The sequence below is a fragment of the Enoplosus armatus genome, chromosome 15, assembly GCF_043641665.1.
Source record: "Enoplosus armatus isolate fEnoArm2 chromosome 15, fEnoArm2.hap1, whole genome shotgun sequence".
Taxonomy (NCBI): domain Eukaryota; kingdom Metazoa; phylum Chordata; class Actinopteri; order Centrarchiformes; family Enoplosidae; genus Enoplosus; species Enoplosus armatus.
In genome coordinates, this window is record NC_092194.1 from 20986576 (window position 1) to 21108471 (window position 121896).

At 43.5% G+C, this 121896-nt stretch overlaps 2 protein-coding genes across 2 annotated transcripts in view; one reads left to right on the forward strand and one right to left on the reverse strand.

Annotated features, from left to right (window-relative positions):
- esr2b (estrogen receptor 2b) overlaps positions 1-2608 on the forward strand; it is a 20298-nt gene extending 17690 nt beyond the window's left edge. The window contains exons 8-10 of the mRNA XM_070920072.1: positions 559-742; positions 1751-2071; positions 2494-2608. Coding sequence (XP_070776173.1) covers positions 559-742; positions 1751-2071; positions 2494-2608 — 620 coding nt within the window. The remainder of the gene's footprint in view (positions 1-558; positions 743-1750; positions 2072-2493) is intronic.
- Positions 2609-7441: 4833 nt separating this feature from the next.
- syne2b (spectrin repeat containing, nuclear envelope 2b) lies at positions 7442-121568 on the reverse strand. The gene is made up of 129 exons (XM_070920766.1): positions 121481-121568; positions 115300-115361; positions 112970-113065; positions 112801-112878; positions 112432-112524; positions 112036-112238; positions 110934-111133; positions 109970-110070; positions 108799-108888; positions 106834-106947; positions 106413-106550; positions 105868-106032; positions 105434-105546; positions 105029-105197; positions 104539-104635; positions 104186-104385; positions 103653-103817; positions 102849-102989; positions 102287-102388; positions 101880-102056; positions 101551-101709; positions 100672-101402; positions 98814-99044; positions 98371-98549; positions 97983-98248; positions 97487-97621; positions 96214-96434; positions 95814-95892; positions 95556-95629; positions 95285-95408; positions 94834-95118; positions 94072-94667; positions 93681-93836; positions 93159-93309; positions 92743-92901; positions 92257-92424; positions 91952-92053; positions 91635-91835; positions 91271-91478; positions 90728-90840; positions 90436-90638; positions 90157-90264; positions 89311-89590; positions 88871-89200; positions 88423-88752; positions 88030-88329; positions 87706-87933; positions 87188-87304; positions 86522-86848; positions 86068-86412; positions 85650-85828; positions 84823-85039; positions 84614-84712; positions 84075-84239; positions 83391-83738; positions 83019-83155; positions 82315-82444; positions 82005-82178; positions 81780-81869; positions 73140-73295; positions 72533-72774; positions 69735-71802; positions 69183-69517; positions 68861-69005; positions 68402-68602; positions 67884-68143; positions 66983-67142; positions 64318-64473; positions 63765-63905; positions 63118-63294; positions 62507-62644; positions 62146-62331; positions 61902-62015; positions 61528-61680; positions 61378-61443; positions 61110-61229; positions 60125-60259; positions 59490-59561; positions 58349-58501; positions 56165-56233; positions 54352-54546; positions 51036-51290; positions 50147-50269; positions 49605-49720; positions 49120-49231; positions 47865-48020; positions 46911-47105; positions 45770-45889; positions 45431-45631; positions 45159-45332; positions 43974-44105; positions 42534-42727; positions 42053-42191; positions 41428-41658; positions 40031-40183; positions 39754-39930; positions 39295-39354; positions 38410-38580; positions 38102-38238; positions 37797-38001; positions 37187-37369; positions 36722-36829; positions 35711-35865; positions 35182-35329; positions 35009-35103; positions 34178-34409; positions 33163-33357; positions 32300-32407; positions 31236-31262; positions 31027-31173; positions 28306-28464; positions 27172-27338; positions 18180-18342; positions 15892-16079; positions 15593-15743; positions 14359-14541; positions 13434-13571; positions 13116-13310; positions 12662-12953; positions 12017-12085; positions 11479-11579; positions 11225-11354; positions 10647-10858; positions 10357-10557; positions 10096-10224; positions 9499-9690; positions 8877-8951; positions 8273-8322; positions 7442-7769 (listed from the first exon to the last, which is right to left on the reverse strand). Exons 1-129 carry the CDS (start codon positions 121566-121568, stop codon positions 7559-7561), a joined length of 23934 nt encoding a protein of 7977 aa, XP_070776867.1. The 3' UTR covers positions 7442-7558.
- Between the last annotated feature and the right edge of the window lie 328 nt (positions 121569-121896).

Genomic DNA, 121896 nt, shown 5'->3' on the forward strand with positions numbered 1-121896 from the left:
CACACAGGGTCCTCTGCCAGACCCTGTTCTCTCTGTTGACTCTGCTCCACTGCAGCTGGGGTGAAAAAAAGAACAAATTGTGAAAGAAGTGAAATCGAGTCTGAAAAGTCAAAGAGAAGAAGGAATTTTAAGATTTATGTATTTGGACAGATGGAACATGGTGGCTCAACTGCTCAGCCGGTCCTGGTGGAGGGTGGACAGGGTGATGTACAGCCTCTCCTCTCTACTGCCCCCTGGTGTTACATCTGGAATGTCCATCATCATGTCATTAGGGTCTTGGATGAGCCGTATAGCCAGATGTTTACAGGTGGTGGTTGCTGCTTCATTCACGAAACTCTGCTTTTAACCTGTAAATGGTTTTTAAACTGACGGCCGTTTGTCATCTCTTAGTTTTCGTCCTCTTCATGTGCACGATACAGCGCAGTGCCAAATTCACTGCGCACATTCATGGACCTTCTTTTTAATTTCAGTGACCAACGTTAGCATTTTGGTTGGTCCCATACAGACCATGAGTCTGCCTCTGATGTAAAAACAGTGAAAACTCGATGTGTGTTGCAGATCTGTGTACGAGCTCCCCTCAGACAGCCGAGGAGCTGGAGAGCAGGAACAAGCTGCTGCGTCTGCTGGACTCGGTGATCGACGCTCTGGTCTGGGCCATTTCCAAACTGGGCCTGTCGACCCAGCAGCAGACTCTGCGCCTCGGACACCTCACCATGCTGCTCTCCCACATCCGCCACGTCAGGTACAGCCAGAGACGGCAGGAAACCGTGAAACCGCAGCAGAATCCCGAGAGGAGAATGGAAAAAGCACAGATATTCAGATTCACAGAGAACAAACTCACAGAAATGAGACTTCTCAAGGAACCAATAAAAACATTATGTTTTTATCGCTTTATTTATTTCTACAACGCTTTGCAGAAAGGGCTTTACATTAAGACAAAAAAGAGAAAGCTGACACTTAAACAATAATTAAAAATTGGACAAAAACAAAGACAAAAAATAGGAGTTGAAAAGACCAATAGTAATTAATTGAAAATTAAAAATCTTGCATTTTTGGTCTTATTACCCAACAGGGTTTTGTAGCTTTTGTGAGCCCAAAAGGTTTCAGTTCTCAGTCAGGAGCATCCTGTAAAACATGCGTCCAGTTTTGGGGATTTTCATGGTTACATATGAGGTTTTCACCTGATAACTCTTATACTTTTGTTAATTGAGTAATAATATATCTAAAGCCTGATTTGTACAGTTTTATTAACAGTTGATAAATTGCCATCAAGGTTTTACAAGTAAAATTGCACGGATGTCAAATTCAGTTCAGCCCCACAAATGCTGAAAATGAAAGAAACAGGACTGTTTGTTGACATCAACAACATCAACATGCAGAACAAAGACGGAGAGGATCCTTCATGGACAATATATAACAATACTACATGATACTGAAGTATATTCTACTTCTTAAGGAAGTACTTTACATAGACCCTTTGAATAAAGGCATGTTTACATAATGTCAGAATCAGGGGGGGGTTATACATATATATATATAACACATAATGTTCAGTCTATGTCATCAGTGATGCTACACAGCAGTCAGCTGACTCACCTGGACAACAGTATTATCTGCTTCCTAACACCTCCACGTCCTCCTGATGACACGACCATAACTGCCGTGATTTGTGAGACTTCATCATCATCTGTGCATGTAACTCACCCTCTCCGCTCTCTCAGCTTCACCGTCGTCTCCTCTTCCTCTTCAGTAACAAAGGCATGGACCACCTGTCCACCATGAAGAGGAAGAACGTGGTGCTGGTGTACGACCTCCTCCTGGAGATGCTAGACGCCAACACGTCCAGCGGCAGCAGTCAGCCTTCCTCCTCGCCGAGCTCCGACGCTTACTCTGACCAGCACCTGTACCCCCAGCCTCCGTCTCACCAGCAGCCGGACTCCGACCAGACCACCGCTGTGCCTCCACACGGGCCCGCTGAAGCCCTGATCCTGGACGGACACCTGCAGACTCCGCCCCTCCAGTCCTCACTTCCATTTCAGAGTTTAGTGGTGACTCACATGGACGGCAATGAGTAAGTTACAGTGGTGGAGGAAAAGCTAAGATTCAAAATAGTAATACCACCAATTACCTTTTATCACCAGTAAAGATACTGCATTCAGAATTTGACTTGATTAAAATATAGAAGGTATTCAGCTGCCTTTCATAAAGTACCATAGTGAGGAGGAGTAGAGTTATCACACATCAGACATAGCAGAAAGGGAAGAAGTAAAGGAAGGAGGGAGGACACAATGAAGGAAATAAGGTTGTAACGCAGGGAGAAAAGAAGGAAGGAAGGAGAAATGTATGAAGGAAGGGAAGAAGATGTAGCTGTGACAGGAAATAAAAGGAGGAAAGTGTTACAGTTGTTGGAGAAAGGTAGAAATACTCTCAGTATGTCAAACTGGTACTTGAGTATATGTGCTCATGTAATAACTGTAATAACTTTCCCCGCAGGTACGTCCACCCCCAGCAGTGGTCCCTGGATACAGGAGACGCAGGTCCATCAGTGGGACCGCCAGGCTTCATCATCCCGGATCGCGTTGTCATGGAAACTGCCTTAGAGGGGTGACAGGACTGTCAGAGATGAACTGAGAATGACCTTAAAGGCTTTTCGTCCCCCAAAGACTGAGAAAAAAACAACAAACAAAAAAACAAAGCGCTGTTGTGAGGTAAAGTTTTTTTTTTTTCTTTCTTCTTCTTCTTGTTGAGATGTTTTAGTCTTTGGAAAAAAAAAAAAGTTTTTGATCGAATGTATATTTTGTGTGCGTAAATATTTCTCGTGAATGTGCACTATAGCCGGTGTTCATGGGAACATCGCTGGACCTCTGTCGAGCTCTTTTTTGATAAACAGTATTTGTATTTCTTCTTTTCCACCTCGGTGTAACATCCAGAACAAGCCATCCACAAACCATCTGCAGTGACTTACAGAAAGGTGCATGTGGCCAACACAGTTAACATTTCCATAAGTAGTGTTTGTCATATCGCTAAAAAAAGAAAGAAAAGAAAAGGGCAGTGTTTTCTATCCGCCTTTACTACTTCTGTGTACTTTGGTGTATTAATCGGAGCCTGTTCATCCAGGATTTTTCTACTTTTCTTTGTACAAACTACAAGTGTCAGTGGAGTCAAGAAGCAGCAGTTTGTGGCCTTTTAAGAAAAATGACTGTTAACTGTTTAACTCGCTAAACAAAGGCTGGATTTACACAGTATGATATGTGGCACAGATATGTTCTTAGTAAACACCAGCAAAACTGAAAAGTCAAATTTAACTTAGCCTAGCATGGCTCTAAACTGACAGCATAAGTCCTTAAAAAGTAAAGTTATCGTGTAAATATATTAACTTGCTAACTGTACATATATTCCTAACATACTAAACATTACTAACAATTACATTCTGACCTGCTAATTTCTCTATGTAAGCCATATGTTAACACTGTAATAAGCTAACGTGCCAAACCTTGCATACTAATATTCTGTTTTACAGAATTAAAGTACTTGTCTCAACCTAATGCTTATTTACTGTATGTATACTTGATGTATACGCTTCAAGTTCATGACATCTTTAAAAACAAATAAATCAAGTCCTGTCAGCCTCAGCTGTACTTTAACAGTAATTATAACATGCTAATGTTAGCATATTATCATGCTAAACGAGTACAGATTAGTATGTTAACATGCTAACTTCACCACATTAGCAATTTAACAAGCTAACCTGTTACATACTGTTAGCATGTTTCCCTGAATCCATGCATTTATGTATACATTTGAGTGGAAGTTCATTTTTTATTAGCTCGGAAGAAGTTAGTAAGTGGCCTTCGAGTTGTCTATGTTTTCATGTCGTGTTGATGACAGGACGCTAAAACTATGACTTTCTTTTGCCTTAAATGTACTTCAAGACTAAAGTTAACATACAAAATGTTAGCATATTACCATGCTAATTATATGCATTTTAAAATACTAACATGCAAAATATTATGTTATGTTAACATATTGTATGCATGTTGACATATTTACATTAGCATTAGCAAGTAATGTAATAAGCTAACATTCGAAAGTACTTGGCAAGAGTAGAAGAAAAAAACAGCACAGTTGAACAGAACGCACATTTATGTGTACATCTGCAATAAATGTACGCTGAACATAAATATGTTAACATGCTAATTGTTTGCGCGTTGACATGCTCGCATTAGCATGTTAGTACTTTAATAGTTTAGCTAATCTGAATTAGATTACTTGGCACTGAGAAAAAACATACGTTTAATATGCTGCACATTCATATATACATTAGATAAATGTATATACTTTAGTTCATGACATGACACCTTTAATACTAATGACTGAATTCTTGTTAGCTTAGCTGTACTAAATTGCTAAATGTTACCTTGTTAATGCATGCTGATATGCTAACATCAGTGTATAGCTGAACAAGCTAACCTGCCAAATGTATAATTAAATGTTAGCTTTTTTCAGACTGTTTGTTTTTCAGCAAAGAAAGCAAAATGGAAAAAAATATTTTTTATTTATTTTGCGACCATCTAAGGATGTTTATACAACCTACTTTTTATCTGAACGTCATTTTAAAAAAACAGAAAACAACAATAAACACACGACTGACTGTTTACAGACTATATTAAAGTACAGTTATTTGCAATTATTTTGGAAAAAGATTCTCACAGTGGACATCACACGTTAGTGCAGGTAGTGAACGTTGCAGACTTTACAGATATATTGATTTCAAAGTAATTAGGCATATTCGAATATTTCTAGTAAACATTCCCTGATTTAGGAATTACTGTTTAGGTTGAGGCTCTTTGAGCAACAAAGAAAAACAAAGTATATATGCATTTTTATGTTTGGCTTGTTTGGGTTCAGGTTTTCTTATTAAAGGTTTTGTTAACCTTCATTCATCCAAGTAACTGAACATGATGAATCAGCATCAGTGTTCTTCGCTGTAATTTATGCACTTTCTGAAATGAATAACATGAAGCTGAACATGAGCATCAGTCCAGCACTCGCTTGATTTGTTGTTTTTGGCTTTTCTGGCATTATGAACTGTTGGCTCTAAGTTCTTAAACTATTTGTCTTCTTGCACGTTTAAAGCCTCGTGTTTTGGGTTTGTTTAATTTTTATCATTAATCACAAGACAGTTATTTGGTACCACCCAATTGAAAATGGCTTTTTCAATTGGGCCAAACAAACTGAAACAGTGAACAGTCAAACGCATCATTTAGGTCCTTTTTGGACGTCCAGTCATGAGCTGTGCCACGTCTCTGTCAGTGTAAATTCATCCTTACTGCCAGAGTATTACTACCACTGCTACTAGACAGATACATGTTCACTATCCTTTCTTTCCTGATGTCTGTGGCTTGTACTTGCATGCACACACACACACACACTCATCCAAATCTGATGTGGAAAATGTTTCTGTTGGTGGTTTGTGCACAACACACACATGCAGCTCTCAGATCTTGTTGAAGTCAAACCCGTCAGCTCTTAGCCGGCGTCTTTCTCCGACCAGCAACACAATAAACATACGGCCGCAAATCATGGCAAACACGGTTTATTGTCAAATCAAAAATGACAATCTATACATCCCATAAATAAGAGTTCACAAAATAAATCAAACTTAACACACTTTTTGTTGTTTGTTTTTCTTCTGCTGGCGCTCTGAGCAGAGTGTGAGGCTGAGATTATGTACAAATTAGAATCAAACACTGAGTTTCAAATCAAATCGTTCACTCTTTAACATTTTAAGATCAATAATATTAACAATGTAAATTACGTACATTTAATGATCTTTGATTGTGCATGTACACAGCTACATTCAATGCCCGAAGGATCACTTACATTCATGTTCTACTTCAAGCCTGGCTTGTTAGATTTTACATCAGTCCTTCAACTGTACGACTGAAGAGTGTTAAAGCAGCGTTCAGGTAAATCCCACATTACAGTACGTTGCACATTACAGTATTACAACAAACTGTGTTATCTGCCTTTGTTTTAACCTGTTTGATGCCTGCAGGCCTTTTCTCCCCGGGGCCAATTCGGACAGCGTTGGGTAAGTAATGAACAACATAAAATTATTCTTAAGGGGTAGAGTTTAGACTTTTTGACATAAGATGATGTTGTAGCCATGTGGTCTTTGTTAAACAGCTGAATGGCAGTGTGATGTGTGTTTGCTGCTGTTTCTCTCAACACAGGACAGAGTAATATTGCTGCATCAAGTCTAAAAAAAAAGAAAAGAAACTCCCTTTAAAACGTATTTAAGCGATAGTCAAATGTAATGTGAAAATGTCGCTCGTAGTACCACACACACTGAGAATGAACTCCTACATCTGTAGCTGTACAGATCTTTTCAGACCAGATGGTAAGTAAGTGTGAAGTAGGTCGTTTTTATTCTACTACGTTAGCTAAAAGCACTTTGATAGCTATTGATATATCAGGATGTGTTTCTGTCAGTGCCCCCTAGTGGTCAAGAATCACCTGATGCAGCTTTAATTTGAGGATCTGTGCCTTTTTTTTTTTTTTAACAAAACTTTGATGTTCAGTGATCTGCTAAAATACTCAAAAATTACCTCCAAAACACTGGCCATAAAGTTTACACAATCATAGGAAAATATGTTATTTCATTATATCGGCTCTCAAAAAAAGGGAGTGCCAAAATTCTATGTAACTAGCCAGCATGACTTTGAAAACCACAAATATACAAAATAAAAGCAATTCAAACTATTGCCCCATTTTAAATTACTTTGATAGGTTTCAGTGCCACACTCGAACTCAAACGCAGAAACAATAATTTACTTAGTTCTTTCTCAGAAGTTTGCCCTTATATACAAAGTTCATCAACATCATCTGATAAAGTGTGGTAGTTCTGTTGGCTACAGAAAGGCATGTCTGCAGATGAGTCACTGCCATCATTTAAAAAAACCTCATATCTTCAAGTCTTAAATATCTAAATTAAACAAAATCAAAACAACACACCTTTTCTTTTCAGTACAAAATCTGTTAACAAGTGAATGCCTTCTATGAAAAACGGTAAAAATAGCTGCAGTGGTAGAAAATGGCTGGTGTACTCCTTGATTTCTGGATGCTTTGGTAATAACTGTCCTTTACCCTTCAATTTCGATCCCACAGACTAAAGTGAAAGTACAAAAATGAAAATATACTGTAGATATTAAAATAAATCCAGACTTTTTTCTTTCTTTGCACCGTATTTTGAACATGTTCGGCGGGGACGTTAGATGGCAAATCTACATATAAAAAAATGACAAAACTTTAAAACAAACCAGTGATATGGCTTCTTTTTTTTAAAACTGGAGTTTCACAAACGATAAATACATTTTTAAATACACCAATAAAATGTAGTCAAAACACATAAGATGAGGCCTTCAGACATGGAGGGCGGTGCGTCTTTTTGTGGAAGGGAGAAGGTGTCTTTGAACTTCCACCTTAACACTGTTAAGGGGTTCATTTTGGATTTCAGTTTTTCCTCTAACTGCACCGCTGCACGTCACGGCAGCTTTCATGTGGGCGGAGGGCCGTTGGTGTAGCGCAGCATGGGGTAGAAAGAGCGGGCGAAGTTGTTGGACAGTGTGCAGCTGTAGTCCTCTTCAGACAGGGGCACCATGCAGGCCAGAACCAGCAGCATGAAGAAGAGCAGGTGTAGGGGGAAGGCAGCTCGTAGGACCCGGTAGAAGAGGGGTCGTTGTGGGGAAGAATCTCTCCTCTCCTCCCTGGATGTGAACATAGTTGTTGAGGGTGAAAATTCATTCTGGACTTTTTAAACTTAACTCAAAGTCCACTTACTAGCCTTTTCTGACCTTTCAACTGCATCTCAAGTTCTACCTACTCCTCCCGCCGAGGATGACTGAGATGAAGTTGAAAGCTCTGGAAAAAAGGTAGTAATTGGACTTTGAAGCTAGAAGACAATCGTCAAGGTCATATATAAGAGTCAGTGTTTTTAATGGGTCAGTTCACCCAAATTACATATTTACATTACATATGAACATAACATTTAAAAAAATTCTAATGCGACAGCTTCTCCCACAACATTGTCCCCCCATCACTCAGGATAATCCACAGAACGCACCGTGAACAGCGTTCATTAACACTACTTTCTACCAAAGAAACATCTGTAAATTACAGAATGTTTGTTATAATTTGGGTGAACAGAACCCTCGAGGTCATTTTACAAAAAAATCCAGCAAAACACAAAGTTCTGGCTTGTAAAAGTTACCTCCTCGTCGCTGGTGGTCCGACTGCAGCTGCCTGTAGGGCGGCCCCCTCCTGCAGCAACAAACAAGCCAAAGGTGTTGATCACTTGAAATGACTTTCTTCATGTTTAGTAAGCGGCCTCATGAACATGTTCAGCACGTGACCTGATCAAGTTAGCATGTTGCCAATGTAGCAAGACAACATGCTAATTATAAGCATGTTAACATCATTTAAGTGACAATAACTTTTCCTGGATTTCTAGTGGTGGAATGAAAGAACGTATTATGAGCTTATTAAATATGATGCATTAGGAGAATCTAAAATATTTAATATTTGCTGCTTGCACTTTGATTGCATCAGTAATGATATGATGGACAGTTACAGGGGACATTTTCTGCATTATGAGTACTTTTAGTTTTGATATTTAACATTTCCATGCAGGAGTGTTATCGAGTATTTTTACAGAGTAGTATTGATACTTCTACTTAATTAAACGATCTGAAGTCTTTCTGCACCACTGTCAATTTTTGAAGGCAATATGACTAAAACCTTTGAAAACTAACAACCTCACTGAGTGATTGTAGGTGCTGGTGAGAGTCTAACCACAGGTAAATATTCAGGTGTACCTTGTGCAGCGGCAGAGGAGAGCCCAGTGTTCCCAGACCGATGCTGTCCAGTTCAGAGCTGGTTGGGCAGGTTTCCTGAGACACAGACAGCAAACAGACCATCAGATAAGAGCGACCCAGTTCAGAGGTCACAGAGCGCTAGACGCTACTGTTCTTTTATTTATGTTATTTAGCGGACTTGACCCTAACCCGCATGTCGGTGAAGTGGTGATATGAATAGCCACCCTGCAGCTGACCTGCTGCGCACTGACGAAGATATTATAAATAATAGCAAACGTCTGGGAAATGATTCAGAACTGATTCAGAAATGACAAAATAAAGTGGGACCTTCTGCAGTGAACCAGGAGGACATTTCAGGATTTGGTGATTTGGTTGAGCACAAAGGCAAATCAGGGAGAGGCGCATTACATCATAGTTTCTTTGATGTTGTGTTTTATTACACAGCTCTACATTAAACATTAAAAATGTATGCATTTGAAAATTAGTATTAAAATTATTATTATTATTTTTAAATAAAAAGATTGTACATTACATTTTTGTCACTTTCTAATTTTAACACGCAGGAAAGACAGCCGCTCATCGAGCGTAAGAAACTGCAGCAGAGCCCTCGTGCAGGACCTACCAGCCTCCCCTGCAGCGCGTGCAGATCCGCAGCCACCTGTCGCAGCAGGAGACGCAGTTTGTTGCAGATGACGTGGACCTTCTCTTTGGCCTCCACGCTGTCTTCTCTGGTGGCCTCGAGGAGGAGCTGAGAGGAGATCTCCTGCAGCGAGGAGACCTGCCGCTGGCGGCCGCACAGCTCCTCCTGCAGAGTCTGCAGCAGGGGGCGACAGAGAGTACAGGAGTCGGCACACGGCTGGGGCTGAACACTGTTCGATAAACTGCCAGTCAATTCTAACTGCTGTCTGTGTAACATCTGGAATTATCAGCCAAATAAACACGTTTCTATTCAGCCTCGTCACAAAGACCAATATGTTTATAAGGAGGTTTTACATGAGAAATAATCATAAAATGTTTGTTTAAGAACACAGTGCAGAATTAAATGTACAAGCTGGCGATGCAACGATAACTATCTAGACATTTAAACCAAACTGCTCAAAATATAGATTTAACAAATTTCCCCTCAGTTTACTGAAACATTTTGGAACATGTTTGCTCTATAAAAAACAACCTAAAGTATTAAACTGCCGAGGCAGCGATGGAAGGAATGACTGCTCACCGTCAGCGTGTCGCGGTGCTCCAGCAGGGCGGAGCGTGATGTCGACCGGCCGCTGACGTTCACAGCGCGGAGTTTGTTCTCGGCCTGAGCGAGCCACAGCAGCAGGGAGTGCAGCGTCTCGTGAAACTCCTGAAGAAGAACGCAGAGGTCAGAGGGCGAAGGTCGCAGGAGCTGCTTGTCTTTCGACGTGTTTAAATGTGAAGAGTCAGATCACATATTCTGAACCACACTTATTGTTTTATATTTGTCTCCATGTCTAACCTGACACTGCATCAGTGCAGAGTGCAGCCTCCTCTCCCAGCTCTCCAGGCCGCTGCAGGCCAGCGTCCAGCTGTGATTGGCTGAGCTGAGAGCCTCTCGCAGCTCCCGCAGCTCGGCGCTGTCGCCCCGCAGGAAGTGGCGGCTGCTCAGGTTGACGGAGATCATCAGACACTTGTAGCTGTTGAAGGTCTTCTGCATCTCCTGGAGGAAGAAGTGGCCGTTATTTCTCACATTCGTTGTTTGCCGTCTGTGCCTCTGACCTGCTCTCAGAGACGCTCTCGGAGTTTTACCTTTAGTCTTCTGATGTTGACTTCGATGTCTCGGATGCTGGTGGACGGTGCGATCCGCTGCAGCCTCTCTAGCTCTGGCAGCACCCTGCCCAACCAGGAAGTGACATCACAGAGGTCAGAGTTCAGCTTCTGCCACTGCTCCAGGTCCTGCTTGATGTCCGTCTCGTCGTTGAACTTTTGTACCTGTAGCAGCTCCCAGCGCTCGATCACACCTGCAGAGAAACAGGAGTCAGAGTGACGAAACACCGTGCTGATGACACAATAAGTCAACATTTTGATGACTGATTAAAAGTCAATAATCAAACAAAATGTCAACTATTTGCTGGAGCCAGCTTCCTAAATGTGAGAATATGCTGCTTTATATAATTTAAAATCAAGTATCTTTGGGTTTCAATTAATCACTTAATCCACAAAGTAATAACAACATTTATTATTGAGAAGAATCTTTAGTTGCAGCCCTCTCCTACAGTCTGCCGGTGTGGTTTACAACACAAACATCCAGAAACAAAAGGCACTTGAGAAAGAAGAGCAGCGTCTTCATTTCCACGGGGCCTTGAATGCGTCCTCTGTCCGTGTACCTGTGCTGGTCTGTTTGCCGGCCGTGCTGCTGGTCAGACCCGGATCCTCCAGCTCCTCCTCATCGTTCAGGATCAGCTTGACTCTCTTCAGGCTGTTGATGCTGCCGCTGCACTCCGACATCAGCTTAACCTGAACACACACAGCACAACACACACACTTAAACCTGCAACACTCATCTTCAGTGAAGACCAAACTCAGTCTGTGTGTGTGTGTGTGTGTGTGTGTGTGTGTGTGTGTGTGTGTGTGTCCTCACGTAGCCCTGCTGGTGGAAGGGAGTACTGGTGTGTGTGGGAGCTCGTTTCCTCTCTGGGGAGCCGGGCTGGTGCCAGCTGGGCGGGTCGGTCACTGACTTCACTGAGGAGAGAGAGACGGAGAACGTTTTGATGAAAGTCGAGTAAAATTAAGAAAGAGGGAAGAAATGGAGAGAGGGGCAAAACCAAGAGCACAAACATGGTTAAAAAACAAACCACAGAAAACAAAGGAAACCATTTGACGCATGCAGCAGACTCAAACATCTGCCAAATACATGCAAACAGCCTAAAAAGAGCATCCACTGCCACGCCATGCAAGTTTAGAAAGATTTGATCTTAATAAAAACTATAACTGTTGTAGTGCACAGCCACATCTGTAACTCATGGTGCAAAAACAGGGAAAAAACAAGGTGTGACTTAGATGAGGGGTGAGGACGGGGATGTGGGGTGCAACTGGATGGGTTTGGGGTTGCTAGGAGACGGGATGTCGGTCCATAAGCACACAGCGAGGCAGTCGCATGCAGGGGGCAGAGTGCCTACCCGAGGCCGCTTTCACTGCTCTGACAGTCGCTTTAACAAACAACTCTGAGCTCTCTGTGACCTTCACATCTGTAAGAGACAGTGGAGGTCAACAGAGTCTGCCAGCTGCTCTGTGTGAAGCCGTTTCACCTGACGTCCCATTAGAAGTTAAAGTGAGTTGGACTTCAAGGATGAGGCTGAGTGAAAGTATTTGACATTATTGTTGACCACTTTCAACCTTTTTTCCTCTAAAATTCTTCTAAAGCTGGTAAAAGTCTTTGACAGGTGGTGCTTGGTAGAGCATGTCTTGAACACTGTGTTGCTGTGTTCAAGGATGCTCTGACTTTTCAATTCACATCGTAGTCCGGGCTTGATTTTGTCAGTTTGAGGACAACTGAACGCACCACACTAAGGAGAGTTTTTAGTAACAGGCTCCTTTGTTCTTCTTCCTTCCTGGCAGCGGCTGAACTACATGAGATCAGTTCTGAGAGAAAATAAAGCTGGAACATTGTCGTCTATGATGGTGTGTTTGCAGTATCTCACCCACCGTTTGGAAAATTGTCAACAACACGTGAATTTATTGTACTTAATACACTAAAACACAAGTAAATAATTAACTGACGAGAACAGTGAACGCCACGTTCTGCAGGTGAGCAGCGTTATTACCTGACAGGGCGCTGAAGAAGGTGACGTCCTCGTCTTCCTCGTGTGATGACGATCCTCCCACGTCGACAGTGTGGTCCCACTCCAGCGGGATGGAGTCCACGCTGACGGGGGTCTCTCGTCCCGACCGCTCCAGAGGGGGCGCTAGGAGGTGGCACATGACCTGCCGTCCGGCCGAGACTCCACCTGCTGCCGGAGGCTCCTCCTCCTTCTTCCTCGCCTCCCTCCAGGAAGTCCCGCTGGTCAGATCAGGTGAGTCGTCGTGGTCTGACAGTTCCCTCTCCTCTTCCAGGACCTTAAGAAATATTAGAAGAAGAAGACAAAGGTTTGTAAGAGGGTCAAAAGGCTCCTGACATCAGACAGACATCAACTCTTTTGTCATCCATGTGACCACGGTTGTTCTTTTCACAGTGAATGCGGACCGTTAATGACTCAATAAAAAGAAAGTAGCACTGACCGGGCGTCGGTTGACGAGGCGGTGGTGGAAGCGAGCCACTCTGCCGAACACCTCCTGGCAGTAGGAGTGCAGCTCCTCCAGCTCGTCCTCGATCAGCACGGCGTCCAGCGGAGCGCTCTTCTGGATCAGGTTCTCCCCAAACACGATCAGGGCGTCGATCTTGTTGGTGTTCAGGGTGATTTCCTGCTGGAAGCCCTGCAGGGGGGAGGAAAAGACGCGTTGACTTTAGGGACACTTAAGAATGTCCAATATGTCCAACATGTCCATGACATATTGCAGGTAAACCTTTACTATAAGCGTCAGTGGGAGCAGACTTACGTTCAGCTGTCTCATCTTGTCTTCGATGTCGCTCTCGGAGAAGTGCTCCACGTTGGTGAGCTGGAGGTCCATCTCTGTCAGCCAGACCAGGATCCCCTCACGGGTTCCCTCAAAGTCTTCTCTCTGGGAGGTAAAGTGCTGCAGGGGCACAGAGCGGAGGACGGACGTCGTTATTCAAATGCTGTTTAGATGCCCATCGTAGCACGACATATTTCATTTACAGTGATTAGCTTTAATATTATTAATATAACACTAATATCCATTATCCATAGGGTTCACAGAGGGACAAAAAAACTGATTGGAAATCACCAAGAGCTAAACAGAACTGGTCCTCACTGTCTGGTCAGTTAAAACAAGACTCTAAATAAAATGCAGGCTACAGAAAGTTGTATATTTTCACATTAAGCACCGTTGCATATTGCTGTTCTGTGAATACGACTACCTCAGTAGTTGTATGGCTTAAAGGCACTGAGCCTGCAGAGGTCAACCAGCACCAATCAGCTGAGGTCTTTGATTACATGCAGTCTTTATAAAGCAACCTAAACGTCCTCCATCTGCTCAGTGCCACATGCCGCGCTGAAAACAGCTTCCCGCCAACGTGACGCCTCGTGCCTCGTCACCGTCTGAGAGGTGACCTAAATCCTGACGGCTTAGAGCCGAGCTGAGAGCGGGGAGATGCTCTCAGATCAGCCGGGAAGGTTTGTTACGTGCTGATGTTTGCTCTCTGATATCTGACTCATTTCTTTATGTTTTCATGGTCATGAACAAAAACTTTGTCTGCAGTTTGCAGAATTTCTTGGTATTGAAGTTCCAATGCATCCATCTCTTGCTGATATTTGACTTTAACTTTCCTGACACAGTTCTAAATATCCTTCATCAGTCACATCAACCCATCACCTCCTGACCTCTGACCTCCCCGTCTCACCTTGAGTCTGCGGAGAACAGCCGCCACCCTCTTCTGCAGGCCGTCCCACCTCTGGTTCCCCTCGTGGACCATGACTTTGAGCTTGCTGGCGGCGTCGGTCCGGTTCTCCCGGGCCAGACGGCGATACTGTTTGTTAACCAGCTCCAGCTGAGTCAGGCGCTCATGAACCTGCCGCTGGAACGCCTGAGAGGGGAACATGAAGAAATATGAGAACAAATGAATCAAATGAGTCCCAAAGGATACGACCGAGGGCCAAGCCTGGATCTTTGGGAAGGAGGGAGGAAGGGAGGACGGATCGATAGAATCAAAACAAGCACACATGCTCTAACATTTAAACAAGGTCAATATGCAGTCTGACAAGTTGAAAGGGCCCAAAGCACACGGCAGGCCTCCACTACCAGCTGCTCAGGGGGATTAACAACCGATTCCAGTCAGTTTATAGACGTGAACCTACATCCTACTGCTGATTCTAGCGATTACGCTCCCACAGCTTCCATTACAAGTCATTGACAGTCAGTATGTAGGTCACTGGTCCTCCACAGGGTGGAGTGCATTTAGTAAGCAAAACCTTCCACACTGGATCCCCGTTGCCGTGGAGATGAGGGCACTTCAGCAGAGTCCAGATAACCAGACACTAATCCGTGTTTCTAATCTCGACTGACACCTCAAAGGTTACCTCGGAGTCTCAGCGCAACAGGACACCTGAACCAGAAACTGAGACTCTCAGACTGGGACACTGAGAGTTCGATTGGTTAAAATCTGTCCCAGCAGAAAGGAGGCAGGAAGTAGAACACAAATCTCAACTTTCTGTTGAACTTGTCTCACTTTCTAACAAAATAAACAATTCTTTTGGTGTTCCACACTTGGAGCAGCCCATTACGGGAACATGTGAGTCCAAATTCTACCGTGTAGAGATGTAAAATACACATTTTTGGACATAGTTTAAGAGGAAACAAAACAAAAAGACAGACGATTCATTTTCTAAGAATTTTATGGACTAAAATAATCGCTGAATTTCTGTTGTTTAAGATTCTTCTTTGCTTTATGACATTAGGTAATATATTTACAGTATATAGCACAACTAACTGGTCAAGATGTTTCTACTGGACAGATTTCCATTAGATTTACAGTGAATATTCACTGTAAATCTAATGGAAATCTGTCCATTCAAACTATCATCATGTGAAACAACAACAACAACATCTGAAAAAGAAAGAGAGACTGTTCTGCTGACCTCGAACTTCTTGAGCTCCTCTTTGGCGCTGGTGTAGAGGACGTTGGCAGAGTCCGGGTTGGCTGCAGTGAGCTCAGCTGTCTTCAGCCAGTCTTGAAAGCGAGAGTAGTCATCCAGGAACTTACACCAGAGACGCCAGGTCTCTTCAATCCTGAAAACAATAGAAGGGATCATTTCACCTTTTTTCATTTTTTGTGTGGTGAGAAAAAAGTCAACTGAGAAAACCTGAGAAAATAAGGACTTTATAAGGAGATTCCTGTTTGTTTTGTGGCAACATTAAGCATTAGTACTCAGCTCACCTCATCCTCCTCTCCATGGACATGGCACAGATGTTCCTCCAGCGGCGGTCCAGGCTGCGGGTGGTCTGCTGGATCGAGTCGTTCTCGGAGTCGCTGCCGCAGGCGTCGGCATCGCGGAGCAGGACGTCGCAAAGCGTCAGCACTGACGTCACGCTCTCCGTGTGCTGCTCAATGTCTCGCTGGAGATCCTGCAGGTCAAACAGCACAGAAACAGTTCGTAAAACAAACCAGGGCTTGTAAGTGGAAGTCACATGGACTCACATGCAGCTAATGTATTTGGATCAATACAACAATATGCTTGGAGGAAGTCTCCTGGTGTGGTCATTTGGGTTCAACATGTGTTCAAATGTTGCTCTCAGCTGCCCAAATAAACCAGATTAACTCTCCAGACGAATGTCAAAGTTATGAGCTTTTTAGCTTCAACCACATCTCACTGTTACATCAGCAGACGGAGTTGTCATGGAGATAGCTCAATGTGGAACTGCAGTCATGTGATAACAGGTGTTTACAGCCTGGACAGGTGCACAGCTACGACCACCTGTTATCATGTGACCGAGGTCTCACTTTTAGGTCACATGATGACCACTGAACCAACTCCAACTGTGGATGATGATGTTGAGGGTGAAAGCTCTGGAAAAACCTTGTAAGGGGACCTTGAGTTAAGATGAAATACTTTGTTTTCTTTCTTTAGCTGTTTGAATTTTTTGCATCTGCGTGTAGCTCCTCTGTTTTATTTCTGCATTACATCAACAGATTTATTTCAATGTGCTGTTGATTTAGACTCTTGTTCCATTTAGCAATGCTCAGAGGAAATGCTGCTCACAGCTGCAAAGTTAAAATAAAGTGTGAACGATGATGACAGTTACGCACCTACTGCATCGTTTCCTGCTAAGGTGTGTTGATTTGCTGTATACTGATTGCTATAAAGGCTAATATATAAACACGCTGTTAGCATTAGCATGGAATCGTTCCATTATGGATACAGACAAGTTGTGTTTATTGACAATGACTTCTATTGTCTCGATGGTTTTTGCTGTCAGCCGGAGGGCTTTTGGTGTGTGTGAGAGTGTCAGGGCGTAACTCCCCCCGAAAGCCTGACAGCACTTTTGTTGGCTCTTGTTTGTTCAAAGTTGCCACTCTCTGGGTTGCCATGGTTACAGAAGAAAGCTTAAAGAGCCCATCCACGCAGGAGTCATTTCAGCCGTCCCTCATCCACTAATGGAGCGAGCTGCAGCCTCGATCAGCCGGCCCGGCTCTCTGTCCCCCCCCCCCTCTTTCATCAACCATTTCTTTCCTCAGACATGTTCTCTTTCTTGAGATTACGTCCCTGTCCAACGGGCAGACAGGAAAAATGTCCTCTGCCAATGATGTCTGTGTTTGTGTCCTATCACCCTAACCTGGCAGGCAGTGTGTGATTATACACAAACGCACACATCTGATCAAGATATTCTGCTACCTAAAAGATCTCATTCATCTTCTGTCTGAATATTTCTCCCTCTGAGCCTCCACTTCCCTTCACAACAGAAACTTTTCCCCTTTTTGGTAAAGTAGCAGCATGGCAGACTACAAATGGACTACCAGGCTAAAGTCCATTTCCTTTCTTTGGGCTCTCAGCTCAGTGTGACAGCTTCCTCCTTCACAAATGCCTCTCTTCCTGCAGATTGCGGAGATTTTACTTTGCAGCACACATTACTCTATTCTTCTGTTATTATGCTGCGTAGGGTGGCCGTAACATAAAGGGTTTAAAAGCAGGCATGTGTCATTAGTGGGTGTCCCTCGAAGTGCCCTGCAGTGTCTACTCTCAAAGTGGAGTCTCCATTCTGCCCTGTGCCCTTTTAAGCCCTTTTTCTTTTACCTCAGTAGTTATATAGAGGCAGGAGTTTTTACTGCTGTAAATTTCCATTTGAATGTTCCTCCGCACAGAAACATGAAAGTGTCCCATTATTTGACCCTTGTTCCTGAGATCTCCCTTTTTTCTTTGGTTTGGTGAAGCTTTAAATACGACACAACCAAGTAGCCTCTGCCACTTAGTAATGCGCATGTCTCTCAAGCTCACCCCCCAGTTTGTAACGCAGGCTTTCTGTTAAAAACCTGAAGCGCAGCTGGCTTGACTTTCAGTCCTGGTCTTTGTCACCAAGATGCTAAACTGAAGAAAGCTCCACTTTTTCATTTACTAGACATTTGGCCGGTTTGAAACTTCATACACACTTTCATAATATAAATATAATATATAACAACACGCTGCTCAAACATCTCACTAAAACAACAATGAGTGCGTCTTCGCCTACCTGCTGCTCAGCCAGTTTCCTCTGGATCTCTTCGCTGTGGCAGACGTTGTAGACCACCGGCTTGGCCAGCTCCGTCTCGATGCGAGACAGCCACGTCCGCAGGTTGCTCATGTTCTTATCAAGCTGCTGCACCGTCACCAGCGTCTCCTTCAGCTTCCTCACCCTGCAGAGAGGAAAATGTCACGTTACAGAAGCCGGCGCTGGAGTTTCGCTGGTCATAACTGCTTTGAACAAGCACGAACATCAAGATTACACACACGATCATCAGATCAGTCAAACTGTTTTTACAGCACGGACTCCTCAATCAACAGGTTCTTCCTGTCAACAAATTCCATCAAAACAATAAAACCAACAGTGAATGTATCTGAAGTATCATCGGTGTGTCACAGCCTGATATATCTTCATCCTCTGAGTCATAAGAACTCATCAGTGTTTCCTTTACCACCATGAACACACACACTGTAGTTTATCTTGATTCAGTCCCACACACACCGTCCTGCTGCCCCAAATACTCACTAGAGCACCAAATATGGATTCATCCGCCGCCGGAAATAGTCCTCCACAAATGCACAATTATCTCCTGTTTGTTTGATAAATTCTACAGTGAGCAGCTGTTTAGGAAACTGAGCTGCTTTTTTAAAAACAAAACAATATTTTTAAAGATGAATGTCGTCAGTGGGAACCAATGGGCTGCGAGCTGAGGGCCACAAACAGGAAGTCAGAAAGTATTGAGAGACGGACTGACATATTGCTGGTTTGGGATTTTTTGACATTAACAAAAACACAGAATAAAGATTTGTTCTTCAAGATCCTAAAATGATGTAATGCATATAAGCACACTGTACATATATATATATATATATATATATATATATATATATATATATATATATGTACACACAACCAAACAGCAGCCCTGTTTGACAAACTACCTTCAGATCTTGTTAAAGCAGCTTATTATGGCCACGTCCCAAAACTGAATACAGTTAGTTGAGGTTGAAAACATCAACAGGAGGAATGACATTTGAAATCAGTGAGTGTATCTCAACTGTTGTCTCAATATTCAAGACTACATCAGCACCAAAAGTATAACAAAAGTCTCAGCTAATGATCCAAGATTTGAATTTTGTCATGGCAACACTAACAAAATATGATTTTAGTATTTAACTAATAATTTCCAAGGAGCTCACGTTTGTATAAACTGAAACTGAAAAGAAGAAACTCTGCAGCGTCTCACTCTTCACACAGCAGATCTGCTGTATGTATCAATAATGTGAATTTGGACACTTAGAGATGCAGCGTGAACACAGCGCTGCTTCACAGAAGCAGAAACGTTGAGCGTGGCCGTCCACAGCGAGCATCACACCCGTCACCCCGCCTTTGTTAGCACTACGCTCGGCTCTACGCCGCAGATTAGAGCTGTTAGCGGGTTGTCACAGAGTCTGGGAAGTGCTGCTGTCGTTCTCACGTACGACACAACAGGAGCCATTATAGCAGAGCGGCAGGCTGACCTACATCTGACTGGTCGTCTGAGAGAGAGGCCGCATTCCACTTCAGCTCTCAGGTCAGTGACCTACATCGGTTCATTCTCCTGCACAAACCAGCACAATGCAGAGAGGGTGACACCACAGCGGTCCACCAAAATCCTCCTCTGAGAATCAGTGTGTGTGTGTGTGTGTGTGTGGTTGGATGGGACTGTACTGTAGACACATCCAGAGTTCAGTCTGCCTGTGATGTCTGGAGGTCTGTCGTTGCCCTTAATCAAACAGGTTGCAGGTTATATCACTCTGTGGTTTTGTGTGATCTATAGATACATATTAGTATAACGTGGCAGTCACACTGACAATCCACCCAGCTCTGGATTCTTCAGGCTGATATTGATTGTGATTGTTTTTTACATAAACTCATAAAAATCCCTGAAACTACCAGCCAGGACATTTTACAGTTAAAAAACAAACGTGTCAGTTCTCTCTGGTGGACAAAGTATGTGACAGTCACAGTGTTTCCATATCATCTCATCATCTCGTCAAAGATCTTCCTCTAAGCTACAGGGAGATAAATGTTAGCTCATGTCGCCCGCGTTAGTATCTACTTTGCTGTCCAGTGAAAACCGTGTATCTCCGTAGTGGCAACTTTACAAAAAGCAAGAAAAACTATTTTTTTAATCTCTGTGAAAATGCTTTTTCTAGATAATAGAATAGGTTTTGAGGGGATTTTTCTGAGGCTCCTTTCAAGGAGCATGTCTTTAAAATGTCTCTCAGGACAGAAATATCATTTTTATATGCAGCAGGCTGAGCTAGTTCAAACACTAGTCAAGGTGTCCAGTCCATGTAATGAATGATGATGCAACAAGCAGCTGCCATCAAACCGTCACTGAAGCTGCGTTCTGTTTTAATGTCTGACCAACGAGACTCACTGAAACTGTGATTTCCATAATGAGACACAACTAACAATCTGAGATGCAGCGATGGCGCAGACTGTATGGGGGTGTTCCTGCCCTATTTTTGGCTCCTGACGTATCAACATACATGTGTTTGTGTTTGTGTGCATGCAGGTGTGAGCTCCAGACTGCATGCCTCTACAGAACGTGAGGACGTGGCAGTGAATGGAGGGGGGGGGGGGGGGGGGGAGAAGCACCAGTGACATAAAAAACATGCTGCTGCGATCATAGATGGACATATATATAGGCTCAGTGCATCCACACACACACACACACACACACACCTGCTGTCCAAGCTGCCACCTTGTACAAATACCAACACATAAGACGGCTCGAGCCGGCGGGCTGAATTGAATTTGCTCTGAATGACTCGGCATGCATCTGCCTGCCTGCATGCCTGCACCGACAAAGCCCAGCCCATCCCCCTTCACTCCTGCTCTCCGTGTCTCCTCCGCCTCCTCCGCCTCCTCCTCCTCCTCCTCCTCCGTCTCCTTATCACAACAAAACACACGATCTGCTCCCCTTTCACCCGTCTGCCTCCTCAGCCTCATGCTGGCCGGGGTGCGAAGAGGGCTCGGGATCGGGGCGAGAGGTACTTACAGGCTGATGAGGAGGCTACTCCATGGCGATGGCTGATTCACTAGCAAGCACTGCCCCCCCCCCCCCCCCCCCCCCACCCCCTCCATCCCTCCTCTCCTCTGTAGTCTGCCTGTCTCCTCCTCCTCCTATCTCTCCAAACATCTGGATGCTGTAACATGTTCACTCAAGACACACAGCATCAGGAGCTTTAACTAACCGCAACAATCATTTTTATTATTAACTTGTGTGTATTTAGTCTAACATGTTATAAAATAGTGAAGAGGGCAGAGATCTCATGATCCAAGAGATCATGGAGACGTCTTCAGATTGATTGTTTTGTCCACCCAACAGTCCAAAACTCAAAAATATGAAATTTGCAATGATATAAAACGAAGAAAAGCAGCAAATCCTCACATTTAAGGAAATACTTTTGCTTTATAAAAGACTTCATCAAAATCAAATCAGTCATTTACAAAATAGATTTGAATTCTACGTTTGATAAAAGACCATTTTAATTTATCATAAAGCACATTTAAGTGCTACAAAATGTTAAAAAAATAAAAGAATATTTGTTAATCTACCAATCACGTTTGAGAATCCACTGTGTTGTGCTGTTCATGTCTGTGTGTGTGCGTCTCTTTATATGTTTATGTCAGGATGTCAGAGACCATCTGTCAAACTGTAATATCACTTTACAGCCGGCACTATCCTGCAACAACAAACAGAGCAACAAGCAGGAACAAAGGAGCCGAAGCCCATTAAAGTTAGTCCGGCAGATTACAGGTGCAGCTGTCGATCGCTGTTACTGTTATTGGACTGGACCTCGGACATTTACAACAGGGACGAAGCTGCTGATACAGACAGACCCAGCGGGGGAACCTCAGTCTGGAAAACCTCCATCTGCCACCTTCTTCCATTTCAAATAAACCAGCCTGGGGTTCAGTGCGCTGAGAGCAGGTAATACATTACAGCAGTGAATGATGAAAGTGGAGGAAGAGTGACACACAAATACACAGAAACAGACAAAACCATTCAAAGAAAGAAAACAGAAAAGTAAATCTAAAGCCCTTTTCAGACATGGAACACTAACATCACCGGCTCCATCTATCTGTTGCGGCAACGGCTGTTTGCCATTCAGACAGACAGCGATCATGTGATATTTGGCACCTGGTGCGAGAGAGGGAGCGGCCGAACAACAGCAGCGAGTTGGAAAGTAACGACATCAAGGAGTGTTTTCTCTTCTCTCATCGGTTCCATAATTGACAGACTTCAAAACGTGTTGTTAAATAATGAAAGTGACGTGGAAATGTTACCAGGCCCGACCTCGTTCTGTAAGTGACTTTAGGATACAGATGTGTTAGAGAGCTTTATACCTAAACATCTGCATTGTCAGCTGATCCCTCAGATAGTTAGTGTCGCTGACAGGTGAAGCAGGATATTAGTAAAAAGTACTTTTTCTGAGCGCACTATACAGTGTATACTGACTTCTGACACGGCGGGGGTGTGTGTGGTTTCCTTTTCATTAAGACAGCCTTGAAAGTTGGATTTGGGCTTTTTGATAAAGAAAGACACTTAATACACACACACACACACACACACACACACACACACACACACACACACACACACACACACACACACACACACACACACACACCTATATTTCAACTTCATGGCCACACAAACATTAGCTCCCAGGCGACTCCATCTTTCGTCCCACAATCCCTTGTTTAAACTTAACAAATCACTGTGGTGACTCTCACCGAGCCGAGCCAGCAGCACGAGAAGCCCACCATCATTGCCATGGCGACCAGATCTCCAACCACTTGAGAACAGAGCCGAGTGCTCGTAAGTGAGCACTACGTAGTTTTCATGTCGGCATTAAACTGCCAAACAACATGTAAAAGCGCCACTTCAAATTAACGACTCGACGAAATGCAGTTTAGAAACAAAACCGCTGCGTGACAATAAAAGAAGTGAATTAGCTGCACCAGGTGTGAGGAGACGAAGGAGGAGGAGGAGGAGGAGGAGGCAGGAGAGCAGGGAGATTGTTTTTTAAAGACAAACATCTGCCTCGCGTGCATCTTATTCAGACAATGAGGAGAGAGGATGGTGGCCCCCGGCGGCCCCGGAGGCTGAGGGCCCGTCGGCACAAAGGCTCGTGTCAGCAGACGGCAGCTGCTGGGCCGGGTGACGGAGCACCCGGTTTGTTTTGGGGGACAAAGGCGAGCAGCGGGCCAGTGTCAACGCATCTAATCCCTCGGCAAGTCAAACCTCAGCAGTCATCTGCCGTAACTTAGTGAGGCGAGACGCAGACAAAGGCTGAGGGACGGCGGGCTCATCACTGACTCTGAATCAGCTCCTCTGGAACTCCATCAGTGCTTATCAAAACGTGTGACACAGTACTGCAGGACTCTGGCAACGGACCAAGCAGCGAAAAACACTGACTCACTTCACGTCTGTGAGGTAAACGACTCCTCTTCATGATGTGCAGAAGAGGATTATGATGGAAAGAAATACCAAAATCTTACTTTTCTTTAAGCTATAATATCTCCTAAATGCAACAATTATCCTTAAAACTGCCAGCAAGACACACACAAAGAAGCTAAATGGTACCGTGCCTTTAAGCATTTCTAGTTTAGGCTTCAACTCTCAGATGATAGCGGCGGTTTGATGGTACAAAGGTTTAATATTTACTATGAATCAGACCAGAAAAAACAGCGTGCGGAGAGGGGACACACTGAATAATCTAACTCCACCCTTTACTCGCTCAGGTGGTTTGAGGGGGGGGCCGCAGGGACGTGACAATAGTGAAATGGTTCCCTGACCATGTTAAGCAGCTTGTGGTGAGACTCTCCCCACGTTTATCAGCATCAAATCCCACAACGGGTTTCGGCTCTCAAGCTGATCATTATAAAATGATACACATGCTCGATGAAGTGCTAATAAGTTAGCGACACTGCGGACATGCTTCAACACGACAACGCCCTCCTCCACAAAGCAAGGTCTATATAGACAATCACAAATTGGTGTGGAAGAAGGTGACTGGTCTGCACTGACCCCTGACCTCAACCCCATCCTGCGGTCTGGGATGAACTGGAGCGCAGACAGAAACAGGAATCAGAAAAGAGTATTTTTGTCTGTGATATAATGAAATCTAAATCAAGAATGAGACAACTGCACATTCCATCACAGACACGAGGCTCGTGCCTCAGCAGCGGCTCATTAACAGGCTTATCCTCGTTATGCCGGTCAGTCCCTGAGGGGACGGGGGGGGGGCGGGGGGTTAGCTGAGGGGAGGGGAGAGGAGAGCAAATCCACTATTGTGTGTCACGCTCCCTCACCACTCTAGTCCCCCTTCTATTGTTAAAGACAGGGGGCACATCTCTGTACCAACAACCTGTCAGACATGACAACGACCCTCACCCTCATCCACCGTGAACCACGAGGCTGGACCTACGTGGATTCACCCTCTCTGTCTGTGTTTAGTGAGGTCCTTCTCAGGTCCTCTGCCCCCTCTGTTTCTGTATTTGTGAACGCGCCGTAAAGGTAGCTGTGGCTCAAATGATCATTCACGCCAATCAGAAATCAAAACAGACATTTATTAAGATGAACCGAATGCTAAAATGTCTACTTTGAATTAAAACGTGAAAGACAACCAGAGCCTGAGGAGAGCCTCGGTCACTAAACGGCCACCATATGGCAGCTCTAAGTCTGTCATTCTCATGGAGGATAAGCCCCCATCCACCCCCCCACCCCCCGGATTGGTTTAACTCATCAGCTCCCAAGAAAACATTCCACTGTCCCGTCGCTCAGCTTGACTCAGTTCAGTTCAAGTGTCTCTTATTTGCTGTGTGGATTTGATGAACTTGCCATCTACTAAACACAGAGTCCTTTACGGTCACCAAACAGGCGATTATCAGGAGCAGTTTCAACTCGCCGTCCTGTTGTTTGCCAGAGATGTACCAGTAATTGCTGTGCACTCCGCCACCCCGCATCCATTCTGCGGCACAGCGAGGACGCGGCCGATGATAATTACTGTACTGTTTGATGACGGGAAAGCCACGTTACTGAGGCAGAGCAAGAAAGGTCAAACACTAATGCACGATACTTGTTTCTGAGACCAACCTTGTTAGTGATGAGAACGCATAATTATCCACAAAATCAAATCAGAACATTCAAACTAAAGCAGAGTTTATGAAGACGATTCGTATCGCAGCATCACCTGAACAGCAAAGCCAGCGGTTACACTGTGATAGTATTAAAAGTCAAAAACTGCAACCTTTTCATTGAGAGCTTGTTTTCCTCCTCCGATAAAATACAAAAATCTTTTCCTGTAAAAACCCTTGAATCACATGGAAACTGATTTGTTTGTATTGAAAAGAACACGAACTTAAACTCTACTTAACAGACAAGAGTCAAGGCGGAAGACACCACAGCACCGCCCACGCTGTCGACTGACGCACACGAGTCACAGATAAGGCACCAAGCATGGAGGCAAACTGCCAATTTTATTTGCAACTTGTTAATCAATGCAAGGCTAATGCCATCTTCATCATGGATGAGGCGGACGGGAATCCAAATAAAATACAAACTCTCGACTAAACTCTGATCCAATGATTACAACCATTTCACCTTATGACCCCTCAACATGAAACCAGGTCTACTTGGAAGCCCTTGTCACATATATTCATTTTACTTGAATTATTTTGGTTGTCCTTTGATTCAAAAAAGCAGAAATATGTTCTTTCTGCTTTCCTTTCCTGTTAATCTTTTGTGACACCTCAGATTTACCTTGCAACCTCTTTTGGGGTCCCAACCCCAAAGTTGAGAAGCAGTGCTGTAAAACCGCCTCTGAGTGTTTGTTTCAGTCAAACTGAGGCCTCACTGAGATTTGTCAAACAGCAGGATATGATCAACTTTACACAGTGGACCTGCCAATTGGTTCATCTCACTCTCTGCTGCTTTAAGTAGATCAGCAGTAAAGAGGCCACCTCTCCTCTGTGTGTTGGAATGAGATTTGCATTTATGGATTAATAATAATAATAATATCACTCTATCCTCGGAGGGCTCTGAGCTTTTCTGCTTTAATCTGCTGCCACAGTAGAATAACAGCTGCGCTCGGAGGGGAAAGCAACAACACACAGATAAAGCTGCAGGCGCTGAACGACGAGAAGAAGTCTGTAACGCCCTCAAACAAAAGAAAGAGTCAGCAGGTTTTATGGAAAATGGAGAAGCTAAACATTACACAAACACACATAAACTCCTCAAAGGACTTTCAGTCAAACATCAAATAGTCAGAGGAGTTAGCGTAATAAAAACAGGCTCTTTTCCAGCTCACCCCTCATGCTGCAGCACCTGGAGTCTGACTTTACTATAGAACCGTTTTCATTGTGTTGAAGCAGTGAGCAACATCAGCGCTCTCTACAAGAAAGAGAAGCTATCAGAAGTACAAAGTACAGGGCTGCTGTTACTGCGCCAGCAGCTGTTATCATAGTTATTGATCAATACAGTCATATGAACCACTGTTATAAAAATAAAACAGTTTCCCTTTGAGGACGTCTCAGCTTGTCAGGCTCAGACTGCTTCATTTAGGCTCAGTTGTCAGACTCAGCTCTGCTGTAAGGTGAAAGCTAATGCTGTTATGCTAAATGCTACGCTAACATAGTTAGCATGCATATCAACTATTGGATGTTAACATTCTCAAGTTTAGCAGCTCGTATTTAATGTTTAGGTAGCATGCTAATGTTAACATGCTAAATGCTACGTCCTATGTTCATGATGCCGTGAGGGTCATCTGCCCACGTCCATGAGGGTTTGAAGAATATCAGGACCCACAGGAGGTGTAAGCATGTTAGCATGCAAGCATTTAGCATGTACTGTTAACCAGGTTAGCATGTTCCACACCCCGTTCGCCTCGGCCTCCTTCTCCTCCTGCTTTCCTCCCACCATCTTTCTGCTTTCTGTTCTCACCTGGCCTCTATGTGGTCAAACAGATGCTGCCAGCGGTCGTTGATGTCCTTCAGCTTGTCGTTGATCTCCGTCTCTTTCGTCTTGTTGCTGGCTGTAATGAGTTGTTCACCGAGCTGCTTCAAATGGGTTTTATTCTCACTGAACAAGTTGATCTCTTCCATGCAGTCCTGATGGAGAAACACAGGACAAAGAGGACAGAACCCAGAAGACAGTTATTATGTGCATCACACATCTAATCATTTCTCTACAGAGTTTAGTAAAGTGACAGATTATCATTGTTATACGTCTGACATGAAGGGTTGGCTTTATAATGGCTCAAGAAAGGATCATTCCAACCAGAAAGTGTGCCTAAAAAGTGGGTAAACTCTTCTCCTGAAACAAACATTTTCAGCGTGATTTACTCGTCGCTTTAGGTAAGAAATCATGACAACTTCTAACTTTGGACGTAACTCCTGCCAAGAGACTGTGCGCCGGGACAAGACACTAAATTTAAAGCTCCAGTGCCTGAAAAGGTTTGAACCCCCCTTCAGGGCAATAAGTTTGGGTTTCTCTAACAGAAATCGCCTTTACTACCCCCCCCCACGCCGTAACAAATGAAAGGGGCCACGAGCTCGACACAAAACAAACCCGCGTGGTCTGCAGGGGCTCAAACAGCTGTCGTCTCTTTAACAATCAGGAGGGAATTCACAGCTTTTTGAAAAGCCCAGACCCCCACCCCCCCACAGAGCAGCTCAGAGTGCAGAGGTGACTGAGTGACACAGCAAAATAAAGATTCAGATAAACAACAGAGACATCAGTGTGTTTTGCTGATAAAACTTGCAGAGAATCTGCTAAATGTAATATTTAATTCCTGCTCACTACAAACACAAATGGGACCAAACATACAACATCTTCGAAAGTCATTTTTCACAACTTTCCACTCTTGCATATACAGCCAGATTGAAGCTACATCTCTCTCAGTTTGGACCAATCAGGGGAGCGTGAACTTTGATCATCTGCCCTACAGATCAGCGGATGATGACTTCACCGCCACCTAAACGTGTGAAGTGACATTAATCCAATATTAAAGCCACTATAACTGCTGTTCACAACGACAGTATCGACTGGGAGCGGGTCTTTGCCGCGGCCTCCTACCTTCTTGAGTTTCTCCACCATCTCCTCGATGTTGAGGTCGGAGTTGTGCGCCACCTTGTTCTCCATCTGCGTCAGCCACTCACACAGCTCCTTGTTCTTCTCGTTGAAGATGACCCAGGCGTTCAGACGATCCGCGATCTCCTGTTTACGCAGAGACACCTGACACAAAGAGGATAGGACGACGTAAATGAAATAAGCTTTATTACTTTATGATGCTTAGTCGTACTGTATCGGCCTAATCTGTGTCTTATTATTACTGATACAGATGCACCTGGTCTTGTGATTTCACCATCATTTTAATTTGTCGTGGACAGATTTTGTAAAACAAGAGGGGGAATAACATGCAACACAGATACAACTTGGAACTGTTGATGGCAGCTAACACCAGCTCTCCTCAGCGATACGTCTTTAGTTTTCAAACCAGCTATTTATGTCCAAAGCTCCAGAAACAACAAAGAGCAGGTATAAAAGTTCTGACTTCATATGCAATTATGAGAGTGACGGTTTCTGGCACTCTTGCCATGAAATATCTGGCATAATTTGGCTTTATTGATAGTTAATTACTTTGAGGTCACGAGAAGGAGGTAGGCTCCACAAAATAACAGGATATGCTTTCAAAACCAAAATACACTGAATTGTGAGCTGTGTTCCGAGTGTGGCTAAGAGCTTCACTTAACCCAGAGAGGCTGTCAGCTGGCAGAGAAGCAGTAAACAGCTACTTAATGGTGTGGTGTTCTTGTTGTTGTTGTTGTTGTTGTTGTTGTTGGGTCAGACACATGTCAACAGACAGAGCTGCAGTGTGTTCCTTCAGTTCTAATTAATTGCTGCTGTCAGGGGGTTGAACTGACTGTACTTGAGACACATACACCAACAATATAGACATGTACCTGAATAAATCATGTACCACATGAATAAAAACATTGCGTCACACACACACACACACACACACACACACACACACACACACACACACACACACACCCCCAGTTTGGGACTGTCTCATCCACTGCATGGGGACAATCCAGGAGGCCTTCTATTGAAAAAGGCTCTTTATTGGAGGTGACAAAGTTAAGTAGCCTCCGACATTATTTTTAAAGTCTATTTTTCTCTTATTCTGGGGAGCCAGGTCATGATTGGCTCACGATGGTCCCTTTGTCAATGAAGACTAAAGGTTGCAGGGGGTGTTTTCCCCCATTGAACACAGTTTGAATTATAGCTTCGCACTCCAGAGTGAGGCGGGGAAAAAAACCTCTGCACATACATAAAATCTTCATGAGCATTAAGGCTCGAAATCAAGTATGAGGTGAAGAAGACGTTGCACTCCAAAAGCACACTACAAGCAAAACTACAAGCTTTTTACTTGATTGGGAGTGTTTCAATATAAGACAAAAACTTTAAACATTTGTTGGGTGAACTTTCCCACCTCCAGTACAGAGCAGCACACAGCCACCTTTAACAGGAGGCGTGATGTGGAGGAGACCGTCCCGAACAAACACAGACAGTAACAAGTGAAAGTCAGTATGATCACTACTACTCCCCCTCCCCCAAACTCATTTCAATACAAAAGCTCTTCTTCCTGAAGCCTCTCAGCTCATTACAACATTGCTCTCCTGTCACCATCTGTTCCCCCATCCCCACAATGCCCCCCCCCCCCAGACCTGTTGGTCTCTTCAGTCGCCCTAAAAAGACTCAAAAGATTTAGTAACTTAACTCCTCACTAAAGGCTTAGACTTTTAACACTAAGAAAGACAAAGAAACCGTGAACTCTGTGCTAAACACATTCAAATGCAGTGCGGCAGAAACAACATGTCAGATGCCCAAAACACAACGTGAGTGACTGGGCTGAGCTGGTTACGCTGGTTAGCTCTTCAATGATTAACCTTCACAACCAGTCGTCCCACAGCTTGGTTTTCAAACCCTGTCTATGGTGGACCCAAAGGAGCACAGGACAGATTTTAAAAACAGCAGAACCGCAGTTGACCAGTGTTTCTGTTTCTTGCACCCTCACTGATATGAACTCTTTGCAACACTGATACCTTAGCTAAAATGACTTTCCTTGTGATTTAACTAAACCAGCAGCAGGACACTCAATACCGACTCATGCTGTGCAGCCAAACATTGTTCAAAGTCACAAGATGACAGAATTTTAGCGGAGATCCCAAAGTTTCCTTAGATACCAAATATACCGACTTTAAGGACAATTGTAGAATGTCTTGTGTGGAATATTTCACTCATTGTAAAATCACACAGCTTAAATGAAGAGCTGGAACAAGCTGTTAAAGAATATATATGTGACACTGTCAGATATTGTGGAATAAGAGGACTTTTCCAACCTTAAAGATACTTGAAAGATTGTTAAAAAGAGTTCCCAAAGAAGAAAAGAGTTGGGTGACCGGTGTCTCTGCACCAGTGATGTCCTGAACTTCAACTTTCCTTTGTGATTCAACTGCATATTTCAAGTCCCTCGAAAGCATTTTTAGCAAAGATGCTAATGAACTTGGTGAAGTAAAGTACTTTCACACTTAGTTGATGTCATGTCTTCCTGTGAGTGAACAGTCAACGTCAGCTACAAGCAAAACGAAGTTTAAAAAAAGTCAAATTAAAGCAGATGAACAGCCGAATCAGCGTCTTTTAGCAGGTTAACAGGACAACCTGAGGTACTGAGTCCCATCTGGTTCTGGCTTCAGGCAGAGTTCAGTGCATGAAACCCAGCAGACTGACCTTGAGGCAGAGTTCCTCCCACTGACAGTGCAGGTGCTCCACCTGCTCCTGCAGCAGCAGGACGTCGTCGGCGATGATGTACTGGGACAGATCCGTCTTCATGGTGCTCAGCTCCGTCAGGCTCTCAGCCCAGTCCTCCAGGGAGTCCTCGTTCTCCTGCATACCATAACACACAGACCGCCACAACAAACCGTCAGAGACCCCTCCACAGCTCGCTCCCTCACAGCTAGTCCCTGCTGTCTCCCTCTGCTCAGCCCCTTTCTCCTCCTCTGCCTGTCTCTGTCACCCTTCTCTCTCTCTCTCTCTCTCTCTCTCTCCCCCCCGCCCAGAGAGAGGATTAAGGGCCACAGGCTGCAGGCCGGGCCGGGGGAGGGGTGACTGTGGAGGGGATTGAGGGAGGGGTGGAGGATAAAGGCTGTAATGGGTCAGAGAGGATGAGTTGAGTCAAACCTGTTTCAAACTTGGCTTTGCTCTCTCGTTTCCCTCCAAACTCAAACCGCCTGAAGGCAACATGTCTGCCTGATGTCCTCGCATGTCTGGAGGTCATGATTCACTGTTTTTATATTTTGAGTGTGTTTGTTTTGAATATTAACCTTTAACAACCAACTGTTCCGCCTGGATGCTAGCACAATGTAGAGCTTTCACAGACTGCTGCTATGACAAGTTACAGAAATATGAGCATGTATGCATGAGTAGATCAGACTGTAGTCTGGTCTAGTCTAGTCTAGTCTAGTCTAGAGTGAGATGAGAAGATCAACACCACTCTCATATCTGTCTGTTGAATATGAAGCTACAGTTAGGAGACGTTAGCTTAGCTTAGCCTAAAGACCGGAAACAGCTAGCCTGGCTCTGTCCAAAAGTAACAACATCTGAATACCAGCTCCTCTGAAGCTCAGTAATGAACAACAACAACACTCTCTACAACAACCAAAGTGCACCTGAATTCGTAGCTACTACAAAAGATGAAATATTTTGGACTCGATACGTCGCACAAAGATGACTGAGCTGCTTCAGAAGCGGAAATAATCCTCCTGTAACTGATGGCACAGACGGTGTCCCGGTCAAAATGTATAAAACTTAGCCAGAAAATCAGTCTTTGGCTCCACCCACTGAGGTTTAACTCAGCCAATGAGATTGCTGCTGTGTCCATAGTGGTTCTGTTTCTCCGCCGAATGTTTTGTATAAATATGACTCTGCTAGTGTGTACAGAACAATTCTAGACATATTTCAGCAACATGTGATATATATATATATATATATATACAGTATATACCTTGTTGGATTTCTCGTCACACTCCGGCATCGACTCGTTCAGTCTGGTCTTCATGTCCTTCAGCTGCATCATGCTGTCTGCTAGTCCGACCTCGCAGCGCTCCCAGTTCTGAGACACAATAAAACATTTTTTTTTATAAACTCACTGATCACACAGATCAATACAACAGGTTCTGAATGCACTCCTTTGTCTTTGTCTTCCTAAACAAGCACACTGTCGTTGATTAGAGCAGATTGGATTAACGTGGCCGTTCTCAGGCAAACAGAAACCGTCAGAGGCTGCAGGGGACAGATGGAGGATCCAGATCTACAGTCGGAGCAGACAGGTGTCTGTCCAGGTTGAATAAACAAAAACTCAACTCTTACATCAGTCTTGCGTATCGTATTTACCTGCAGAGAAGAAACACTGTAAAGGTGGCATATTTACAAAACCATAAGACTGCTGTTTATGTAGTAATGTTCTTTCCTGCTACATGTAAGCTTCAACAATCAGAGGGTCCACTGCATATCTGTAAAACATGCAAGACTATTTGGAAACTGTGGGCTACGGTGGAACTATTTGAATATTTTTATAAACTAAGCAAACACATCTCTTCTTCTGCCTTGGCTACAGAGCATTACAATTTGATTCCAGGCCTACTCCAAGGCCAGAACCCCTTTGACCAGGTGTTTGAGTCCAGACCAGATCCAAATAAGTTCTGTTGAAACCAAGTCAAGCCCCATTAATAGCTTAAATAAAGGCAGTGGAGTTCAATACTGACAGAGACCAAGCTGAATCAACCAACACCGGAAATAAATCTGCCAGATGTTCCTGAAAGCATCACACAGCGAGTTACAAGAACCTGACAGGGAGAGACCGAGTACCTTGACGATAGCCTCGGTGAGGTCCATCCTTCGGCCCAGCAGGCTGTGGAGGTTGTCCCACTCCTCCTGCAGGGTTCCCAGATCCGACTGCAGCTGAGTCTGGGTCTCCTCGTCCCCCATGGAGAAGAGCTGCCGGCCGACCTCCAGAGTGTGGATGAAACTGCACTGATACCTCTGGAACAGCAGCTCTGTGTGCTGAGGAGCAAGACGGAGGACGGAGGTTTTTTAATTTTAAAAGTGTAAAGGAGAGGTGAGACAGACGAGGAGACAGAAAGAAACGAAGAGAGAAATATAAGCGATGAGCTGCTCTGTGATCTTCTTAGTGAAGGTCTTACTGGTCCCTTTTATTGAGGCGCAGCTTTCTGTGTATTGTATCTTCAATCACAATCAATTCAAATCACATCTCTTTTCATGGTAATCAAAGGCTCAGAAAGAATCAGAATGGAAACTCTCTGCCTCGTCTCTTTTGTCCTTTGATGTAATCAGCAGCAGTCGTTTCTTTTTCTTAAATCTCAAATCAGTCTCAGTCCTCAGGCAGCTGTTTTCTCTCCTGATCTTCATCTGAATTAACAACCACTTTACAGACCATCAACTCTCTGCGGGAGTCTTTTACAGTTCTGAAAAATAAAAACTGTTTAATGTGCCTCTGGGTTTGTAAGGTTTGAAAGTTGCACAAAGTAGTTGGGGACAGAGGTGGAAAGTAACCTTCAGTCAAGCACTGAGGTCGAGGTTCTTGCAGTTTACTTTAGTTGTTCAATTTTAGATGAAAGTCTTGTACATTTCACTCAAAAACATGAAACTTGTATTAAAGATGGAAATAAAATGAAAAAGATCTCTTCATGTTTGATCCCTGGGACTCGGTGTGCTTTTACACAAGAAAATGATCCTGTCCTTGATGGTTAATGTTGTTTTTCATCTCAGAAAACTTCAGGTCGGTAGCCTCGTTTCCGCCACAGTCAGGCTGAAATCTTCCCTCTAATGTAATGAGGGTTTGTCACTAAGCTAACTGTCTCACCTGGAGGTCCTGGAGGGAGCGTCGCAGCTGTAGCAGGCTGCAGCGGGCTGGTCCGGCAGGGGGAAGGAGGGTCTGGGTGTCCGACAGGAACTTCTGCAGCTTCCTCAGGCTGCGGCTGTACAGGTGCCAGTGCTTCACCAGCCCCTCCACCAGGGAGCGCCGCTGGTCTGCCCGCTGCACCGCCCCCTGCCAGTGCTCCCTGAGGTGGGCCAGCTTCAGGATGAAGTCACTCCTGGACACAATCAACACAGTTACATGTATAAAAAAACTGCTGTTTTCCAGCTAGCAACAGATTACTTTACAACTGACAAAGATGTGTTAACATTAAAAGACTACAAACATTTAGGCGCCACAACATTAGCCTTTAGCAACATGCTAAACACGCAACATTAGCATGTTAAAAAGCCTTAAATTCAAAAGTTATTGATGTTAACGGCTGTCGTTTAGCATGAGACATTTAGCATGTAGTAACTTGTAGCATTCTACACTGTGCTAGAAACTAATATAAGCATGTTAACGCTTACAGTTAGCATGTAAGTTTTTCAATTCATTAATATAAATAGTTTTAAAAATATTGGTAACATGCTAATTGTACACATGTTAACGTGCTGCTAGGAGGTAAATTTTGACCAGCCAGTGGCACGAGATGAAAAGTTTAAAATGAATTTCTACAGACAGAATTCATAGATTTCCATCCAGGAGTGGTCAAAATCTTTCACTTCGCCACGATACAGAGCCGCACTGCTAGCTTGGCTAAAAACAAAGAAGGTGTGTGTGCCTCGCCCTCTTTATTTTACTGAAAGGAGTTTCTTTGCAGTTTGGTCGTCCTACCTGTCCTCCACCTCTCCTTTCTGCAGCAGATGAAGAGCTTCAGTGACCACTGAATGAAGGATCTGGTGTCCGATGGACAGCTCTGCCTGAAAGCGCTGAAACACCAGGAGAGATCAGGGTTACACCTCCGTGTGTTCGTAGTGTTTTTCTCTTTTCTTCTGTCATGCATGTACCTTGTGTGTACAGAGCTGCTGTCTGAGGCCGACGTAAGAGCCGGCCACGTCCACAGCCAGACTGTCCTCCATCCTCTGCAGGAAAGACATCCAGCTCTCACACTTCTGCTCAAAGCTCTGTCGCCTCAGTGCCTCCGTCTGCAGCTCACTGCACAGCCAAAGAAAAGAAACATGTTAGGGAACAATGCAAATCTGCACTATGTGCTATCTTATTTCATGTATATGAACTGTTTTCATCCATGAATTTCTACTTGAATGTCAACTTTAATGGCTCTGGGGTAGAAAAACCCAAAGATATTCAATTTACAATCACAGACGACAAAGGAAACCAGAAAATATTCACATTTGAGGAGCCGGAAACTGAACATTTTAGCATTTTTACTTAAAAGCGGACTCAAAACGATTAATCAATTGTTGCAGATCAATTTTCTGTCTAGAGCTGCAACAATTAGTTGATTAATCCGTTAGTCAATCAACAGAAAATGATTAGGTCAATCATCGAGCAAAAATACTGGTTCTCAGATCTGACCTGCAGGCCTCCTCGGCTCTGGCAGAGGTGTCGGCCCAGCGGTGGTTGAGGCGTCGCAGGCGGCGTGCCGCAGTGTCGCCCAGCGTCAGGCTGCAGCTCAGCTCATTCAGCACATCCAGGTCAGCAGACAGGCCGCTCAGCTCTAGGAGGCCAGACTGGAAACATATGGTGGCATCTCAGATCACAAGGGATCACAACAGTCTGGACTACGGCACGCATAACATCATGGCTGAGGACCCAAGAACTACATGCTGCACACACCATGTCCTTCTGTCTTAGTTAGTTTTTACTTCTTTTCAATTTCTCGACTCATTGTTCAGTAATTTCTCCTCTCAGATGGAGACAAACCCCTTATTAATGGCCGAAACAGATCCACTTCCAGTAACTTCAACACTGAACATTCATTCTGCAAATAAAACATTTCCATTTAACACGTCTTTAGGTGTGATGAATATCATGAATATCATTACATTTCTAAACAAAGTTCAGTCTTGACCTTCACAACAGAAATTTTGTGGCTGTTCTGAAGCCTTCAGACTTTTCAAACTCAACTTTTACACCAACATAGACGTACAGAACTCCTCAAAGTGTCACAGAAGATGGATATTTGAACGTCTGAACAAACTCCATCTGCTGAGGAGGATCGTGTGAGACGATCAAAAGCTCCAGAATAGCTACAAAATGGACTTTGTGGTGAGTTGGTTTGAGAAATTATGAAGAAATTATCATTTTGTATCTTGATACAAGACACTGGAATCACTCAAATCATGAAAATAACGCTTGTTTCTAGAAAAATCTGAACAAAAATCTTTTGCCAAACTAGTTTTATCTGCTCCAAACACTCATTTCCATCTTGTCCAAAGAAAACATTCCCAGCTACAATATATTTAACACAATAACAATTATAGACATCTTTATTTCAATGTCAAAGTCTGTTGTCCAGTGGATTACTAAACAGAGAAGAAGAAGCACTACTACGGTCATTCATAAACTCCATTCACGCCGTCTCACCTGGTCTGCTGGCCGAGCCTCATCCTGCAGACGCTGCTGCCAAAGCTCCAGGTTTCTCTCCAGTGACTCCAGGACGTTTCCAAACTCCTGCAGCCGCTCGAGCTCCTCCTACACGCAAACATGACACACGGCCAGGCTGAGTCTTCATTTATAGGTCACTGGGACACTTAAGTGGCAGGTTAGGAAACAAACAGTACTCTGGACACATGCCAGAGTCCTAAATGTCCTACAATATGTACTACAGCATAAAAAAACACAATGTAAATGGTTACAGAGCAAAACAAACAGCAGCAGGTTACAGTGAAGGGCTTCACTTTAACTTTGAACACATCAGCTGAGCCTGTTTACCTGACAGCTCACATCAAACATTGTCCTCAAGCCAAATATCTCAAGACTTCAAGAATCACAGTACGCAGTTCTCTGAGTCACTTAATCCCACAAACACATTCATTCATGAAGTCGTACCTGCAGCTGACCCAGTTTCCCTGTCAGGGTCCGGCTGAGCTGCTGGACACCACGTGACAACAACCGGCTCTCTGATTGGACCAGACTGGCAGCGGAAGGTTCCAGTTGGCCAATTAAGTCCTTGGAGGCCTCCAGCACCCCCTCCAGGTCAGACTGCGAAGTGTCTGTCCTCTCCAGGAGACCCTGGAGCAGAGGTGGACAGGGACAAACAGGGATACAGGTTTAGGTGGAGGACTGGAGACTTTTTATAGCATCTATGTAGTGACTGGATTGAGTCATTTATTTCATCTTTGCAGCTGAAGCAGTAGAACAAAACAATAGAGGCAATACTTCAGCCACCCAGCGCTCTGTTCAGAGGAGGATCCAGGTTCTCCTGATGATCCAGGTTCAGACAGTTAGAACAGACATTAGTTTTGATGTTGAGAGGTTTCAGAAAACTTTTGGCGTTGATAATTAAAAATGTCTGTCATCTACTTCAACAAATGCTTCAGGAAAAGATTCAGATTTAAAGGAGGAAAAGGTCAGTTGAGTGATTATCCTACTTTTTGCTCCTTTAAATTAAACGTTTTCCAGTTCCTTGAATTATGTTTTTGTGTGTTCCTTTCCTCACCTGAACATGGCGTATCTTGACAGCGACCTGCTCCACAGTGTTGTCGTCTGCTGGTGCTTCGCTCAGCGCCGACTTGACGTCACTCTGCAGCGTCTGCAGCCGCTGGGACAAAGACGCAGCCCGCCGGGCGAAGACCTCCCAGACCTGCAGGACGCCCCGACTCCTCTGGAGCTGCTCGTCCAGCGCTCCAGACACCGCAGTCCAACTGGAGGACGGGAGGACGATTGATTGATTGATTGATTGATTGATGAGTGTGACTCTGTGTGTGTGTGTGTGTGTGTGAGGCTGCATGCAGTCTGTCTCACCTGTCTCTCTGTCTGTCCAGCTGCTCTGTGAGGAGAGCGGCAGCAGCAGGACTGATGATGTCTCTGAGGGAGGAGACGCTCTGACTCAGTTCGTCCCACTCTGCCTCTGAAGCTTCTGTCTCCTCATGAAGAAGCTGCTTCCAACACAACAAACACAACAAACACCGCTGTCAACATCACAGACACAACATCCACACAAGATCTGAACATGAATCACGCTCTTTGGAACCAGGAACTTGCAAGTCTTGTTGCGTTTTTATATGTCCACCTCCAGTCCAGAACAAATGATATACATGCACCAGTCCTACCTGCAGCTTTTCATGGAGATCTCTATGCGCCTGCACGGAGAGCTGATGGCTGCTGTGATACTCAAGAGTCTGAGATGTTCTCACTGTTTTCAGCATCATCTGATTCAGTCGCCTCTCCACACAAGTCCACAGCTGCTGCACCTGAATCAGCCTCTGCTTCACTGATTCATTCTGTTAAGGAACAGACGGGACGATCCGACAAATACCAAACAACAAGGATTCAAGTTAAAGCTGGTAAAATATTATACTCCATGGCAGACAAGACCTCACATCTTTCATAGTTCACAGTTCATACTATGGAAGGATGTTGCTGGTGGTAACTGGGCAAGATAACAGTCATACAACTAGAAGTATTGCCACAAACAAGAAGAACTTAATGAAACGTGTCATTTGTTTCTTTTACGTCCACAAACATAAAATCTTTTCCTTTCCATTCACCTGCTGTGTGAGAGCTGCACAGGCCTGGATGGATTTATCTGTCTGAGAGATGAAGTCACAGCTGCTGTTTTCTCCTCCACCATCAAGTCTGTCTCTCAGCTCCTGAAGAGCTGCAGACTTCTGCTTGATCTTCTCCTCATGATCCTGAAACACAAACGTAACATGGAGATGAACATCTTTAAATGTGGTGCTTCATCAGCCCAAAGGAATATGTAGATTTTTGTATTTCTTTGCAAAATCCTTAAAGGACTATGACTCTTCACGGCTGAAATATTAAACCTGCAATAGCATCATTGGAACAGGTGTTCTGATTGTTCATACAGATGTCAGAGTACAGATGTGACCTCCGACCTGGCAGGTGTTGATGCTCTTTTGCAGCTCCGCCTGGCTGCTGGGTGTCTGAGCTGAGTCGATCCAGAGGTTGTGATCTGTGATCCAGCTGTTGACCTGCTGCAGTCGGGCCTCCCGCTCCACTCTGCTCCTCAGCTCCTGCTCCACCTCCTGGATCTGAACACCATAAACGACAACGGGCAGACAGACATATTATGTCTGAGGGACTTAAGAATATTAGAAAAGATCTTGATATTTTTAAATAAATTATGATTTCATATCTATGATCAGTAGCTTAGCTTAATCATTAACTAAATAAAAATAAAGGGGAGATCCAAATCAAATGAAAACTTCATTTGGTGGTGAAAAGTCAGACATTTGGCTATCATAGGCCCACGAGCCCACTATTACTGTATAACTGTCCCAGAACTGTCAACAGATCGATCTCAGCATGAAAACTCAGCAAACTCTATCTACTGTTGAAGACCATGTAATGCAGCTGAAAGTTTCAGAAAAGCTAGTAGGTAGACCTTGATTTGGACTTGTTGGGTCACAGTTTGATGTTTGCTTTCTGACCTGAGAGTTGAGGGTTTCCTGCAAACTGAGCCACTGATGGTTGAGACGACCCTGCTCCTCTGCAAACTGGTTGTGTTCATAGCGCCTCCTCTGGCCCTCCTCAGTACTGCATGTCTGTAACAGCTGGTTCACGTAGTCCAGTGTGGCCTGATGGGCCGACATCTCTGTCTGACTCTCCTGGGAAAGATGTCATGGCATGACAGACAAACTTCTAGTACAGAACTTCAATTAAAACACCAAATACTGAAAGTACTGCAGTAATCAGGACTTTTTCTACCTTGCAGTATTTCAGGAGCTGACGCAGATCGCTGTTGGTGGAGGAGGTTTGGTCGATTCTGCTGTGGTGCTCCTCCAGCCGGGACTCAGCCGCTCCCAGCCAGGCCTGCAGCTCCTGCAGGGCCCCCTGCTGGGTTAACGTCTTCATCCATCGCTGAGGAGGAGGAGGAGGAATGATGTCAAAATTACGTCTGAATTCATCTGGCCTTCAACAAATAATAACTTTTTATACTCCTTAAGTTCCAGTCTGTCAGCCTGTTAGCTGCAGGAGTGATTTAAAAATGTTAATCATGTCAACAGGCTGTAAAAGGCTTTGCTCTGAGATAAATATCAGCTTTAAAACTAAATCTGCACTTAACCTTTTGAACTTAAGCTTGAAAAGGAGGTGAGTGAGAGGGAGGGGAGAGAAAAGACTATGAATAAGAGGAGTAGACAAAAAAACTGAGGTGAGGAGGAGAAAAGAGAGGAACAGAAAATAATAAGAACGGCAGGAAGAGGAGGTGAGAGGGGATGAAGAAGAGGGAGAGAGGGAAGAGAGCTGAGAGGTTGGGAAGATGGGAGAGAAAGGAAGAAGAAGAGGAGAGCATGGAGGAAGAAGATTAGAGCAGAGAGGTGAGTAGAGAAAAGAAGAAAGAAAGATCCAGACAGACAGACAGATGAAGGGGAGAATGGTTTCACACCAATAAGGGCGAGAAGAGTCCTCAGGATGGCATTGTGCTGCACAGTGGGGATGTTTAAAACTAATTGGTGACAGAAAGACTGCGGCGTGGCTTTTGAAATACCAAACTGCACTGGACTGTACATATGGACACGGAGAAGCACATTTAGGTAAAAAGTTTGAAACACACGAGGACAAAAACCTCCATTCCTTTTGTTATTTTGGCCAGTGTCATTGTAGAAACCTGGACTGTTCAGTTTTCATAACTTTTGACTTTTAGCGACTCCATTTGGGACACTGCGCTTCACGGTCGGGTTCTTAATCCACAAGCAGCCCATAATCATAAGATGAATCCCTTCTGTGAAGCTGTACTTAGAGACAGCTGTGCTGTGTTAGCATTAGCTAATTAGCACTAACACAAAGTACAGCTGAGGCTGATGGGAATGTCAATGTTTTTGGACAAATTGGAATTTAACCTGATGATGGTGCTAGATGAAAGGGACTCAAAGTTCTAACAATTCGTCCTCTGAGGAACATTAATGTCTGAACCAAATTTAAGGCAATCCGTCCCCTAGTTGTCGAGATATTTAAAAAAAATGACAACCTCATGGTGCTGCTGGAGGAAAGGTCAGGGGATCACCAAAGTCATTAGAATACATCGACTTGGAAACACGAACATCTGGACAAATTGGACATTGTGTGCCAACCCAGCAAGGAGATGTTGAGATAAGGATTCTCACCTTATGCAGAGCTTGTTGGACAACAGGGACCGCGGCCAACAGACTGGACCAGTCCAGCTCTATCTGTCTGAGCTGGGAGTGGATGGAGCAGAGGTCTGGGTCTGAAGTCTGAGATAGTGAAGTCTCTTTGTCCTCTAGATTCTCTGCTTCCTTCAGCTGGACCAGCTGGGTTCCAGCACCCATGACAGCCAACTTCAGTCCAGATCTGGCCTCCAAGTCTTTGGTCAAAGCCTGAAATAGAAGTGTTTTGTTATATTCTCTTCTTCACAATCAGAAAAATGACAGTTGGTCTGTGGGGTTTGACAGGGTCGTTGATCAACACCATCAGCTCAGAGATGAACTGACCTGGTGCCAAAATATCTGACAGTATCAACTCCCTTTTCTGCTACATCAAAACTCTACTGACATCAAAACTAGATGCTCTAATTATATTAAATTCAATATGGACAGACTTCAGTCATCTGAAGGCCAAGAATGTGCACAAGTCTTTATATATGAAAGATGACAAAAAACAAAAACCAACAGCCAACTTAGTTGTTAAAAGTTGTGCAGGTTTAAATGATGGTTTTCTCAGTGGAGTTTGGTATTTACAATGAGTTTGTGGGTGTCTCCAGCTCCTACTCACCACAAACTGGAGGTAGTGGTCACGCCTCTGCTCAACATCCGTCTCCTCCTCGGCCGAGACGGAGAGCTGACTCCATTTGTCAATCAGCTCTCTGGCCCCGCCCATCCAGTCAGCCAGTACAGCTGAGTCACGAAGAAACCTGTTTATTGATGGAAAATAGCAAAGAATACAGTGTCATCTGAATCATTTCTATTTATACCATATTTATTATATATATAGACATCTTTTATAGGTACATTTATTATTAAAAAAACATTTTATTTGACTAGTTTACTATGTTTTGATCACAATATAAAAACAAAATTATACCGCGATTAAAGGAAGGAAGATTTTCAATAATAAGGGGAAGAATTTAATTCAACATTTCAATGAAAATTAATCTAATCTAATATTTGACACATTTAATACTTAACAGACAAAACGTATTAAGTCTAAACTCAGGACAAGGTCTAACGTTGCAGTGGTAAAGTTTGTCACTCACCTGCTCCTCAGCTTCCTGTTCTTGTCTGCATTGGTGCGTTTGTGCTCCACCTTCTTGTGCAGGGCCCTCCAGCGGGCCTCCAGCTGGCTGGTGGTCCCACCCACTCCTCTACAGCCCACTATCTGCAGCCAGAGCCCCGCCTGCAGCATCCGACTGAACCGCGCCTTGCTCCCCTCCAGAAGGCCACCAAGCTCCTGTCGGAAAGACAAAACTTTATAACACTTTCTTCCATAACTGTATCTGACATACATGCATGTTTAACTCTTCACACAGACCGAAGAACCTCACACCAACTACAGAATCAGAAATACTTTATTGATCCCGGGGGGGAAACTACACAAATGATGTGGATTGGAGGATGCAGGCATTGGTCCCGCTACCTCTCGCATGCTAAGCGAGCGCTCTAACATTGGAGCTAATCCCTCTATGTACACATAAAACATAAAACCACTACACAAAATGTCAGAGCTTCATGTCTAAACTCCAAACAGCCATTTTATGACATTTCAGGCTCAGGCTGCTGTGGACTTTGTATTATTAACTTAATGCTAACCTTAACATGCTCACCTGTTAGCTTCCTAATGCTACCAGTTAGTGTTTTTTGCAAAGTTATGACAAAACTCCATTCGACAGTTTTAGTCTAATCAAGTTAAGTTTATATTAATTTTACTAATATATATCTTATTTTCAACAGCTAGCCTGCCGCTGCACCTGTAAAGCTTGCTGCTGTAATTAGCATGTTAGCTTAAGTTCTGTAACCATTTCTTGGCACTCTTGACGTCACCGTGACGTTGCCAGGCAACCAGTGGATACGCATCACAGCTGGGTGGATTGTGAATCTTTTCCAAAATGTCAAACTGTGCTTTTAACACTAGGCAAATACATTACACTTGCTCACAGATTTCCACATTAGCATGCAAAGGCTAATAAGTCAGCATATTAACGTGAAGGTCAGCATTAACTCAAAGTGCAGCCAAAGTTGATGAAGTTCGGTTGTTGAGGCTGGTGATGTGAAACGTGACACGAGTCTGAGATGTCTTAAAATGGCTGCTGTAAGAGCCTCCATCCCTCAACGCCCCCGTCTTCACAGTCCATTTCAGATGAATAAGAGACACATTTCCAATCCCGCAGCAGAGCAACAGGGAATATGAACCAAAATGAGTTCTAGTTGGAGGTCTCCGCTCGGCTAATAACTCGCATCAAAGCCGAGGAACATCATGTGCTCCTACAGAAAACAACCCATTCGCTTGTATTTAATTGAGCCAATTAGGTTTTGAGTGCCATGCACAAAGTGCAGCGTGGAGAGAGAGCGGCCAACCGTCTCCAAATGAGCAGAATGGAACATTGCAAAATGCGCTCTGTCCCCTGGTCGGCCGCCTGTTGGTGAATCAGTATTATCCCCTGACAGCCAGAGAGAACACATGTATTAATGAAAATAACCTGGGAGGCAGAGAGCTTCTCTGATGTCTGCTCCTCAGAATCACCCCCCTCGTGCATCTTGGGAAATGAAGTCTCAATGTCGCTCAGCAGGGAGTTTGACCAGGCGCTGTCCTCCTCCCACTGTGACCAGATCTGAGACAGATGGAGAAATGATGATGGTCAGAATGGTTTATTACAATCAATTCTGTGATTGTGTTTTCTTCTCATTCCTGGTGGCTTTAATTAAATCCACCTGTTACATAATTCACAATAATCCATGTCATTAATATGTGTTAGCAAAATGTCTCTCGGACTGTGGTGAACAGATGACTCCGATAGATCAGTGGATTGTATGACTGTATTATTCTACATGATGGTTCTCTTAGATACCTTCTGGTTCCAAACATGTTAGCATGTTAGCATCTGTGAGACTACGCTTTGGCACAGCATTGCTTTAAGCTAAATGCTGACGTCAGAATGCTAACATGCTGATGTTTAGCAGGTATAATGTTTACCGTGTTCACCCTCTTAGTTCTGCGTGTTAGCATGCTAACATTTGCTAATTAGGACTAAACACAAAGTGCATTTGAGGCTGATTGGAATGTCATTGGTTTTGCAGGTGTTTGGTCTTAAACCAAAGTAATGGACCAATTGAAAGTTTAACCTGATGATGGCGCTAGATGACAAATCAGAGGATCACCAAAGTTATTGCAATTCATCCTGAGGGGGACATGAATGTCTGAACCAAATTCCATGGCAATCCATCCAACAGCTGCTGAGATATTTCAGTTTGGACCAAAGTGTTGAACCGACGACTGACACACACTCGAGCCACGCTGCTAACGCTAGCTTGGCTAAAAACACACTAATGACAGTCTGAAACTCTTCAAAGCAACAAACCTTATGTCACACAGTATTTTACTCGTCACTGTAGTGTTATGGTCACATTTCACACTACTCCCAGTTTCATAATAATTCATGTACAGATTAGGAAGTAATTATCTTTTACGAGGCTGGATTGTTTAAGTTTGTGCTTCAGAGGAGAAATGTTTCACTTGTTGGAGACGTTTGTGTTGAAGGTTGAAGCAGGAAGAACATCTGAATACTTGTTTGGATCAACTTTATATTGTCTCCTCAAATGTGACTCTCTTACTACTGCCTTTATTACTGACTCTGCAAATAAATAAACCTCATCCCATGCACTACCTGAAATGTTTCCTGCATCCTGGTCCCCTGCTCCAGTCCGTGCTGCTGCAGTCGGTCCACCTGATCCAGAAGGCCCATCACTACACCCTCCCACCTCTGGAGGGCGCTCTCTGGGACTCTCTGGGTCAGGTACTGCAGGATCCTAAAATGATGAACCAGGAACTGGAAGAACTTCTGAAAATAGAAAGGGAGTGCAATGTTAAATATGCATGTTTAAGCTTTTATTTTTAGATACCAAAGCACTCTGAACTGTATGTTGTCCACAGACTGACCGTATGACTGCTGTGCTGCTGCTGGAGCTGAGCCCTGTCGTGGAGCTCTGTGTCCGGCTGCTGTTTGAGGCGTTCAGAGCCCAGAGCGAGCAGCTCCTCCAGGCTGCGGACCAGCCGCTCATACTGCTGCTGCAGCTCCACACTGCTCCTCAGCTCCTCGCAGCGGGAGCGAACACCACCCAGAGCGCCGTCCAGCTCACCCTGCACACAGAAGGGACAATTTCAAAACGCTTGTGGCGACTGAATTATCACCTATTCAGTATCATCTTGTCATGATGTCTAAGTACTCACGCAAAGCAGACTTTTTATTTCTAAACGCCTGACCCAGACGTGACATACCTGCAGCTGTGTGGCCTGCTGGATGATGGAGGCAGGCAGGTGGTGTCGGGCAGCCTCCTCCAGCAGGGAGCTCACCTGCTCGACCTGCTGCTGCAGAGACTCCTGCGTCTGAACCACAGCCTGGAAAACAAACACATGGACGCTGTGACAAACAATCATCACTCGTCTGAGCACATTTACTTGTCTGACTGTTGCTCAGTCGACACAAAGATAATAAACACTGGTGCATGAACTGCAGTTGGGTATTACTTCATAAAACTAGGTCTGTTCTTCTTGTTTTCCTGTAGTTCATATCCAGAACCACTTCAGTAAAATGTGTCTCACAGTATTTTTCCTACAGCAGTCAAGTTTATTTTGACAACTTATATTAATTAAACTTCTACTTACTTAGAGACAAAAAGCACTCTAGCAAATGCATCTTAAAGTAAAAAGGTGGCTGACCTTTGACCTTTGATGTGATAGGTTTAAGTTTTGCAGTGTCTTTTTCTATCCTCTTTGTATTGAGTTTTAATAAGTTAGCTTAACAATCATTTTCACATGTCTTGTTTTATCTGACCAACACTTCAAAACCCAAATATATTCAGTTTATAATGACGTGAAACAGAGAAAAGCAGAAAAGTCTCACATTTGAGGAGCTGCAACCAGAGAATTTTTGCTTAAAAAGTTATTAATGAGTTATTAATCAACTAATCGTTGCAGCTCTAAAACCATCAAACGTCAGCAGCAGTTCACTCAGACCACTCAGATTAAACAGTACCTGTAGTTGTTTGTTGGGGCCCGGGGTTCCACTGAATTCATTAATTATTCGGTGAACAGTCGGCTGGTTAGAAGTGAAGGCCGCATGCAACTCGTTTAGTTGCATCTGTTGGTTAAACAGATAACACTGATTCTGCAGTAAACAACAAGAGTTTTATTGGGAATAAACAGGAAAAGGTTATTTCCACTTTAAGACTTGTAACTAAATATGTTAGATGAGGTATAAGACAGAGGAGTTACTGTGTAAGTGACGACCAACAGAAGACAGTAGGACACTCACTCAGATCATAAACACAATACAGTTGAGATAAAACTTTGATTATTACTTATTTAAACATTTCAGGGCAGATCAGCGTGTTAATAAGAGTCGGTGATGATATCTGACCTGATGTTTTGCGGCCTCCTCCTGCTGGTCTCTGAGCTGCTTCTCTCTGCTGGTCACTGCAGCCTGGACCACAGGAAGGACTCTACACAGATCATCTACACCCTGCTGGCCACACTCTGACCCCAGGACACGGCTGACCTTTGACCCCTGAGAAGCCAGCTCACTGCCAAGGGTAGCCAGCTCTGCTGACAGACTCTGAAAAGGAATCCCAGGAAGTCCAATTAAGAGTTTTCATCATAATCAGCTGGTACAAGTTTTATTTATGTTTTATTTATCAATATCAGCAGAGGGTAGCTTCGGTCCTTCGCAGGAGGTCAGCGTTTCCTGCTCCAGCTTTTAGGGTACAATATTCAAATTTTGGTGGCACCAAATAATTCCAATGGCAATGCGTCTCTCAGTTATTAGTAATTATTCTAATCATCCATTAACCTCTCAAGTATTTCTACAGGTAACTGATTGTTGGGTCTATAAAGTGTAAACAACACTGAGAGTCTCCACCCACTTTGACACAGTGGTACGTTGAGCTAAATGCTAATCTTAGTGTAGCATGTCAGCATGCTAACATATGCTAATTAGCACTAAGCATAAAGTGCAGCTAATGGGAATGTCATATGTTGCATGCAAGAATTTAGTATTAAACAAATAAAGAATTTGACCTGATGATGGCGTTGATGATGAAAAGTTAATAATCAGATCAGCATGAACGTCTGTACCGATGTTTGTGCCAATGCATCAGGTACTTGCTGAGATATTTTAGTCCAGGTCAAAGTGTTGGACCCACCGACGGACCAACAGTCCCATCTTTAGCATCATTTGAACCAGTTATATGGATCACGACTCTGATGAGCCGCAGAGTCTTCAGAGAAACCTTTTCGTTGTTGTTGTTGTTGTCTCCTCCTTTCAAGTCAAAGCAAACTTGTAGAGTGAACTTGTGTTTGCTGTGGTGAGTCCCACCTGCAGCTGCAGCAGCCTCAGCTGTGTGTCTTCATGTGACGTCCCAGCAGGAGAGTGCAGCAGGTTGTTGATGGAGGACAGGGACAGGGACGCTCCGTACAGCACATGAAACAAACCCTCGTCCAGCGTCTGATGGGAGCCGTCCACAGGGGAGGCCTGGGGTCAGAGACGTGAGTCAAACTATTAACAAAAACAATTTTAGGAAACTGAGACAAATTCAGTATTTAAGTATTTAGTCACTCAGATGGAAATTCTGCTTTTTTGTCAAATCTTATTCAGCACAAGACAACATGAATAATGAGGAGGAGGAGGAGGAGGAGGAGGCTGGCATCTGCTGTGTCGCTTGAGGAAGCACGACACCTCTTCATCAGTCTGGCATCGCTCTGCTCTTATCGGCCGCCTTTCATGTTTGTTGTTTCCTGCTCCTCTTTTTGTAAAGTGTGATGTCAAAACGTGCGTCCTGCGGTGAGCGGTGAAAAAAAAACAGCTTGCCGGGGATTCCACCTTCATATCCAGCTCACTTTAATTTGATTCAACAAAGAGAAATGTGGTTTGAAATCTGATCTACGAAGACTCGACTCAGTCCAGTTTTTTTTGTTGTTGTTTACGCTTTAATACAAACAGCAACACTCCTCTGATATGTCATCTTTTATTTCCCAAACTTTCTTGCTCTCTAGCTGTTAGAGGTATCTGAGGCTGATTCCTGTTTCTTTTTTCATTCATATGTCCCCTGTCGCCCCTCAGATCCATCTCCTGGCCCCTTGAGGGGTCCTGACCCGCAGGTTGGGAGCCTCTGGTCTGGAATATGAAAGCAGCAACTGTCCAGGGGTCACATGTAACAGCATACATATTCTCTGATAAACACCTGATTCAGAGGCTCTGTCGCTGTGAGGCCCAGCTCTCTCAGATGGCTGATGTGGGTTTGGAGCTCTTTCAGGGTTTGTGTGTCAATCATACGTCCTGCTGTTCCATCACTACGCCTCTTAGATGAGTCTGTCACCTTCAGAGAGAGAGAGAGAGAGAGAGAGAGTCACAGACAAGAAGACAGAGAGAGAGAGAAAAACATCAGAAGTCGGAGACACGCACAACTCTTATCAAACCCTGCAGGAGTCCCCATAACACCAAAGAGGCAACAAAGTGCCTTCTGCTCAAAGAAGGTGATAATCAAACATGGCGAGAACAGCAATTTTTCTTTTCTTTTTTGTATTTGGAGAGTGATAATCAAGCACTTCAGCCCTCACGCTGAAGGCCTTACCTCAGAGGGAGGAAGCAGCCAGCTCTCCTCCAACGCCAGCAGCCGGCTGTGAAGGCGATCCCAGTTCCTCTGAGCAGAGTCCTCCTCCACATCAGGCTCAGCAGGAGGCCACCTGCAGGAGGAGAAGAGGCTGAGAATGAACACTTCATTTCACTTCATCTTTCTTTCTTCCAGCGGGCTCTGGTCGATGGAGGCTGGAGGTATCTGTTTGAATTATGTCTATTTGTCTCTCCAAATCAGTACATTAATGTAAAATTGCATTGCACTGATCGGATAAATCAAATAAAGTTGGAGAATAAACAATGAAACCACTGTGTCTTATTCTGTCCTGTTGTGTTAAAGATGCTGATGCTCATTTCTTGGAAAGTCAGGGAAAACAATTTATTACTGCCAAATACGAGACAGATAAACTAAATAAAACACAAACTATATCCTGTAATATATCGTTAAAATATATATATCAATATAACCGAGTGATGTGTTACCATGGTGACAGCTGGCTGTGGTCCTCTGGCTCCTGGCTGTGGAGTCGAGCTCTGCTGCCCTGCCTGGCGATGGCCTGAGTCAGTCCTCTCTGCTCAGTCAGCTCCTGCTCCAACTCCTGCACAACCAGCAGCAACAGAGCACTTGAATATACAGCGACATGACGTTTAAACACTCCTCTGGTAGTTTCCCAGCATGCAAAGGTTTGTTGGGACTCTAAATGTGAAGCAACGGTGTCAACACAACAGATCTAACTTTGGATTCAAGTTGGGCCTGAGAGCAGCCTGGAAAAAATATAGATAATATAGATATGAAAAGGAAACTCCAACCGCCCGAACATCAATAAAAACAGCGTACTGGTTTGCTTTTACAATGACGCAGATATTGGCCATTTATCAAACATCCAGTGTTGTCATGTCAGTCATGTCACCCACCTCTGACATGAGGGTTTAATAATATTAGTTCTGGGTCTCAGAGTCTCATGAGGGTCTAATAAAGCTTGAGAGGGATCGATGGGACAGAGATGCATTGACTTCACCGGCACCTTCTGCTGCTGCAGGCTGCTCTGCCTGAGCAGTTTGTTTCTCGGAGAGGAGAAGATCTCCTGAACGCTGCTGCTGCGCTTCAACCTGGACTCCGGGTGGCGCTCTGGCTGAGGAACCGACTTCTGAGACAAACAGGAGAAGAACATTAAGGACGTAAAAATGTACTGAGGACTTGAGACTGGACTTGGACTTTAGTACTCTGAGACGTGACTTTAAACTCTGAAGTTTTCACCTGGTTAACAGTAAAACACTCTGCAGGCAGTGCCACTAAACACTAAACACAGCAGACCTTTAAAGTTCAGCACTTGACAGACTTTCATTTTGACGTGCGATCTGCTTGTGAAGACTTGAGTTTCCTCTAAAGACTTGAAAGACTTGAAAACTCTGCTTAGCACCTGCAGATGTGACACTGAACAGACCTGCTTCCATGCGAGGCGTGAAACCACTAACGAGGTGCTCGGGAGCCTGAAATGGATTATTTGCAAACTTGCTAATAATTATCAGGGAGGGACTTCGCCACATGTGCAGAAACATCTTTTTAAACTAAAATAGTCAAAGCAATGAGATAGATCATAAGAGTTTGACCGTGTGCCTTCTTACGGAAGTTTATCTGAATAAATAACTGATGTATTATAAAATTTACTGACTTGACATCTCTGAATATTTGTACTTTCATTTTCAAAACATCCACACGTCTCGTATCCACATCGAAACGTCGGAGCTGAGAAAGTCACACAGAAAAACTACAAAATACGAATTTTAAATATTTTGTTGGACCCTGTCAAAGTGTCAAAAAGAGTTCTTTAGACGAGACGTTTCACACACACTTTGTGTTTGATCCTGTTTGGACTGTTTCAGTTCACGTCTGCTCACACAGCTTGTCTGCACCTGTTCCTGTGGCTCTTTGTGGGCGACGACTCTCTCCTCTCCCTGTCTGTCCTGCAGCAGCTGGTGGAAGCAGACCAGGTTGGCCTTCAGGAGCTCCAGTTTGGAGGAGAGCAGCTCCGCCGCTTCCTGCTGGGATCCCACAGCTCCCAGTTCATCCTGCTGCTGCTGCTGCTGCTGCTGCTGCTGCTGCTGATCGGCGGCCTGGCCGAGCGCCGACAGGCTGGCAACGTTCTGCTCGATCTCCAGGAACATGTCCTGTACATTAACACACACACACACCTATTCAGTACTTAAACTTCAGGTGGAAGCTGAGTGGAGACACACCTGTCCTCCTTTATTATACGTTTAGTCTCTTTCACCACAGGTCCGGCCCCCGCTCTGACAAAACAGATTTAGATTAGGAGGTCATGTGAGAACAATGCGGCACAAAGGTCCATAGATGATGTTCAAGGTAGATCTGGGTCACGAGCTCTTGTTATGGAAATGTATGTGTTACAATATTTATGTACAAGTACATGGAAAATGCATTGAAATATAATCTAAGAGTGATTGTTGAGAAACATGTATAACCATGTAAGGGTGAAGACTGGAGAAGTACTTGACGACCTCATGACATGACGTAGAGGCTGCATGGGGGGAGTGAGCGTAAGTATCATCACTGTGGACATGTGTTAGACAAAGACAAGTACTGTGTCTAATGTATCACAAGGTATAGAGCATGCAGAGCAGAGCCTGTCGCCCTTTAACATAAGCAAGATAGTGGGGCGATGACGGGAGGCGGTGAAGCTTGTGACCTGCTTATGTTTGGGAAGCAGAGACCGACGTTTTGTTTGTCATCATCTCACCGACTCCAGGCAGCATCAGGTTGTCTGACAGGGGACAGGCTCTTCAGTAAGTTCGAGCAGGAGACAAGATCTCATCAGTCGCTGTTTGTTTGTCCACAAAGCTTCATTCAAACGTTTCGTGTGACTGTGGGACGTGTTTAACCTCTGAAACTTTAATGGAGGCTTCAGTTACACTCTCGGGGTCAGCGGGGAGTGAATCCTGGGAGGAAAATACCTGCCAACGCTTTGAATGAGGACGTAATAATGAGGGCTTGACTCTATTGACTGAAGACTATTGTACCGCAGACTGAATCATCCCCAACCAGCAAATATCCATATTTTACATTTAGGTACAGGTACTCAGGTACAGAACTTTTAAGCACTGTTTTGAGGTACTTGTACTATGCATGAGTATATCCATTTTGTGAGACTTTTACTTTTTGTGTGTGTCTCCAAATGTGGTGGTTTTTAATTTTTCAAATAAAGTGAGGGATGACGAGTTCCTTTAAAAACTACGACTACATCTTAAACTAAATCAATGATTTGAAAAGCTACCTGATAACATAAACTAGTACATTAGTGGCTTTGGCAGCAGTGCCTCTGCTGTAGCTGCAGCCTGTTTTCATGTGTTTGTTCAGCAGTCAGGGACACTTGGCAGAGTTTAAAACTCTCGATGAGCTGATTTCTGACGTCCTGATCTTTGGTCACCTCCTCTGCAGCCTCACTGCGCCCTCAGTGCAAACACCAACCTGTGACGGAGGCTAACTGACAGAGTTTAATGCGGTATTTAACTAAAGCTCTACTGTGCGAAATATCAAGACGCTTACAGAGAGTGAGGCAGTGGCAGTGGATTCAAAAAGAGTCGTAAAAATGTTTGATTCAGGTTAATGTTTAGTGATCTTTCACTTTCTTGTCCTGTTTGAATGGACAGTCGCACTTTTACAAGCAGACTTAAACAAACGTCAGAGGTAATAAAACAGTTAATGAGACTCTTCTGACCTGAGATCAAGGAAGTACTGATGTTCAGTGAATGAGGTTGAAAATGTTTTGATTTGAGAGTCTTTGTGCGAACAGATGTGTTGTCGGTGCAGCGCTCACACCCGGCTGATCAACGTACCAACGTGGCGCTTGTGTTTACGGCCGCAAGTGTCGTAATCACTGTGTTTTCAGCACTGAGATAGTAAAAACAAACAGATCCATATCACACAGACATGACTGGGATCAACTTTAACTGACTGCACATTCCTCGCTCAGGAACTTTGACTCGTCCACGTCCGGGGCCAGATGTGTCTCTGCATCTTACATCATATGATGGGAGGACGTTAGAGACTTTCTCAACTCTGCATCTGAGGCGAGCTGAGAAGTTGCAAGATCAGAAATAAGCAGCGAGCGCGTGGAAATGATCCATGAGTCATATTTTGCTCTTGCTCTCATTGTGCAACTTGAAATGTTTGTAAAGTCACGTGACTCGACCGGTGACCCGTGATTCTTACTATTCTTAGCTGCTTGCTGCACACGGACCGCAGAGGGATTAGGATCTCAGACTGATCTCAGAGCTGATTTGAAAAACGAGTTTTACTTTCTAGTTCGTAACTCTGAATCAGTGATTCTGTAATTTAAGACGAGTTTAAAGTCGACTGGAGGAAGAAAGATTATCAAACAAATTCATGTTGACGTTTCAAGACATTTAAAAAGCGACCTTTGCTTTGGGATTTTGATCAGCTGTCAGACACCGAGCAGTTCGTTGACTGAAGCCTCACGTTTTGTCGCTGCAGGAGGTGCATGTGCAGATTACTGTAACTGCATTAATCCATTAAAGAGACATCTTGAAGCCACAGCATATAATTATATTCTAGACAATAGTGTTCAATGAGATTTGACCTCTTCAGGCCTCTAATTGATCCCGGGGGGGGAAATTCCACCTTTTTTTCTTTCTCAGAATCAGAGCAACTATCACTTTTTTGACCAATGACTTTGTGATAGTTTCAAAGCAGACATTTATTTATCTACATGTCATGAATAACAGCAAGATATGTAGTTTAAAATTGTTTGGACATCTAGGCTACAAATATATATATATATATATATACAGTATATATATATATATATAAATATATCCATTGTTTCAACATCATTTCTCATTGTGCAATTTAAAATTACACAACATTAATGGGACAAGAAAGACAGAATAAACCAAAAAACTGAAGAAAACAAGTAAACTGAAAGGTCTAACAGTAACACAATGAAAACAAAAAACAATAAAGAAAAATACTGAAAAGAGTTCAAACATGAAGTGAAACGAAGGTACGACTTCTTCTACGGCTGCATTTCAGGTTGCAGTTAGAACCTACTTCGATATCTAAAAATATTATATATATATATATATATATATATATATTATATATATATGCTTTAACTCACTGTAGGTGTGTCGACCTCTTTTGACCTGTAGATCCTGGGAGTGACTGGGTCCCCCGGGGGGCGGGGCTTACCTGGCAGGTGAGGAGTTGCTGCTCCACGCTGTGCTGCATGGTCGATGAACCTGCAGCTCCAGCAGCTACCAGGCTCCTCCGGGCTCTCTGCAGCCACAGCTCCAGCTGCCCCACCCTCTCCAGGCAGACGCGGAGGGCGCCCTCACTGGAGCGGGGGTCAGGCGGGGACCCGGCCGGCCGAGGCTCCTCCCGGGCCTGGGACACAAACACAACACACCCAGCTGAAGCTGTCTGCTGCAGGGTCGCAGGTACAGAGGTGGGGAGGGAGGGTGAGAGCTGATGTGGGTCCTGAGCAAACTGCAGCTTTAAGCTGAATCTACCTGAACAGGTTGTAGCTCTAATATTGACCTAATCAAAGAATTCTGACCTGGAATTTCACCTCTCACACTTCAGTCTCCTCCTCCTGCCTGGTCACCTCTCTGTCTCTCTGTCTCTCTGTCTCTCGCTCATAGTCCCTCCCCTCTCTCTGTCCCTCTCTGCTCCACCCACCTGTGTACAGAAACCACTTCCTGGAGCGGCGGCAGGGCTCCAGTGACAGCGACTCTTTATCACAGGGAAAGAAAAGAGGCCTCAGGCTGCAGGGGTGGAGCTGAGTCAGCAGTTACCACAGTAAAAACACTTCTCAACCTCATCTTTGCTTCATCTTTGCTTCATCTTTAGCTTTCACTGCTCTTTTCTTGACCCCTGCTTCCTTCCTAGAGTGAATTATGAGCACGTGTTGTTCAAACAATGCCTCAAATGACTGGATTTCTTTCTCACTGAGGATTCGATGCAGCCTGAACAGAAGGTGAACACCAAGAGTCAACAAGCCAGTCGTGACTCAGCCGCTCACTGGTCTTTGATGTCACGGAAGTCTAACGTGAATATAAAGAGCCGTCTCTCTCTTTGTTAGGGGACAATATTTTTGACAAAAGGTTGTCTCATTAGTAACTCGTTCCTTCACATGAATAATTTGCCTTTGAAACTCTAAATCAAGCTCTAATTATCTGAAGACAACACAACATGGTGCTTAACGGTCAAAACTTGAAGTATATCAATTTAGCTCGGTCAAAGTTAAAATAAGTGGTGCGTGAGGGGAACGAGGACAAATAGAATGAACTATTTAGTTATTCAAGGGCACAAATGATTCATTGAAGAGTACAAGTGACGAAATTTAGCCATTTTAAAAGCCCTAATTAGTAATTAATGGTTACAAATCACTAATTTCAAGAAAGTAAAAATATCAAAAATGCCTCCTGATGTCTCCTGGGCTCTGTATGAATATAAATTAGGAAATGCATTAAAGGTAAATGCGGGTGAAATACATACAGCATTCACCAGGGTTGAGTGTGAGTAAACCTGCACATCAAACTGAGGTTTCATCATCAATCAGCCAGTAAACCAACACGTTGATGGTTATGTTGCGACTGAACAGCAGTTTTGTCCATCAGTGAGTTATTTCTGTGCAACCAGGCCTCGACTCTGCATCCACTCCTGCAGGGTTAGAGGGTTAGGAGGAGGACGGTGGTGCTTTTTGTGCGTCATGCTGGAACCAGGCCGGCGAGTGTGATTTCTATGGATGTTTCGCTAACCTGGTGTTACACTGGATACGTTGGATACGTCTGCTGCTGTTTCTAGAGGACTTCTACATTTTACCAGAACTTGTCCAGGTGTGGGCAGGACTGAGCTTTGAGACGTCTCCACTGACCTCACGTGGCTGTCCACCTCACTGCTCCCTGAAATCTTTGACTTCCTCTCTCGGAGTCCTCTGTGTGTTGTGGCCAGGTGTGACTGCAGGTGTGTGTGTGTGTGTGTGTGTGCTCTGTGTATGTACTGTGTTTGTCTTCAGCCCCTCGGGGTCATCCCCCCTCCATGCAAGCCCCCTCTGTCCCTTCATGAGCTCCTGACACAGAGAAAGAGAGACGGAGGAGTAGATCACTGATGTGGGTTTATTGTATTTGTCCTCTTGTTTGGATATGTAGACAGAACGGAAAGACAAAAGTGGAACAAGGTACAAGTACAGCACATGCCATGTAATGTAAGACATCTCAGTACGGCTGCTTCCAGGTGGAAACCTTGTATCTCCAAAAATGGCAGCGTCTTGGGTGCCGTTCTTAGGTTGAAATTATAAATGAAATTATATGAAAAAAAAAAGCCAGTGACATCATGTTTGGATTATTTGAGGACAATCCTTCTAATTAATTGACACTAAACTAAAACTACATTTGGAGTTACATGGTTTTCACCTGCCAACAGGAGTGTGTTAATCAGTAATCAGATCAAACCAGTGCATTTTCATGGCCAACAGTCATTTTAGAAAAGGTCATTTCCTGAAGTACAAAAGCTGCATTGTAGAGAGTAAAAGTGAATATGCTGATCTGTCTCCACACTCCCCCTGCTACCAGGCAGTGACTGAGCAACTAATCAAGGTAATAATTACTCAGTTAATCAATCAACTCTGTAAACAACAATTATCACGTTCAGCTTATAGAAATACAAAGAGCAGATGCATATAAGCAAGCAAAGAGAGTTTATTTCACAGATATGCTCTGCGTTTGCTGGCAAATGAGCTCAGATAGTAAATGAAAGGTCAACAATCAAAAAGTTTCACTATTTTAAATCACCACTCCCTATATATGATACATTATAAAACATGGTTCACAAAATATAAGAGTATCTACGAGTACACTTTGTTTCTGCCTGTTATAAAAACATATTAACCCATCAGAATGAAGGTCCATGCAAAAGCTCATTACAGACTGTTAAAAACCGTCCACCCCACATGCTAAATACCATCAGTCTGCAGTCAGCACTTCTCACATAGCTGCAAATAATGTGCTGCGTCATCTTTTACCAGGCAGAATTGCTGAGGAGGGGCGAGCTCAGTAGTCCTTCATGTTAACACAAATAAACTTGGAAAGAATACATCTTTGGCACACGTGTGACTTGATTGAATTACTCAGTCCTATCCTCTACTGTATTTGTCATAATGCAGTAAGAAACACAAGAGTTCACAGTTCCAATGTAAACAACAACAGCTGGAAGCCAATATCTGGAACTCTCTGCCATGTAAATGCACTGAGGATTGAAAGTGAGACATTTCTAGAAGAACCTGGAGGTCTTGGCTTGGTGCTAGAATGGTTCAGTTGTGCTCTAGACTTGGTTGTAGGAAAATGAGCGTTCTAGGTTTAGTTCTAGAAGAAGATGAGGGTTCTGAGTTTGGTTTGAGAAAAAAAAAAAAAGGCTCTGGAAAAAGTCAAAAGCAAGTTCCAGGTCTTGTTCTACAAGATCCTGGAGGGCTGGATTCTAGAGAAGTTCTAGAGAAGTTCTACGGTTGGATCTAGAAGAAGCTGGGAGGTCTAGAACAGATTCTAGAAGAAAGTGGTGTTCTAGATTTGGTTTTAGAAGACATGAGGAGTTTGGTTGTAGCAGAAAAAGCATTGGTTCTAGAAGAGCTCTACAGCTGGCTTTAAGACATAAGGAGCTCCAGGGCTTGTTCTGGGCGATGCTTTGGTAAAAATGTTCTAGAAAAAGTCAAGTTCTTTGGTTTGGTTCTAGAAGAAGTTAGGACTTCTAAAAAAAAAAGCACTGAGCTCTAGACTTGTGTCTACGAGAAGTAGGAATTGTAAACTTGGATCTCTAGAAAAAGCTCTCTGGGGACTTTCATGGTTTCCTCGATAAGATTCTAGAGGAAGCTTTGAAATCTAGTCCTGGTTCTAGAGGACTTCTGAGGTTGGATCTAGAAGACGTTGGGAGATCTATGATAGATTGTAAACACTGGTGTTCTAGGCTTGGTTCTAGAAGGAATGACAGGTCCGACTTTGATTCTAGAACACAATGGGAAGTCTAGGGTAGGCTCTAGAAGAGGTGGGGGGGCTCTAGTATTGGTTTCAAATGAGAGTTCTGGGATTTGCTCTTGAGAAAAGTCTATGGCTGATTCTAGAAGAGGTCTGGAAGAAGCTGGAGGTTCAATGCTTAGATCAAGAGGAAGTGAGAAGTTCTAGATCTAGGAGACTACACATTTCTGCTGGGAGTCGGTTTTGGAGACTTTTACGGTGGAGGTCGTGTTTACCATGCTCTCAGGCAGTGACTGAGTTCTGACTGTGCCCAGGGGTTTTGATAAAGCTTCAGACGAACTTGCTTCTGTGGTGTCAGTTGGGCCCTCAACATCCTGAAGAAACATGAGCAGGGTTAGAAGATCAGTCAGGTCAGTCAGTTAAATACACAGATCGTTTAGTCTACAGGGTTACAACAAGATCAGGAACCACACAGTTACTGAGACACTCTGTTATGGAATTATATTACACACAGTTATTGAAATCTTTTTGTTATGTTATCTTGTATAAACTGTTGTTGTAAAAAAAATTCAATGGCTCTTAGTGGCAATTTTCAATATTTATTAATTCTTATTAAAGGAGATGTACTGAAGCCCTGAGAGACGAGTGAGTCTGATCTACATTGTTTTTTCTCCTGTGTTTATAACAACAGGTGAAAACAGGTTTTGCCAGGATAATCTTTGTAAATTATTAAAAAGTTTTTTTTCTTAGGCAGGAGAAAATGTTTTGTGTGTTTGTTGTTGTAATACTCATTTTGAAGTATGGTGCTGAAGTGCACCACTACCCCTTGTTCTAGGACTAAAAGCATTCATGTTTTCTTCCAGGTGAGTTTTAATTTCTCCAAGTACTCAAGGTAAACACAAGGTACAGACTGGATATTGTGTAATAGCATTTCTACACATTCTACACAACATTTCGAGCCAAAAGAAAGACATGACTTGCTAACCCACAATATACAGTATGTGTATTGAGGTATTACACACTTTTTTTTCCTAACACTTGAAAAATTATATATAAATAATTAAAAATTATAAAACTTTTTTGAAAAACTTTTTTTGCGTTTAAGTCATAAACGCAGGAGAGAAAACAATTTAGATCAGACATTTTTCTCACTTGCCTCTCAGGGCTTCCACAGGTTTGCCAAGAATATGAAAGTTGGCATCAATGATATAAGAAATAAGAAACAAAGGCCCACCAAAACCTGTAACTGAGATTCATTCAACGATAAGGCTGGGGATATTGTATTCTCTTGTCATTGTCAATAAATCCCATAAAAAGATGCATATTTAATTCCCATGGGTGACTGACAGTGTTGAGACTTACCTGTCTTTCAGTCCGTTCAGTGCTTCGTCCAGCAGCAGCTTCAGTCTCTTCTGGGACAACATCCATAGGTTCCTAACACCAACAATGACAAATATTAAAACAGTCCATATAAACAACCAAACCAAAATGTTAAATGGCTGAAAGAGAAAACACTGTTGAGTTAACAGAATTAATCCATCTGTGGTGCTGCCACACACACTGCTCAATACTGCACTCTAGAGGAAGAACAAAATCCAGACAGATGTGCAGAGAGGTTAGAAAACGTGATCAAAGAGATGTATTAAGGATCAGGAAAGGGTTTGTAGAAGCAGCAAGCAGCTGATATGGTAAGTAGGGAGATGGTAGTAGAGGTGAGGAACTCAATGGCAGCAGTGATGTGGAGAGCAGAGTGACCCCGGTCACAAAAGGACTGATCATAGTCATATAGTTGTTAGAAATTTAAATTTAAATTTAGAATTTAATTGGAACTAGATTGTTGGGATGTATGCCATTGGGATCAGTCGCATGGTCTCCACCTACATTTCAAGTAGCTGACCTTGGGTCACAAAGAACTCACAAGGAAGGGAGAAAGACTGAAGGACAGACAAAGAAAATGGATGAAAGGCTTTTCCACAGCAACTCTCTGTCTTCTTTACCTCTGGAGAAGTGCCCAGGAAAGCATCCCAGAGCCACCATAAAACACCTCCTCCACCTTCTTCCACTCTCAGCTCCTCACTCCCCTTTTTCTCTCTGGCTTCTTCAGCCTGGAGCACGCCTTCATGCTCCCGCTGCTGACACGGAGACACGCTCATGTCACAGGGGGAGGGGGGGGGGGGGGGGGTCTAAAGTGCACCTGGGACACTGAGCTGCAAGCTGGCCACTGTTGCTGCTAGTGACCGTCATTGTTTACTTTCACACTAAAAGCAGCTAAAATGTGTGTTGTTTAAAGCAGATCAAGGACATATTTTAAAACGTTGCTTAACGATGCAAAATAAATAAATCGAATTGAATGTTTTCACCATTCTGTCATGCACTCCCTGAGAGTGTTGCAGTTGATTTAGGGACACTTAGCTATGGTGCCTCTAGTAAATCAATATCAAAACTCAAGGCACTGCGTGTTTTATGATGGACTCATTACATCAAATCAAAATATTCTAAATTCAGTCTGATATTTGGTACTTGTAGAAACGTGTAGATTGTCGTCTCCTCATGACGACTGAGAGGTGAACATGACGGACAGTTTTTGGTGGATTTTGGTCTTGAAAATATCTTCCTGCTAATGAGTGCACAGCAAGCCGCAAACTTTAGTTCAATGTCCCACTATCTGCACTTTTAACAGTATATACTGACATACTCTATTAATTACCAAAGGAAACAAATAGTAGTATTAACCATGCAGAGAAAACACATAACATTCACAATAAACGTTGTTAAAAACACATGGAAGCATGGGTTAGCAGGCAGGTTAGTATCAATCACTCTACACTGTCTCTAATGAACCACAGCACCTTTCAAGGCTACAGGTGGTGAGTATCGGATGTTCAAAACACAGGTTTTATTATCCTGTGATGTTACTTTCATATCGATGAGATAACAGTGAGAACAAACAAAACCAGAAGGTTGGCTCTCTGGCTCCCTTACCGGAGTGCTGTCAGGGGTCCAGGACTGTCTCTGTTCAGGTGAGGACCGCTCCACAGTCAGCAGCGTGGCTCCGGATCTCTTCAGTACGTCCGCTTCAAGATGGGCAATCCTGATTTGGCCCTGCAGGGTACCGTTTTTGTTAAATTGATTATTTCTACAAATGATGACTTTGGGGCTGCACATAATCTTGGCGATATAGAAATTTAACTCACTCATAAAACTTTGGATAAGACTAACAACTTAAGATAAAGCTGTGAACCAAACTCACCTCAGCCGACGGAGCTTTGGCCTGGATCGGGGTCGGAGGCTGCTGGATGAACATGGCAGGAACCTTCTGCAAAAAGAGTAAAGCAGAAGAAGGTTCAGTGAAGGGCACTTCCAGTTTAAGTACCTGACTGACTGAGACTAACGGACTAACCTTCTCCAGTTCCAGCAGCAGAGTCTGGAGCTGGTCCACTACAGTAAACACAGTCAGAGTCTCTTCAGCCTTCTCTGGAAGACAAAGGCCTGGTTTACACTTCTGGATCTCAGCTACAGTCCTCCTCATGGACTGGATCCTCTGCTCAACAACCTGTACACATAAGAAGGACATTCAGAAAAACAAAATGCAGCATCTTAAAAGAAAACTTCCACCATTTAGAATTTGTAGTTGGAGCCATAAACACACTGACTGATTGTGGAGTCGACACTCACTTGATCAGCTTCAGCTCATGATTTTAATCTTTTCTTATACAGACACACCATCAAATGAAAACCACTGATGAAAAAGATCCTTCTTTCACGATGTCTCACCTTGAGGCTTTCTTCTCTGGGGCTGGGGAACGTCTCTGGAGACGATAATAAGGTCTTGACGTCAGCCACATCATTCTCCATCCGCCTGACTTCACTCTCAATGGCTTCCACCTCCTGGACAACAAGAGATCAATCAATACATTATGATATATGACCATTTACTAAACAGAAAAGTACATTAGCAGAGAGGTAAGCTAACAGAAACCCAGTCAATAATATCTGTCGAGGAGTTGTCAAGACTCACGGCGGCAGCGTGCTCCAGTTGAGACAGAGGAGCGGTGAAGCTGTCTTGAGCGTTGGCCACTTGGCGATCGGCTTCGGCCAGTTGTTCCTGGAGAGTTGTGACGTCGCAAACCTGCGACATTTCCTTCAGGACTGAGCTGAAGCCCTGCAGAGTGGTTCGGATCTGTGCCGAGTCATCCAACACCGTCTGCAGCACAAGACAGAGAGCGACGTGTTGACACATGTGTTGCAGATCCATCACTTCTAAAATAGATTTTCCTCCATTTACATTCTCCTACTAAATGGAGGTGTTTGTGCGATTGAACAGCTCATTATAGTAAAATTGTATAACGAGAGGGCAGACCACAGTTCATTGTACCGACCTGCAGAGCGCGGACATGGCTGCTCAGACATTTGGCGGTGGTGTAGGTGCAGGGGGCAGCGAGCCACGACTGAGCCTCAGTCATCCAGCTTTTAGAGCTGTTGATCATCTCCTGATGCTGCTGAAGCCACGTATGGATCTGACCAGAAACACGAACAATATTTAGTTTAAAAATCAAGAAACCACCTGTGTGAACCCTGTCGCATAGCAACCATTACAAGCTCTTAAAGGGCTCCTTAAATTAAGTACATCATCAAAATCTGGATGGCAGAAGTAAGACGGCATCATGGACCTTCTGACGCATGACTGTTTCCTACTGACACTGCTAACAAGTGCTGACGGGCAAATATGAGAGATACATAACATCAGATGTTTGCCAGTGATGACTGACCACAAACAGAACAAACATTAATTATATACATAGTTCTGCCTGATTTAATAATTACAACAGTGTAACGTCATTACACACAATTTTCTGTTTGACACCAAACAAATCTGCAGACACAACGGCAGTAATTATGACTCCTAAGCAGGGAACTAGACAGCTAACATTAATCCCCGGCAGGTTCAGATGTGACAAAGAGGACTGAAGGGAACTGAAGTCATGCTGACCTTGCTGATGAGGGTGGTCCTCTGCTCCGCCTGTTTGGCCAGGTGGGAGTGGAGCTGCTGGACCTCCACAAGTCTCTCAGTGAGGGTCAGCGTCTCCTCTGGTTTCTCCAAGTCCTGCGTGTCCACCTCCAGCGCCGCTAGACACGAGTGCCACACGTCCAGCTCATCCCACGCACGCTGAGCACAGACACACCATCATGTGTAAATATCTATCGATGATTTATTGATTTATTCAGCTGTACTCCATTGTATTACAGTGGGAGAGGATTATGGTATTCACCGTTTTACGCATGAATGAACAGCCTAAGAATTTGAGTCTATTTCTAAATATTCTGGTGCACTGAAAACACCAAAAACACAAAGTCCCAAATGTACTATAAAACATACTGAAATCTATAATGGACTCATAAAAATATGAGGACTAAGTCAAACGCTTTCCATGGCCTTCCAAATGACTCAAAGCAGAAATAACTTTACAGGAAGTTGATGTTTCTTCCTGCAGCTTGGAGAAAGGTTTGCTATCCAGCTGCTCCGAAAGCAAAGTCTGGTTCTCCACTTTATTATCTATCATTATTAGTCAGCTGATTCTCTTATCTGTAAGAAGACAGATTTCAGAGCGGTAATAATCCAGCCAGGTCACTACCCACCTTCTGAGTGATCTTCGCTTGAGTCACGGTGGGGCTTTTCTGTTCAAGTCTTTTCTGAACTGACCTCAGGCCAGCCTGGATCTCAGACAGCTTTGCCCCCAGTTTGTGGACGGGACCACTCCTCTCCACCGCCTCTCCCACCTGATGGATGAATCAAGTACAAACATCAACAATTACAGTATGAAACAGGTTTGTGTTTTCCAGTTATTGTCCCAAACATTTCATTATCAAGCTTCCTTTTTCTAATTTTAAAAATGCATCAACCGCAGAGATGTCTGTGTGAAATTATCTTTAACTTCAGGTTTTCTACGCCAGGCTATTCCCCCTGTACTTCTTTTTTTTCCTTAGTAATTCCTGAGCCATACACAGATGTAATCCTTTTAGATCATTGGCTCAAGCAACCAAAAGTATAATCTGAAATCTTGCAGAAATGTGCGATTCCAATGTGTAACACCCCTCAATGTATTACGGTAAGAGGACTGAAGTTCCTCATTGTGTTGTGTTCATTGTTCAAACCAAATTCAGTCTTCAGTTTTATATCAGCTATGTGTACCTTCACTTCGACTTGCTGCAGTGACTGTTTGACCTCCTTCAGCTGGCCTTCGATCTCAACCGGGACCAGAGTGTACATGTCTGAGTACTTCATCCTCAGGCTCTCCATGATGCGCTGGAGCAAAGCCTTCTGGGTACACAGCTGGCTGTGAACCTCCTAAAACCAGAGAGAGAAGAAATGTGTAAATGCACAGGACACGGAAAACCAAATGAGAAGTTGAGGATGATGAAGTCTCGTCTTTGTTGGAAAAAGGAAACAGAAAGTCTGATAATAAACAAACTCATTTATGATTTTCTTTCATTTCACTGCAAAGTGCCACAAAAAAAAGCCTCCTTCAGAAAACACTTGTAAGCAGATTGTTAAACAGTCAGTGACACCTCATTTTCAACAAGCATCATCAGCAACATCTTTGTCAGGAAGGGTGTAACTTTTATGCCTGCAGAACACAGACATCAATCTTATCTGTATCTCTCACCGAACACACTGCCTGTTAGCTCTCAGCGTTTTGTTTAGCAGTCAGCTCTCTCTCTCCAGCGCGGCTTTCACCAAACAGAGCCGACACAATAGTTGAACTCTTTTCACCTCAGCGGGATTCTACTTTACAATGACAACCTACATTAAATAAGAAAATCTGTTAAAATGTCAGAGATAATGCGGAGGAGACTACCTGGGTCTGAGTACGTCCGATGATCTGCTGAGGAGGGAGGTGCATCTTGTGTGTGTGTGTGTGTGTGATACAAAGGGGGGGGGGGGGGGGCTATGGGGAGACAGTTCTTTGCATGAGAGAGTGTGACATGGTGAGTGCTAGGTGCAGTTTTGTGTGTCTATCTTTGCGAGGACCATTTTGTGTTTTAAGAGATGGAGAATATTTTTGGAAAATAAGGACATTTTTTAGAACATTTCGACATTTTAGAAAAGAGGAAACATATTTGGAAAGTCTGTGACATTTTGTCTGAAAGGGCTATTTGACGGTTGAGGTTACAATGAGGTTTACATTGAGGTTAGGGCACAGGGAATGTATTATGTCAATGAGTGTCCTCACAAGTACAGAAGTACAAGTGTCTGTGTGTGTGTCCATGGAATGACTTGGGTACAGAGGCCACCTGGAAGATCCACTTACAACACAGAACAAAAGGTGTCTGGTACAAGAGGAGGGGTGAGGGTAGTGGGAGTACTGGGGGGGGTGTTCAGGTCTTTTATCAATACAGACCCTCTGCAAGGGAAAGGATGTGTGTGTGTGTGTGTGTGTGTGTGTGTGTGTGAGGAGAGAAAGCTGCAGTGGATAAGGAGATGCTGGCCTCTGCTCAGGTTTCGGGACAAAGGGCAGAGTGATTCTCCGGGTGGGTGGGTTCATGGATGTGAACACCAAACAGCCTCTGGGCCTGAGGCCAAGCCAACGGTTGGATTCAGACGTTTCATATTTACTGGCACCACACAGTCAACAGTCTCTTTGTCTCTACATGTATTCTACAACTTTTAAAAGCTTTAGATCTGCAGATTGTTTGTTTGTGTTTATGCTTTTTTAATATTCAATGTAAATATTGAGACCAAATCCGATGCAAAACATCATTACAGTCATTTACTTGCAGTATTTGTATGCTAGCTACCAGCTTCAGAATGATGAGGCTGAGACTACCCACTGTATGTAATGTTGCACTATATTAGACTGTCATAATGTTTATAATGCATCATTTTCAGTGTGTAGTTGTTCAGATGTCTTTGGGCTGCAGATATCTAGCTGAGTGTTAAGACAAGTGTGTTTCATGTGCCGTTTATAAAAATAGCAATGAGCTCTAATGTTGGTTACAGAGTACAAATGCATCATTGTGTTTTCAGCTCAGACGATGAAACTGTCCCGTCTCATTAGAGACTCATTATTTACACTCCAGTGGCTGGAGGGAGACACACACTCGACCTCTGAGCACACTGTGGTCTGCTGTTTGGGTCAGAGGTTCCTAAACTGGGATCTGGAGACACCCGGAGGTCCTTCAGAGGGTCCCCGGGGGGCGCTTGCTTACTGAGAAATGCTTAAATTTTAAGTCTAACTGAAATAAATTGAATGTTTTTTTTTCTGTTACAGCATACACATATCTGCTCTGTAAATGTCCTGCGTTCTTTATTGAGAAAAAATGATGGTTTCAGGACGGTGCCTCTATCTTTGCATTAATCTGTCAGAATACTGTCAGTTCTCTGACTACGTAGATGAGGACCTTGTTTCCATACAGCCAATGGAATTCATTTTAAAGGCAGTAAGGTCACCATTCTATCATAGGCAGACGATCACACTAACAGCCTGCTACACAACACAAGAGCCACAAACTGGTCACTTTATGCTTAGTTACAAATTACAGGGACTTGAATCACAAAACCAGTAAGCGTGCCCAATAAAATCTGTCAAATGCTACCAAAAAGCTACTCATGAGACGATGCAACATGTGTTTTTCAAGTCATGGGTCACATACAGCCTCGCCAAAACAAAGCAAAATGTTTATTTTATAGCTTCTCTTACTGTTCAACCAGAAATACTTGCTGCTGCAAAATGATTTCAAAATAAGTGCACTGCTGGTTTGCTGAAACGTACCTTTTCTTTGGGATTCTGACCAAAGAAACCAAACAGGAGGTTTGGTGTAACCCTGATGAACACTAGTTTAGAGGAGTGTCCCACCTGAAGCTCCTGCGTGCTGTTGTTCTGCTCCATCTCTGACAGAAGACCATATGCAGCCTCCAGCCAAACCCGGACGCCCTGCAGCTCCTCCCGAACCTTTTCTCTCTCCTCCAGCTCCATCCTGGCTGCCTCCAAACCCTCCCTGCTCTTCTGCTTCACACTGTGAAAACACACAAACAAATAGGTCCAGCAATTTAATCAACAATTTAACAACTTACCTTGAATCCATGAAAGTGAGGGTTTGCATTTAGAATAACATCCACCATTAAATTCAAAGCACAGAGCCTCATGGCAGTTAAAGTGCTGTCAGCGTAAATGTATTTAAATATTGTACAACCTCGGAGGCACTGCAGTCTACGCCCGACCCACTTTCCCCTGACTGCTTATCCAGGCGTAGCAGGGCTTATGGGTAATTGAGTTTTTTGTGTCAACAGCCTAATATTTGCCATAGAAACAAAAAAAATCCTCTAAATTTAGATTTTACAACAGCGGAAATCATTATGAACGGGGTTCATTTATACAGTAAAATGGAGTACTGGAAAGTTTGTACGAAAAGTATCAAGACATCCTCAAATTTCACACAAATGTCTTTGCTGATGGTGGTGCAATGAGAATCAGAAATCAAAAAAAAGGTTATTTTGGGAAAAAATCACATGGAACTGTTAACACTGTTAGTTATTCATGTTTCTAAATGTCATATATCTGCAGAGCGACTGTTGTTAACATGAGATTTAAAGACAGGTGACGCAGGAAATTTACATCTAATGTGCAAATGATCCTCTACATAAATGTGAGGTGACCAGTCAAAGATTTTCAAACTGGGCTGTCAGATCTCTACTGGAAGTCTTCAGCCACAGTCCTGTAAATAAAGTTATGAACTGTACGTCAAACACCAGCTTACCTGCCATATCGACCCTGCATCGTCTGCAGCTGCTGACAGAGTGGAGCTGGAGGAGCCTGCTCCAGGTGAGCGGGGACACCCAGCAGCCTGGCAGTACGCAGTTCCAGGGCGGACAAGGCTCGGTGTTCGCAGTCTAGGCTGTCCTGGTACTGTTCCCAGGACTGCAGCAGGTCCTGAAGCTCCTCAGTAGAGGCATTCCCCTGGAAGCCATCAGGAAGCTCAGCCTCCACCTGCTCCAGGACAGCGGAGGCCTTCTCCACCTGAGAGGAGGGACGCCCACAGTATGGTCTCAATAATACTTCATAGTAATATGAGCAAACAAACCAATGTAAAATAAATACGAATTCTTCATTGAAATGTTCTTTTAGTTTGATTTAACTGGGGACTTTAAATGGTTTGACTGGACAGATGTCCATTTAAACTGGATTTATATTGTGTGGAAAGACAAGGCTAAGAAGTAATTTAGTTGTTTCATCTAGAGCATAAAGACATTTTTACTGTACTGTGGTTTTACTTACACTGTTGGTGATTTCGCTCCATTCTGCGATCCTCTGTTTACTACGACTTGTCAGCTCTTGTGTGCAGCGACGTAGTCTTGATACCCGTTTCCAGACAGCAGTCACGGTGGCCTCCCTGCCTCCGCGACAGCTCTGCTCTGGGCACCACTCCTTCAGCTCCTCCAGACGCCTCTGCAGGGACTCCACCTCCCCAGACAGAGCCTGCACAAGAGTGTGTCAATCCAATTAAGTTTATATATATATAAGTGAAGATTAAGTGGTAAGGAGCAACAGCGATCCATCAACTTTCCTATGAGGTTAACATTTGGAAAAGAGAAAGAAATCAACAGTTGCAAGCAGAAAACTTCAAAGACAAAAAGTTGCAAAGCATTATCTGTCTATTTTTCTCAATTGCTTTACTGTTCTCACTTTCTGACATCACTTTTACTTAAAAAAAAACTTTTAAAACTTCATACATACTCTGAGCTTGGCTTGCTGGTCAGTGCAGTCAGCGAGACAGGTGACCTTTTGAGAGATGAACCGCAAGAGGCTGTTCTCTGCGCTCTTCACACTCAGCATGATTTCATCTTGGCACTTGGTGTATTTTCTGTGATGTTCTGCACACCTGAGAGACAGACATTTTGAGCCGTTAATGTCCGAAAAATACATATATTTTTAGTATACCAAAAAATTCACATGGGGTGGGAGGTCTGAGCTGCTGGAACCAAAGCAATCAGCAGCAGGACATCAAAATTATTTTTTGTACACACTGAGAAATCAGACTCATCTGTGAGTCTACTACCTGCTGAGACACTCCTGTCGCATATGGCCCTTTGCCTGGAGAGTGGACATCCTCACCAGGAGCTGGCTCAGAATATTTTCCTGGAGCTGCTCCACCTTCTGGGGGGACAAGTAAGGATGAAGGACAACCTGACTCTGGAGCTGCTCCACATGGGTCTGGAACTGCTGCTGCAGTGAGACCAAAGCCTGCTGGACCTCATCCAGTCTTTCAGAGCAGAGTCCAGCAGAGCCCTGCGGCGGCAGCAGAGAGACCTCGATGTCCCTCAAGAATTGTACCGCTTGTCTAACAGCAGATGTGTAGCTTCTCAAAGACTCCCTGGCCTGGGAGATGTTCCCCTAAAATATAATAAACACAATTTCTTAACAACACACTCTAATCATATTAGGGCTATAGCATTCCAGTCTTGGTTTGCAGTCCATTACATTTTTGACCATTTGGAAAATAACGCAATGAATTAGTTTTTCTTACAGGATGAGTAGGTTTCACTTTATCATGAAGATACTGTTCGTCAAACCCTAACAAAAACAATAAAAAACAAACAATGCAACTTGCCATTTGTGAGTCACATTCACTGAGGACTGCATCCTTCAAGTCCATCAGATTTTGGGATCCACTTCCTTGGCTGGTTCCCTTCTTTTTCTCTAGAACCTCTAACGCTCTCATTCTTGACTCTACAGTCTTTTTCAAAGACATGATTCTCTGGTATTCATTGTTAATTACTGTTTCGTTTGGCTCCAGCATGGGGAGTTTCTGGAGCTCCTGCTGGGTCTTCAAGAGGAAAGCCTGAGTCGCTGCCTTCTCTGAGTTGAGGTCCAGTTCTTTCAGCAGGTTCCACTCGATGATGCTGAGGTTGTTGTAGAGCGTCATCTCCAAGGTATCAAGGCTCTCCTCTTTTTGTTTCAGCCTCTGTTGCTCTGCGTTCAGCTGTGACGGGTAAAGGTCAGCAGAGATCATCTGGAGTTTTGAATCAGCCTCCTCAGATAAATACTTTATTAGAGGAAACTGGACCAGGAGGGTCTGACAGACTTTGTACTTCTCCTCCAGCTCCCTGCTGTCTTCTTTGGTCTGATGGACCTGCTCCTGAACATTATCCCTGAGGTCCTCGACACATTGCCTCATGTTCAGGTACCTCTCATGATCTCTGGCTTTCATTTTCAGGGTGGCCATTTTGCTGTAAAGTTCCGAAATGACAGAGTGCAGTTCCTTTGTCTTTTCCTGAGGAATCCACGGTTGCAGAAGGTCAACCTGGGACTTGTGCTCCAAAATCATGTGTTTGAAAGGCTCCAAAACTTGCAGGGACTCTTTTGTGATGGGGTACCGGTGTCTACTCAGATCTACTAACATCTGCCTCAAGCTTTTTTCAATGGTGACCAGGTTTTTCTTGCTTGAATCTACAGTCTGAATGAGTTCGTCCAGATCCTTTTTGTTGGCCTTCTCATAGCTGCTGATGGCTCTGATGTCATCCTGGAGGTTGGTAAGCTTGTCAAGAAGCTGACAGTTCTCTGTGATGCTGAGTTCAGAGGCAATGTCTTTACTCTTCATTAAAAGAGCCTCACAGACAGCGGACTGCTTCTCAGCCTCAGCCAGGGTCTCTTGGATCTGACGAACCCTGCGATCAAGTTCGGCGGGGCTCCTGAACTCACTGTCTGCACTCCTGGAAGCTTCTCTATGCAGATGAGCTACAACCCAGGAGTCTAGGTCAGCAATCTGCTCTGACAGCTTTTCTCTGGTCTGCAGTCCTGATTCTATCTCTCTCACAGCAATGGCCAGCTTCTCAGTAGTTGACTTTGAGAGTTCTTCAAGGGATTCCAGAGAGGAGCGCACCATGGGCACCTCCTCAGCCTGGTCCAACTGTGGAAGGAGCTCTGTCACCTCCTCCACCAGTGACTCCAGTTGGCCCTGTTTGGCCATGACCTCTGACTGCAACTTCTTCAGATCTCTGAGCTGCCGGTGCACCTCCTCAGGGAGAAGAGCAACCCTCTTCCGCCTGCCCTCAATATTGCTCTCTGTCTGCTTCGCCCAGGCAAGGCCATCCTTCATCACCACGATAATTTTCTCCATGATGGGGTTGCTGCCGTTCTGGGTTTGGGAGGACACTAGTTCCTCTGTGTGGTCAAGCTGGTCTTTGACCCTCTGAAGCCCCTGCTGTATCTCTTTTGTTTCCTTCTCCCATCGTGAGCTGAGGAGTAGTACCTCTGACAGTTGCTGCAAATGACTGTATTTTTGCTGTGCAGCTTTAACCTCAGCATTTGCCACCATCAGCTGCTGCGCCTTCTTGCAATTCCACTGAGTAACTGAAGGAGACTTGGCTTCAAGGTCTTTGCCGATTGTCTCCAAATGTTCCTGAAGACCTGATGTTGCTGCCAGAAGGCTGTTGGTCTCGTGATTATGGACATTTGTGTGATACAAGGACCTCTCCACAGCTCTTTCTAGGCCTCTCCACTTTTCTTGAAGGTTCTTCTGCTCAGTCTGTGCAGTTGCTCGCTCAGACCGGCTGAGGTGAGGGCATAACTTGGTATGAGTCACGAGCAACTCCCCAAGTACTGTTCTGTTCTCCTCCATATTTCTTTGTAAGGAGCATAGTTGCTCCGCCTCCTTGGAGCAGTTTTCCGCTGGGGACCTGAAAGAAAGACAGTCTGTAAGTCTATAACTTATGTGCTTGGTATTTACAATATTTCACAAAGCAGATTTATGAGAGGGAGCGTTTATATTTGAGATTTACATAACAATACATATGATGTTAACATAACAATTATTGCTTTAGAAAGCTTTTAAACTACTATTCTTCTGCTCTCTGCTCCCTTTGGCTTTGATTCAGTCTTGCTCCTCCTTGGTTTCACTTTTGGCTTGAGTTTGAGTTTGAGTTTGTCTGGTCTTGTATGTTGTGAGTTGCTGTTATGCTGTGTTGGAATGTGATTTTATGTTGTCTGCTAATGTGCGAGATTAGACCCCAGAAGGAATAGCCACTGTTATGATGAAGCTAATGGGTATCTGAATAAGATAATCCTTTATTAATCCCTCAGCGGGGAAATTTGCATTGTTACAGCAGCATACAGGATAGTGCAATAGCAGAGACATAAGTAAGAAAAATCAAGATATAATACATAAAAACAATAAAGACTTATGGAAAAGCTAATAAAACTTAAAAAAACACAACTATAATTTACAAATTTACGAGGGGTAAGGGAATTATACTGGTTGATAAATGGTTCTGATAAATGATAACAATAAGAGTTATTGCTAGTTGACCCCACTGTACAGTACATTTATATTCAATAATGCAATATATTGTACCTTAAACTGCAAACTTCAATTAAGAAATTAAAAGGAAACTATAGATGACAACTCACATTCTGACAGCATCCAGTTCTCCTGTCAGTCGCTCCAGTGTGGTCTTGGCTGCTTGGGTCTGTCTGCAATAATCAGTCACCACCTGCAGCTGGGCCTCTTTGCTCTGGATGACAGCAGCTACATCCTGAACAGCAGTACTCCACTGGTCCTCCACATGCTCCAGAGTGTCCCCGTTCTCAGCATCAGCCCCTCTCAACTGAGACAACAATGACACTTGTGCCTGGGCAGTCTCTCGGCACTCCTGTACTCAGCAAGCGAAATCGAACACAAAGACAATTATTTATAGCCTGTAGTTTTAATGCAAATGTTAGATTTATTGAGATTATCTGATTATTACTTGACACACGTACGAGTGGTTTATTTCAACAGTTACAAATCGTAAGGGCCTGTTGTTGTTTTGGCAAACGTGTACTTGTTTTTAATATACACCTTTGGAACAGGCTGGTACAGATATACATTAGAGATGCCCAATTCTGGAGGCACTTTGGCATTATTACCTATGTTTTTCCAACCAGCTGTCCAACTCGCAGTATCTACAGCTGCTGCCATGAATTATAATTTTTTATTTCTCGAGTGAGTCATACATCAAGTAATTTTGAATCGCACCTGAGCATCCTTCAGCTGCTGGGCCATGGCTGTTGGGTTGAGCTCAGCTGGGTGGTTCTTGCAGCTCAGGACTTTAGACACCATCCTGCTTAGTTTATTGTCTAGATCACTGGTGGATCTAATCAGAGCCTCTGGAGCATCCTCCATTGGTTTGCCCTTAAGAAACAGAAACACATCAGAGCCTGGAGTCTCAAAATTCCAGTTGAGGCCCAAAATGTGTTTTGATGAGGTCTAAGCATGCAGCAAAAATGCAGCCATTTTTTAGGCAATTCACTGTATTTGTCGACATACAGTGGAGAACAGGAGGGAGACCAAATAACGCATCAACCATAAACTAGATTCAAACCAGTGGTCCTGACAGTATATGCTCATCACATCAGAATTCTCATAAAACATTCCTTGGACTTCTGTGTAGGATTTGACCATTTGGCGAACCAAATTTGGCAACTCCTAGTGGTAGTTTCAAAACAGACACTTTGGCACACAGCAATCATGATACCTTAATGAGTTGACTGTTGGATCCTGTCCCTGCGAGTAGCTGTATTTCTGTGAAGATGTTCCTCATGGCAGATCCTTCTGGTACCTCCAGAACAAGTTTCTCAGTCTTCTCAACACTTGCTTCTGTTTGAGCTTTGTTTTCCCGAGAGGGCAACCCTTCCACCACGGTTACTTCACCCAAGACAATGTCAGCTGAAGATTTCTGAACTGCCTGCAGTGATGCTGGTGATATCTTGTCAGCCTTGTACACCTGCTCCCATTGTGAACACAAAACACCAGTATTAAAATTGTATGAGCTAATAAAATAACTCTATCCAATTGCAATTAGAAGTTTTCTGTGTACCACGCCTTACTCCCTCTGACTTGCAAGATAACGATGATGACACCATGTATGAGGAAGCTCATATTCCTACCCTGAGGCAACCTTTGGTAGCACAGATGTCTCAGGCTTACGCATGTAATGCTATTAAAATGTAGCTGCATATGCCACTTGTACTGCTCTAAATGTAAAGTAAAAGGTGTGAAAATTGTAAGCTTTTACACAAGCTCTAAAGGTATACTGACCAGTCATCCATGCATCTCTAAAGAATGTTAGGAGCAAGTGCAAACAAGTGTATGCAAGAGACCGAGCACAACAGAGAATGTACATATATGACTGGATCACTGGATAACTCTCTCACCCTCTCTGTCTACAGATGAGTGCCCCCCATGTCTTACCTGTGGCGAATCCATACTCTGAAGCCTCACTTCACTAGTGGTGGTGGTCGTGGCCATTGGGAGTGGAACATTTTGAACAGGCTGTTCATCCAGGCTCTTGGATACATCATGTTTTTCGTGGACACCATGATCCTTGACCTCTTTGGGTCTTTCCTCTGATGTTTTGAAGAGCTCTAGCTGAGTCACAGTTTGGCTTGGTTTCACCTCGTCTTGTTCAGATAAACTTATTTCTAAAAATTCTGTTGCTGGCTCATGTGGTTGAGCAGCTGTAAAGACGGCAGACGTAGGTAGATGAATGGAGTCACTTTCAGCTACATTCTCTTGCCTTTCTGTACTGATTTCTTGCACTTCTATTCTTGTCGTCTTAACTGCAACCTTCTTGGGGTGAACATCAGCTGTAGTCTCATCTTTGTTTTCTGGATCTTTTTCGCACTGGATACTTTTTTGATCTATATCAACTGGTGGCTTTGCTATTGTAACAGACGTGATTTTATGCTCCTTTAAAGTGGCCGTCATATCTGCTGGTAAAATGCTCACTTCAGCCCCTTTGTGGATTCCTTCCATCCTAACAGACTTTTCATCCAGGCTCTGACGTGCATCATGCACGTCTTTTGTCGACACCTTGGCTTGCACTTCTTTCACATCGCCATCTTTGACCTTTTTGGGTCTTTCCTCTGTGGTTTTCATCTCTTGCTTATTGTTTGCTTTTGAATTGTTTTGTTCAGATAAGCTTATTTCTGCAAGAGTTATCTCTGTTTCACTTGGCTGCACTGCTGCAAAAGCAACAGAGGTGGGTTGAGTGGAGTCATTCTGACTGGTCGATATATCTAGTTGTAAAACACACACTTCAGGCCCCATTTGGATTTCCTCGATCTTAACAGACATCTCATCCAGACACTTAGGTTCACCGTGCAGACCATGTGTTGACACTTTAGGATGCTCTTCTTGGTCCCCATGTTCCTTGATCTTTCTAGGTATATCCTGTGCAGTTTTCTTAGTTTCAGTTTGGCTTGGTTTTACTACGTCTTGCTCATATAAGTTTATTTCTATATATTCTGTCTCTGTTTCATGTGGTTTCAATGATTCAGAAGCAGAAGACGTGGGCTGAGCGGAGTCCCTTTGAGCCACAATGTGTTGATATTCAGGACTGCTTTCTTGCACTTCTATCGTAGTCATCTTAACTGCAGCCTTCTCCGGCTTAACATCAGCAGTAGTCATATCTGTGTTTTTTGGCACTCTTTCGCTCTGGATACTTGTTTGAACAATCTCTATCTTTTTTGCTGTTGTGACAGATGTGTTTTCATCTTCCTCTGGACTGGTCTGTATATCTAGTTGTAGAACGTGTACTTCAGGTCCCATGTGGATTTTCTTAACATATTTTTCATCCAGGCTCTTAGGTACATCATGAATACCATATGTTGATACTTTAGCATTCTCTTCTTGTTCCTTGTCCTCTTTGGGCCTTTCCTGTGTTGTTTCCAAGAGCTTCAGCTGACTCAAAGTTTCACTTGGTTTCATTATGTCTTGCTCAGATGAGCTTATTTCTGAAAATTCTGTCTCTGTTTTATGAGGCTGCACCGCTGAAAAAACAGCAGAGGTAGATTGAGTGGAGTCACTTTCAGCTACACTACCTGCCTCTGGCTGATCTGGCTTTATCTCACGTGTCGGGGTGACTCCTACCTCAGGCAGATCAAGGAACAGATATCTCTTCTGAATCTCTGAATCATGTGGTTTGACAGTGGGCTCGGTGGAGAGAGGTGGTTGTGTTTGAGGCACTGTACTAAAGTCTCTTACTGTAGACTGGGTAATGGTTTGTTCTGGGGCCTCTTTAGATCTGTCTTTAGGCTCCTGTAACTCAGAATGTGGAGATTTAGCCATAGTTGAAATGGGTGCAAGAACGGAGTCCAAAGGTTCAGTATGAGGAGATGAAGTACAAGTACCCACTTTTTCTGATGGTTGCACAGATGTGGTATCAACCCTCACCAATCCAGGGGTCTGAATATGTACACTCTCACTACTCATCCATGGGTGAGTATCAGCTGTCTGTACAAAAACTTCAGACGTGCCCAGAATGATTGTGGCCACTTTCTTTCCTGGGAACTCCTGAATGGTACCACCAAACAGTTCTGTGGAAGCCAATGAAGACCTCTGACTGTCATGTTCATTCCTGGTCTGAATCTGCTCCCTGGCAGCAAGTTCTAGAGGACTCTTTGACTTTCTTTTGGTTGGTGAGAGCTTATATTCTTCCTCAACATCAGATTCAGAAGACTTCACATTCTCATGGTCTTTTTTGGTTTCATCAGTATCTCTTTTGAGTACAGAGGCTGTTTCTGGAGCAGTGGAAATGTCCTCACTCTTTGGCTCCCTCTTGGTTGGTATGACCATAGCTTCTTCCATAACAACACCTTCAGTTTGCACTTTAGAATCCATTGAAGACTTCTGACTATTGGGCTCTTCGTTGGTGTCTGCCAGTTCCTTGGTAGCAAGTTTTGTAGAAATATTTGGACTCTTCGACTTTCTTTTAGTAGGTGAAAGCTCACTTGACTCTACAACAGCAATTTCAGTTGATTCTGTAACCACCTGTGCACTTAACGCAGATTTTCCACTTTGAGGTTTCTCAGTTTCCTTACACTCCACAACAACAGTTTCACAGAGGAATGACTCTGGCTCTTGTTTCGTGAAAACCTCAAGACTCTTTGACTTCTTCCCAGTTGGTGTGAGTTCAGTTTTCTCCAAAACAGTGACTTCAGTTTGTTCTCTGGAATTCATTGAAGACTTCTGACTTTTAGATTCTTCCTTGGTCTCAGAAATATCCATGCTAGCAAGTCCTGTGACTACCTCTTGAGTTGAAGATGGCTTCTGGCTTTCAGGCTCTTCCTTAGTCAGCTCTGTGGTAGCAAGTTCTGGGGAAAGCTTCAGACCCTTTGACTTTCTTTTGGTAGGTGAAAGCTTTCCTTTTTCCACAACAGTAATTTCAGTTGGTGCTGTGACCACCTCTTGAGTTGAAGATAGCTTCTGGCTGTCAGGCTCTTCCTTAGTTAGCTCTGTGGTAGCAAGTTCTGGGGAAAGTTTCAGACCCTTCGACTGTCTTTTGGTTGGGGAAAGCTTGCTGTCTTCAACAACAACAGTTTCAATTGCTCCTGTGACTACTGATCCAGTTGAAGCCTTCCCACTCTCAGGTTCTTCCTTAGCCTTCTTAGACTCCACATCAATACTTCCACTAAGAGCAGAGACTGGCTCTACAGCTGTGAAAACATCTAGACTCTTCAACTTCCTTCTGGCTGGTATGGTGAATTCCTCCAAAACAACAGCTTCAGTTTGCTCTCTGGAATCCACTGAAGACTTCCTAATGTCAGATTCTTTCTTGAGGTCCATCAGCTCTGTGGTTGCAAATTCTGAGGAATGTTTTGGATCTTTCAACTTTCCTTTGGTTGGTGAAAACTTTCCTTTTTCCACAACAGTGATTTCAGTTGTTGCTGTGACAGCCTCTGGCGTTGAAGATGTCTTCTGACTGTCTGGCTCTTCCTTGGTCTTTGTCAGCTCTGTGGTAGGAGGTTCTGGGGAAAGCTTCAGACCCTTTGACTTTCTTTTGGTAGGTGAAAGCTTTCCTTTTTCCACAACAGTAATTTCAGTTGGTGCTGTGACCACCTCTTGAGTTGAAGATAGCTTCTGGCTGTCAGGCTCTTCCTTAGTTAGCTCTGTGGTAGCAAGTTCTGGGGAAAGTTTCAGACCCTTCGACTGTCTTTTGGTTGGGGAAAGCTTGCTGTCTTCAACAACAACAGTTTCAATTGCTCCTGTGACTACTGATCCAGTTGAAGCCTTCCCACTCTCAGGTTCTTCCTTAGCCTTCTTAGACTCCACATCAATACTTCCACTAAGAGCAGAGACTGGCTCTACAGCTGTGAAAACATCTAGACTCTTCAACTTCCTTCTGGCTGGTATGGTGAATTCCTCCAAAACAACAGCTTCAGTTTGCTCTCTGGAATCCACTGAAGACTTCCTAATGTCAGATTCTTTCTTGAGGTCCATCAGCTCTGTGGTTGCAAATTCTGAGGAATGTTTTGGATCTTTCAACTTTCCTTTGGTTGGTGAAAACTTTCCTTTTTCCACAACAGTGATTTCAGTTGTTGCTGTGACAGCCTCTGGCGTTGAAGATGTCTTCTGACTGTCTGGCTCTTCCTTGGTCTTTGTCAGCTCTGTGGTAGGAGGTTCTGGGGAAAGTTTCAAACCCTTCGACCTTCTTTTGGTTGGTGAAAGCTTACCCTTTTCCACAACAGTAGTTTCAGTCATTTCAGTTGTTACTGTGACCACCTCTGGAGTTGAAGATGGCATTTGACCGTCAGTCTCTTCTTTGTTTTTTGTCAGCTCTTTGGCAGCAAGTTCTGGGGAAAGTTTAAGACCCTTTGACTTTCTTTTGGTAGGTGAAAGCCTTCCTTTTTCCACAACAGTAATTTCAGTAGGTGTTGTGACCACCTCTTGAGTTGAAGATGGCTTCTGACTGTCATGCTTTTCCTTGGTCTTTGTCAGCTCCTTAGCAGCAAGTTCTGGGGAAAATTTCGGACCCTTCAATTGTCTTTTGGTTGGTGAAAGCGTACCCTTTTCCACAACAGTAGTTTCAGTCATTTCAGTTGTTACTGTGACTGCCTCTGGAGATGAAGATGGCGTCTGACTGTCAGGCTCTTCCTTGGTTTTTGTCAGCTCTTTGGCAGCAAGTTCTGGGGAAAGCTTCAGACCCTTTGACTTTCTTTTGGTAGGTGAAAGCTTTCCTTTTTCCACAACAGTAATTTCAGTAGGTGTTGTGACCACCTCTTGAGTTGAAGATGGCTTCTGACTGTCATGCTTTTCCTTGGTCTTTGTCAGCTCCTTAGTAGCAAGTTCTGGGGAAAGTTTCAGACCCTTCAATTGTCTTTTGGTTGGTGAAAGCGTACCCTTTTCCACAACAGTAGTTTCAGTCATTTCAGTTGTTACTGTGACTGCCTCTGGAGTTGAAGATGGCGTCTGACTGTCAGGCTCTTTCTTGGTTTTTGTAAGCTCTTTGGCAGCAAGTTCTGGGGAAAGTTTAAGACCCTTTGACTTTCTTTTGGTAGGTGAAAGCTTTCCTTTTTCCACCACAGTAATTTCAGTTGGTGCTATGACCACCTCTGGAGTTGAAGATGGCGTCTGACTGTCAGGCTCTTCCTTGGTTTTTGTCAGCTCTTTGGCAGAAAGTTCTGGGGAAAGTTTAAGACCCTTTGACTTTCCTTTGGTAGGTGAAAGCTTTCCTTTTTCCACAACAGTAATTTCAGTTGTTGTTGTTGTGACCACTCCTGGAGATGAAGATGGCTTCTGTTTGTCAGGCTCTTCCAAGGTCTTTGTTAGCTCTGTGGTAGCAAGTTCTGGGGAAGGTTTCAGACCCTTTGAATGTCTTTTGGTTGGGGAAAGCTTGCTGTCTTTAACAACAACAGTTTCAATTGCTCCTGTGACTAACTGTCCAGTTGAAGCCTTCCCACTCGCAGGTTCTTCCTTAGCCTCCTTTGACACATCAATACTTCCACCAAGAGCAGAGACTGGCTCTACAGCTGTGAAAACGTCAAGACTCTTCAACTTCCTTCTGGCCGGTATCATAAATTCCTCCAAAACAACAGCTTCAGCTTGCTCTCTGGAATCCACTGAAGACTTCTGACTGTCATGTTCTTTCTTGAGGTCCATCAGCTCTGTGGTAGCAAGTTCTGAGGAATGTTTCGGATCTGTCAACTTTCCTTTGATTGGTGAAAACCTTCCTTTTTCCACAACAGTGATTTCAGTTGTTGCTGTGACAGCCTCAGGAGTTGAAGATTGCTTCTGACTGTCAGGCTCTTCCTTGGTCAGCTCTGTGGTAGGAGGTTCTGGGGAAAGTTTCAAATCCTTCGACCGTCTTTTGGTTGGTGAAAGCTTGCCCTTTTCCACAACAGTAGTTTCAATAATTTCAGTTGGTGCCGTTACCACCCCTGGAGTTGAAGATGGCATCTGACTGTCAGGCTCTTCCTTGGTTTTTGTCAGTTCTTTGGCAGCAAGTTCTGTGGAAAGTATTAGACCCTTTGACTTTCCTTTGGTAGGTGAAAGCTTTCCTTTTTCCACAACAGTAATTTGAGTTGGTCCTGTGACCACGCCTGGAGTTATAGATGGCTTCGGACTGTCAGAGCCTTCTTTTGACTTCCTTCTTTTTGGTATAACCTTAGTTTCTTCCACAACAGCAGCTTCAGTGGAAACATTGGAACTTTTTGACTTCCTGTTGCTGGGTATGATGTTTGTTTCTTTGACAGACTTCTGTCTGTCAGGCTCTTGGTAGTGATCCTTGGCAGCAAGTTCTGGGGAAGGTTTCAGACCCTTTGACTTTCTTTTGGTCGGTGAAAGTTGACCTTTTTCCACAACAGTACTTTGAGTTGGTCCTGTGACCACATTTGGAGTTGAAGATTTTTGACCATTTTGTTCAGGCTCCACATCAAGTGATTTAACATGGGTAACTGTTTCAGAAGTTGTGGAAAGGTAACCACTCTTTGACTTTCTTCTGGTTGGTGCAAGCTTTGCTTCCTCAATAACACTTTTATTTTGGTCATTGGAACTCAAAGAAGATTTTTGATCTTCAGGCTCTTCCCTTGTCTGAGGTGCCTCAGTGTCAGCAACTTTAAGAGGAAGTTCTGTACTCTTTGACTTTCTCTTGGGTGGTAGAAACTTACTTTGTCCCACAACAGCAATTTCAGCTTGCCCTTGAACAAACTCTGGTGTTGCGGGAATTTTTTCAGGTTCTTGTTTTGTTTCCTTACGCTCCCCACCAGTAATTCTACCAAGGGGAGATACTGACTCTGGAACTGTGGCAACCTCAAGGCTATTTGACTTCCTCCTGGTTGTGATAACTTCAGGATCCGTAGTTACAGGGACAGTAGTGAATGTCTCTGATACATCTGAAATAATGGTTTCTACATTCTTTGTTTCTTCAACAGCAGCGGTTCCTGTCAGATTTCTGGGTGACCCTTGAGTAATTTTCACCATTTCAGGCTCCACCTTAGCCTGGGCAGGCTCTGTATCAGTGGCCGAAGTCTTGGACTTTCTTCTGGATAGTACAGGTGTAATTTTCTCACTAACACCAGGTGGAGACTGCTCAATGACCTTTTTGATCAGTGTAGGTTCCTCAACAGCAGGTTTCATTTTCTCAGCTCCAACAGGCTCTGCTGTGATATCTAGCTTTACATTTTTTAACTGTGCCTCTGGACTCTGAGATTTCGTTTTTGTTCGTTCAATTCTGGTTTGCTCGACACCAGTAGATTTTATGTCTTCCGTGACTGTTGTCAAAGTAGGCTCTACTGTTTTAGCCTCAGTTTGCAGCTCAGCTGAAACTGACAATTCATCCTCAGTAGATGCAGATTTTTCTGTTAAGGGAATGTTTTTCTGTAGTTTAACTTGATGTACTTTCTCAGGTGAGCGCTTGCTTTTTCGTGGTGGTGCCACAACAGATGTCTGTGTTTCAGGCAGCTTTTGTTTACTCCTTTCATCAAGTTCCTTGAAAGGAAGGATACAAATAGCATTAATCATTACAGAGTTACTTAACTGTTTCTGAAATATAACAGTAGTAGTATTTAATGAATTTAATGAATTACATAGAATATATAAATATATTCAACATGATTTGAATACCTTTAAACTCTGGCTGAGAGAAGCCTTATGTGTGTCTGCTTGTAGGAGTGTCTCTGAACCCTCTTTCTCCAGTTTCTCAAACAAGACTGGCATCAGACAGTCTGTTAGAAACTGCTGGTGAGAAAGCGCCTCCTGCAGGCTGACCTGCAGCTTTTCCCCTTCCTCTAATGTCACCTAACACCAGAAGGGAAAAAATTGATCACACATTGCCAGGCCACTGACGAGGGCTCCATAGAGCAAAATCTGGGCATGGAAAGAATGAATGATACTCTTCACATGCAAAACAGTAAAAGCAGTAAAAGACAGAAACCTGCACAGAAGAATTGGACTCTGATGGTTTGCTGTGGTTCCATTCCTGCAGGGCGTGAAGACAGTCCATCAGACAGCGAGTTGTGTTTGTAGAGCAGGTACCCTGACGCTCACTCAGCCTCGACTTTAGACTGTAGACATAATTTAATCACATTTATTAGTTATTATACTAGATGAGACAAAAATGAAAACAGGCTAAAAAAATGTTTCAGCCTAAAACAGTGTGCAAAAGGAACAACTGCAAGCACAAAAACAGCTTAAAAAACATTTTCTGGCAAAACAAATAACAATAGAGGAATGTTTATGTATAGAGTGCTGTTACTTCAAGAAACCAGGCATTAGATAAGATGTAATCTTTGGATGTTTCAAACAGCTTATAAACCAGGAGAACTCTGTGTTTCCATGTCACTGATCGGCAGAGCAGAATGACCCACGAAGGCATGTTGGTGGTATGTAAGAATAATTGAAAGCTAAATTGAAATGGGGGGGTGCCAGCTGAGAATTTGTCATGTAGAATCTGTTCAAATAGGCTAAATACAGTTTTAAAAGCCCCAGTGGTGGACAGATGTTATCTCTTCCCTCTTAATACCTTGAGTGAAACAAAAATATATGAATAAAATATAAAGAGGTAAACAATAGTGGTGCTGGCTTTTTTATAACCTGGGTAACATTCGGTCACAATTAATCATTTTTTTGACATGGTACCTGTCATGTTGCTGGCATAAGGACTCCACCACAGTGATGATTTCTGCTGGCAGCTCGTCAGTGGCAGGTGTGGCCTTTACTTCCTGGTAAAGGTCATGAACTTTGACACCCAAATCTTCTAGTGACTTCTCACAGTTCTAACAGGAGAAGGACATCGACATCACATATGTAATATTCACGTCTGCAACAGCATCACGTTCGCAATACTCACGTCTGCAGTTTTACATTTATGATGTAAGCTACCCACTCCAATATTTGCTCACTGTACATAAACCTTTCCTTCAGGTTTATTTGTGGGAGCTCAGCCTAGTTAGATAATAAAACCGGTGCTTACATCAGACTTTGTGCTTGGATAAATAAAGTGGTAATAACCTGAAGGCTGTGCCAATGCTGTTGGAGCTGATCGATGTTGTTCTGTGGTTCGCTGTAACTTAGCGCCTGGTCCAGAGAGCGCAGCTCCCACTGCAGGGCTGCAGCTCTCTCCTTCAGCCCCTGGGCCCTCCTGGCCAGCTGACTGTCCAGCTCCTCTAGCCGGGTCTCACAGGCAGTCAGGCGCTCCCTCACCTCTTGCTCCGAGGTGGCACAGAGGTCGTGGAGATGGCTGACCTCGAGGGTCAGGGCGTCCCGACCTCCAGGGGTGCAGAGGCTCAGCAAACTGTCTCTGGCAGAGTCCAGCTCCTTCATCTCTCTCTGCTCTCTGTCCACTGTCTGAAGCAAAGCCTGGCATCAGGAAGGAGAAAGAGAACCAGATTATAAGAATGTAGAAAGAACAGTTTTTCACCTCCATGGACAAAGACCTTTGGACTATGAGGTTTGAAGTTGTAAAAAAAGTCAAAACATTTGGGGGTATTCAGATTAACAGTTGTTATGACTGCATTATGTCTCATATCTTTTCAGGGCAACTTTGCAATTCGTTAGTGAAAAACTGAACATGCATACACTGCCCAAACATGAGTCTTCATGTCTTCGACATGTAAATGAATATCTTCAAGGTCTGATTAAGGTGCCACTGGCTTCTCTCAACTAATAATTGTGTATTGTGTTTTATTATCTGACCTTCAGAGTGTTGACAGCGCTGTGCAGACCCGGTCTGTCTGCTGGAGGAGCTCCCAGGCCTTTAACATGCTCCCTCAGCCAGTCCTGGGCTGCTTCATGCTGCTCCACCAGCTGAGTGCACTGCCTCTCTGTCAGGATGCCCTGCTCCAGGTTAGCTACTGCATCCTGAAAATGACAGCAGTTGGGTTTTCACAGACAGAGTAACTCTCTGTTACTGTTGCTCTTATTTGATAAGTGTTGTACTTTTGAAAGGGAAACTGAAGGGAAACAATGGGATAATGGAGTGGGTCAGGGGAGATGATCTTGTTCTTTGGGGCAGAGGGGGAAGAAAAAATATGGTGTAATGGTGGTTGTGCTAAATAAGATAAGTGACCATGCGTGGTCTTATGATATATAATTCCATCGTCTCAATGCAAATATACATTTAAATTGGGACAACTTTATGACAAATGTAGAGGGTTTATTAAATTAAATTATTAAAAAGTGATCCTCATATCTTTCTCCAGGATTACTGTGTATCTTGTCAGTGCTGAACTCACAGTTAGCTGTTTCATCAGAGCAGGAATTGACTCCTCCTTGGCTGCCCAGGAGGGATCCGACCAGCTACGGTCCTGTGTGATCTCAAACAGCTCTGCAGCCTTGAGGGAAAAAGTGCAATGAAGTGAGGTTTTCTTATGAACTGACGCAACATTAATAATACTGAATAAAAAACATAAGAGTTAAACTCGCTTTCCGGTGAGGTCTTTACCTGTGTGCGGACGTCTGACAGGACGGGGGCCAAAGCTGAGCTCTGATCCAGCAGGGTCCGGGCCTGTTCCACCGCCTGCCTCCGCTCTCCCAGGCCCGGCCAGGGGAAGACACGCGGCAGGTTGGAGGTCTGCTTCTGAAGGTCAGACAGACGGGCCTCAGCCTGGTCTCGCTGGCACTGACAGGACACCAGGCGCTCCACAACACCTTTCAACCGTCTGATGGGTGACAGATGATAGATGACATTAGAAATCACAACCACAATTAATTCAGTCTAATTCAACCTTCAAATTCATGTGATCACAGACTGTAAAAAAACAACAGTATAGTGTCTGTGATGCCATTTGAAGGTTGTAGTTAGGTTGGGTTTACCACTCACCACAGGGGGGTACCACTCAGAACTTAAGCTTTAAGTTAAACAAATATCTTGTGTAGTATTTTATCTTCCATCTCTTTTTATTTGTGAGCAATGAACAAAACATCCAGGCAGTCATTAGGCTAACAAACAAATATGTAATCTATCAGGAACATTGTCTGTTTTGGAAGTCAATCTTTGTGGTTTAATTTGTAAATACTATAAATATTATTTACTTTATCACTTACACTTAAAAGTTGGTAAAACTTAATACTGTGAATTTGATAAGTGATTTCAAAGGACTTGGATTCAATAAACAGATCTGATAAATGCTATCAAACCCCAGCCCCGCCACCGGGAAGGAATTTAGTGCGTTTCTTAAGGACACTTCGACTGATCTGTAGCTGAGCTCATGCAGTGACATTTATGTAAAAGGAAAAATCAAATCAAAGGCTAAGAACAGCTTCCTGTACCCCTGTGTCTCCTCAGCAGCCCGCAGGACCGTCCTCCACTGCTGCTCTGAGTCTTTGACCGTCTGCTGAACCTCCAGTTTCTTGTCTCCCTCCAGGTCTTTTTGCTCACACAGACTCTGTGCTCGTCTCTTCAAGCCCACCACTTGAGCCTCACCATTGGACTTGGAGTTCAAGATGATCTAAAGACACAATCACACACAGTTTTTTATTAGATATACAGTATATTGCTCTGTGGTGTGTCCACCGACCTGATTCAATCAATGAGTTACAAAAAAAACTATTTGGTTCTCTAGTCTATAAGATAATGACATTTTACTTCTTCCTTGTAGTTGAAAACAATGACCAATGAATTATAGCTACATGTAATAAAACATATTCACGACATATTAAAAAAGAAACCTCATATTTTATGTTTTACCTGTGCTGTGTTCAGCCTGTCCTCTACCTGAGCCCGGCTGCCCTGAGTGCCACTCCCTTTGGACTTGGCCTGTTGCTGCAGCTCTTCAACCCAGGCTTTGGTGCTCCCTGCTTGTGTATGGAAGGCCTCCAGCTCCCTGGAGAGCGAGTACTGGACCTCAGCTTTCTTCAGTGTGTTCTCAGCAGACTGTAGGATGGTCCTCCACTGCTCCTCTGAATCTTTTACAGTCTGCTGAGCCTCCCGTCTCGTGCTCTCCTCCAGGTCCTCCTGGTCAGACAGACTCTGGCTCTGTCTCCTCAGTGCTGTCAGCTTGGAGTCTCCCTCAGGCTTGCAGCTCAGGATAGTCTGGGGATGAAATAAAAATTGATCACACTATTGTTGTCACACTTTAAGTAACTTTTATGTTGGTACAGATAGGTGTGTTTTTGCCAAACCTTTTATTGTTGAAACTCACCTGTGCAAGGTTTATTGTCTTTTCTGGATCTGTCTGACTATCCAGAGAGACGAGGCTCTGCTGCTTGTCTCCCAGCCAGTCTCTGGTGTTTTCTCTCATGGCTTCATAGTCCCTCAGCTGGCCCTCCAGAACACACTGCCTCTCAGCCTGATCCAGGGCTTGTTTAGCATTTTGCATTACTCTCATCCACTGGTCCTCAGCACCTCTTACTTTTTGTTGAACCTCTTGTTTTTTGTGTTCCTCGAGGTCCTGACCACACAAACTCTGGCCTCGTCTCCTGAGCTCCTGGAGCTTAGACTCTCCTTCGGGCTTGGAGCTCATAAAGGTCTGGGAAAAAGATTCAGAAGTCATGTCTCATAGTTAAGACTTGTATTATCTGGCTGAAGTCATGAACACAATCTGTGAAATCCACAGCATTATTGTTTGGTTGGCACACAAACCTTGTCATTCAGGTCATTTGAGCATTTGACCAACCAAACAAACAGGACTGACGAGAGCGCTGAGACTGAACCACAATAAAGGCTTTAAAGACGTCATACTGGTAGTTGAATTTGTGAAAAACTCATCAAAATATCACTTATATTATCAATGCTTTTATGTGCTAACAAGGAGGATGTCATATCTCCCTGAAACAGGACCCACGCTCTTCCCGACCCACCAGCTCACCTGAGCTGCGTGCAGTTTGTCCTCAGCTTTGTTTTGGCTGTTCAGGGAGTCCACTTGTTGTTGGAGGTCTGTAAGCCAGCTGCCAGTGTCCTGCTGATGGGTATCAAATTCTCTCAGCTGGAAAGGAAAAGATACTCACATAATGAGGTGGTTCAAAATGGATCAATGAAAACTGAAAACTTCAACAGGAGAGGGGGTGTTATGTTTGGCCTTTTTTACCGAGCACATGTTTAAGTAGCACTTCTTCATCATACATTCCCACAGTGTGGACAGTTTCTTATTTTACCGCCATTTGTTGTTGTTGTTCTTCTGACCAAAGTGTACCACTCAAGGAAGGGAAAGTTCAAAGAAAGCTTCACAAAGTTCCTTATGTTCTGTTCTAATTCAGTGGATCATTTCTTTAATCATGAATTTATATGCTGACTTTTAATGGTAGCACAAGATTTTACACCATTATAGCACTCAGTGCAAGTCATTATGGATAACCGCGTCTGCAGTTTTACATCGAGCTCTCTTACCGCCGTCTTTCTCCTCTCAGCCCCCTGGGCGATCTCAGCTCCAGCAGCAGCTTCGACCTGTTGAGCAGCCTGCAGGACTGTCCTCCACTGCTCCTCTGTGTCTTTGACTGTCTGCTGAACGTGGACTTTCCTGTCCTTGTCTGCGTCCTGATGGTTACACAGACTCTGGCCTCGTCTCCTCAGGTTGTTTACCTGACAGTCACCTTCAGGTTTGGAGCTCAAGACGGTCTGCAAACAAAACAAAATATTCAATAGACAAATTTTACACATTTAAAACAAGGAATGACAGGGAGGAAGAGGTCAGCACAATAAGTTCAAACAGACCTGAGCTGTGTGACTTCTCTCTTCAGGTCGTGTCTGACTGCCCACAGACTGTAGCTTCTGTTGTCTGTCTCTGATCCAGGATTGAGTGTTTTTACTCTGAGTGTCGAAGTCGTCTGAAAGACCCCGGAGCTCTGCCTGTCTGGCGGCCTGCAGAACGGTTCTCCACTGCTGCTCTGTGTCTTTTACCAGCTGCTTAACCTCTAGTTTCCTGCTGTCCTCCAGATGCTCACACAGACTTGCGCCTCGTCTCTTCAGGTCGAGCACCTTGGACTCTGCCTCGGGTGTGGAGGTCATAACAGCCTGAAGGTGAAGAGAAATGGTGGCGTGCGAATTTAGAGATTAGAAGTGGCCTTCGACTTCACTCCAACTACAGCTTCATCACTGTCAACTCACCTGTGCAACATGTAACCTTTCTTCAAACTGCATCTGACTACCGTGGGACAACAGCTTCTGTTTCTGCTCTTTGATCCAGGACTGGATGCTTTCATTTTGGGTTTTGAAAGCATCAAAGTCCCTTTCAGTGGCAGCATCAGCTTCTGCCTTGCTGAGAGCCTCCTCAGCAGCCTGCAAGACTTTCCTCCACTGCTCCTCTGTGTGTCTGACTGCGTCCTGAACCTCTCGTCTCCTGCTCTCGTCCAAGCCCTGGTTGTCACACAGACTCTGGCATCGTCGCTTCAGATCCTGGAGCTTTGAATCTCCATCAGACTTGGAGCTCAGAGTAGCCTGAAGAGAACAAATCCCTCATGAGACCACTTTGCCTCTATCCTCTAAAACAAGCCATTACAAGATGTTCTACAAATTAAAACCCTGACAAACGGATCCATAACCATTTTAAACTCACTTGTGCAATCTGAAGCTTTTCTTCAACTTGCATGCAACCGCCAAGCGACTGCAGGTTCTGCTCCTGGTCTCTAATCCAGGACTGAACATTTTCATTCTGGGTTTTGACACTGTCTGAGTCCTTGTCTAACAGGGCTTTAGTTTCCGCCTTGTTGAGAGCCTCCTCAGCTGTCTGCAGGGCCGTCCTCCACTCCTCCTCTGTTTCTCTGACCGACTGCTGAACCGCTTGTTTCCTGCCCTCCTCCAGGTCCTCCTGCTCACACAGACTTTCACCTTGTCTTCTCAGGTTGTTCACTTTAGAGTCTCCCTCAGGTTTAGAGCTCAGGATGGCCTGTTGACAAATTGGGTAAATGATGAAAACGTTTGGAGGAGGGAAATACATTTTAGTGACATTAGGGGTGTTAGCTATAGGAAGTACAAATAGCAGTCCCTTTCACTGACCTGTGCTTTGTGCTTCAGCCCCTCTGTCTGGGAGTCTCTGCCAGGGGAGGTGAGGGGTTGCAGACGGTTAGTTATCCAGATCTTGATGCTCTTAGCCTGAGTATTAAACTTTTCAAATTCTCCCTCCAGGACCCCCTGAGCGTCTGCCTGCTTCTGCAGCCTGGCTTCCAGGTTTCGGTAGCGTTGTATCAAGTTATCACCGTCCTTCAGGAGGCTTTCGGCTCTGACGCCTTGTCTGCGTACTGATGCCAATAGCTCACTGAGGGTCTCGGCTTTACCACTGTCACATGGAAGGCAAGGCAAACGTATTGGTATAGAACCTTTCAACAACATAGGCAATTCAAAGTGCTTTACATGAGACATAAAGGTATTAAGACAAGATATAAATGAAACAAGGCAATATAAAAATACAACGTGAAGTGAGACAGAAGGTATTAAGACAAGTGGAAAGGACACCACGCAGCATGTGGAGAATCTGTATTGTTCTGTGGTTTAACAGTTTTAGGCTTCATGCACTTGGTAGCAGATGCAAAAAAAAAAAAAAAAAAAATCAGTTTTTCACTTTCAAATATCAATATCAGTACCAGAATCTCAAATCTAGTCATCAATTGGGCCCAACTAAATATCATACTGTTTAGCATAGTGGTAAGTAATCAATGTACTGTGGTATTTACCAACAGGAACACTATTCCCAAATATATTTTAAAACATTTCCAAAAATGTTGTAGTTGAAGACGTGTGTGATATGCTCTCCTTTGTACATTAATAGCTATGCATCCTCAGGACAATAAACTACAAGTGAGCTGGAACATTTCCAGTTCTGATTGTATGAATGTTGAAGATCACCTCTCATCCTGAAGGTCTTTTAGAAGAGGTTTGACTTTGTTGGTCTCCACTGACTGTTTTTCTTTGGCGTGCAGCCACTCACGGAAACTATCGTGTTGCTTCTGCAGACTAGCGACAAAAGACAGAATTTAAAAAACGTTTTCTTAGCTCAGGTTTTACTTTTTTTTTTTACAGAATGAGAAATGAAAAATCGAATTAATGAATGTTAAATCCTTGAGTTGGGTAGGGAAGTTCAAAGGTTTGGTGAAAAGGAAGAGTCAGAGACATAGAAGTAATTACCTGTCCAAGTCACTGAGGAGAGACTCCATTTGTTTCTGCCTATTGTGGCAGTGGGTACTGAATGTGTCCACCTCCTCCTGCTGCTCCTTCAGCCAGTCTGTGAACTCAGAGAGCTCCTGGGGAGGAATCTGCTGGCTGCCTTTCTCCAGCTGATCTTTCAGCTGGTCCAGACGTCTCTTTGCATCCTTCGATTTTAAGAAACTCTGAAGGATATGAGAGAAACTGTGAGGAACCATCCATCATCCGACCATCTACAGTATGTATCTAACCATCAACTTATTCATCCACTTACGGTGAGTCTTTGCAGAGATGTTTCCACATCTGTTCTGCTCTCAGGGTTCTCAAAGCACTCATTGACGGACACCTGCAAGTCCTGGAACCATCCCTCAAACGACTGCCTTTCATCTGCAGACAAATATATTACCATCAGGTACGATTTCAAAACATGATTCATAAATAGAATATCAAAAAAGTGTGGTAGGTACAAATGAGGTCCCATCCCACAGTGCATCTGTGGCAAAGTACCATGGAAACACCATTCCAAATAGTGTTAATGTTGCTCTGCATCGAAGTGTGTATATCAGGGCTGTGTTTCTGTATATTTATTTTGGAATCTTTCTGCCCCCTACAGTCACTCGACTTTTATTCTTCCCCCTTTTAGAGATGTCTGTAATTGTATCTAATGCTGTTTGTATGTTTGTGCTTATATGTGACAGGTATGACATTGCATTGTCTCTCTGAACGCATTTCTTCTGCTGTACTTTGGTCTTTCTTCCAAAAGAGAACTGATTATGAAATGATCATGCAAATAAGATACAACAACCTCAACACTAACCTTTGATAACCTTGAGCAGGCCTTTGTCCCTCTCCTCTCTCTTCAGGTGGATCATGTCCTTGGTGCGGGAGATGGCCTCCCTCAGCCTGATGCAGTCTACAGACAGCGCCTCCAGCACCTGAGGACTGGCCACATTGGAAACCAAACCCACCTCCTTCATCACAGCCTCAGCCTGCTCCTCCTGAGCCTCCAGCTCGTCACACAGGTCCTGGTGAGGACAAGAGACAGAACAGTGAAAGGGCCAGTTATTATAGTTATAGGGTCAAACTCACTAATATGTGTGTGTGTGTATATATATATATATATATATATATATAACAAAGCATTAAACCAAAGTGAGTTCAAACATATGACAGCTGTATACCTGTATCTTGGCTTCGACCGTTGGTTGTAAAGCATCAACCTCACTGAGAGAAGCCTGGATGGTCTCTACAGCTGAATGGCACTCCTCTATCTTCTCAGCTAAGTGTGTCTTCACAGCTATCAGTTCCTCAAAGACGTCGGTGCAGTCAGTAAACAGCTCCTTCACCTGCTGCATTCTCTTCCTCAGCTGGGTTTCCATCACCTTATAGAAACATTGTAAAAAAGGATGCAGACATTGTAACTGAAACACACACTGAATCTAGAACACTATAAGCATTCAATGTGGATGTCAATGATCAGATCAATGTTTCAACCCACCTGCAGCTCTAACGGTGCCTCTCGACTCTGCAGCATCTTCTGGATTTCTACACTCTTCTTGTGGAAATGCTCGATGTTCTCCTCATTGGCATGGATCTCATCCTACAAAGCGATGAAATGTTAAGTACAACTTCTACATGTAGATGACGTATATGGGAGAAATTGACCAACACGATCTAAAAGTGTCACAATGACTGGTGGTGTTCTTTAAAAGAATTTCCATCCAAATCAATGAGGAACACACTTTTTGGGAGGTTCGGGCTACATGTGAAGCAATAACAATTGTACTTCTGTGGGAATCTTACCCTCATGTCAAGTACTTGTTGCTCGTTGTGGAAGGGATGGCTCTCTGCAAACAGGGACAGTTTGGCCCCTGCCCAGCTGTCCACCTCTCCCCCCAGCATCAGCTGCTTCTCCCACAGCTCCAGCCCCACCAGAAGGTTATCCATGTAGGCGTCTGTCTTCTCTGTCACCTACAAGGGCACCGAAAATATTCAGTCAAGTTAAGGTGAAAACGGAAGTGTTCCAAACTAGAATTTAGTCTCAGTTTTAGGCTTTGAGTTTTAATGCTAATATTTCCCACATACAGAGCTGGTCTGGAGGCAGGAGATGCTGTCATCTCAGTGGGTGAAGTGGGTATACTTTCATTGTCGCAGAATCAGAAATTAAAAATCCTTCTTTGATCCATCTCCTTCGTATATATCTAAACATCTATTCCTTTATAAATATGATAAGTACACTACCTATATGTTCCTGTCTCATTTCTGGGGAATGCATGCATAGATTCTTACATCCAGCCAGCTGTCCATGAGTGTGTCAGCCACTGCTTCAAAGGGAGTCTCACTGCAGTCTGGGAATTTCTTCAGTTGGGATTGCAGCTGTCTACAAACTCCCCTCATCTCTTCCATACTCTCCCCAAGACCACTCAGCTCCTCCTTAATATCATGGATCTGAACAGACACACACATGTCAATACACAGTACACCTGAACACACAGTGACTGATCTTTTTGTTGCTTTTTTTATTCATTATCGTAAGCTGTTTTAATCATGTCGTGTGTCCATACACTCCTACATGTGAATCCTATCAACAGCACATGAAAGCAAAGAAATTCTACAAATATACAGGGTTGGTCTGAACGGAAGTCACTTTTGGAGTCAGACAGAATAATCTGAAATGGAATGGAAATGTCATTTTGTGGACTAACCTTGGTCCTGCTTCTCTGCAGGTTGTCCTTGCCCATGTAGGAAGCCCGATCACCGATGGTCTGCTCTGCTCTCTGCATGGTGTTGCTCAGGTGACTGCGGCAGCTCTGGAACTTCTTCAGAAGCTCCAGCAGGACGCTGCACTGCTTCTTCCTGCCAGAGGGAGAAAATAAAAGAAGGGATTTTAAGTGATGTCTCGCCTTCTGTTTCCCATACATACACTGCTTTTGGCCAACAGTAGCTATGAGCAGCTGGCAACATTCACCTTAGCATCAAACGCATAACCTACCAGCTAGTATCACCATTATGATCAAAGACATCCTTATTCAGCAGAAGCTACAGTGACTAGTCGATCACTGTGATATGTTCTGTTCAGGTTTACATTTATAGTTTTGTTTTAAATGTAGCTCAGTTTCAGCAAACGTATATTACTGAGGTGGCCAGCAGTCACTTGTTAACAGCCTAATTTATTTGTTTACCAAATTAGTTACTTGAGCTGAACATGCGTCTCCTGCATAATCTACCTGTCAGAAAAAGCTTTCTGAGTCTCTTTCCACTGAGTCTCCAGCTCCTGGAAGAGATCTTCTCCTCCTCCCTGTTTCTCTTGAAGTTCACGGAGGTTCTGGAGCTCTGCGTGTTGGGCCTGCAGCTGACCCTCCAAATCTGACACGGCACGAAGCCTGGAAAATACAAGGTCATTATTAAGACATTATTTTTATGAAATCTGGCTTTAATTCTGCAAGTATCTGGTGTATATAGTATATTATATAGTATATCTCGTGTGTACACGCCGTACAACGGCAACCTTTCACACTATACACTTGAATGAAAAGGATGTCATCAAAAACACAAACAGCAAAGGAAAAAGAGCACACACACTAACACTACATCAGCATAAAGACACACAACACGCACCTTTGTTGTACAGCAGGCATGGTGGGTTCCTTCAGGCCTTGCACTTCGATTGTTTCCTGCAGCTTCCTCAGCTCCCCGAGCAGTGTCCTCTTCCTCAGGCCCAGGGATTTGCTCTGTGTCTCCTTCTGGACACCCTTCTGCTGGTTGGCCAGACCACTGTCAGCCTCCTCCAGCCTTCTCAGCAGGGCTGTCACCATGTCCAGGCAGGAGGCCGGGACACCATCCCTGGTGACTGTCAGCCTGGCCCCCTGCAGGAGCAGATCGAGCTGAGGCGCCTTTTCTTTCAGACTATCAATGCTCTGCCTGATCAGAGCCAGCTTGGAGCGGCAGTCCTGCAGTACCTGAGCGTCATTGCAGGGGGCGCCTTGGACTCCAGAGATGTCTTCATCCACAGTACGCAATGACATGAGGAAGCGGTCGAGTGCGCGGGCGGCCGCTTCACTCTTCCGCACTTGCTGTCGAAGCTGATCCAGGCTGGCTCTGTGAGTCTCGACCTCACGGGACAGAGGGAAGCAGTCTCTGGGGTCCAGATCGCTGGATTCGGGGTCCAGACGGGACACCTGGTCCAGCTCGCTCTGGATGTTGTCATCCAGTTCCTATTGCAAAAGGAGACAAAGAGTAGTGTGAGGTGTAAAGTTAATGTTAAGTTGCTTTCAGACTGAAAGCAAAGTTCTTTCCTGTCTTTATTTGCCTGAATTTCAAACTTTTGTGTGACAGACAAAATTCAACATAAAAGAAAGATATTCATGGCTGACAGAAGACCTTAATGTCTTTCAGGATGTTGGTGTTGGCCAGTGTGAATGCAGTGATGTCTTTGGGCTGTCTCAGGTAGCGGTCCAGACGGTCGGTGAAGTCCACCATGTGGTTCTCTGTGGAGTCCATCTGTCTGAGCGCGGCGCCCAGCGAGCTGCCTCTCCTCTGAAGGTTGGACTGTTGGCTGCGCCACTGCTCCTGTAGCTCCGCCTTCTCCTTTCCGTTCAACTGGGAACACTGGGAGCACTGGTTTGCATACTCAGACCACAGAGACCCTGTCTCCTGTCTCAGGTACTGGGAAAGACAAGTTCAACTCAAGATTACTGGCATGTCATGGAGATCGACCCATGTAGCAAATATAGTAGAAAAAAGAACTCCAGACATTGAAACAATCTTCAAATAATTAGTTAATATTTAAATATTTCTGATACACTTTCACACTGATGAACTTATATTGCACCTGTATTTCCTGGAGCCGTGTATGGAGGCCTTTAAGAGAGACGGAGTCAGAGGGGACATCCTTGATGCTTTGCTCATTTTTAGCCAGTTGGGCTTGCAGAGTCCTCTTACAATTCTCATATCTGGAGATTTTATAAGTCAAACAAACAAAGACCACAAGTTCAACGCTGGGTTTTGATCAATACACTGTATGTTATCTTATCTTATCAAAGCCTAGACTGAAGGCTAGGCTAAATTCAGTCTACCTTTCTAAAGCCTCCTTTTTGGAGACTTCTTCCTCTTCAGACGCCTGCTTTTCAACCTCTTTCCTCTCCACACTGACTGTCTTCATTGTCACTTGAGTCACCTGAAAAAGAGTAAAAGCATGTTATTTGTTATTTCAAACCTCTGGAGCTGCTCAGTGGCCATCTGTAGAAGACAGTATATGCTTACAGGTAGTGCTAGCATGGTCTGCAAACGCTCAGTGGAAAAAAGGTTTTAAATGAGCTCTAAGAGCACATGTTGAGTGAGTGAGTGAGAGTGAGTTATACCTCATCTGAAACCGGAAGTTTGTCACTTGGTATTGGTTCGTTTTGTGTGGTCAGATTCTCACTGAAGGCAACAGGAATCCTGCGAAACAGAAATGAGGAAAATATTTTCCACAAATCATCTATAATGACAACATTAATAAATGTCTTCATATGAACAGATGTCAATGTAGAGAGAAATTATCCACCTTTATCTCCAAACATCACGTTTAATAGTTTAAAAGTTTAACTTCATATTCAGACTTTATATTAAGACAAGAAAATACATTTCAATGGAGAGAGATACTGTAATTCAGAGACACAGGCAGGTAGGATAAGACTCAGTAAAAGAATGAACTACTTGTCAGAGAGAGTGACTGCCCGCCGTTTGCTTTGTAAAGACTGTATTTCACACATATCTCACCTAGAATCAGGGAGTGGTGCATCTTGGTCTCCGCTGAACTGGCGCTGGATGGCAGCCAGCCTATTCTCACACTCCCTCAGCTGAGTCTGGGCTAGGCGGTGAGCATCCTCGGGGCTCAGGGTGTCACACAGCTCTTTCAAGGCCTCGAGGTGCTGCCCTGCCTGGGCAAAGCTGCCGTCCGCTGAGATACAAGCCTGGTGAATGTTGACAGAGCGAAAACACTAAGTAAACAGGCATGTTAATAACTACGTTTGAAGCCAGATAATTAATACTACCAATTCAAACTTACTTAACAGAAACATGGAACTAAAGCAAAACAGGCCTTAGTTCAGTGTTTTTGTTGTTTTGTTTTTTAGATAAATCTGCACATACTTGCAATGTAATGTTTATATTGCTTGTCCTCCACATATTGCAACACACAAGCCAACCCACAGATGACAGCAGCCCACAGATACACAAGAGAGAGGCACAAAAACTGCTGTTTTCATCTTGAACTGAAAATGTGATTCCTTCTATACTGTTACTATGTGCAGTATAACTGCTGAGAATCTAAATTAGTTAATTAAATCTTTTACTTGTTTGTTTGCTGTGTTTCTCTTTTCTGGCCCAGCAAGTTACAATAAGATCAAGATACTAAATAGCATTATGTGCTACTGTAAACACACCCCAACAAAAAACAGCACTCTCTTAAAGAGAAACCAGAATGAAGCATTGCAATTACCAAGTCCCATTGATAGAGTCTCCTTTGAGGCATACAGAGAAGAAGGAGGAAGACAGGTTAGATAAGCGGAGCAGAGAAACTGGCTGCATACCCATCCAGCAAAGCACACCTGCCAAGAGTTCAGCTCTAGCTTTAGCTACCTGCGCTTGGTTTTCTAATCGGGAGCTTAAGTGCTTCTCACACTGCAGGGCAGCTATGTTAAAGTCTTTCCTTGTTACTTCAAAACGTAATTGCTGCAAAAAGCCTGAGATCTCAGCTCTCACGGCCTGGGAGATAAAGTAAAATCAATTAAAAAAAAACACATGACATGTTAGAACATAGAATTCATTAAAAGGTTTATTATATGAATGATTTATATGCATGCAAAGTAATTTGCTGACATTCATATCTTTTAAAAAAAAAAAAGGGTAGAAAATGTTGCAACAGTTTTAGTAATTTGGTTGGTTGACATGCACAAGCAATTATCTGACACACAGAACACGATAAAGCTCATTAAAACTAACAAATCCCACACATTAACAAACTCCCACGGTAAGTGAGTTTGTGTCCTACCTCCCACTGTGTCCTGACAGACTGGGTGTAGAACTCCATGTCTCTGAGCTGTGAGGGGGTACAAAAGGCCTCCATGCCCTTGGCTGCTCTCAAGAACTCCTCCAGCAACTCTGGGTCCAGTGTCCTCAGAGTCTCCTGAAGGGAAAGGCATATATATAATTGAAAATCTGTTTATTTCAGGTAAAAACTGTTAAAGGAAAAAAGAGAAGTGTTGTGTTCATTTCGGCATATTTAATCTGAAACAGCCCCCCATTTAAAAGGTTATTAAAGCACCCAGTTTTTATCCATTTTAATTATTCACCTCCTGTGTGCCATAAGAAAGACCAACCAACCAGTGAGTGTTTCGTATACCATTTTAACTTACTAAATCAATGGGCAGAGTGTCAGAACAGACCTCTAATTGCATGAACATTTTACAGATTAAAACTAACTAGTTAAGGTTACTCAGAGAGTATGACATTACAACACAGAAGTGATTATCAGTCTTTACATTTACCTCTTTCACTGACGCCTGTTCTGCCGATATACGTTTGTCCTTAAAAACGTTAATGGTTTCCAGGATGTGCTCCTGCAGGCAGTACTTGGCCTCCTCAAAGCCATTTCTGGCCAAAGCCTGGGCTTTGGCGTATGCCTCTGTGTAGGCCTGGGGAGGCACCTGGGACAGGGCTGGAGGTTTGATGCACAGGTCTGGTGACTCAGCCAGGGACGTAGGCAGCACATTGACCTGGGAGAGGACTATAGTTTGGGGCTGTTGAGGTTTGGCTTGCGAAAGAGACTGAGTTTGAAGTTTTGACTGTGGAAGTGGTTGGGTCTGAGGTCTGGCCTGTGGGGGTGAATGAGCCTTGGATTGTGGTGTAGTTTGGGCCTTGGGTAGTGGTGGTGACTGAGCCTGAAGTTGGGGCTGTGGTGGCAATTGTGTCTGAGGTTTGGGTTGTGGCACTGATGGGGCCTTGGGTTGAGTCGGTGAATGACCATGGGCTTGAGCTGGTGATTGAGCTTCAGGTAGTGGTGCTGTTTGGGCCTGTGATTTCGGTTGGGGTGGTGATTCTGCCTTGATTGGTGACTGAGCCATGGGTTGAGGTGGTGATTGGGGCTCAGGTATGGGTTTTGGCAGTGCTTGTGCCTTGATATGAGTTGGTGGTTGAATCTCTGGTTGTAGTGCTACTCGGGCCAGATGTTTGGGCTGTGGAGGTGATTCACCTTTCGGTTGAGTTGGTGACTGAATCTTCGATTGTGGTTGGAGCTGGGGCTGATGTTTGGGTTGTGGAGATGGCTGCTGCAACTGAAGATTGAGCTGAAGCTGCTGGGCCTGGGGCTTTACTTGTACCAATGACTGTGTCTGTGTTTGGGGCTGTGAAGGAAGCTGAGGATGGGCTTGGTGTGGTGGCTGCGATTGGGGAAGTATTTGAGCTTGCATCTGAGGCTGAGGGTGACGCTGACTTTGATGCTGATACTGAACCTGTGAATATTGCTGAGATTGAGGCTGGGGATAAGGTTGGGGCTGAAGTTGAGGCGGTGCCTGAATCCAAGTCTGTTGCTGAACTTGGCCTTGTTGTGTCTGGATATGAAACATATCATAAGCTCTCATCTGAGGTTGTTGTTGCATGGAACTCATTTGGGGTTGTGTTTGAGCCCAGGGTTGGCCTTGTGTTTGTGGCGGCATCTGAGGCTGAGTATATGATGGCCCCATGTGAGAATACCCAGGGGAGTCTATTTGAGGCCCTAACTGAGGCCCAGCTTGGGGCCACTGTGGTAGAGCCTGAACTGTTGGATAAGCCTGAGGTTGTGGAACTGGACCTATTTGCTGAGGGTATGGTTGGGGAATTGGATGCCTTTGCTGGGCAATGGCTTGGTTTTTTGGCTCTTGATTGGGTGTCCACTGCTGAGAAGGAGACTGCCCCTGGGAGTAACCTTGGGGGTAACGTGGAAGTTGTGCTGTGGCCTGTGGATGCTGGATAGACATTGGGGGAGAGGCTCTAACTTGAGTCCAAGCCTGGTTTTGGCCCTGAGAAATATGGCCTGGGTGCTGGACCGCTGGCTGAGCGGGTGTGGGATACTGAGTCATAGCTTGAGAATAACTTTCAGGCTGGACTATAAGTTGAGCTTGGGTTTGTTGAGTCAAAGACTGGGTGTGACTTGGCCGAGCCATTGGCTGAGGATGGGTTTGAGCCTGGACCATGGACAGGCCATGGGTTTGAGGGTGGGCCATAGACTGAGGATGGGTTTGAGCCTGGATCATTGACTGGGGATGGATTTGAGCCTGGATCATTGACTGAGCATGGATTTGAGACTGGGCCATTGACTGAGGATGGATTTGAATCTGGGTCTGTGTTGGTGGCTTAGGGGAAGGGGGCCTGACAGGGGCCCATGACTGTGGATGACTACGAAGCTGAATGTGGGATGGCACAGGGGGCTGAATTTGGCCCTGCAGTGGAGCCTGCATAGGGGAAGAAGGTCTGACTTGAGCCCATGACTGCACTTGAGCTACACCTGGGCCATGGGTTAGACCCTGTGGCTGCACAGGCTGAGGTCTAGCTGGGACAGCCATTTGGGGCTGAGTCTGACCCTGGAGCTGTAGTTCTGTTTGTGGCTGGGTCAATGTCTGTGTCTTCATAGGACCATGGGGCTGAACTTGTGTCTGTGACTGACCTTGGCTCACTCTGCTTTGGGACGTGGCCTTCAGTGATGGCTGATTGCCTGTGGTAGTGGGGGGCACACTTGTAGACTGCGCTTGCACTTGGACCCCTGCCTGAGATTTAGACTGATCCATAGTCTGGGGATGTGACTGCTTTTGGGTCTTCATTTGTGGGTGAGGCTGATCCACAGTCTGGGCTTTAGCCTTGGTGTCTGAATCTGGTTGTGCCTGTCTTACAGTAGGCTGTGGTTGTTTTTGTTGTTGCTGCAGCAACTGTTCCTGTTGCTTTTGTGTTTTTTTCAGCTGCTGTTGCTTTTCTTTTTGTTGTTGTGGTTGTTTCTGCTCCTGCACTAGAGTCTGAGGTGGCTGTGTTTGTTTTTGTTGCTCTTTTTGCTGTTTTGCTGCAGTGGCTGAATGCTGTGGAACAACCTGAACTGATCCAACTGTTTCTCTTTCAGACTGTGAATGTATCTGTCTAGTCTGAATTGGTTCCTGAGTGGAATCCTGTCCTGGATCTGGAGCTGGAGTTTTATGTTCCCCTGAGACTGGCTTCTGAAGCCAGGGCCGGCTCTTCATGGCCTGTGCCTTTCTGCTTTGAAGCTCCTGGGAGCTCAGAGGCGGTTTCTTTGGTGGTGGTGGTTGAGGTGCAGTCTGCTCGTGGGGCTCTGGTGTCTGTTTGGCCTGTGTTTCAACCTGTGTATGAGTTATCACGTGCTGCTGAACTTGATATTGATGCATTTCGACCTGCTGCTGCTCCACCTGTTGTTGTTCCTGCTTCTGCTGCCGTTGTTGTGGCTGTGTTGGCATCAACTCCTGCTGTTGCACTTCTTGTGGTTGCTGTTGCTTGAGTTCCTGCTGTAGTATCTCCTCTTCTGTCTGTCTCTTAAGTTGTTCTTGCTGTTGCTGCGGTACCAATTCTTGTTCCTGAGTCTGCTGTTGTTTTTGTGCAGCGGTCTCTGGCCAGGCTTGAGCCTGACCTTCTGGTGGGGACTTTGTCCTGGTCTGCATCACAGCTTGTGCATAGGTATATGGCATTGGAGGAGAAGTCATCTTTTCTTCTCTGTATTCCTGTACCACTATCTTTGGCACAAAGGTTTCATGACACTGATGAGAAACTAACTTAGTCTCGGGCTGCGGAGTTGGCTGCTGGGTGTCTGACTGTCTCAGATGTTGAGGCTTTTCTGTAGCCCGGATAAAGACTTTTGATGGAGGAGATCCTTCTGGAGGGCTTCTGCTTCTGTCTCTTCGGGCTCCCAGGCTGCTCAGCATACCTACAGCTTCCTGGAATTGAAATCACACACATTAGAAAAGCTGACATTGTAATTACATCAATATTCTCTGCTGTGTCGTTCTTGTTTCCTACTGTCTCAAGTACAGAACATGTTAAACTCCATGGCTTGCACAGTCAATTTACAAAAAGTCAACTGGCCTGTGACTGTGCAACAGCAGCTCGCACTCGGTCTTGCATGGCGGAGGCGTGGAGATACTGGATGGGAGAGTCCTTCTGATTCGTCATCACCATCACCTGCAGGTCCTGCTCCTCTGTGACCACCTGACCCTCCAGCTGTAAACCACGGGAAATCAGAACCTGGGGGAATAAATGTCGAACGACTATTAGCATTTCCTCAATTAAGAAAGGGTTTCTTTATGAAAGGACAATAAGCTCGCAGAGCTTTAACTTTTAGTTGGTTACTTTTAGAGTAACCAAAATTTGGATAGACAGTCACAGTAGAACAACCTTTCTGTGGATCATCTTACCCTGGCTCGTGGGTCCTGCCCCCGCTGTTGTTGTCGCTCTGTGGCCCTCAGCAACTGGTAAAGCTCACTGGCCTCAGTCTCCCAGTGCAAGAGTTCAGCCAGGCGACTGTCCAGACCAGACACACTGTGCTGCAACTCTGCACATACCTGTTCTGCCTCAAGCAAGGTCTGCATCACCTGGTAACATTACAGTTAGTAATGAACGGATTAACTTACCGTACACACTGTACATTCACAAATTCTAGCTGCCAGAGGCTATTTAGTTACATGATAAGTCAATTTTATTTATATAGTGCAAATCACAAGTTCACAAAAATGTGATGAATAGAGGGACAAAACATAAAGTCTAGAATGATTATGAACACAGCTGTATGAAGGATGTATAAAAAGAAAGAAATCATTCATACTTCAGGCATAGCAAGCTTCAGTTTCTGTAACTGATCCTCTGGACATTCTGGGGAGGGAGCCAGAGCCTCCAGATCCACTTCTTTTATTTTCCTCATTATGAACTGAAGGAAAAAAAGACAAGAAAGTAAAGAAAATAAACACTTTGTTCTAATAGGCTAATGGCTGCATCCTGAGATCTGTTATTTGTAAATCTAAACAGACTGCTGTTTAACATGTAATCATTACACTCATTGATTATGTTGATTTCTAATCAAATCAACTTCTTCGGCTTGATCTTAAGGCTGATTATTGAAAACGGTTCTGCTGGACTAGTTTGGCAGGAGGTTAATACTGACTTAATCTTCTAATAAAATCATTTTTAATCAATATTTTAAGTCGTATAATACATTTTAGAGGTACGTAGCTGTGTGGTGTGCAGACTGTATATTGCTTTTTACAAATACTCTTATTTATCTGCTTAGAGCTGAGTGACAGTAAGATGTTAAGACAGTAAATAGTTACAAACAGCTATGACTCTTCTCCACTCTGTCAAGGTGTCATTTATCCATCCATTAGTCCTACCTGTATTCTTTTTCTGTAGGTACGCAAGGGACCTCCCATGGCCTCCAGAGGCTCTTTGAGAATGAGAGTGGCTTCTCTGATCAGAGCTTGAATGTCCTGGGGTCTGGCCTGGACGTCAGCACTGGGCTCAGCCATGCTGTCCTAAAAGGAAGGATGTTAAATAACAGGGAGATTACAAGAAAAATACAATAATCAGACACACAACAGAACAGTGGACATGATACAATAGTCTGATGGAATCATTTCAGAGAGTTCACTGATGTATTCATAACACCAGTCCAATATGCAACTTGAAAATCAATGAAGCAGTACGATAACCCACTGTACACTGTGATCAACACTACAAAAGCCTTGCATTTATAATAGCATCCACACAACAAGTAAAGGTGGAGCCCATCTTTCAAACTTAAAGCCACTCCTTAATATCACAGCGTGGGAAGAATTATAACAATGGGACGATCATAGCTTAAATTCCAAAGGGCTGAAACATTAAGTCACTAAAATCCCTGCTGTCACTTGACAGCAACTAAACACGGAAGAAACTAGGCCATCAATTTAGGACAACAGCAGAAAGTTTATAATGATTAATCCACTGAAAGGAAATTAATTGACAAAAGCAACTGCATGTTTCAGTCATTTATCAGGCAAAAATGCTAATTCTTCACTGCTTCGAGCTTGAACTGCGGTAACATAACAGAAAAGGCAGCTGAGCACCTAAGATGTGAGCAAAACAAATGGCACTGACCAAACAGCATCAGATTTACTGTTTCTCACCAACCAGGTTTTCTTTGTTGGGTAACTTACAAATGTGTTTCTCTTGATGAACTCGGCCCAGTGCATGTTGAGTCTGCGCAGCTCCTCTGCCAGGCTCCTGCTGGTCTGAGGGTCTGTTGACTCAATCAGGAAGTTACCCACCTCGTTCAGGTGAGCCTGTCGGGAGCCCCACTCAGCGACAGACTCAGCCGGCACCTTAACGAAAATGAATATAGCAACAGAGAGGAGGGAAACTGAAGCGTTCATATAAAGACATCTTTTTCTACACACTTCAATATTGTGCAGGCTGTTCTATTATTCTTTGTGATATATTTTAGCAGACTTTTTAGTGGAGGTTTGCACAAATATTCCTCCAAATGCAGAACTACACTGGAGAAAGGAGGTATTTAACATGCTGCGTTGAGTGTGAGTGGGTGGAGCAAAGGAACCATAATTAAGTTTGTCTAAGTGATGAAAGACTGAAGCCCAGTGAGAAGGCAAGAGGAACGAGCTAGTTCATGAGGCACGGTTCTCCTAACTAACTACACAACATATCATTTCTAATAATTATGTGTTAATAATACCACTGGTCTTTGGCCATGGCTGTGTGTTACAGAGCCCTGCTCCAGCCAAGCCTGCAGGGAGCTGAGGCAGTCGCTGTAGGAGTCCCAGGCAGACAGGACCCGTCCCATGGTGCTCTTGGCTGTGGTCACCTCCTCCAAAACCACAGCGGTGTCCTCCTCCAGCTGCTTCACCTGCTGACTGACTTGGTTGTAATCTGCAGCTGAGGAGCAAAGAGAAACAGCAAACAATGAATCCATGACCTGGCCTGATCACAGAGGCAAAGTTTCAATCGCGAAAACCGCAAAACAGATGTGAAAATGATCAATCAGATATAGGTGAAGGAATACCTGTCACGCAGTCCCAGAACACTTACCGAGGGCAGATTTGCTTGAATATTTCTCAGAAACCTGCTTCAGTTTATGAAGAGCTGCCTCCAACAAGGAGGGAAGCTCCTGTGTGTTCACCAGCTCCTGTGTGTAGAAACATGTATTAAGTCTACAGCCATAACAGCTTTGTCCATTACACAGTAGAAACAACACTTTCTGAGATTACTTAGAGATTCATTAATTATTCTTAGACCTTTATTACTAGTGGGGCAAAAAACATAGTTGGTTTGTCCAGAGAGCTGCACGGGAGGAAAGGCCATGTTACCAAAGGGTTTTTCATCTTTTCAGAGACCACATGTTATGCATCTTGCAGAACGCACAAGCTGTATCATGTTTAGCATGAACTTAGCAATAGCATTATCACCCAAAATCTAACACAAATACTGTGTAAAGCAACCTTGTGCCACTTCCTTCAAACCACTCCCAATAAGTGAAATTCTTTTCTGAAGATGCCAAATCTGAATAAACACTACTTACATGCCATTCTTGCAGCAACACCCTGACAGCCTCTGGGGAGATGTAAGGTCTCTTCCAGACCCGGAGCTTGGTCCTGATCTGCCCCAACAGATCCAAAACTGTGTGGCGGTGCTCCCGGTACTCCAGCTTGATCCCATGGTATTTAGCGGACACTCTCACACTGGTGAACCTGGTGAGGATGTCCACAAATCAGCTTGTGATCAAAATGAGAAACTACAAATGATCTATGAATTCTAAGAAAAATGCTTAACCTTGATTATATCTAGGTCCAGATCCAGGTCATGTCTTGGCTCATGTACTACTAGTACATTTAGCTTAATTCAAGCACTGTATGTGCGGTACATACAATTTCACACATGCACACACATACATGAACACAGAGTCCACCTGGGAAAGTAGCCTCACCTCCTCTTTAGTTCATCCATCTTGTCAGTAGGAACCATCATGTTTCCATACTCATCCAAGTTCTGGAAGGACTGGAAGGTCTTCATATGCTGCGGCATCTCCTCCAGGCAGACCTGCAGCAACATTCAGCAGTGAGCACATTCACATGCATACAGTATTTACATTCAAATATCCTACAGAATCATCTTTTCTGCTCATAAAGGTCTATATTTTAATGCCTTACAAAGGAGGTACGGGAATCCACATTATCCCAAAAACAAATGCATTGCACCGTTCCTGAAGAGTGAATTAACAAATGAATAATAAAGGGGATTTTCTGCAGAGGTTATTTATAACTGAAAGGTGGAAAACCTTGTCTGAGGTGTGTCAGTATTATTGTTTATGTCACTTCCTAAAGCCATATAGTTTAAGGGTTGGATGCAGTAAATATTCACTTTGAGCAGCTCCTGTTTCTCCCGGGCTTCGTCAGCAGCTCGGTCGTGGTCCTGTGGGTCGCCCTCCTCCTCGGCCAGAACCCCCTCCGTCTTCAGCAGCCAGCGAGCCACTGTGTCCAAGGGGGCTGGGAGACTCATGTCTAACTCGATTTTGTATTCTCGTAGCTAAATGAAAAACCAGAGAGAAAGAAGGCACATTTCATTACAAGAAATCCTAATGTCTTTCAAATTAAAATGCATAGAAACAAGTATAGTGTGTATAGAAGAATATAATGCCTGTAGTGTTGTCTATGGTTGGACACATACAGTGCTTACTTTAATAAGGATTAAGCCACAAGTATTTTTAAGGTTGCTGGCTCAAATTAAGTTTTCATATTATTGTTACAAGAAGTCAACTGTGTAGTGTTGCATATATAAATAAGATCACTTGAAAACTAACCAAACTAAACCAAATTAAAACGGTTGAAATGTACCGATACCAAAGAGTGTACAAGCTTTACAGTTTTTAAGGTTTGCACGTGACAAGAGATTCAAGTGGAGCTGACCTTTTCAGTGAGGGTGTCCCACGCCTCTCTGAGAGCCCGCTGCTCCTCGCTCAGTTTCGGGGTTCGTCTCATCGCTGTCAACAAAGGCATGATGGGACGCCGCTGCTCATTAAAGGACACCAGAAAGGTATGAAATACCTGAGGGACGGAAAATGTCGTCTTTAGTGCCACTCTTGTGAGATCAACTCCAACAGGAGTCTATAAATGATGACGGATTCAACGTGCCAAATTTCAAATATCCACTTTTCTTTGCCGGACATTGAGCAGGATATTGTTCAGATTTGAGACAGAGTTTGCCAGTTGTCTCTGCGATTTCTATTGTTGGCCTGTTGTAATAATACAATATGAACGTACCACAGTTAATAAGACAATTATGCAGTGACATGTAATGTATCTTGATAGGAACAAGAAGGAAATGTACATGGTATCTCTCTGAGTAGCTCTCTCCCTCTGTGGAGTCCCATCCCTCCAGCAGCTCGTCGTACGCCTGAGACAGCCAGCATGTCACTTCCTGAGCCTTTCGATCAGGTGTTGCCTGGCAACGGGGAACACAAAGAACAGTTATTGACAGAAGACCATTGACTAAACTCAACTGTCAAATAAAGATAAAATAATGATAAAATAAATTCATCTGTGACAACTAACAAACATGGCTCCACATATAAATCTGTGTAAAATAACTGCAGCTTTGTTTGTTTATTCACATCCACACCAGTGGAAGGAACTGCATCCAACGGGAGTCAGAATAAGTGGACAAGACAGGACAAAACAATGTCTACTGAGAAAGAGCTGCTCTACTCTGTCTAGTGCTAAAATACTTTATTTAGTGCTAAAATTATGTAAACAATTGACTGCTTATTATTAATGGTGTTTACAAAGGGAATAAACCAAAAGAGCTAAGCAAACTGCTTTTCCACAAGGCACCAACACCAGTCATGAGATACTTTACACAATACAGAATGGCAGCTGGTGTGCCAAAATGTGTTGTACTTGAAGCAAGCCTGTGCACAGCAGGGTACCAAGCCCATACAGAGGTTTGTTTTGGCTGCAAAGTCGTTTTTTTACTCATGAGAACATGACAAATTTACAAAAGCCACTGTTATCAACCTCCAATTCTCCTCTATTGTTAAATATATTTAATGTAATGTATATGGTATGTATATACTGTATAAAAATAATAATAAAGAGTGTAGTAGCATTAAGGTTTATCTGTTTTAATTTTCAGAGTATTCAGAGGAAGAGCCACGACTTTCAGATAATGTGTTTCTGAAGTGTTAACAAAACAAAATGTTTTCCAGACTCTGATTCCCTCCACCCTGCTATGTATCTTGCACAATCATTGCAGGATTATTCTAAAATTCTATAAAAAGTAGATTAAAAAGTCAAATGTCAACAGCAGCCTCATCCAAACATGCTGATATCTTGCCAGAAACTCGAGCTGACAGGTGTTTCGTCCACTGCGACTGATCTGTCACGAGTTCAGCTGCAGGCGATACCAGCAGGATCTCAGTGGAAGGAATAGCTGCACTGCGGAGCGAGTGCTTTATTCACGTCATGAGAGGCAGAGAAACACACCCTTGCTTTGACTTTGACTTTGGATTTCTTCCCAGAGAACAGGGCAAACTAGTTTGATTCTACATGATCAGGCGTGCTTTTAACCACCATATGGTTTGAAGGTAATCTTGGCTATTAGCAACAGACTTTTTAATTTGAGTAGCTGCAGTGCCGTCTCAATAAACAGCTTTCCTTGCATGTCCTTACGAGACATCGTCGTCAGTATTATCAGCTAAAGTTATTTGCAGGTGCTACAGAAGTTTGGTGAAGTTGATTTACACCGTGACACGGGAGTAATGAGGCCGACAGTATCAAACCAGCAAGCCAGAGGGTTTCCAAACACGCTGCATGAACAGAGAAAAACATCAACAACAGCAAACCATTAAGCAGTGACGGGGGGGGGTGTGGCCCTGACGGAGATACAGCAGATTCAGACAAACATGTTTAACAATCGTATGGTTTTGTTTTCCAAGATTATAATAACAATTTAGAAACAATGGGACATTGTTCTCAGTGAGTGTAAGACAGCCATTTTAGTTTTTGTTTATGAACAACTCTAGTATAAAGTCTGATTGTATGTTTTATTTGTTTATTCATTAATTTCTTTATTTATTATTTACTGTTAATGTACAGATAGAGAGGTTTAGAGATTTACTGAAAATTGTATTATCTGATTTTCCCATGACCACCCAAAACGTTTACTGTTAATCATATCTTTAAAAAGGGAGAGATTTATGCAGACGTTCACTAGGAATCACTGAATCTTGGAAGCTGAGTAGGTGGATGAAACGTGAGAAATGAAAGAGAGGTGGGTGGTGACTGTCAGGGCTACCTGTCGCAGAGGTGAAGCAGAAATAGCAGGAGTGTAGTGAACAGGCAGGTTGACAGGAGAAGGACTTTTAGGAAGAGTCAGGTATTGTGTCTGGGAGGAAAAAGGGAAGGAAAGAGAGGGGAGAGGAAACAAGAGGAAGAAAATCCCAAGCAAAAAAAAGGAAAATATTTTAGTGAAAAGATCATTTGCTGTGGCTAAGATAATTGCAGGGCAATGCTTCAACAGTCCAACAACAGAGACATTCAGTACTTCTTAACATTAAATATACTAAATATACAAACTCTCTGCAATTCTACCAAATGTGCTCTGCAAGCTGTAATTCATTTCACTTTAACCTCCAAAAAGTGTAAATATTCCTGCGTCTGTATATATTCTGTGGTCGGTTTGCAAAAATAGAAATGAAAGAATAGAAATGAAAGAGTGCACCTGGGCTAAGAAACAGTTATCATTCTTTAGACTACATTACAAAGCAGACTTCAGTGTTTACAGACTGTTCGCAGCACGTGAGTTAACAGAGAAGCATCACAGCTGAGCAGTCAGTTAAGGACAATACATTTATTGTTCTGCTGGTAAATACCCTGCCTCTGGTTTATATCTTTAGAACAACTCTTAGATGAATGAAGGATTCCTTCTCAACACGAACGTGATTACGTACATATGGCGCATATATCAATCTTGAAACAACAGTTAAAAGAAAAAGAAGCCACTAAGTATTGATTTGGTGATCTGCAGAACAAAACAACACACAGCTACAGATCTACAAATCAAATCTGGTATCTAGGTTGCATTTAGCTGCAACCTAGATATCTTTATTTATGAAGCAGGTTGCTTCACACTGAAATAAAGTAATTTCAATGCTGTTGAAACAACTTTTATATGTAACCCAGACATCTAAAACACTCAACCAATGCCAGACTTCTTTTGACCTGCAAATCACCAAATCAACACTTACTGAGCAGGACCGGATTGGACTGAGCTCAGGTGCATCCTAACCTTTGACATTGGACTGCACTTAATAAACAGCTGAAAACATCCTCCTAAACATCCTCCTAAACTCTACCTGAGCTGGTTGTCAGAACTAGGAGCTTCACTGGCGTTAAAACATTTCTGCAAATGTCTCTGTAGAGTAAAATGGTGCCCTATGTTACTTAAACAACAGAGTGATACAAACCTGCATTTCCTCCTCTGGCACTGGCAGGTCTCTGGAATACTGCAGGAACTGAGCCACGTAGGTCATGATGGACTTCTCATCAGGGTCTCGAACGTCCACATCTGGATCCAAATCACAATCCTCCATGATCAGTCTCACACTACAACACCACTGCCAAAGGTTTAGACTTACACATGAAGCAGGTGCAGTTTAATACTGGAGGAATGGAGGTGTAACTTTTCTGTCTTTAAAACATACGGCTGATAAAAGTCTGTTAACCTAACATGCAGAGCAGAGTGAAACAAATGAAGGTTTTATATGAGACTGAGGTAAACAAGCAGCAAGTGAGTCAGCAGACTGTCACAACGTCATCTCGCTCGCCCTCTGGCTCGCTGGGTAAACTACACTCTGCCCACATTCACAAAGATTCACATGGTACCACATGAATTATTGCTAAACAAGAATGCCACGGAGGAAAATCAGATGAATCATATTTGGAAAAGAGTGTTTGATTGTGGAAATGAGTAGAAGTGGTTGTGCAACTGTAGTAAACCGATTGGGGAAGCCCTGCTAATAAATCATAATAAAAGGTGAAACACGTGGCCAATCTGAGTCTGTGTTGTGAAACTCAGAGGGCAGACACACTTGACATATTTCAAAGAAATGGACAAGAGACTGTGTTTTACAAATGTCAGTAAGTTTGATAAACTGTGCATATATATATATATATATATAAAAAACGTATTCAACCTCCAAAGACATCTTTACTTCTTCTAAACATCTTTAGAAGCATTTAGGTTTCAGTCTCTGCTTATCATATTTACCTAAATCATTCTGAAGACACTGGCCTGTAGTTTCATGCTGATATGGGCCGGCAGAAAAACCAGTGGCAGTATGTGCAAATACCAAATACTACCCATCAGCCCCCACACTAAATGTAAAATTGGTTATTGATCATAACATAGTGTAAAGCTGAATTCCTCACCGTCAGGCTCCAGCAGTCTGGGGATCCTCAGCTCTTTCTCAGCGATGCGAAAGGCCTCCTCCAGGTTCTGCTTGTTGCTTCTGGTTCTGGCTTTGGACAGATCCACCAGGTCAGGCCGCAGAGCATACAGGATCGCCAGGAAGACCACGCCACTCCTCCAGCTGGCTTTGAAGTCTTTCACATTTAATGAACATCCAGCTCTGAGGGACACAAATCATTTTATGACTATTATAATACAGATAATTCATCGCACTGCTGTCTGGCACAGTGTCTGTTTTGATACTATTGCTACAAATTCAATATATAGATAAAAAACATGAATACAACCAGAGATCAAAAAGACAGTGAACAGAAATCAAAATGAATCCAACAATATATATATTTAAAAAAAAAACCCACAGTATTTAAAGTAAAAAATGAATCTAAAAAGTAAGTTCAGGACTTCAGGGAGAGAAAACTATTTGGACCAACAAAATAGATTCATTTAAATAATAAGACTAAATGAATAATAAGAGAGAATAATAAGTCTAATAAGTAAAAAATAGTTTTCAGTGCTTATACTTCTGCTACTGCCATTCTTTGCCTTGTCTTGGCACTCAAAGGAGCTTTTTAAATGAGCATATTAATATTTTTTGATATATGTTCAATATAAAAAATACACACTGGCAAATACGTTTACTGTATCAACATTTCCATATGATTCTTACAGAGCTCCATTGAAAAGGCTATTTTTGAAACTTCACAGAAAAACCCCATAAAGAAATGGCAGCAAGGAATTTGATAATATTTCAAACATTTAAAGATATATACTACAATCAAATCCAATATACATAGGAATGTATTTTAACAGATTTTGGCAGGCAAAGCTTACAGCTCAGACAGTAAAGCCCAGATCAGGTTTGGGTCTTTAGCCCAGACCTGTACATGACCAAGAGGTCCCCTGTGTGAAGATATATCACTTCTGGCCCACAACAGAAGAGTTCAATCAATCAATTAGAGGCTTTGACAAGCAGATATATCAGTGTAACCCTTTATAAACTCTAGACAACGCATGTAGCTGTATCTCTGTTCATTAACACCATTCACTTGACCGGGCGCTTACTTGTGGCACTGTTCCCGGACCCACAGCAGCAGGGCCTTCTTGGCAGAAACCCTAAAACGATTGTGTAGTGGTGAGCCTCTGGGAGGAACGGGACTGCTGCTGGCCGAGCGGCTCGACAGGGTGGAGCGCGAGTCCAGACTGGCCAAAGAGTCCATGGAGGACTGACGGGAGCTGAAGGAGAGGGCGCTGGCCAACTCCTCGATCTACCAAAACCACAAATACACAGTTTAAAAGGTGTAAAAACAACAGAAACAACTCCACCACTGGACAAAACAACAAGCAAGATAAGGGAAGGGAAAACATTTCTAATGCAGAGAATAAGAAACTTAAATTATCAACAGAACCCAGTGGGCTTTTCAGATAACAGAAAGTTCAAAGCAAACAAATTCAACTCACATGATACTGTAGAATGATTGTCCATATGAGGCCCAGGATGATGGACGGTTTGCCATCAATAATGTCAGGAATGTTTATGTTGACGAGTTTGATCTGTGGAGCAAACAGGACATTTTTCAAACTTGCACAAAGTCAAAATTGATACATTATGAAAGGAAAAAACTGAATAATCTCAACATTTCCTGTAAATAACACCAGCCAAAAACAGACAGACAGTGCAGCAGTTATCGCATTTTGTAATATTAACTGGCAACATCCGTGGCAAACGCGTCATCCCTCTGGCTTGTCAATATCAGTAAAAGTTCTCACTATATGGTTGGTGATTGCATTTTGCTGATATTTAGAGGGCCCCTTTAGTGTGTCATTTACCGACTTCTTCTTCAGAAAGGAAAGGGCTTTCTCAATGTTGCTCCTGTGCTGAAACATTCCCCTGCCTCTCTCCCGACTCTGCAAAACAAAAGCAGAGAGTCAGTCGGTTCATTAAAACTGTCGGCTGTAGGTTGGAAAGTGTGTTGTGCTGAACTGAGAGGGGACTCACGAGGCGCTGGCCGCTCATCACCTCCAGCAGGTCCAACAGTCTGGAGCCATCACGGAAATCATTGAACAGGTCCACGACCATACATGGTGGCCTCCGCTGTCATAACACACACACACACACACATATTCAATTTATTTTATTCATATTTACACTCAGAGAGCTGATGGATACCTTCAGTGTGTAGACATGCTCTCTACATTTAGTTACAACTGCTCAAAACACAAAGTTCAAGTTTAAATGTTAGTTAGAAATGTTTCTCTGCAACCCAATCTAACTGCTGTCACAAGGGGAAGGTCATCTTTTAGCTCAATTAGTTAAACTTTTAAAAAAAAACACGTGGTGGTCAAGCTGAAAACAAGGCTGTTTGTTAGTTTCTCAGAAGTTGACATTTTGGAGATCTTCTCCAGATAATGAGGGTTACTGTAGTTTTACCATTTCATCTGATAAATCATCGTTTTGATCTTTGTCAGGCTTTATTAGTCATCAATAAATAAATCCCCCCTGTAAATCCCTCTGCCACAGAGGCAGAGCACAACAAACACTTTGTGGCCCTGCCTGCAGTTGGCTGAGGACAAAACTACATTGTCTGTATCTATTTCCTGTGACACCTCTGGCACTGCACTTTTTTAGGCAACTGACGTTTTAATGATGATCACATTTCATATTGACATTGACCTATTCTGATTCCTATTTGGTGAATATACATAATAACTAGAGTTACTAACTATAGGCCCACTTAAGGAGGAAAGGTTGTTTTACAGCCCGAAAGTTACCTGATATTAGCTGATCAGATGTTTGCATCAGCATATATGTTGATAAGTAACAAGATGTTGCAGTGCAAACATGTCAAAGATGTGTTTGAGGTACTTTAGACAGTGATGTCATGACATAATTGTCCATGGTCAAGTTTATATGTCAAATCTAAAATGCCCTGTGTAGTATATATCTTAATCACATTCTTTAATACCCAAATTTTAAATTTTCCAAAAATGTTTGTTTACATTATGTGTTTAGGGTAAAAAAAAACAACCAAATACCTGCTGATAAATCGCAACCAAACATCTTCTTCCTAATCAATAAGGCCTTTCAGCTGCAAATCATCTTTAATGGGAACCTAGTAGTCCATGACCTTTGTTAACATCCACAAGGGACAAACAGGAGGGAAACACGAATGTGAAAACAAAGCACCAAGTTATCTCCTAGCATCTTAAAAGTCCCATAGACGCCTACAAATGACTTAAACAATACAGTTCCATTTAGTCAGTGGAGGACAAACACCTTCCTCCTGAGGGCTTCATCATTTCCTTCCACAGATAAGATTGTTTACATGGTGTCTATACCAACACCGCCTGCTGGACTATAGTTAGGACTTTCCAAAGTGGACATACAGCATTATGGAAAGAAAACTATTCACATGTGACAGAAGGTGCTGTTCCAATGTGAGCAACCGCCACAGGATTAACAATTATCTCCACCATTCAGTTTATTGGCAGAGTCCCACGCTGAGCCGTGAGCCAGGGGGACGTCCGGTAGGTGGATCGAGGGGGTGTGGATGGTGGGCGGTGGTAGAGGGAAGGGGAGGGTGGGGGCCGTCTGTTGCTGTCTGTCTGTGTGCTGTGAACCTTGCTCCTCAATGCTATATATATATATATGTACACAGTTCCCCACCTCCACCCCACTGTCCTCTGTCACATTCACAGCTGACCTCCAACGTGAGGCAGTATCAGAGCTCACAGTCTCTTGCTGACTCATGTTACAGGCTAGTTTGAAAACAAGACAGTGACCTTTTGCAACAATGCTGTCTCTAAAAGGTATTTTGCCAAATTCAGGGCATGTTGGATTTACTGTAAACACAAGCTGCTGACGGGGAAAGGCCCTCTGATGGCAACTAAGGAAGTGGTTGTGTTTTATATGGTTTGATATCGCTCATGTAGCATCACACTCGTCATGGATTTGTATTGGTTTCCTTTGCTCCTTGAGGTCTTTCAGAAGATTTTAATATTTTCTGCTGATTTCTAAATGTTCCTGCTCACCTGCATTTTGTTATTTAGCTGCATCAACTCTGCAGACATAAAGTATGTTTTAAGCGAAACAGACTTAAAGGTCAGTGTTGAGGATAGTAAGTTGTCAGCTTTCTCTGGTTTTGTTTCAAGCCTCTTATAGTGTGACCAAACTAACTATATGCGTTAATGATTATAATTATAATTATTATATTATGTTATTGACTGTTAAGTTGCTTCATGTTTATATATGAGGTATACTGTAGACTGATTCCTCAACCACTGTATATATATCAGTCAGACCTATCAGAGTTCAGAGACACAGCTCACCTTTGCCAGCTGAGCGTTGACCCAGTTGGTGAAGGTCTTCTTCTGAATCTGTTCTTGCTCCACTGTTGAGGAAGAAAAACCACATAATGTCAATTTTAATTTATATCATCATATCAAAACAGTAAATCCCACCGGTGGTGCGAATGTAAATCGTAGGCATTACGGTCACAATGCTGTACAGAACCATTTATATTGAGGGCAATAGTAGCGTAGTCTTAAATTTCCTGAACTGCGAATATTATTAACAGCAGCGTGTGTGCTGCATTTCTCACTGGCTAAGAGAGAAGTTAACAGCAGGCACCATGAGATTGAAGTAAATTAAACACTGTCCTCTCCAGAAAACACAAACAAAATGGTCATTTGTACAACTAGCTGAAAATGAACTAACCCAAAATCTGACTTGGATAGCAGAGACCAGGGTTTGCATCCTGTCTTCTACAGACAATGGAAGCACAAATCAAAGCACGCTGCGTCAACCAATGTTTGTGTAATCTGTCCGTGTTTGCTGGAGTCAGCTGAAGGCTTCAGAACAGTTTAGATTTGTTCAGTAGTATCACAAAGGTATCACGGCTCTCACCATGTCAGAGTGCTATCCATTTAAACAGTAGGCAGTCAAAGACTTTTGTACACCTATTGTGAAATTAGCCTGGTGTTTACAACTACAATAACCATACCTCATAAAAGCAGGGTATTATTGTAGTTAACACCCAGGGATTTGGCCAATCAGGTTGGAAAACCTTTGGGCATAAGGCTGTGTGCTGCCTGAACAAGCAGAGAGCCTACTGAAGGCCACAGAAAATAATTTGGCACAAACAGAGCTGCAAGCAAGGAATCGCATAACCATGCATCCCACATAGATCGTTTTCAAATAAATCAATATAATTTGCTTTTAAGAGACGGATTTGTATTTGAGTTTTGCTTTTGAAGCAAATACATTTGAAAGAGGAAAAATAATGAATGAACAAATATGTGTAATTGCATGAATGTAAAGAAGGGCGTTACTGTCAAAGAGCATTCATAGGTAGTGAGGTAGTGTTCCAATCATTTTCATTTCAGATGGAACTTGTTTATTACCCTTAAGGGAAGCTGTGATACACAATATAAATAAAAACTGTATTGCAATCATCTGAGACAGGCTATAGAAAGGCTTCAGCACTAATATAAACACTAGTGCAAGTAACAACAGACTTGGTGAGTTAACTGTCCACCACTCACCATTGTAAAGCTCAATGAAGTCATTCAGGTCAGTGACGGTATGAAGAGTCTCACATATAATCCAGTCCTCATTCTCCATTGTCCTCACAAAATCAATTCACTGACTCAAAGAACATCTCAGGCAGAGCTCTTCCAGTCCTTCAATTCTTCATCCTTTAGCCAGATTAGTGCTACCGGTTCTCTTTTAATATGTTGACAATAGTAATCAACCTGTTGCACAAGTCTGATTGTTGTCGCTGCTGCTCAGTACAACAATGGTTGAAACACTAAGGCGCTATGAACGTTTTTACCATCAACAAGGATGCATTCCATTTCTTCTCACCAGAAATCTTATCAAAATTGTCTCGTCATTTAGATCTTGAATACTGTAACTAAGGTCCACTTCGATCCATCAGGCAAAGGCTCGTCCATGCTGAGCTCCAGCTCTCCTTCAGGCTGTCTGGTCGTATGAGATGCATTAACGGACAGTTTACAGGCTATTTTCTGTCTTAATATGTTTAACAGGAGGCCTTCTCTGGCTTCAGGTCACTTGTAGTCTAATCTTAATCATAGGGAGCCCCTATGATGACTCAGACATCTTATTATAATTATCTGGTACCTTCGAGCAAAGATAAGGGAGAAGGGGAAGGAGGTTGGTTTTCTTTAGCCACATGACCCTTGTTGTTTAACAGTTTAACATCTGGATAGAAGCACTGCTGATCACTAATCCTCAAACCAAACAAAAAATGAGGAGCCACCTAAAGTTTTCAAGAGGTCCTGGCTGGCAAGTCAAGACGATGAAGAAACCAGAGAGCTGTGACACACTTGAGAGTTCGCCAGAAGAATTATTTTGAACAAACCCATTTGGTCACTGCAACCACAGTGCTTTAAAGTCAGTGCCAAAGTGCTCCCATTTCAGCTGCTGTAGAAGCTCCTGAATGAATTAATCCCTGCTGTCTCAATAAAAGAGTTTACTGGAAACACAAAGAGCGACAATTTACAGAAGCAACAAAATCTTGCAAATTACCACTTCCAAATGTTATCCAGGAAATATTCTATTATTTTTCAGAGACCTTCAGTTGAGCTGAAACATCATGTTCTGGATATACAACTATAACTTATGGTCATCATCAGCAATTTGAGTGTTACAGTTGCCACATATTAACCATACAGGTAATCACATAAAATATGTGATTATGGATTTATGTACTTGTTGGTCCTCATTCTTAAGAAATAACTGAATTCTTTGTGTAGTACTAGACAATCCACGGGTTAACTGGTACAGATCCGTATGACTGGCAGACAGAACAGCGCCAAAAAATACAAATCCAATCAAAAGCACTGGGTACTAATCGCAAAACAATAGTTAAGAGAAAAATAAACGTATTCAAAAAAGGAGTGAAACCAACTTAAAGAGAGGAGAAAGAGAGTCAGTGACATTCTACACTTACAAAGTCTTGTACCTTTGACGCTGCTTTCTGTTTATTAAATCTATCTTTTTGCACTACATCCATCACACTTCATCTCGATGGTGGTTGGCTTGGTTCAAAACTTTAAGACTTTCTGAAATGTCAACACAGACCGGAACATTTCAGGATCATGGTCATTGAAAAGTGGGCGTTCAGGTGATGTGGTGTACAGTGCCTTCTGATGTGAGGCGTCCATGTGGTAACTGAGGCGTGTATGTTCTGGTGATAGACAACAGACTACCAGCTTGTTAGCTACTACCTGTTCAGAGAAGTATCATTAATACAATCATTTAATAAATTAAATTAGCCTGCTAGCCAATCAGAAGAAATCTGACACAACTGCAAAGCCCGTGGAGAAAAGCCTTTAGAGCTGTTTTGTCTGGTAAAGTGGTTACAGTCCCAAAAGTATCTGAGTGGCAACTGATGCTCATTTTCCCACCGTGATTCCACATTTCCTGCAGAGCAGACATTTACTTCTCTTGAATGTCACAGCTGAGCTCTGCCTTCAGGGCGATGCTCTATTCAATGTTTCACAGATAAGTGATTAAGGTGAAGTCTCTGGATGGGAGCCAAGCTCTCACTTTGTGTTTCAATTTGCTTTTACTGTAACTGTATGCTACATATGCAAACATAGGCTTACATATCGGTATATGTGAAGTGCACATATGCATGACTTGGTAGGAAAAATATTTTCTTCCTATCAGGTCCAAAACTTACCCTGGCCCTAAGAACAAACTTTCCTCCAAAAGAGAAAGAAGCCTGTATTTGATTTTTTAGCTGCTGATAAAGAAAACACTGCTAAATGGACACATCAAGTTATTTTTAAAAGTATTCAAGCCTGTGATGATATAAAGTCTTTCCATTCTAGACTGATGAATTACATTTGACTGACAGATGTTGAGACTTTCACCTCTTAGCTTGTGTGTAGCTGTAGATCTGCTGGTACATTGCAGCAGTCCACCTAAGATCAACATTTTCATACGCTGATAATAATATCCATTACAGTATTGTGCCTTTACACTAAGTCTCCTCCACACAGTTTTGTTTTGTACCAATAAAAGTCACAACCGTGGAGACAAATGAAATAACTCACCCTTGATGGGACCACTCATGCTGATTCAGGAGGAAAAGTTACTAGGTCAGCAAACTCTGGTGCATATCTGTTTATATCTGTTTAAGTCAAACTTCTCGATCTATTAAACATAGTTTACCGCGTTGACTCTAAACGCTGCAGAGCCATGATATCAGGAGAAGAGACGTCAAGAAAAAACAGATATATAATTATTTTGACAGAATTCTCGTCCAACCAGCTAACAGTCTACATTTCCAGCCTGCAGGGAAGCAGGTGAGATCAGCCGGGCTCCGCCCCTTATAAATCTGACTCACAGAGGCTTCGAGCCTGCCCAAACAAGACCTGCAACAAGGTAGTCCTCCTCCTGCAGCCTCCTGGGTACTTTCTGCTACACAAGATGGAAAATGTGTGTCAAACTCAAATGTCAGATGCCGCGAAAAATTAGATTTTTGGCCTAACGTGACCACCTGCACATGACTGAGCCACAAAACTGGTAACTAGGACTGGGAAAATGAGAGATGCTGAATTTCCAAGATCTGATGTTCAGGTGGAGGAGTGTGCGGAAACTGCTGCTGATACGTTTTTATTTTCACTCGACGTTTAACTTCTGGCTGTCATACATTGTATTTCATTCTGATGTGGACATTCCCTAATGACTAATTAGAGATAAGACAGCACAGAGTAATTAATTACAATATTCATTTTGTGTTTGTTGTTTTTACATTTCTTATGTTTCCTCACATTTCCTTATGTTCTAATAGATGTTGAGTCTAGATGAAACATCACACGTTTGATCGAAGAGCCACTGTGAAGCCATGACAGACTAACTATTCTGACACAGTTAATCATTTTGAAAGCATCACATAATAAAACTATATTTACATGTACTCTGCACAAGGAAGTATTCTTCCTACCAACCCTGCTGATGCAAACACCGAATACACCCAGCATTCACACACTGTGAGCTATTTTACTGACATTCTTTCATCATTACCACTTAGAATATACACAGAAAAAAACAAGACTTTCCCAGTCTTTTTTAACAAGCTGGCTTGTCATGGAGGCATTAAGCTTACATCATCATTTCTGCACATTGTACTAGTTGGAAATGACATAGCTGGAAAAACCTTTACAAGGCTTTAACGAAAAACACTGTGTTCTAAATGTGGAGAGGAAATGTGAGGAGTCGTGCTAAAAATAGAGAACGTTGCAAGAAGGAACCCAAAAACTAAGGAGAAGAAAGAGATTGGAGGAAGGTGGGTAGACAGAGAACAAGATATCGAGAAAATGTTGGAAACGTGGGCAGAGAGTTGTTAACATCCTGAAACAATCCACATAATAAATATAAGATGCAAGAGTGGATAAGGAAGTATGTGGAGAGGTAAAGAAAAGAACTGGAAGAAAGACAAAAAGATCTGCCCATGTCTCAGCCTGTGCTGCCATCTATTTGTGGAGAAACTATCACAAGTACAAAGAAAAGATAAAACTGGCTCCTGTCCACACCAAGCACCAACCTCCAGGTCTGAAGGGAGCAGCCTAAGACCTGTGTTTTTTTCTAATGGCCAGCAGGGGGCGACTCCACTGGTTGCAGAAAAAAAGTCTTGATTGTGTAGAGGTCTATGAGGAAATGACCCAACTTCTCACCTGATTTATTACCTCAGTAAACATTTTGCTCATGAGTTTATGGTTTCAGTCGCTAGTTTTAAGTCTTCTTCAATACAGCATGATGTTCATTTAGTAAATGATGGTCCCATTTAGAGTTTGTTTTGGTGGAACATTTGCATGTGGGGAGGAGAGCCCTGGCATTAAAATGACTAAATCCCTGAAAACACCACATAAAACAGTAAAAGAGGTATGTCGACTGTATGATAAAAAAAAGACAAACATAACTTGATCATCGGTAATATGTAACCCTACTCCTTGTAATATGGAGACTGATTATATATGTCGTCCATGCAGTGAGAACACGATCAAATGACAACCCTGGTGCATCACAGCTTTGCTTCAAATGTTCAAAAATGCCCTGGGAGACAGCGACTTAATGAGTGAGCAGCGTTTATTATCTCCTCCACCCTCCTGCTCTCTCCCTCCGGATGGCTCTTTGCAATCTGACTCGTCTCTCTGAGAGCAGGGGTTCAGTTTCAGCAGATGAAACCAAGCATGACCTCAAAAAAAAAAAGTGACAAAAGTGAAACTGGATGGAGCCAGCAGCGGACTGAGCCGGATCATCAAACTGCTCCCCTGAGTAAGACACATAACTGAGGCTTGATACTTATTATGTTGCCACAGTAACCGAGATAAAACACTGAAATCAAGACGCGGGGCTTTTCTTTTTACAGTTACATGACCTCAGACTTCTGTCAGGGTGAGCAAAGACCAGAAACAATGAGCTGTGTTCAGTCAGAAACACTGTAATCTTAAAAGCTAGAAGAGGAGAGAGACTGACCCTGCAGCAGCATGTGGACGTTGTCGATGTCCAGGGGGATGGACCCCCTCTCCCCCAGATCATCTCTGGAGCAGAAGTCTGATGACATATTTTCTCATCCACAGCCTCCCGGCAGCATGGCACCGCTCTGAAAGACAGAGAGAAAACGTAACGTCAGTGTTAGTGCAGTCCAGTGTAACCCTACACTATCTCTGCAGGGCTGAAGGTCTGATGACGCTGTGTTGGGATTTCTGGTTCTGAAAGCTGAAAGATATCCTACTTATAAATATAATTTCCGCTTATTGACAATTGAAAAAGATAAATAAAAGTTACATATTTCTTAGCATTTATTTCAGAAGCAAAATCCCTTTGTTTGCCGAACACGTGATTTAATCAATGGCGGCATTGTAGCTTGTCTTTATTATTGAGCACACATG

Excerpts from the sequence above, each read along its gene's own strand:
- syne2b (XM_070920766.1), bottom strand. The coding sequence starts at position 121,568 with ATGTCATCAGACTTCTGCTCCAGAGATGATCTGGGGGAGAGGGGGTCC. Across the intron at positions 102,057-102,286 it reads TGAAGCTTGCTATGCCTGAA|GTGATGCAGACCTTGCTTGA; the intron begins GTATGAATGATT and ends TAATGTTACCAG. Across the intron at positions 39,355-39,753 it reads AGGAAACCCTCAACTCTCAG|ATCCAGGAGGTGGAGCAGGA; the intron begins GTCAGAAAGCAA and ends TATGGTGTTCAG.